Source organism: Pyrus communis, chromosome 2 (assembly GCF_963583255.1).
Source record: "Pyrus communis chromosome 2, drPyrComm1.1, whole genome shotgun sequence".
Taxonomy (NCBI): domain Eukaryota; kingdom Viridiplantae; phylum Streptophyta; class Magnoliopsida; order Rosales; family Rosaceae; genus Pyrus; species Pyrus communis.
Window position 1 is genome coordinate 10,553,912 of NC_084804.1, and position 123,043 is coordinate 10,676,954.

The 123,043-nt window shown below is 37.7% G+C and overlaps 19 protein-coding genes, 1 long non-coding RNA gene, 1 other non-coding gene and 1 pseudogene across 27 annotated transcripts; 12 read left to right on the plus strand and 10 right to left on the minus strand.

Moving 5' to 3' along the window:
• The first annotated feature begins 2,463 nt into the window (after positions 1–2,463).
• LOC137726459 (phospholipase A1-Igamma2, chloroplastic-like) lies at positions 2,464–4,764 on the plus strand. The gene is made up of 2 exons (XM_068465393.1): positions 2,464–3,763; positions 4,334–4,764. Exons 1-2 carry the CDS (start codon positions 2,475–2,477, stop codon positions 4,581–4,583), a joined length of 1,539 nt encoding a protein of 512 aa, XP_068321494.1. The 5' UTR covers positions 2,464–2,474; the 3' UTR covers positions 4,584–4,764.
• Positions 4,765–5,352: 588 nt separating this feature from the next.
• LOC137725911 (U3 small nucleolar RNA-associated protein 18 homolog) lies at positions 5,353–7,895 on the plus strand. Its single transcript, XM_068464751.1, has 2 exons — positions 5,353–5,474; positions 5,956–7,895. Exon 2 carries the CDS (start codon positions 5,985–5,987, stop codon positions 7,668–7,670), a length of 1,686 nt encoding a protein of 561 aa, XP_068320852.1. The 5' UTR covers positions 5,353–5,474; positions 5,956–5,984; the 3' UTR covers positions 7,671–7,895.
• Positions 7,896–10,194: 2,299 nt separating this feature from the next.
• On the plus strand, positions 10,195–10,765 carry LOC137724731 (U3 small nucleolar RNA-associated protein 18 homolog; annotated as a pseudogene).
• A 755-nt stretch (positions 10,766–11,520) lies between these two features.
• On the minus strand, positions 11,521–15,226 carry LOC137725539 (glutathione reductase, chloroplastic-like). Its single transcript, XM_068464265.1, has 11 exons — positions 14,810–15,226; positions 14,424–14,649; positions 14,008–14,286; positions 13,732–13,908; positions 13,468–13,521; positions 13,180–13,328; positions 13,002–13,065; positions 12,756–12,926; positions 12,523–12,660; positions 12,185–12,269; positions 11,521–11,902 (listed from the first exon to the last, which is right to left on the minus strand). The coding sequence occupies exons 1-10, from the start codon at positions 15,190–15,192 to the stop codon at positions 12,228–12,230; spliced, it is 1,683 nt and encodes a 560-aa protein (XP_068320366.1). The 5' UTR covers positions 15,193–15,226; the 3' UTR covers positions 11,521–11,902; positions 12,185–12,227.
• An 899-nt stretch (positions 15,227–16,125) lies between these two features.
• LOC137726241 (1-aminocyclopropane-1-carboxylate oxidase homolog 1-like) lies at positions 16,126–19,480 on the minus strand. Of its 2 annotated transcripts, none has more exons than XM_068465135.1 (5): positions 19,242–19,480; positions 17,886–17,964; positions 17,261–17,791; positions 16,847–17,168; positions 16,126–16,498 (listed from the first exon to the last, which is right to left on the minus strand). In XM_068465135.1, exons 3-5 carry the CDS (start codon positions 17,767–17,769, stop codon positions 16,244–16,246), a joined length of 1,086 nt encoding a protein of 361 aa, XP_068321236.1. In that variant the 5' UTR covers positions 17,770–17,791; positions 17,886–17,964; positions 19,242–19,480; the 3' UTR covers positions 16,126–16,243. The 2 variants fall into 2 exon arrangements, with proteins under 2 accessions (XP_068321236.1, XP_068321235.1); XM_068465134.1 differs by having other exon boundaries at positions 17,886–17,994.
• Positions 19,481–20,449: 969 nt separating this feature from the next.
• LOC137726895 (photosystem II reaction center W protein, chloroplastic-like) lies at positions 20,450–21,334 on the minus strand. The gene is made up of 2 exons (XM_068465846.1): positions 21,138–21,334; positions 20,450–20,856 (listed from the first exon to the last, which is right to left on the minus strand). The coding sequence occupies exons 1-2, from the start codon at positions 21,232–21,234 to the stop codon at positions 20,555–20,557; spliced, it is 399 nt and encodes a 132-aa protein (XP_068321947.1). The 5' UTR covers positions 21,235–21,334; the 3' UTR covers positions 20,450–20,554.
• A 413-nt stretch (positions 21,335–21,747) lies between these two features.
• LOC137726345 (probable galacturonosyltransferase 6) lies at positions 21,748–25,734 on the minus strand. 2 transcript variants are annotated; one of them, XM_068465261.1, is made up of 9 exons: positions 25,329–25,734; positions 25,196–25,230; positions 24,888–24,926; positions 24,631–24,784; positions 24,459–24,532; positions 23,864–24,171; positions 23,260–23,617; positions 22,502–23,020; positions 21,748–22,321 (listed from the first exon to the last, which is right to left on the minus strand). In XM_068465261.1, exons 1-9 carry the CDS (start codon positions 25,438–25,440, stop codon positions 22,046–22,048), a joined length of 1,875 nt encoding a protein of 624 aa, XP_068321362.1. In that variant the 5' UTR covers positions 25,441–25,734; the 3' UTR covers positions 21,748–22,045. The 2 variants fall into 2 exon arrangements, with proteins under 2 accessions (XP_068321362.1, XP_068321363.1); XM_068465262.1 differs by lacking the exons at positions 25,196–25,230; positions 25,329–25,734 and having other exon boundaries at positions 24,631–24,717.
• Positions 25,735–35,575: 9,841 nt separating this feature from the next.
• Positions 35,576–38,735, plus strand: LOC137725623 (magnesium transporter MRS2-I-like). Its single transcript, XM_068464376.1, has 11 exons — positions 35,576–36,078; positions 36,190–36,219; positions 36,518–36,668; positions 36,852–36,973; positions 37,129–37,203; positions 37,449–37,679; positions 37,762–37,806; positions 37,891–37,935; positions 38,053–38,082; positions 38,171–38,290; positions 38,380–38,735. Exons 1-11 carry the CDS (start codon positions 35,794–35,796, stop codon positions 38,464–38,466), a joined length of 1,221 nt encoding a protein of 406 aa, XP_068320477.1. The 5' UTR covers positions 35,576–35,793; the 3' UTR covers positions 38,467–38,735.
• A 3,011-nt stretch (positions 38,736–41,746) lies between these two features.
• On the plus strand, positions 41,747–45,986 carry LOC137726159 (E3 ubiquitin protein ligase DRIP2-like). Its single transcript, XM_068465039.1, has 8 exons — positions 41,747–42,039; positions 42,162–42,401; positions 43,209–43,308; positions 43,798–44,131; positions 44,285–44,721; positions 44,839–44,889; positions 45,203–45,275; positions 45,426–45,986. Exons 2-8 carry the CDS (start codon positions 42,287–42,289, stop codon positions 45,597–45,599), a joined length of 1,284 nt encoding a protein of 427 aa, XP_068321140.1. The 5' UTR covers positions 41,747–42,039; positions 42,162–42,286; the 3' UTR covers positions 45,600–45,986.
• Positions 45,987–47,006: 1,020 nt separating this feature from the next.
• LOC137725935 (PRA1 family protein F2-like) lies at positions 47,007–49,099 on the minus strand. 3 transcript variants are annotated; one of them, XM_068464781.1, is made up of 2 exons: positions 48,215–49,099; positions 47,007–47,458 (listed from the first exon to the last, which is right to left on the minus strand). In XM_068464781.1, exon 1 carries the CDS (start codon positions 48,893–48,895, stop codon positions 48,287–48,289), a length of 609 nt encoding a protein of 202 aa, XP_068320882.1. In that variant the 5' UTR covers positions 48,896–49,099; the 3' UTR covers positions 47,007–47,458; positions 48,215–48,286. The 3 variants fall into 3 exon arrangements, with proteins under 3 accessions (XP_068320882.1, XP_068320881.1, XP_068320880.1); XM_068464780.1 differs by having other exon boundaries at positions 47,007–47,448; positions 48,188–49,099; XM_068464779.1 differs by having other exon boundaries at positions 48,188–49,099.
• A 2,193-nt stretch (positions 49,100–51,292) lies between these two features.
• LOC137726732 (signal recognition particle 9 kDa protein-like) lies at positions 51,293–53,784 on the plus strand. Its single transcript, XM_068465688.1, has 4 exons — positions 51,293–51,418; positions 51,722–51,790; positions 53,087–53,180; positions 53,502–53,784. The coding sequence occupies exons 1-4, from the start codon at positions 51,347–51,349 to the stop codon at positions 53,576–53,578; spliced, it is 312 nt and encodes a 103-aa protein (XP_068321789.1). The 5' UTR covers positions 51,293–51,346; the 3' UTR covers positions 53,579–53,784.
• Positions 53,785–59,376: 5,592 nt separating this feature from the next.
• On the plus strand, positions 59,377–62,434 carry LOC137725360 (probable WRKY transcription factor 21). 2 transcript variants are annotated; one of them, XM_068464019.1, is made up of 4 exons: positions 59,377–59,839; positions 60,186–60,987; positions 61,113–61,238; positions 61,949–62,434. In XM_068464019.1, the coding sequence occupies exons 2-4, from the start codon at positions 60,188–60,190 to the stop codon at positions 62,091–62,093; spliced, it is 1,071 nt and encodes a 356-aa protein (XP_068320120.1). In that variant the 5' UTR covers positions 59,377–59,839; positions 60,186–60,187; the 3' UTR covers positions 62,094–62,434. The 2 variants fall into 2 exon arrangements, with proteins under 2 accessions (XP_068320120.1, XP_068320119.1); XM_068464018.1 differs by having other exon boundaries at positions 59,379–60,987.
• Positions 62,435–65,054: 2,620 nt separating this feature from the next.
• Positions 65,055–65,823, minus strand: LOC137726897 (ethylene-responsive transcription factor 8-like). The gene has a single exon (XM_068465848.1). It carries the CDS (start codon positions 65,792–65,794, stop codon positions 65,246–65,248), a length of 549 nt encoding a protein of 182 aa, XP_068321949.1. The 5' UTR covers positions 65,795–65,823; the 3' UTR covers positions 65,055–65,245.
• Positions 65,824–79,675: 13,852 nt separating this feature from the next.
• Positions 79,676–81,076, plus strand: LOC137725534 (histone H1-like). Its single transcript, XM_068464259.1, has 2 exons — positions 79,676–80,004; positions 80,125–81,076. The coding sequence occupies exons 1-2, from the start codon at positions 79,804–79,806 to the stop codon at positions 80,818–80,820; spliced, it is 897 nt and encodes a 298-aa protein (XP_068320360.1). The 5' UTR covers positions 79,676–79,803; the 3' UTR covers positions 80,821–81,076.
• A 2,188-nt stretch (positions 81,077–83,264) lies between these two features.
• LOC137726154 (uncharacterized) lies at positions 83,265–84,758 on the plus strand. The gene is made up of 3 exons (XR_011067600.1): positions 83,265–83,324; positions 83,515–83,630; positions 84,539–84,758. It is a non-coding gene; the product is annotated as an uncharacterized lncRNA (long non-coding RNA).
• LOC137726152 (calmodulin calcium-dependent NAD kinase-like) lies at positions 83,922–89,041 on the minus strand. The gene is made up of 8 exons (XM_068465032.1): positions 88,603–89,041; positions 88,285–88,508; positions 88,077–88,138; positions 87,743–87,964; positions 87,369–87,498; positions 85,032–85,354; positions 84,772–84,916; positions 83,922–84,421 (listed from the first exon to the last, which is right to left on the minus strand). Exons 1-8 carry the CDS (start codon positions 88,907–88,909, stop codon positions 84,182–84,184), a joined length of 1,653 nt encoding a protein of 550 aa, XP_068321133.1. The 5' UTR covers positions 88,910–89,041; the 3' UTR covers positions 83,922–84,181.
• Positions 89,042–91,275: 2,234 nt separating this feature from the next.
• On the plus strand, positions 91,276–93,974 carry LOC137726195 (putative pentatricopeptide repeat-containing protein At1g12700, mitochondrial). The gene is made up of 2 exons (XM_068465079.1): positions 91,276–93,235; positions 93,319–93,974. Coding segments are annotated over exons 1-2 (1,902 nt in total). The 5' UTR covers positions 91,276–91,334; the 3' UTR covers positions 93,320–93,974.
• An 8,247-nt stretch (positions 93,975–102,221) lies between these two features.
• On the minus strand, positions 102,222–105,423 carry LOC137725568 (uncharacterized). Its single transcript, XM_068464295.1, has 2 exons — positions 105,196–105,423; positions 102,222–104,815 (listed from the first exon to the last, which is right to left on the minus strand). Exon 2 carries the CDS (start codon positions 104,713–104,715, stop codon positions 102,418–102,420), a length of 2,298 nt encoding a protein of 765 aa, XP_068320396.1. The 5' UTR covers positions 104,716–104,815; positions 105,196–105,423; the 3' UTR covers positions 102,222–102,417.
• Positions 105,424–107,109: 1,686 nt separating this feature from the next.
• On the minus strand, positions 107,110–110,412 carry LOC137726671 (fructokinase-1-like). Its single transcript, XM_068465610.1, has 5 exons — positions 109,852–110,412; positions 109,127–109,377; positions 108,744–109,035; positions 108,471–108,623; positions 107,110–107,995 (listed from the first exon to the last, which is right to left on the minus strand). Exons 1-5 carry the CDS (start codon positions 110,239–110,241, stop codon positions 107,609–107,611), a joined length of 1,473 nt encoding a protein of 490 aa, XP_068321711.1. The 5' UTR covers positions 110,242–110,412; the 3' UTR covers positions 107,110–107,608.
• A 1,310-nt stretch (positions 110,413–111,722) lies between these two features.
• Positions 111,723–116,130, minus strand: LOC137726979 (iron-sulfur protein required for NADH dehydrogenase, mitochondrial-like). Its single transcript, XM_068465928.1, has 8 exons — positions 115,706–116,130; positions 115,476–115,596; positions 114,867–114,989; positions 114,260–114,357; positions 113,280–113,406; positions 112,751–112,836; positions 112,509–112,634; positions 111,723–112,048 (listed from the first exon to the last, which is right to left on the minus strand). Exons 1-8 carry the CDS (start codon positions 115,730–115,732, stop codon positions 111,887–111,889), a joined length of 870 nt encoding a protein of 289 aa, XP_068322029.1. The 5' UTR covers positions 115,733–116,130; the 3' UTR covers positions 111,723–111,886.
• Positions 115,934–116,095, plus strand: LOC137727162 (U1 spliceosomal RNA). Its single transcript, XR_011067735.1, has one exon. It is a non-coding gene; the product is annotated as a U1 spliceosomal RNA (small nuclear RNA).
• A 1,124-nt stretch (positions 116,131–117,254) lies between the features above and the next one.
• On the plus strand, positions 117,255–121,638 carry LOC137726386 (probable myosin-binding protein 4). 2 transcript variants are annotated; one of them, XM_068465307.1, is made up of 4 exons: positions 117,255–117,369; positions 117,912–119,290; positions 119,383–121,154; positions 121,248–121,638. In XM_068465307.1, the coding sequence occupies exons 2-3, from the start codon at positions 118,030–118,032 to the stop codon at positions 121,131–121,133; spliced, it is 3,012 nt and encodes a 1,003-aa protein (XP_068321408.1). In that variant the 5' UTR covers positions 117,255–117,369; positions 117,912–118,029; the 3' UTR covers positions 121,134–121,154; positions 121,248–121,638. The 2 variants fall into 2 exon arrangements, with proteins under 2 accessions (XP_068321408.1, XP_068321409.1); XM_068465308.1 differs by having other exon boundaries at positions 119,386–121,154.
• Positions 121,639–123,043: the final 1,405 nt, after the last annotated feature.

Below are 123,043 nucleotides of genomic sequence, written 5' to 3' on the forward strand. Positions count from 1 at the left end.
TAATTGGTTACATTATGGTGAAGTCCACCATCGGAAGAGATTCTTTAATGTGTCTAGAACACGAGGCAAAACACTACATGTTACTATTCAATTAGAGAAAAGTTTTTATTCCAAACATCCCTTCAATTATATAACGAGATATGAATATGGGATATCGCCTCATATTTTGAATACCCTGAAAAATCAGATTTGGATCCTATTCGGATCCAAATTGTGGAGATTCTAAGGATCTTCACATCTTGGTTATTTATTATGCATCGTACGGTTATAAATTATTATTTATTTAAAATTAAATACAAATAATATCTTATGAAAACTGACCGCACGATCTGAAGAGAGGATCCTCTTCCTGAAATATCTATCCACCAACATGATGACAAAGTTGTTAAAGTGGTTATCAACTGGACAAGATAACTACTCTTTTCTTTCTATTATGAGGGTGTCACATGCAATGCGTCACTAGTAGTTAGTGCTCATTTTTCCTATTGAATAATATATAATAAATAAACAAATAAATAAAAGTACAGTGTTGATGATATGGACAAGCGATGAAAAGTCGGAGAAATTGACCCAACATTTTTTGTTCCAAAGAAATTGATTCAAAATTTACCACGGTTCAAAATTAGGTTTGGTTCTTGAAGATTTTAGATGGCTGGATTTCGTTGGCATAAAAAATACATAGATTGATATGAAGTATCTTATATATGTGTATGCATAGTTAAATACAGTACGAGGAAATTTATTTTCTATATATCCAAGATTTGTCCAACTTAAGCGAAATTTTTTTTTTTTTAATACAACGATTTTTAAAAAGGGAGTTCGGTTAAGCTACATAACGAGCAACTTAATTTAGTATCGAATTCGCCATCTAAGAGATTCAAACCTAAAATCTATTACTTTCAAGTGAAAAAAAATATCTTTAAACTTTAATACTAAATCTCACTAATCTAAAGAAAATGACAAGAATTTTGGACAACAAGAAAAAGAGGAGAAACTTACTGGAAGACATGTGCTGGACTTGGACCTAGCTAGCTATGTAGCTATGTGTAATTACATAACACAGCCTTTTGCAATAATACAATAAGTATTCAGAGTGTAACTCTACTATGGACAATGATTTTATCCCCTCCTAATCTTTCTCCTCTTCTCTTATCTTCTATTTGAACGGTTACGGTTTAATCACGTCATCATCTTATATTGATTTTTTTTATAAAGACAATAAGACAAAAAATAATATGTGAGAGGAGGGGAGGAAAGAGAATGAGAATAGGAGGGGAAAGAATTTTACTTCCTCTATTATAGTTGTTAAGTGACATGTAAGAGAGAGTTATTACTGACCGTCAAAAATTGAAAACAGTGCTTAAGAAGTAAAAATGAATATGTGCAAAGCACCACCATTATTTAAAATGCTGTTTGAAATTTCTTAATTTCTTATACATGGAGCATTCCCTTCCGCTAACATCTTCAACTCTAGTTTCCTTTTCATGCTAACTAAACAACTACAATGAGGCAGCTAAAATTGAAACCCTAATATACAATACTATGTCATTACAAATAATTAAAATAAAAAATAAATTGAAACCCTGTCAAACCAGCTGAGATTCAAAGTATACAAATGATATGTTAACAAAGTATCAATTGTTAACAATCAATTAACATTAATTGTGAACCACCACAGAATGCCTTGTGGTCGGGACGAGTTTCTGACTGTATTTTATACGACATGTTCTAAGTTTGATATCAAACGTTAATAAATTACTCGATGATGGTCATAGAAAGTTGAAATGCATGATGAAACACTTGCTGATCGTTTTTATAAAAAATAAAAAATAAAAAAACCATTAATTGTGCATTCAATTTCAATTCTACTGAGTAATGAATATGAATTAAGGTGTTGGTGATGATTGACTTGTGCGTAAAGTAATCAGGAAATATGTATTTTTTCCCATGGAAATGGATCAAATGATTTCCAACTTTTCCCAACAAGCCAAAGATTTTATTGGAAACATGAAGATATATCTGGTTACTGAAGTAGGATTTTCTTCTTTTATTTATTTATTTATTTATTTTTTTTTCTTCTATTATATTTGAACGATCATGTTCAAACTACGTTAATATTTTATATTAATTTTATATAGAAAAAGAAATACGAAATAGAGCATGTGAGAGGAAACGAGAAAAAGAGACGAAAAGAAAAATGCGAGAGAATTCTAGTGCCTCCGGTTACTTGTCAGCGTGGCCTTCTACGACCAATCAAGATCGACCCTCCTCGTGAATCACATGGTAGTAAAATATTCATAAAGTAAAACACCGACTTGCCCTTGACAAATATAACGCTAACCCTAGTAACAATTAGCAATCATTTTCTGTCAACTTAAAAAGTTTAAAATCTCCACTTGCTTTTACATACGAAACTTTGCTCTCTGCGTCATTCAGCACTGAGTTGCTCACCACCTCTTTGATCATTTTCTCTAATGGCGGCCATTTCTTTATCCAGTACAGTTCTTCCCTTCCCGAAACTCAACTTATCAGCCCACAAAGCACACCCCTTTGGAACCTCAAACCCATCAAAACTCACCCTTTCCACCTCCACCGTCGCCCCCAGAGTCCTCCACTCAAAAGACACCGACTCCTTCACCTCCATCATCGCCGACCTCGGAAAAGAAAGAGCCCACAACCAAAATGAACGGCAGACCGACACCAACAGTACCACTCACGAAAACGAGCGTCGTTTATCCGATACTTGGCGGGAACTCCACGGCCAAGACGACTGGGTCGGGTTACTCGACCCGATGGACCCGCTCCTCCGATCGGAGCTCATCCGATACGGCGAGATGGCCCAGGCCTGCTATGACGCCTTCGACTTCGACCCCTTCTCCAAGTACTGCGGCAGCTGCCGCTTCACGCGCCGCGACTTCTTCGAGTCCCTCGACATGGCCCACCACGGCTACCATGTCTCGCGCTACATCTACGCCACGTCCAACATCAACCTCCCCAACTTCTTCAAGAAGTCACGCTGGCCGAAAGTCTGGAGCAAAAACGCCAACTGGATCGGATACGTCGCCGTTTCAGACGACGAGACGACAGCCCGCTTGGGCCGCCGCGATATCAGCATCGCGTGGCGGGGCACCGTCACCCGCCTCGAGTGGATCGTGGACTTAATGGACTTTCTAAAGCCGGTTTCCTCGAACCGGATACCTTGCCCGGATCCCACCTTGAAAGTCGAATCCGGGTTTCTGGATCTTTACACCGATAAAGACGAGACGTGCCGATTCTGTCAATACTCGGCGAGGGAGCAGATTTTAACGGAGATGAAGCGGTTGGTGGAAAAATACTCGGACGAGGAATTGAGCATCACGATTACCGGGCACAGCCTCGGGAGCGCGTTGGCAATTTTGAGCGCGTACGATATAACGGAAACCGGTTTGAACGTTACGTCAGACGGGCGTGGGGTGCCCGTATCCGTATTGTCGTTTGCGGGTCCTCGGGTCGGGAACGTCCGGTTTAAGGAGCGGCTCGAGTCGCTGGGGGTTAAGGTGTTGAGAGTGGTGAACGTTCACGATGTGGTCCCTAAGTCGCCCGGGCTGTTCTTTAACGAACACGTGGCGCCGAGGCTTATGAAGTTGGCCGAGGGCTTGCCGTGGAGCTACACACATGTCGGAGTGCAACTTGAGTTGGATCACAAACACTCGCCATTTTTGAAGCCGACTAATGACCCCGTTGGCGCGCATAATTTGGAGGCTCACTTGCATTTGCTCGATGGGTTAGTAAAAATTGATTAACAATGTTATCAGTAAAAGTGAACGTATTATATTTTTTGGTTGACGATTTAGACAAATTACAAATTTACATAGCTATTCGGACTTTAAATTTAGGGTTTCGATTCTCATTATTCAAAATTAGGACCACCTACAAAATAAAATTATTAGATATGAGTATCGAAATATCTTTCGTGTTTCGAGTATAACTTGGTAGGATGTGACTTTGAAATTAATTGATAGGATCATGCGCTCGATATATCTATAAAATTATTAGATTATGATCATACTTGTAAGTAAATATTTCACCAAATAATTTATAAATTGTATTTTAAAATAGAGAAAACAACTGTGTGAAAATTACGTGAATAATTGCGTTAAAAACAAGAAGAAGAGCGCAAACAGAGAAAACGATAGTGTGAAAATAACGACGATCAGGAGAAAACAATAGGTATCCACCATGTGAATAGCGGTTCTATGTTGACTGTGTTTAGTGCATGCCATAAACATTGATTAATCAACAGTCATTTAATTAATTAACCGTTGTTAATTTGATTACGTAATTTTTCATGCAGGTACCATGGGAAAGGGCACAGATTTGTGCTTGCCAGTGGAAGAGACCCAGCATTAGTGAACAAAGCCTGTGATTTTCTGAAAGATCATTACTTGGTTCCACCTTACTGGAGGCAGGACGAGAACAAGGGCATGGTGAGGAGCAAGGACGGCCGTTGGATCCAGCCTGAACGCCCGAAACTCGACGACGATCATCACCCCGAAGACATACACCACCATCTCAAGCAGTTAGGCCTTGCTTCTGACCATTAATTAGCAATTAGCAATCCGATCTTCTTCATCTGTATAGTAGGGTTTATATGAAGATTGTTAATGTTTGGTTTTTAGCGAAAAAATGTAATAAAACGTAGAGTGCTGTTATGGTGCACGAAATTTCAATAAACATACCATTTCGTCAATAATAATCTCAAAAGAAAAAAGAAACTTTGATGTAGTAGTGTTCTGGAAAAATACTATTATGATGGCAAGTAGTTGTGTTATATCGATATCACGTTAATATTTTGTCACTATAATGATGAGTACTACAAAAGTAGTTTCAGTCATTTTAAAAGACGTCAAAACGAGCCTTGTATTTCAAGTAGCTTAGGAAGTGAAAAACCACGCAAAGGATTTCAGAGTCGTTAAGGGCAATTATTCATGCATCCTTAATTTCATTTGAAATGCCCCTATTTTCCAATTCCAATACTGCTTTTATAAAAAAAAAAAAAGAATTATGCTATCACAATTCCCAGGCTTAGGATATACGATCATAAATAAATTTACTTATAATGATACAAGTGAATTGGTAATACTATATAATGATTTAACAATCACAATTAAATTTAAAAAAATAAAAATTATTATTGGGTAGGCCTTGAAGCTACAAGTATAAAAAGCCCAAATGCGGTTTGACCTAAGGAAAAGCCCAAATTCCCACTAGCTGAAACCTACAATATTTAATTTTCATTTTTCCTCTTTTGAAATTCAAGCTCACAGTGAAACGACCTCGTTTGGCTTACAACCCTTGCATCCAACTCCAAACCCAACGCCCCCCCTTTTCTCTCTCGTTTCACTCGAAAGCTTAGCTCTGTTCTCTGCAACCGCTGCTCTCTGCCGTTCCGCGCCGCCGAAGCTCGCCGTCGTCCAAAAGACTTCATCATCGTGGTAAATTGTTTTTCTTTTTGGGTGTTTGTTCTCGGTTCCGTTTCTGGCTGAAATAAAATTTATTTTTTCCTTTTTTTGGATATTTTTTTTCATTTTATTTTATTTTGTTTTTGTTTAATTTCTTAAGCTTTGTTTGTATTTCGTTTTGCAATTTTTCAATTTGACTGTTGACATGCATAGATTTTCTCGGTTTTTATTTATTTTTTGAGTTTATTTGCTTACAACTTCAGGAGTTTACTGATTAAAATAATTTTGGGGCAAGGGTTTTGTAATCCTGCACCAGAAGTTCTGTTCGAACTCTGCTCCCCCAATATTGCTCGTTTAAAAAATCGTAGTTTCGGAACTTGTCCTAGTTGCCAAGATGAGATTTTGAACAGTTTGGTCATTCATAGTACGAATTGTATTACCTCAGTGAACGTTTTGGAAGCTGTTTTGGCTGTTACTATTAGATTACGTGACCCGGCTTTCACTGAATTTGCAGAATCAGAGACGAATTGTTGTTGCGAAAAGATGAGTTTAATATCGCAGAATGTTCCTTCCGGTTTTAAAGCCAACAAGGCTAAAAGGGATGATGATGGCGCTGACGAGCCTTTGTTTCTGCAAGGAAATGAAGACAATGGGGGTGGACAAGCGATGGGTTTGGATATTATGAGGACGAAGAAAAGAAAGAAAGCGCGTAAGGAAGATTATGAGATATTGGTGGTGGAACAAAAAGAAAAGGAGCAGCTGGAGGACTCATTGTTTGGAGCCATTAATTCCCCACTTGAGTTTGGGAAGGAGGATGAGGAAGAGGTTGGAGATGGAGCGGATTTGTTCTTTGTGGACCGTTCTGCCAATGGTGTGCGTTCGGTTGATGAAGAGGATGGAGAGTTATCAGAAGAGGAGACCCAGGAAAGGAAACCTGTGTGGGTAGACGAGGAAGAGGAGATGGCCAAAATAAATATTGCTAAAGTTAATAGGTTAAGGAAGCTGAGGAAGGAGGAGGAGGAGAGTTTGATTTCGGGTTCAGATTATGTGTCGAGATTGAGAGCTCAGCATGCTAAGCTGAACCCAGGCACAGAATGGGCTCAGCTTGATCGACAGTTGAGGGAGAGTATTTATTCTGATGATGAATCATCCGATGAACAGAATCAGGTAGCAGTGGCCCGTGGCTACAAAGGTGTAGACACTGTTGATGATCTCCTTCGAACGAATGAGGATCTTGTTGTGAAGAGCAGTTCAAAGTTATTACCTGGACTTCTTGAATATTCAGCACTTCTAAATGCAAATGCAGAGGAACCTTCAAATGGTCCGATAAACTCAGTGCAGTTCCATAGAAACGGGCAGTTGCTTCTTGCTGCTGGGTTGGATAGAAGGCTTAGGTTTTTTCAAATTGATGGCAAGCGGAATACTAAAATAGAAAGCATCTTCCTTGATGACTGTCCCATTCGAAAGGCGGCTTTTTTGCCTGATGGGTCGCAGGTTATTATAGCTGGAAGGAGGAACTTCTTTTACAGCTTTGATTTAGTGAAGGCAAAAGTAGATAAAATTGGTCCCCTGGTTGGTAGAGAGGAGAAAAGCTTGGAATGTTTTGAAGTTTCCCCTGATTCTAGTACAATTGCCTTTGTGGGCAATGAAGGCTATATCCTGTTGGTGTCCTCAAAAACGAAGGAATTGATCCGAACACTGAAGATGAATGGAACTGTTCGTTCTTTAGCTTTTACCAATGATGGGAAACAACTGTTGAGCTCCGGTGGAGACGGACAGGTTTACCACTGGGATCTGAGAACTGGGGCTTGCATCCATAAGGCTGTTGATGAAGGTTGCATAAATGGTACATCTCTTTGTACATCTCCAACCGGAACGTTGTTTGCTGCTGGTTCAGACAGCGGGATTGTCAACATCTACAATAGAGAGGAGTTTTTGGGGGGAAAGAGAAAACCCATCAAGACCATCGAGAATCTTACAACGAAAGTAGACTTTCTCAAGTTCAATGGCGATGCCCAAATACTGGCCATTTGTTCGAGCATGAAGAAGGATAGCTTGAAGTTGATACATGTTCCATCATTTACTGTTTTCTCCAACTGGCCTCCGCCGAGAAGGTCCATACATTATCCCCGCTGTTTGGATTTCAGTCCCGGTGGAGGTTTCATGGCTGTGGGAAATGCTGCTGGAAAAGTGTTGTTGTACAAGTTGCATCACTACCATCACGCATAGAAGGAATGCTAAGAAAACCAGTATATGGTCACCAGGATCTTGTTTCCTTCGTTTCAGAAGATTCGTTTGCCCGTTCAACGACGATCTGATTGTATCATCCGCTGTATCAATGCAGAAAGGTTTTGCAGCTTTTGACCTTTTATTTCTGTTCGAACTTCGAATGTGTTGCACCAAACCTTAATGGAAAATTTTGAATCATTTATATGTCCATCGTAGTTGTTTTTATCTTTCTGTCAGAAATTTGTGCACACATTTATTCCGAGCCGAAGTGAAAAAATGCATTTATTTATAAGAAAACTAGTTGAGCAGAAAATAAATAACTTTTATTTTACAATTTATTTTTTCAATAATTTGTAAGAGGCTTGTTGGATACTTGAATTAACACTCATTATATGCTTGTTCCTTAAGCTTTCAATATGTTTTAATATTTCTTTTTTGGTTCTACCTCTTATTTTTTATGAAGAGAATGAATCTTTTTATCAAATGATTGGAAAAAACAGGGTCTGGACCCCAATGTACATGTCATTTTATTTTATAATTTATGTATCCGAATCCAAGTATGTATTTTTCTTAGGTATAAGTAGACATTTATATATAATAAATTTAAATAAATTAACAAATCTCCTAGCCCCGCCTAAATGCCTAGGCGCTCATGTCCAGCATTTTTTAGAACTTTGTTAATTACAAATGGCCACTTAATTATGTTTTCAATGCCACATATACAAAATAATATTAATATATTTTCAAAATATTGTTGTCGAAAATTTATGAATAAACGATTACTGATAAAACAAAGTTTTTCTTCTTTTTCATTGTTATTTTTGGATTGTAATTTGACTTAATATTATTATCTGTTTTATTCTAAATGATGCATGGTTGTATATATTTGACGTGGATTACAAAAGTGCTCTACAACAATGTAGTGTTTTTATAAGAGGTACTTGTCCCTCTTATATGGAAATGGATCATCTCTGGATCCTTTTCAACCTAATCTATTTAGTCTGAGATCTGGACTGTTGAAATTTAATCCAACTACTACAGTTATTATCACTTTTAAAAGGATCTCCTGTTTATAGCTGTTTGATCAAATTTTAACGATCTGGATCCCAAATTAAGTGGATTAGGTGAAAAGAAATCCGGAGATGATCAATTTCTCTCTTATATAGGCACTTAATGAGCCCCAAAAGTTATGGGCTCTCAAGTACTTCACAACTTTAGCATTAAATGAAATAAATGTATAGACATGACTTATTGACTACTCCTCCATTATTCAATCGACACATAGAAATGAAGTGACATTTGCTCAGGTCTAATTGCAAAGTTTCGTGGGAACGAGCACCGGGCACTGCGCTTAGCCTTGAGCGGCCGAGGAAGCACTTTTCCGAGCACTAGGTTTGATAACCTTTACGTCCCGTTATAGACTTTTGCTCTTGTCAATGGGCAACACGTGACTTGGAGTTGATGTTTGGGCAACCCTTTTTCTAGAGATTCCTGTCGTAAAACTAAGGTCTACCACTGAGTTTGTTTTGAGGTATAATCTTATGGGCTTAAATTATGTAACTTCATTCTACACCGAGTATGGGCTTAAATAACTTCATTCTACACCGAGTATGGGCTTAAATTACGAGAAATTTTACTTGATCTCTGATGAGTAGATATTATATTATATATTTTATCCTAATCTTAGTAATAATTTATTAGTTATTATGTGTGAATTTTGATACTTTGAATTATATTTCTAATGTAGGACATTCGACCTCCTCTGGAAGAAAAAGTGATCAAACGGATGAATTTTGGAGTAATTCCAATTGAAGGATGTTCGTGAGTCTTCAAGATGATTGTATCAAAATTTCAGATTTTTCTACCTAGCCGTTTGACCTAAAGGCCCAGTGCGTGGCTTTAGTTGTGAATAGTTTGTATGCATGAATAAACATCCTGATAGCACTTGAAAGAAATCGTACCGATCTGCGAATTCACGAACGAAAATCGTGGCGTTTGTTGGATAAAGTCATTGTGGTTGAAGAAAGTAATAGGAGGCTTGAGAGTTGTGGGTGGAAGTGGTGGTGGTTGTGGTTGGATGGACAAGAGGTCAAAGAAGAAGGCTGATGAGATCGCAACATTGTTTCACCTCTTTGTCCAAGAAGTGCAGATTTCCTTTCTTAATCTCCTAGAAACACTATCAAGTAACCAAGAAACTCCAACCAAACAATCAAGAAACCAAGAAAGAACACTATTGTGAGACCGAGAAAGTTCAAGTTGTGTGTATTTCAACAATCTTCTGTTGGTTAGCGTCAGCTTGCCTTCTTTTTGATAAATAACTTTCCTTGGACTATGGATGTGAGAGAGTTACATAAATCTGAACTGATTTTCTCAAATTTACATGTGTTTATCTGCATGTTTGTGGCTGGGCGATTTAACCTAGTCAAACATCATTTCCAGTTCGCTGTTTCGATTCATCTTCTACGTGCTTAATCCAAAACGAGCACTTGCTTCGATAAAGAGACATTATCAGAGCGTAAGGAAGATGATGAAAAGTGGCGGTGGAGCAAAAAGAAAGGAGCAGCTGGAGGACTCATTGTTTGGAGCCATTAGTTCCCCGCTTGAGTTTGGGAAGGAGGATGAGGAAGAAGTTGAGTTGTAGTGGATTTGTTCTATGTGAACCATTCTGCCAATGGCATGCTTTCGGTTGATGGAGAGGATGGAGAGTTATCGGATGAGGAGACTCAGGAAGGGAAACCTGTCCTGGTGGATGAGGAAGAGAAGGTCAAACAAATATTGCTAAAGTTAAGGAAGCTGAGGAAGGAGGAGGAGGAGAGTTTGATTTCGGGTTCAGTTTATATGTCAAGATTGAGAGCTCAACATGCTGAGCTGAACCCAGGCACAGAATGGGCTCAACTTGATCGAGAGTTGTGGGATGGTAGTTATTCTGATGATGATCTCCTTGGAACGAATGAGGATCTTGTTGTGAAGAGCAGCGCAAAGTTGTTGTCTGGACTTCTTGAATATTCAGCACTTGTAAATGCAAATGCAGAGGAACATTCGAATGGTCCGATAATCTCAGTGCACCTTCGTAGAAACGGGATCTGAGAACCTGGGCTTGCATCCATAACGCTGTTGATGAAGGTTGCATAAATGGTACATCTCCAACCAGAACATTGTTTGCTGGTGGTGGTTCAGACAGCGGGATTGTCAACAGTTACAATGGAGAGGAGTTTTTAGGGGGCAAGAGAAAACCCATCGAGAATCTTACAACGAAAGTAGACATTCTCAAGTTCAACGGCGATGCTCAGATACATGTTCCATCATTTACTGTTTTCTCCAACTGGCCTCCGCTAAGAAGGTCCATACATTATCCCCGCTGTTTGGATTTGAGTCCCGGTGGAGGTTTCATGGCTGTGGGAAATGCTGCTGGAAAAGTGGTGTTGTACAAGTTGCATCGCTACTATCACGCATACAAGGAATGATAAGAAGATCAGTTTATGGTCACCATGATCTTGATTCCTTCGTTTCAGAAGATTCGCTTGCCCGTTCGACAACTATCTGATCTGATTGTATCATCTGTTGTATCAATGGAGTCGTGGGTGGCAATTAGTCTAGAAATTTTAGATTTGAAAATTTTGGATCATTTCTTTATGTTCATCTTAGTTATTTGGGACATGATTTCACGCCATTTTTCTCCACATGGACACACTATGGCTTATTTTTTACCGTTAAGACCAAGTAAAGTACATAAAACCAATGGACACATGCACACCCCATGCTTATTTTTTACCGTTAGACCGAGTAAAGTACATAAAATCAACGGACAAACGCAGAGGGCGGTGTGCACACCTATGTCACGATATTGAGATATCGAAGTCAAAAGTATGCATTTAGTTATCAATAGTGTGTATATATTCTACAGAAAAGTTCAAAGAAAAGGAATAATGAAAAGAAATAAATACGCATTTATTTATCGATTTGAAGTAAAAAATATGTTGAAGCGGAGCCAGATCACAGTTCATACCACTGTTCGATTCATTGCAGTACTGAAGCGAAACCCCGCTACCAATTTACAGAAAGAAAAACTCCTGATGAAGTACTTGTGCTCAAGTTCGTCGCTGGCCCCGAGAGGAAACATGCACCATCTATGCTCTCCGGAAACTCAACTGCTGTCACGTTAGATGCTCCAATTTCCAGCAACTGTTCCAAGAGGATTGTCATGTACAAATTTCTGGAGCCACAACATAAACCTGCGCAGTAGTTTAATACACAAACCAGTCATACAAAGCATATTAAAGTACCTATTCTTTCTGATTATCATGACCTAGATCACCATTAACTCTGCAACTGAATACGCTTTTAACAAAAATGAAAAAGAAACCAGTGTTACCGACTCCTTTTGAGAGAAGTCAAGTAAATCACCGAGTTTTGCATCATTCTTTAGAATTAAACCAATGAACCCAGTTATATAAAATTTCCCACAACTGAACACGCCGCTAAATCCATAACAATATCTTACTGATAACTCTCACCTTTGGAATCAGCTATCTCGTACAGCAGATTGTTCAACCGTAATCAAACACCTGCGGCAGCTTTAACATCGGAGTCTGTCTTCTCCTGGAAGAGGTTCAGTAAAAAAACGATGATAAGTAATACACAGACCGCTGAGTTTATAAGTAGCAAAGATGTAGAAGGTTGACTTCAACCCCTATACAAGCTCAGAGTAATAAAGATTGAAAAGTTTCAGCACTTCTTGAGCAGTAAAAGATGTCAGGGAAGTTACAAATCTTGTTATACATCATGAAAGTTACAGGACCAGAACTACAATAAAATGAAAATTAAGGCAATTCCCTATATGTCCACTACAGACCTGAGATGGAAGGTCTTTTCGTATCTTCCGAGTGGGAGTCCTCATTGTCACAAACTCTTCCGCGGCTGTCGGGTGAATTCCAATTGTGGAATCTAAGTCTGCCTTCGTCAAGCCAGCTCTCACAGCAACTGCAAATCCCTGTAATTTAACACATGTACTGCCACCTGAGCTCCAGAAACTAAAATCCTGATTTGGAAAAGAGAAAAAAACAAATAAAAGTGAAATGCATTTACCTGCACAATTTCTGGTGAATCTTCTCCACACATGTGTAACCCCAGAACTTTGTTTGACTTTGCACAGACTATGAGTTTCATGAAGGTTCGATCTGGCAACCCTGAGACAGTAGCTTTTAAGGGCCTGAAGTTTGATGTGTAGATATCAACATCACCATACTGTTCTACAGCCTGCAAAAGCAACTACAATTTAAGACAAGAAGCCAATTTCGCACAATTGCAGATATACAAAGATAATTTCCTCACCTGTTCTTCGGAAAGACCAACTTGACCAATTGGTGGCTGTGAAAACACAGCAGAAGGAACAGCTCTACTCAAAGCGAAAAAATATCATTAGAATATACACAATTCACACATTCGCTAGTCTACTTGCATAGATTTTATGGAATACCTCCAAAGTTATAATATCAGGTAGCTAGGATACCTGTAATCAGGTTTTGTTGGTTCATTCAGAAAGAGTGTTTTTGCTATCGCCCCTCCCTCCATCAAAGCAACGGGAGTCAGATTTACTCTATCTGTAACATCTCCAATAGCCCAAATTGAAGGAACTTCTGTACGGGAGAATTCATCAACCTGAGAAGCAAACCAACTCAAAAACCTTGAGAATATAACTCTATATCTCTTGCCCAGTTTTTGGTCACTTTTACCAGGAAAGCATCTAACAAAGAATGCAGAAAACAAAGCAAAGCTTAAACATATCAAGGAACATTACCTCTATTGCTCCATTCTTGGACAGTTTTACACCTACGGCTTGCAATCCCAAATTCTGCATTGCAGCACAAGTTCGCATTACTAACCCATAAACAATACATCTTAATCATTGAACTGTCAGTATTATATTTGCAGAGTGCCACAACCAGGCATGAAGTCCCAATCAAATATTTCTAGACAACTGTCATTCATTTGGTGGATTGTTACACCTATGCCTTGATGGTGATAATCTTTAACTATAAAATCGATGTTTCCAAGTTCAAACCTTTGTATTAGGCCTACGTCCTGTCGCAAACATAATGTGTGAGAACCCTTCAATTGTTCCTTTGTTGGTCTTCAGGGACAATGAACCATCAGCTGCCTTTACAATAGCCTTAGGGGACTCCTCTGCGTGGAACTCGATTCCTCGCAGAGCCATCTGCTCTTGAACAAAATCTCTAACCTGCATGGTTACAAAAACACATATTACACCTTCAGAAAGAGACTTCAATAACGAAAATGTGTAACCAAACCAATGCTGGCAATATGCATGGTTCCTAACCTCTTCATCAAAACCCCTTAAAACTTTCTTCTGCCTTATAAACACATGAACATCACTCGTCAAACCATTGAAGATGCCAGCAAACTCCACCGCGATATAACCACCACCAACTATTGCTATTTTCTCAGGCTTGGTAGGCAAATCAAGGGCAGCATCAGAATCTATTGCATATTCACTTCCGGGAATTTCAGGAATGAAGGGTCGCCCCCCAACCGAAACTAGTATATGTCTCGCAGAATATAGCTTCCCGTCTACATCAACCGTGTGTGGGTCCACTATCTGTGTCATTGGTGACAAAAACACAACATTAAGAACAACATTCCAAGTATATCTCGTGTTCCGGTCACAATGAAAAATTTCTCCTATATCTACAGCGTTGCATACTTTACAGAGAAAGAGTTTTTCCCCTGCCACACCTTTCCGCGGCCTTCGATCAAAGTGACATTTGCATTTTTGAGAACGTTTTTGTAAATCCCGGTGAGCCGCTGTAGCTCAGCATTCTTGTTGGCTATCAATGTGCTCCAATCATGCTTTGGCTCAGTCTCATATCTCCATCCAAACCCATTACTCTCTTCAAACTCATGAGCAAATTTGGAAGCGTAAACTAGTAGTTTTTTCGGTACACATCCACGAAGAACACACCTTCATTAACCAAAAACAAAAAACTCAGCATAAAATAATAATAATAATAATAATAATAAAAGCAATAACATTTCACAGAACCCAGAATCCAAAATTGTTGAAAAAGCTGAATAATTCAATTCCCAAACACCCAATTGGGCTCCAAAAGTTAAAGACTTACGTGCCGCCGACGCCGCCGGTGTTATCGGAAGAGATGGTGGAGAAGGGGAGCTCGCAGACGGCGACTTTAGCTCCAAAATTGGCGGCAGAGCGGGAGGCGCGGACGCCGCCACTGCCGGCACCAATAGTGAAGAGGTCAAAGTCGTAGTGGCGAGTGGAGTCGGCGCCGTTTCCGGAATCGGCGGCGCGAATGGAGAAGGGGCGGCGGGAGTTGAGGTGGTGGTGGGGGTGAGAGGTAGAGGTGCGGCAGAGGTGGGAGAGAGAGGTTAGGGTTTTAGGAAGAGAGAGAAAGGAAGGGAATTTTTTGGAAAAGAGGAGGTTGTGGAGTGCCGGGGAGGAGGAGATGGTGGTGGTGAGCTTTGGGGTGGAGAGAGAGGTGGCCATGATGAAAACGTAAGCGCCTCAAGCTTTGGAATTTTGGTGACTTTGCTGCTTAAATAGGGGCAGTTGCGTTCACGTTGTTTTCGTGTCAAATTTGCACTCGTCCACGTCGCGTGTTATCTGAGCTTAAAAATTCAAACCCAAATTTACCATGTTAAAATAAACGTATTACGTGAGCCGAATCGTTTGCATTCATTAAAAACAATATATATTACTTGAATAAATAATCAAATAAAACAATCATATGAAATTACAAAATATTTACAAATAATTTCAAAACGCATCATACCACTACAAAATATCAAATGTACATGCAAAATGAAGTTTTTGCTTTCAACTTTGTGGAGTCTTCCTCAAAAGGAGGGGAGGTTGATGTAGAGATTCTGGACGTGGTGGAGATGCTGTGATGTGGGGCCGCGATGGCGTATCCTTTCACATATGAAATTACAGTCCTTTTCTCTTAAGGTTCTTATTTTGAGGAATCGTGAGGATCAAATCTATATTAGTTACAAAATTGTATGCAACTGAACCTAAACGAATATAATATTATGGTTAATATGCAATTAGTCATTACAAATTCTCAAAATGAGAGTCCCTACACCACCACCTTTGAGAATTCATTTAAGAGAAACTCTTTAGCGTTTCTCGTATTATTCTTTAAAATTTTAATCGCTGAAGTGACAAAAAATGTGCCCCAATTTAGAGAATGTGCATGCATCAGGTTGTCAAGAATTGTTGATTGGGGCTATTCAGAGCCAGATAGTTGTAAATTCGCGTAACATTGTGATCTGGAAAGTTTCTGATCTTGCGTTTTTGTTGTATTTGTTTGTAGGTCGATAACAATGCTGCCGCAGATAGCCCATTACCATGTAAGCATCCAGTTCATGGCTCGAAGAGAGTTCGGGTGCCACATTTTCGCAGTACTGCAATGGTAAATGTTTAAAGCTTCTCTTGTTACCATGTCTGATGTGCTGGGAAGGAATTATCCAAGGTTGCAAAACATACACATTTCCTTAGGTGGTTTACAAACCATAGGGATTAAAGTGAATCGAATCTAAACCGTAGGGGCTAATTCGAAATCTGGAACGACTGATTTACCCTCGAATCCATTTGCTCTGTAGTAAGCAAGATACGAACGAACGCTTACTTCCCTGTAAATAGGCTGGTCTCCAGAAAGAATCTCCTTGATTGGTCCGATGGGTTTGATTCTCTCGGTTGGATAGAAAAAACATACAGCTGATACTCTAGGCCCCGCTGTTCCTGCCAGTACCCTGTGCACTACGCTTTTGAACTTGCCGTTGGAGATAAACTGCGCACAACATTGAAGATGAATGAGTTCTCATGCAAGATGATCTTTGTAGTTTTGTGTCTCACTCATCACGTGATTTTGACGTTCATGTTATGTCTCTCTCGTTATGTCAGGATGGTAATAAGAACATAAGAGAGACAGAGAGGAGATGTATGAAATCAAGACAGAAAAGTTTCTTCTCAAGGAATTATTAGGATGATGAAGAATAATGTGTTTCTCTGTCTCTGTCTTCACATAATTTGACGTGCTCTTTTTATCTATCTTGTCATGTCAGACTGGTGACGAAAGAGAGGAAGAGATCTATGACACTAAAGATCTATTTTTGACAAAATAGGATGATGAACTTACTTGCAGAAGATCACCGACATTGGCCACGAGAGTTCCTTTAGTTGGAGGAACATCAACCCAATGACCTTCGTGGAGGACTTGTAGGCCGCCAGTTTTGTCATGTAAGACTACGGTAAAAGAGGAAGGATCTGAATGCCTGGATGTGTTGAGGGTCAGCTTGGGTTCTGGACAGCTCGGGGAGTAATGGAGCACCAGACTTTCAACCTTCAGGAACTCTCTGCGTTCCAGGTAGTCAGCGCTAAGCCCCAAGGCCTCCGAAAGCAAACCGGATAGCACATTTCCCAGGTTCTTCATGTGTTTGGTGTACTCCTGCACCGCATCTCTGCGAATCAACCAATCTCTCGTCAGATTATCCGCTAAGTTATGTGATTAGACTATTAATATATATGTACAAGCAGCTTGAGGAGTATGTACCTGCAAACCGATGGAATGTTCTCAGGTTCCAATGGACCGTCCGCGAAATCAAACCCTACCGAGTCTCTCCAAACTGCTGCTTTCGTTGCCAACGGTTTTACACTGCTGTAGTATGCCACTTTTTTATTATAGTCACGAGAATACCAGTCCATCCTATCCTCCTTCGGCTGCTCATGAAATCGTCGAGACCCTTCTAACGCCTTATCCATCGCCTTCTCCGGAACTCCATGGTTAACCATTTGAAAGAACCCCCACGTTTCGCATGCTTCACGAACCTCCTTCACAATCTGCGGACGTCGGAAATCTTGATCAAAGGCCTCAAAGTCTATGACAGGAACTCGTAACTCTGCATTTTTTATTGCCAAATCTGAAAGTCTATCTGCTGGCTGGATGAACATCCTGGGGAGTTTTGTCAGCCCTGTGTCCACAAGTCCTTTTACTCCAGCTTTTGTTTCCTCAAAATCCTTCATATCCTTGGTTATGTCATAACTCGACAGCCCGTTTGCCATTTTCGCAAGCTGGGGAATGACGCTGCGGAAGTATGTTAGACGCTCTGCAGATGTGATTAAAGGAAGCAGAGAATATGAAGAACAACTTGATGAGAATAATTGATTCAAAGTAGTACCTTTGATTGAAATATTTGAAGAATATCAGAATGTTGCCTTGATACCGATGAGCCGATGACTTCAGTACTGTAATTCTAACTGAGAGGGAAGGGACTTTAAGACTCCAAACTGTCATTACATTTGCAATACATTTGGAATTTGTATTAATTTATTTGGCGTCTTAAAATGGTAAGGGAACTCTCTTGAAGTGGGACTCATGAACTCTCTTAGAGTGAGCTCTCTACGGACTCTCTGCTACCTCACAGTTTAACGTCAATTCCTATGCCAATATTATAAAACATTGTTTCGATAAACATGAAGTGGCAGAGAGTCCATAAAGACTCTCAACTTTTAGCATTTCTCTTTGATAAAATAATTAGGGCTCATGGATGTTTTGTTTTAGCATCTTGTAATAATTGGGGGACAAATGAGTACAAGTCAGAGAATGTGTACACTACAGATTGGCCCACTGCAATTTAGATGAATTTTTCTAATTGAGCATGCAACATGTTTAAGAAATCCCTCCCAAAACCATGCTTGCATTTTTAATTCCTTAACGATAGCTGACTGCCCAATGCACGATGAACGGTTAAGATGAATTGATTCCTAGGATCCTCACAAAGAGAAATCTTGATGTTTGTTCAAGCAGAGGACAACCATAGTTGTTGCAAAAAATGAAAGTCATAGGAGGGTTTGGGAATGAATGGAAGTGGTCATGGTGCTTAAGACTTGAATATTACATGATGAAAATGGTGCTTAATCACATGAAAATGCATATAATATTCTTCACATCCAATTCCTTTTTAGTTGTAACTTGTAAGAACTTGTAAGGTTTGAAAGAATGCAAGCTCGTTTGAAAATGCTTCTTTCAAAATCACTTATATTTAAAAGCACTTATATTAAAAGCAAATGCTTCACTAAAAGCACTTAGACCATCTCCAAAGAAGAAGTCAAATATGTCCAATGGGATTAAAAGAAATTCAGGTGTTCTCTAATGGAGATGCCATATATGATGTGGTTGCTTTCTAAGAGTCTTTTTTGACACACCCCGACCAAAAATATCCAAACAACCGAATCGAGCTATGCTGACCTACAAATGGAAGGTGATGAAGGCATAAAGTGATGGTAATGTGAAAAGTGCGAAATAATTTAAATCTAAAGTACGCATGTGAGCAGGGTTGAAATCCTTATCACACAAGTCAGAGTATAAGTAAATTGCAATAAAAGATAAAGTAAGAGCATTTTATACCAAACGGAGTCTTCTGCAATTTAATATGACATAACCATTTTCAGCAATCCATATACGGAAATGAAGCTCAGAGGAATCGAACTCAGAAAAACATAAGGAAGCAGTTTAGGGTAGTTTGAAGCCTTACCTTCGCCGTAAACGGAGATATTCTCGCCGGGAAAATTAGAGTCGCGACGGAGCTCGCAGTTTCAATTTCTCAGGAAACAGGGGCCGTATGTGGTTTTGCTGGGAGGAGAGGGGTATCGTGATGGTGGTTTAGGAGGTTCCATCGCTGGAGATCGGTGGCTCCGCCGTCTGTATTTTTGGGGTGTGCAACGGGGAAGACGAGAGAGTTGGGAGAGGGGGAAAGAGTTTTGAGGTGTTCGGGAGAAAAGTGAGAAGGCGTGACTGGTATTTTGGAGTGTAGGGAGGGTACGAGTGCACCGACGGAAGCAGGACCCCCCACGTGGGCGGGTCCCACAGGTCATAAACCCAACAAAACTAAATAGTGAGATTGCTAAAATGCCCATGGTTCTGCTTTTCGTTTCATCTGCATCTACGACGAGTACTATGGGAGTATGCGTGTGTATACATATTCGGGTCAAGCCTAATTAATAATTACTTAGGCACAAATCTTAATTATGAAATACTAACGAAGAACGGTTTACTTGCCTACTTGCTTAACGAACTCAACAAATAAGTCATCCATATTACAGTCTGCAACCCACCATCATTTTGCCTATCATTAGGAAATGTGCTTGAATAGTCCGATTTACATCTCGTTCGCACTCATGTGTTAGTAAAAACACATACCACCTAAAAAAAAGAGAAAAGGGACAGAGAGCGACAATGACTCAAATGTCCACGTAGGAATTTCATGTATAATTTCCACTTAGCCCGGAAGGGGCATTTTCGTTCATTAGGGAATAGAATAAGACTGAATTTGAAACTGGACATGACAATTCAATTGGCCACATCAGTCATCAAATAAAGTTTTGACATATTACATTTGACATCTCTCTTAGAGATGCTCTTAACTTATAAATGGTTATTTGAAATTATTTTTAGTTATTTTAAAAACACTTTCAAATAAGTCATCAAATAAATCTTATTCTCCAAATTAAAATATAAAAGAAAACAAGTAGAAAACTTGATTTCAGTTTAAGGAAGTGTAATTGGCACTCCAAAAATCTCATTCTACACTCTTCACAAGTGTATTTTTCTTTCCAAATATAGAAAGTTTGAAGTGTGAATGAGATTTTTGGAGTACGAATAACAATTCCCTTAATTTATCATAATAAAACATCAAGTAATCAGGCATTGATATTTAAAAACTGAGACTGAGAATACAGTGGATAACACAAGTACACGAGTTTGATTCAGAAATGGGAAGCTTTACTACAAAACATGAACTAGAAATGTTTACATTCCTCCATCATTTGAGGAACACTGGTGTTTGGCTTAGAGGGACAATCCTGACTCTTCGTCCTCCTCGAGGGAGGAAGTATAGATAAAGTAGAAGGTCCAAATGAGACCAAACACACCAAAGAGGATCCAACCAAGAAGGTTGTTGCTCAATCCGAATGGAAGCCCTGTTCCCTCGGTGCTCAACCTATCGTCCACCAAAGCCATGGCGGGACTTGACATGGTCGCTGCCATAGCTGCGGCCGCCAAAGATGCACCCTTGGCCATGTTTGAGTTGCTCTCCTTTTTTCCTTCCATGGAGCAGCTCACTCTTCCCTTTCTTGCAAGTGACGGCAAAGCTGAAATCATATTCAGAAACCAATTAGAAGAAGAAAAGAAATGTAAAATCAAATGTCAATAAGTCTCATAAGAAGGAGATATCAGCCGTGACGATATATCATACTACTTACAATTAAAGATAATGACTTTCTTAAAACGACAATTAAACCGTTCATGCGTTGTTGTAGGAGAAAATTTAAACGTACAACAGTACACTAGAGATGAGATACCGCTAAAGACACATATCCAAGGTGTAAATAAGTTTCTCTCATAATCAAGAAGCAAAGAAAGCAAGTGTTACCCAAAACAGTTGAGGATGGAGCCCCAACGGATGGCTTGTGCACAAGGCTTGCCCTAGTGACCGACGAGGCTGCAGAGCTAGCAGTAATGGTTGCCATTTGTCCTTAGTTTTGGAGAACTCTAACAAGCTTATGGGAAATCTGCAGTGGAACTGAGTCTATGACACAAGTTGCAGTTTCATAGGGGCCGTGAGCAATTCACAGATTAATATGATTGGGCCAAAGTCTGCCCCGTGCATCACAAAGGATGGATAGATTGGCATTTGGCAGCCCCTCATTAGATATCCCCTATCGGCAACCACCCAACCATTTTTCTCCACGTGTCACATAATCCCTCAAAAGTCCAAATGACCCTTTCTTTAGGAAAAATAGTAAAATCAAAGAGAACTTTTATGATACTGATACAATGTTATAACTTCATCTCCTAATGACGTAATAAGATGTAGAGAAAAATATACACCTGATATTGAATTATCGATACGAAAAGAAAAAGTTACGGCTTAATTGTATCATGTAAGTTACTCACCTAGTTTAACTTGGTTTTCAGGATTAATTTCGCTCGGAACAATCAATAGGTTTAGATAATGGGTTTATAACTAATATAATAGCAAATAACAAAATGAATGTGTCTATATTGAAAGATGTTTTGAAACGGTGTAGCTAACAGGTCAAAACAAGTTATGTACACAAAATACGGACCAGCAATACAAAATCCCCCAAGGATCTTATTAATTCCAATTAATTCTATACTTTTTTACTCGGCTCCTAGAAGATTATGGCCGGAAAATTTTGTGAAAAAATAGATCGGAACTTTGCATCGAAGCATCGTTAAAGAAAGAATTGTGTGAGGCAGTGCAGGTCCACGAGCAAGAAGCAACTAATAATCTGGTGCATGTGTTTTTCAACTACCCTATGCATGAATGTTGCACCGTTGCAGATAAGAGTCGTCATAGTTGACACATTTTCTCCAATAATCCTTGTACCTCGCAATCGCTATGTCCAACCATGGCTTCATGATTCCATCATAGTGTATTACTGCCGCTCGATCAATGTCAGCACGAACCACACCTGAGTTATAACCCAGCCCAAGGATGTGCCACCGCCAGTCCAAAGCTACCGTCTGGTTATAGAAGGTGATCCAACCTAAGGGCAAACTCCCAGCCACCCACAACGGCCTCTTATAACCCTGCAACCAAAAACGGAGCAAAACAAGCATTAGATTGTGATTTCATAACAACATTCAAATATCCACAAGTGAAGATGTATGTACTGTGCCGCGAACCAGACCAGACCATCACATTCCCAAATGTTAAAACCCGAAAAAGAAAATACTTTAAAAATTGTAAAGTAGAAGTTCATATTTTACCGATTTCAAGTATTTGTCGTAGAGTGTAGTCAGATCTTTTCTCCTCCATTCTTGAAGGTCAAACAAATTCATCCCAAATGCCCATGTGCATGCATTGGCATCAAACCTCTTTGCCACAAATGGATCTGAGAAGTTGATGAATGTATCCATCCGAAGGAAGGAAGTTTCACTCTCCCGACAAGTCTCGACTGCTCCATTTACTTTTCCTTTCATATCAACACTCCATAGCCTACTTAGATCCTTTTGCACCACCACATCATGGTCAAAGAGCACAATCTTATTCAATGCCGGGAAGATATCTGGCAGATAGAAACGGAGGTGGTTGAGCTCGGAAGAATATCTAGGGTCACTGGAGTTTTGCCTTAATCTTGTATTGTACTTGGTAGACAACCATTCAAAACCATCAATGCTCTGGACTTGGATTGTGGCTTTTCCAGGAGGATTTAATAAGAACCACATTGAGATTGCTGGAAAATTGAGTGCATCAGTCACAACATGGAAAACAATCTTCTCTGGTTTCTGCACATCATTATGCCAAAAGGAAAGAACAAGTCAACAAGCTTCCATGCTATACTGATATAGTGTCTGTTTTCTTCGTAACATTAAAGGAGAATGTGAAAATTAGGGCCGGGGTTAACTATCATGGTTTTTGGCTAGGAATCTTTTGATTCTCCACTTTAGCCAAAAGAAAAATCATGGGGTCCGGAAATTAAATGAGAAACTTATAACAGAATACTGAAAAGACTGATTCAAATTACCAAGGCAGCGGAAACAGTGGAGTTCACAACCACTGTACATGCCAGAACATTGTCGGAGAAAACAGCATAATGATAGAGCTTTGGATCATGCAACTTTTGCTGGTTAGGAAACTGCCTGTCCTTGGGAGCCAGAGCAAAGTATTCAGCAGTTAGCTGCATAGAAAGACAATGAAGGCCTTTTGGGGTTGTGCTTGAAGCGAGGCTGAAAAGAAATGAGACTTGCTTCTTCTGCGACTGAATTTGCTCTTCAGCATTCTGAGTCATAGCACGAAGCTTTTTGGACATGGAAGAGCAGTCTGGGTATGTACGCCTGGCTTTAGATAGTGAAGACTCCATCTTTCTCATTCTCTGTAAGGCACTGCAATTTAATTTGTTTTAGAGAATATTAATGCTTTGTGACTAAGTGAGAGGTCAGAACGGTGTTCCCCAGCCTAAAATGTTTACTGACATAACTATTACATACTACCTTACTGTCAGAACGGTGAATTCAAATTTCAGATTCATTTTTGTTTCAACATCTTTTGTTTTTCTTTCCCTTCTGTGGGGTTGAACATACTTGGAAAGAAATGGAAAGGGGGAAAATAAAAGAGATGAAAAGTTATACCTCCTTGATAGAGCCGAATCCTTGGTGGCTCCACCAATTGCTCGTTCCACCTCTTTGATTTGCAGTTTCAACTCCTTCACTAAACTTGACTTACTGCTTGGTGGTGCAGAACTCAAGTATGCTTTAGCTCTAATCACTTGATCCTTCATCTCAGTTATCTTCTTTGTAACTTTCTGTAATTTTGAATGTGCATTCTGATCATGTTGAACTGCACGATTAGGTCTTGCATCTTTCTTCCGTCTTATTCTCTCATCTATTACTTTCCGCGACTGAGAGTGTACATTCTGATCTTGTTTGTTCAATTGCTTCTGTAACCAAAACCATATAAATCAAAATACAGACTGCAGAAGGTACACCTTGCTACAATGATTTGTCACATAAAATTCTGAAATTGCGGCGATTTAACAATTATATTAAAGTCTCAAACTTTGGGGTTTCTTAATACCTAAAATGCACAAACTTGACCCTTAAAACTGCATACTCCTAAACTTGTAACAAACAACTTCTACTGGATTATAAAAGACTAAATTTTTCTCTTTTCTTCTCATTTTTTCTATCAAATCTGCTCGTCATATAATTGCGGCACAAAGCATACCTTTCCCCTAGACATGGATGATACTTGTCTCTGCTGAAGTTTCTTATCTCCTTCGTTGCTCTCATATTTGGTTCCTGATATTTGCATTACGCAGACACACAGTAAACAATGTGAGATTGAGAAAGCGGTATATAAACAAAAAGAATACAAACACCAGTCAAAATACACTAACCATTTGTAGTTCTTTCCAACATATCAGTAGCGTCCCCAACATTTCCGGATTCCTTATCAACATGATCCTTTTTAAGAGTATAATTAACTGCAGAAAGCAAATCTGTATCTTCATATAAAACTTTTCTCGGCTCTTTCAAGCCTTCATTCGATTCCTAAATCACAAAAGCGTATCAAAAATCAAAACCACAGATTGTAAAACAAACAACTGATAAATTCACATTGAATCCATATCGCAATCAATTCATCCTTCACTACCTGCTCGACGCTAAGTTTCACACTATCAGTCCTGTATTTCTGCGCCAACAAAACAAAACCCACCTTCAATCTCCAATTGGTTAACAAAAATAAAAAATTGTAGCTTAAAAAACGTATAAATTTCCAATCTTTAATCTTAAACATCCATAAAGAAACAATTTTTTCATAATTTGACTAAACCTTCCGGCATCAAACAACACAGACCCTAAATATTCAAAAGTTCATTTTCTATCACTTTCTCAGCAGCCAAACACCACACAATAAAATTACAAAACAAAAAACCGAGATTTGGGATGAAGGATTCATACAATATTCGATAAATCCTCTATGGATTCGTTCCTCCCTGCAAAGCCACAGTTCACGAATCAGTCAGTCTACACAATCGAACAAAGTCATACAAATATTTACAAATGCACCACTGCATCAGAATTTCATATTTACAATTAGGCGTGAGATTTTTGAGCCTCTGGGAGACGAAGACGACGGGCGCGAAAACAGAGACGCATAGCAGAACGAGGATGAGGATCCTCTGGCATCGACGAAAAAGCTTCATCAATGGCGGTTAGGGTTTTTCTCACTCCTCCAACAGCACATTTCACAGATTTTTCTCAAATCACAACCGAAAAAAATTAAATCCAATGCTTCGATTACAAGAAAACGAACCGGAATTAAAAAAAAAATAGCAGGAAGAAGCGAGAAAAGGAAGATATCGGTAAAAATCTAGGGTTTCTGAATCAGTCCCCTTGATACTTTGCGATTCTAGAGAGAGAGAGAAAGAGAGAGAGCGCGAGAGGAGAGAGAGTGTGCGTGTTTACGAAATAGCTTGTTCGGCCATGTTCTTGTTCTGTGAGAGAGGTGAATTTTTTTTGGTTTTCTCTTTTTGGAATATATTTGTTTTTTGGATTCTGTTTTGAAAACCAAAAAAGGAAAATCGGATATTATTATTTTTTTCTTTTTTTTTTTTATCAAAATTTTTATCCCTTTTATTTTCTGAATGGGGGCTTGTTATTGTTGATTGTTGTTACGCGGGATTGGACAGTTGGGAAATAGGAATGTAGGTAGGATGACGAAGGTGACGGTGACGGTGGGGTGGGGTCCACGGTGGATAATGCGGACGACGGCTACTGATCGTCGATTAGTATGACTATTTTGTCTGACTGAGAGTGTGGAAACGTGTAAGAGTGGGATGGTGGCACGTTAAATTCTGTTGTAGGTGATAACAAGAGTGCGGCTGACAATCATTATAAAATTGATTAAGCGTAATTTTCAGGTTAATCATTTGTTTGTGGAAGAATTTGTTTATGTGTTTTCTCCTTGTTAATGGAAAAAGATCATCGTCGGATCTTTTTTTTAAGAATTTTGTGATCATGGCTATTAATCATATATCATACGATCATAAATTATTTTAAAATTTAAAATTAAATATAAATAATATCTAATGAAAACTGACCGCACAATATACGATAAATGATTAAGATCACGAAATTCTTAAAATCCCTAAAAAAAAAATCCCACTAGGACACTCTTTCCTCATTAATTATGTTACTCTTTAATTCTTGTAACCGAAAATGGAAAGGATTAATTAATTTCGTAAATGACTGTCATGATTATGTTTTTTTTTTCTTCCAATTGATAGTTTCAACGATATTTCCAAAACTACTATCAACGATATTTCCAAAACTGGGAGTTTTGGAAAACTATTTTCTTTCGTTTTTTAGTTTAAAAATGATAGAATAATTTATACAAATTTATCTAAATTGTGGCAAGGAGGGAGAAATTGAACTCACAATGTATTTTGTTTCATTTAACCCATTTTTATGGTCTTTAAATTGAATAATACAACCATAACAAGTGTCCTAATGGTAACCCAGCAGAATGCAGCTCCCCAATAAACAAAAAATATGGGAGATTCTGGGTTCGATGCTCAAAGCTGGTGAGTTTGTTTAGCTATGGTCACGAGTAAGGCGAAATTCCTTAAAGCCTCTCTGGATCGGAAAGAAGTGAATAATTATGTCTTGCCACCAATTGTTTCCTTTTAAGAAAAAAAATTGACTAACACAAAAGAGAATGAAGAAACAAAACTATACAAAGTGCATAAAAAGAAATAAAATAAGTGCACAAAAATAATTTCTAGTTAGTTAATTATGTCTCAACAAATTTGTTTTATCATGGTTGGAAAGGAAATTCGAATTAATAACTACTCTCACGACTTGTTCATTTGAATTGTATCTATAATTTCTTATTACTCATAATAAAATTACGATAGCGTAATGAAATTTACATGTCGAATTTATTCACAAGTATGCCAAATTCATGAAAATCTAATGAAAGACGATAAACACGAAACTAGTACTATGTTTAAGAGTCCACGTTAAGCACTTAAACATGCATTTAACAATGGTTATCATTTGGAGTTGAGATCAAGTTTTGCCCGAAACTCATGGATTTGCATTAAATCAGCTAAAAAAGGTTAACAAGCTGAAATGATGAAAACGTATTCATCAATCATCGTGTGGACTAGTTTGTCTTTGTCGTCCTAAGTCCTAACTGTTGTTGTAGGTGATCCAACTCCAACCTAGCTTTTCAAATTTTTAACCCTAAACTTAATACTACTATCTAGTGTTATTTTTATTCACTTGTAAGTAAAAGGTATTAGATTTGATCCTTGCTAAAGTCGAAGTTGAACCACATTATTATGACAAGCCTATTATAAGGTCTAGCCTACTTCATATCCCTTTAGTGTAAATACTATCGTTTGTTAAAAAGAAAGGTTTTCAACCCTAATTTCCAAAGTTTTTTACAATCTTGAAATTGGATTGAGTGAATTCCAAGGTCCCAATAGTCTAAACAATTTCACGTCAAAAGCTAACATTTAAATGTTCCTTAAGACTAAAGCAATAATAAAGACACTGATCCGTGCTTAATGGTGGAGATTTAATTGATAAACCATTGACCCATTTCAATTTTATTGGTCAAAACATATCTTAGTTTCGATGTATATTTGAGTCAAGTAAGATGGTAAAGATAGAGTCGTATTCTTGCATTCAAGTTTGAATTTGTTTTTGTGCAGATTAGAGTCATTTACCAAACAGATTCCATCCTAATTGGTATAAGGGAGTTTTGTTAAGTTGGATGACCCGTGTTCGAATCTTTCATTGAACGAGCTCTTTTGCAAGGGATGCTGTAAGCTTGTAGTTAAATTGGTTAGACGTATTTCCCTCCTTCCAATATCGCTTGTATAAATAAACTTATTAACTCGGGTCTAGTAATATATAAGTTAAGAAGTTTATCTACTCTAAAAAACTTTTATTTTAGAAGTGTAATTACGTGATGAGAGAGATAAACTGAACTCGTGATTAGGAATTGATCCTCCATGACTCATCAGCACTGACAAACACCGACACGACCAAAAAAGGACCGAAATTTGTAGCCTGAAATGAAATGGGTGAGGGACCTCATGGCTTTTGCTCAAGTTTTTTGGCTTTAAGCCTGGAAGTGAGGTACTTTTTTCAGGTAAAGGAGAAGAGTGTCACATGGTTCATGTAACACATCTAATCATTTTAAATTTAATTTGAAATGCTTGAAGATCTCGTGTCACCTACTTTCGTACATGATAGTAATTAGTGTATGAAAGGTCGGCAAGAAATTGGATCCATGTGACTAATAATTTAATACATATATGTAATAAAAACATATAAATATACATGAATGTGAAATAGAATTTGGGAACGTGACATATAGTATGTAGTGTAGTATACATACAGGATATTTATAATTAATTTATGGAATATTTCGATACTATTATAGTGAACAAAACGTATTAACATGTTATCAATATATCAATATATATATTGATGATGTGTACATCTAAATTACATATCAATAAAACTTTTCTTTGTCAACCAAAGTGAAAAGACATTTTTATATTCTATCATAAAATAAAATTATGGACGATAAAGTAATTTTGTGCAAACTTAATTTTATAGTTTTTTTTTAAAGCATAATATATATATGATTCTAACAAATCTCTAATTTAAAAAATAAAAAGAAAAAGAAAAACTCCTCCTCCTTTCCACGTTCTCTCTTTCTCATTTTAAATTAAAAAATTGTTCACACACACACACACTGTCACGCCCCAATCCCGACATACGTCCAAAATTGACACGTGACGTCACCAAAAATCCGTATCTATCATATCCCACCTCCTGGATATGGGCAAGCACAATTCAATAATCGAATCGCATAGTTATTTTTCGTATGCATTATGGTTGCATCTAACCTCCCTGTTAGACTGCCTACGTACCCTAGACAGGGATCAAGCCATTCGTAGTTCGTCATGCACAATCATTGACATACAACACAGTCCGATTAAGTCGAAAGGCATAACATTTCTCAATCAATCAATAGAACTTGACAAGCATGAAAATACTAGACTCAGGGTTACATAACAAACCCATCTGAAAAACATGATTTCCCCTCCAACTATATATAAATCATTATGTCGCAACATGATACCGCAATTCACAACATATATCATTTCAAGGAACCAACCAGTCTAGCCACATTTATCAACAAGTCTAATCATAACAATAACCATGATATCCAACATAACAATCCCACATGACGATTAACATTTTCACTTCATCCGTCACGTAATTTATCACGTTTTCCACATAAAATCGCATTTCATAGTGTGTAACATAGTTAAGAATTAACAAAGTACACATGATTCTCTAGAAATATTAATCAACTAAAATACTCATTATAACCACACTCATATCCAACGTCCTTCCATAATCACATCAATCAATAATGTCAACCATCACATCATCAATAACACATACAACAAGTCGAAACGTAAGGCTAGAGCAACACAATTCAATTGAAGACTACATCATTGGAAAAAGGGGATTTTGGACCACCCAACGGACCAATGCCCCAAAGGGGATTCCGGACCATCACTCAACGGAATCCAAACAAAACTCAGTTCCAGACCACCCAACCGAATTGAACGGAAGTCCAAGAAGCATAACAACGGCTCGAAAGAACAAGACATGATTCAAGTTACCCAATTCACGAAAACTCAACGAACGAAGCAACATCGAGCACAATTCCACATCACAATGGGTTATCGGTCAATTACTAGACCTCACATCTCCCAAGCAATTCAATATGCATTTCAATCACATGTCACAACCATTTCCAATACACAAGTCAAATCACATTTCACTTCATCATACCAATCACTATACTTCCAACATTATATCTCAATACATAGCTTGTAACATATCAAGGAATCACGAAGCACAATATTAATATTTACTTACGTTAATCAGTCAGTGAGATAACATATCATTTCACGAATTTAATTAAAGAACTCTACATAATTCCCAATTCGGGTTAAAGATAATAACATGGTAATTCTAATTTATTTTCGCAATATCTATTGTGGGTAATTCCCATCTACTCGAATTTAGGATTCTGAGATCACCTTACGGAGTGAACAAGAGCAAGGATTCCGGACCACTCAACGGAATCCAACAACATTGGGTTCCGGACCACTCAACGGAACCAAAATATCAAGCGGTTTCTCATAATCTACCCAGACCTGTCATATGTAAAGTCAATGCCAATATTATGGAATTGGTGCACTGGCAAATCAGGCACTCAGATAAGCTGAGAGGCTCGGGTGAGGGACAATAAAATAAGCATGTGATACAATAATAAAACCAGCCATCAATCATAATTTATAAACCTTGAATATAAATCCTTCATAGGAAATCAATACCAAACTTTTGAAAACTCTAAGGGAGTCACCCAGACATCAAAAAGTTCATTTCAAACAACCATAACATCTCACACACATATTCACATACACACAATGAAAGTAGAATTAGAGCGACACTGTTCATCCAAAGCCTACACCTTTGCAACCATCTCAAACTAAACTCAATGAACTAAGGTGGATACAATCCCGGACCATCACTCAACGGGATCGCGGAGTAAGAGGGATTCCGGACCATCACTCAACGGAACCCAAACCAAGATACGATTCCTGACCATCACTCAACGGAATCGCAGAGTGGAGTAGGAAGGATTCCGAACCATCACTCAACGGAATCCAAACTAGGATACGATTTCGGACCATCACTCAACGGAATCGCGGAGTACATTGCATAACCACCAATCAATGAAACAACACATGAATCAAGTTGCTCAAGTTATAAAGGCTCAACGAAACAAGAAATGAAATAATGAAACGAGCATTGACACATGTTTCAAAGCAACAAACCCCATGACAATGGGTTAACGGTCCACCACTAGCCCTTACCTCATCAAATCAAGTCAATCATACAAAACAAACCATATTTCCAATATGTACGTCAAATCCCACTTCATATAACTATGTCATTGGCTCAATATGAAAATTAACAATTTATAGGAAAAATGATTATAAAACCATTTCATATTCACATATATTAAGTCGCTCACATTTCATCATATCATACCATCTATGTAAATCAACCACCTTTCGAATATGCATGTCAAATCACATATCACGATCATCATTAGTACACAAGCCAAATCATATTTGATAACATAGGTCTATGGCTAAATATATATAAATATATATATAATCACATTTCAATAGAATCACATTATAAGACCAAGTCAAATTCACGGATGATACCAATATAAGAAATCAAGGTAATAACCACATCATATATGTTCAAGTCACTCTCTAACCAATGTAGGCCCATTAGACTTCACTTAAGTCTCCCATAGTACTAATTTTATTATTTAGAACATTCCGAGACATGTTGACCATAAATCAATTCTCAGTCAACGATGGGGTCCACAACAATCCGCAAATCAGATTTACGATCCATAACTTCCCAAAGTCCACATTATGCTTGAAGGATAACATATTAAAGTTTCATTTTGATCCAATGGTCGAATTGTCGACAATCACACAAACAAGTGGCGGTCCAAATTGATCACCACACCCAACAATTGAATCTTTGGAAACCAAGCTAGACATAGGTTCACATGGTCACTAGGAGGTATTTGAAACCTAGACAATACTCGTGAACGATCCCTCGCACCGCCACACGCGGTGGAAGTCAAGATGGAGGGTTTAGAAACCCCGAATTTCAACATTAAATAGATGAGTTCAAATTTACATGGTAGCTAGAGCTCAACAAGGGAAACACTTTTCACAACTAGGCCGACGGTAAATTCTAACTGGAAACCGTCCAATTTCACCGGAGAAAACCGGATTTCTAGGGTTCTAAACACCCAACCCTAAAATGAATATGAAAGCACAAACTAAGCATACCCACTTGAAGATTATGAAGAGTAGATGAAGTTTCATACCTCATTCGAAGGAAATCGTTGCCGGAATCGCCGGAAAAATGATAAAACCGCCGGAAAAGTCATGGACTTTGCGACCTCGAACTGCAAATATGGAAAATAAATGGGAAAATCTAACATCACAGAGATGTAGGGCTCGTCAAGAGCTTTCCATGGACACCAAGATCATCCAAAACGGAGCTCGGATGAAAAAGATACAAGCGGGTCAAGTTTGGTAGGTTTATGGGTCAAAATCTCCCTAAAAGGGGTTAATGCAGCACCCATTTCCCATTTTCTGAAAACCCCCCCTGTTTTCTGGAGGTTTTCCTCCCATTTATAGCATTTTGGTAATATTACCAAAATGCCACCAATTTTAAACGATTCTAACTTCTCTGTTCGGACTCGGAAATAAGATCTGTTTACGCCTACGCGCTCATGGAATCGAACTCTACCTAACCAATTCAAGAGTTGACCGAAAAGGTCAAGAAACTTGGAAATGACTAAAGTAACCCTCATTTCGTTTTTATCAAATTTAGAGAAATAAAGAACTAGTTCCAATCAAATCTTTGAAATACATCAAGAATAAAATAAAATAATAATTTTAGGGACGGGATATCACACACACACAAAGTATGTAGGCAATAAAAAAAAACGAATGTATTGTATTGAAATTTCCAAATGACAAGAAAATTCAATTCATTTCAATTTGCTCTTCGAGATTGTAACAAGGCTGCGTATGCGGTTGCTCTTCTATTGGTAGGGAGAATGCTGGTGTCCATGGAACCGATTTGAACTCGGTTGGTTAATCTTTTAGCCCCTGAGGCAAGTGTTGATATGCGTCTTTGATCATCTATATCTATTTATATAAAGAAAGAAAAAAAAAAAGTGATGCTTTCATAATACCTAAATTGCTTTTTTCCCATTAAGAATTTCGAAAGTTCGTTATTTTTTAAAATATATTAAAAAAAAAAATCAATTGTCACATTCGTATGAGTGTAGCGAGAGGCTAGTTTCCAATAAAATCAGCCAAATCTTTTGAGGAAAAAAGTCATTTAACGCGCTGAAAATATTAAGCAAGTTACATGTATGTGTGGATGGTGTGAGGGAACAACCATTTTATGCATTTCTTAATCCTTAACATGTATGTCATTAAGACATTAACAATTGCATTTCAAGAGTGTTGTTATTCTCTTATCTCAATGTCTTATCTCCCCACCCACTTTTTAATAAAGTGATGTTATTCTCATCCCAATGTCTTATCTTCCCACCCACCTTTTAATGAATTTTTTAATTACAAATTTGTCCATTTGCAAAAAGATTGATAAGGACATTAATTATCTTGTTTTGCTTAATTTTTTTTTTTTTTTAAAGTTGGGCATGGAAGATGATTTGTCTACCTTAAACCCTAACTCATATTTTCATCTCCTTTCATTCAGAGAAAGTAAAAAAATATCAATGGATTTATAATATGACTTTTTCATTGAACAGGAGGAAGTGACGCTTCTACGGAAGAGGTAGAAGATTATGTTTCCATTGAAAATGTAGAAGAATAATTTGTGTGTAGGTCATTTGAATTTGTCAATCGTATTTTTGAATTTGTCGTTGTCGAATTCTTTTGAATTTGGATACCTTTGTCGTTTCCATTTGAATTTGCAGACTTTAATTAGTAGTTTTCTTTTACATATTATTTGTTATATTTTTTAAGAGAGAATTTTAGAATTTCATATGTATGTATATATTAAAGGTTATTTTGGGAATAATAGTGGGTGGGGAAATAACATTTTAATTTTTTAACCTTTTAAGGTGGGTGAGATTACAATGTGGGTGGAAAAATAAGACAATGGGGTGGGTCTAGTAGCTCTCATTTTTTAATTACAACTTTGTCCATTTGTAAAATGACTAATAAGGACCTTAGTTACCCTCTTTTTGTTATTTAAAAAAAATAAAATATTTGGTCATGATAACTCTCGAGCTCTATTTAGACGATTTGTCTCCCTTAAATCCCTCATCGTCCCATCTTCTTTCATTCAGAGAAAGCAAAAATAATGAACTTAGTTTGGGCGTGATACCTCTCACGCTTTGCTCAAACGATTTTTCTTAATATGAAACAATCATGCATTTTTCTTATGTTAGATGGAGCAGATGAAATTCTATCATGACCGTATCCTTAGTTTTAGTTTTATATATATACTTTTATATTTTTTTTAAGAGACAAGTTTATAATTATATATATATATATATATATATATATATTAAGGGTTATTAATAATACTGAATAACATTTTAATTTTTTTTAACTTTTTATGGTGGGTGGAAATCCAACGTGAGTGAGGAACTAAGACAATAGGATGGATCTAGCAACTCTGAATTTCAAAGCATCTTGGTTTTTGGTAAAAAGACCATCTTGTTAGTTGTCTTAACTAATTTCTTGTGGTAGTCGCCACTCCGACCACTTCCTCCTTGATTTACTTTCCTTAATATCTCACCAAACGTATTAATTTGGCTTTGATTATCAAAAGAATGAGTTTGTTGTGAATGTTCTTATTGATGTTGATAATGTTTATTTCGCGTACTTAGTATGTTTGGAATGTTATTATCCTTCTTATTCAACTAATTGGAAATATATGGAATGGACAGTAATCAAGATTTCAATACATAACGGGTCTTGCCAAGGGCGCTCCTAATAATTCATTCTACACTATTTCAAATGTATTTTCACTTATATTTTTATATGTTTAGGGTACGTGATAATTTTTTTTGAGTGCCTTTATCAACTCCTTATATAATACCATTATTTTATTATGACACAAATACGCAAATGTTTAAAATATTGCAAACCTTATTTCGCAAAATGAAATGGCAAACTAAGTAAGGAGAAATTAGCTCTTGGCCCAGTAGTACTTCTCGTTTGGCCGAATAACACATGTTTTCCATTACGATTTAAAAGTTAGCTATTTTCATAAAATGAGTATATTGTTTAATATTTCCCGCTTACATAGGGTTAAAGTCCAAACGCAATCAACATCGTCTCAGTATGACTAAAGACGTTCGTTCTACATGTAGGATCGACACAATAGACTATGACAATTTTGCAGTTCCAATTTTTCCGTTCACTCTCACGAGAAATACGCATTATATCAAAACCAATCACTCGAATACCTCAATCCTTAATGTACATACGTCGTCATATTAAAAACTGCTCAGGGCAAATAATTTATGGGAGGGAATGTGAGCGCACGCGCCGTTTAATGCGGGTAAAACTTGATTCCGACATATATTTCTCCCCTGTCATCAGTTTGCTTGCACTCTGACGTTTCCACCAGCAGCCACCAAGCCATGCAAATATCTCCACCACATTTTCCTCCAAACCCCTTTTCTTCCAAACCCACCTCCCCAATCCCCAATTCCCCAAAACCCATGAATTCTCCAAATTTCCCAATCCACCAACAAACCCAATTGATTGGTTCACAAAAAGTTCAAAACTTTCCTCTTTCCCACTTCCCCATATTCCTTAATCGGCTTTCCCAATAAGCACCTTTTCCCAATAGGAGATATGTTAGCTCTGGAAATGGCTCGGGATGACCTGCTGGTCCCGGCGGCGGAGGAGACTGCTCAGACGCAGGCTCAAGCCTCTGCCGCCACCAAGAAAAAAACTGCAGCTTTGAGAAGCTGGATTTCGCTGGACCATGACGGGCAGGGAACGGTTTTGGATTTGGACAAGCACGCCATTATCCACCGAGTTCAGATTCACGCTCGAGATCTTCGGCTTCTCGATCCATTGCTTTCGTATCCTTCTACAATCTTGGGCAGAGAGAAAGTGATTGTTCTTAATTTGGAGGTCGGTTGTGAGATTTCCACAAGTGCTTTTCGTTCTTAATCTGCTTCTGGCTTTTTTTCTTTTACTAAACACTGTGCTTGGTGCGTATGCTTTATGGGATTTGGGTTCCAGCACATCAAAGCAATAATCACAGCGGATGAGGTAATTAGATTAATGTGTATTTGTACTGTTTTATTTGTCTTTGCCTTTACACTTCTTATTGTTTGTTATAATATAAGTAGCACTACACTAGCAACTAATCACAATTAGTACGCGTAGCTAAATAGCCTCGAGGCAGTGTGCTCCTCCTCTGCACCCATGTTTAAATCCGCCTCACGTAGTTTAGTTTGAATTAGAGTAGAATAGCCGAGTATACTTGTGAGGAGAATAATGAGTGGATTTCAAATGCATTGAAGTAAAATATATTCTAGGCAAATGGTTAAGATTGTTATTGGTGCAGGTACTGCTTAGAGACCCGTTTGATGATACTGTACTTCCCATCGTTAAGGAGCTTCAAAGGCGTCTGCCTCTGTCAAGTACCAATTTCAATGGCCAAGGAGAAGAAGAAGACGCTTCTGGGGTACAAAAAGATGAAACTGATGAGGAAAATGGTGTGACCTCAAAACTTCTCCCTTTTCGGTTTATGTCATAGTGTTGCTCAGGAAGTTCGAGCTCAATTTTCCGTGTTCCTAGTTGAGTTAGTATGTTTCCAATTTGGTACCCAAGTTTTGTGCTTGTTGTTTATCTGTTCTTTGACTTAATTTCCTGGTTGTTTTGTTTATGTCATGATTTAGAATTCCCATTCGAATTCCGAGCTTTAGAAGTTGCACTAGAAGGTATCTGTAGTTTTCTTGATGGGCAGACTAGAGTTCTAGAGGCTGATGCTTATCCGGCTTTAGATGAGCTGACCTCCAAGGTAAATGATTCTTAGAATTTCATTTATTTTCTAAATCCCTGATTGCGTAACCAAAGTGTTTAAAGCCCCCTAATTACATTATTTCATAATCCATGATAGAAGGAAAACTTGTTTAGATTGTTCTTCTCTGTTGAAACAGCTGGACTTATTTGCAGATTAGCAGTCGTAATTTGGATCGTGTTCGGAAGTTGAAGAGTGCAATGACCAGGTTGACAAATCGGGTTCAAAAGGTACGACAGTTACCAGTATTATACTGAAAACGGCAGTCATATGCTAATACTTAACTACATTCCTCTTATGCTCAGTGATGCAGGGGATTTGTTTCTTGATTTAGTTCTGCAATCAATTCCCCTTAACAATGTTGTATTGTTTTTGTTGCCACAAAGGTAGAAGTTGCAAAAAATGGCAAATATATATTTTCTAATTTTCGCTTACAAGTATGAACTTATTTCCTTTATGGAATAATGCATTCTAGGTAAGAGATGAACTCGAACAACTTCTTGATGACGATGATGATATGGCAGACCTTTACTTGTCAAGAAAGATGGTGGGGACTTCACCTGTCAGCGACTCTGGAGCCCCAAATTGGTCTCTCGCCTCACCTACTATAACTATAGGCTCAAAGGTATCCAGAACAAGCAGGGCGAGTGCTGCAACGACAGTTGAAGAGGAGAATGATGTTGAGGAACTTGAGATGTTGCTCGAGGTTATAATTTATCACAGGTTTTGTACTCTTGTACAGCCAAACCAAACCTGAAGTCTGAGTTGAATCCTATTATCTTTTGCAGGCTTACTTTATGCAAATTGAAGGCACGTTGAATAAATTGACAGCGGTATGCATTATTACTACGTTGGCAGTATCCTAACTTTCTACTCATATGAGATAAAACTTACACGATTCATTCTTTCGTTACCAGCTGCGCGAATACATCGATGACACAGAGGATTACATTAATATCCAGGTAATGGTTGTTCACATGATATTGAAACCTTGATACACTGATTTCAGACTTCACCTGTGCAGTAGTTTCTTTAACAATATGCACAGACATGTCCGATCTAATGCGTATTCATTGCAGCTTGACAATCATCGGAATCAGCTAATTCAGGTAATGTCTTTAGGACTCAAAAAAGATACTATGCCAACGTTTTAAGTATATATCCTTTTTCATGGTTAACATGAGTTTCCGGTGACAGCTAGAGCTGTTCCTAAGTTCTGGAACTGTTTGTTTGTCTATGTGTTCTATGGTGGCTGCAATATTTGGCATGAACATCCCGTATACATGGATAAAAGATCATGGATACGTATTCAAATGGGTACGTATACCGCCCCAGTCCACATAATTTCCTTCATTTCTTTGGAGATAAATTTTCATTTCAAACTCCATTTCCATAACATAACTTAGGTGATCATCGTCACGGGGATAGTTTGCAGCTCCGTTTTCTTGTTGATAATCTCGTACGCTCGGCACAAAGGTCTTGTTGGATCTTGATACTCATACCATTTGATCTGTTGGGAAAGATGTATACATAGTAGAGCTTTGCAACTATCATCATCATGTATTGTTATGTACAAATATAGGCAGCATTGGCTCAAGGGGTTACTTGTAGTTAGCAATTGATCAAAAGACCGAATAAAGTTTAATGTTGCGATTAAGTTGGCATCAACGTGTAGGAGATTGTAAAAAGCTCGTAGCTCAATTGGTTACGAGCATCGTCTACTCTTCTACTCCGAGTCACATGTTCAATTCTGTCTCGTCCAGTATCGTTTGTATATAAATATGCATGAGATTTTGTTCTGGAAGTCAAGTCATGGTCTTTAATTACATGCTAATCAATCTTATTACATGTTAATTCTTAATTCACAAATCTGGTCCCTCACAATTGTCCGGTTACTTAACTGGTATGACCCACTCCTAGAAGGAGGAGCATGCCGCACGCGACCAACATGTTTTACATGTTCTTCAACTATTGTTGTGCTGGCTGTCTAGGTGGCATTTCGTTCACATTTGAATTAGGGGTTCTCAGACACCCTTTTTTAATTTATGTTCATTGATCTTCTTCAATTCATCCGATTTGACGGTCAAAAACTAAAATGGTGTGAGAGAAGTAAAAATTGGCGTGTGGATATCACATCCCTTGAATTATTGCATATTGTCTTTATATATATATATATATATATATATATATATTTTTGGAAAATGTTATTGGCATTTTAAAAATCTCATTCTACACTCCTCACAAGTGTATTTTTCTTTTTAAATATAGAAAGTTTGGAGTGTAGAATGAGAATTTTGAAGTGCCAATAACAATTCTCATATTTTTTATATATAATTAAGATCATGCTGAATGTGGGAACATTTTTTAGATGGGGACAGTCACTTACAACTCATCGATTTGTGTACATAAAAATTGGTTTAGGCATGATCTCATGTTCCATGTCAACTGTCTGATCAGAAACAGACACGTGGTAGATCGTCTTAAGTTATAGTCTCGTGTGGCCCCAGTATGACAACTCCTCCGTCTTTCTAGTCTACAACAGCCATGCCGAATAATTTTCCGGTGAAGCGACTGTCATGGCAACCTCTGAAAGCCCAAGGCTGCCCTACGACGGCCGGCGAGTATAATTTTAAGTAAAAGTTACAAAGGGTTGTGTTTGTAGGACATTGTCATTGAAATGGTCTCTGTATTTTTAAAATTAGGTAATTTACATTTTGCACATTTCTATTCAATTACAACATCGATAACATCTTTAGAACATTTCAATCTTATATATTTACCTATTATTTCATTTCAATGTCATACATTTATCTAGAATTCTGATAGTTTCTTCGTCTATGTGAACGTCGCGGGGCCGTGCTGGGGAAAGTGGTGGCTGAGCCCTGCGGGTAAAGTATGGTTTTAGGTTCGTTTTTACTTATTATTTCAATCCTCAAGCTAGAAAAGCTTCGGTGTTCATCAGCTCGAGAACACCACGAAAATCCCAGCCCAAGAACGCCACGAAAATCCCAATAAATTATGTTAATTTAATTTACACAATCGACGTCGGCGAAGGACTTGTCGAAAGGTTGCTGGAGAAGGAGAGGGTGAGCCCATTTTATAATTACAAATGATTTATTTGTTTTTATTCACATGGCACATGTTTTGTGGGGCTCGCAACGTTTTATACAGGCATATAACGAAGAAACCAACAGAAATTACGATAGATGTATGACATTAAAATTAAATAATAATTAAATATGAAATTGAAATATTTTAAAGATGTATATATCATTATACGATGTAAGATCCTACATCGTCCAGGGGTGAGGATCATGTAAGCCTTATATGTATATTCTCATCTCTACCTAGCACAAGACCTTCTGGGAGCTCACTGGCTTCGGGTTCTGTATGAACTCTGAATTTATGTGAGTTCGCGCGAGAGAAATCTCAGGATAGGTGACCCACTCGGAAGTTCTCGTCTGAGTTCCCAGAAACAAAATCGTGAGAATGTGGTAGGGGCCCAAAGCGGACAATATCGTGCTACGGTAGAGTTAAGTCCAGAATGTAGTGGGGGCCTGGGCCGAAGGTGACATACGAGGTTATAAGTTATAATTGAACAAAAATTGAGTGTGTAAAATATAATTAAAAAAAATTTGGCATTCAAAAAGCTCTAAAGCAAATACGAGAAAATTTCCCTGCTCCACCTTATTAAAAGCAAAGAGGCCAAACGCAGGTGGTTGGTTTTTTGTTGTAACTGAATACAATGAAAAGATCAATGATAGAACAATTCATATAGTGACATTTCGTGTCAGGTACACAAGGGAGGTATAAACCCAATTTTTTTTAGGAAATTTTAACAAAACATCTTTGGTATTGTTCATTTTTAACGAACATGACATTTTTACTTTAAAAAGTCATTCCTGATACTATTCACTTACAAAACATTTTTGTCATTTTGATTCAAACTCAAAGTTTTCAAGCTTTTTTTTTTTTTTTTTTTTTTTAATTGTGGTGACTCTGTATAATTTTATAGGCTTCCCAAAGATTCCACCTGGCCTACGGATTCACATATTGGGTTGCTCTTCATGATGAGGATCCTCGCCGGATTCTTTTTGTAAGGATTTCGGGATTCCTCTGATCACATATGTTCATCGTACGTCGTGCGATCAATTTTCGTCAGGTACTGTTTATATTTAATTTAAATAAAAAATTTTAAAATGATTTTTAATCACACGATGTACGATGAACAGATGTCAGATGTGATTGGAGAATCCTGAGAATCTTTTAATCATGTTTGTTCATCGTACATCATGCGATCAGAAATCATTTTAATTTTTTTTATTTAAAATTAGAACAAAAATAGTACTTGACGAAAACTGACCGTACATTTTACGATAAACAAATATGATTGAAGAATTCACTGTAACCTCGTAAAAAGAATCCAAAAATGATCCTTACAAGAAGAATCCGGAAAGAATTCTCATTCCCTCTTCATACCTTTGCACATTAATTTCACAGCGCGGTAAAACACAAAAGTGAAAAAGTGAACAACGGCGATTGGAAAGTGGAAACATAGTATGGGTTTCAAGTAGCTTTGACTCAGCCCGTTCCGTACGTGAAATCTATTTTTGTCAAATTAAAAATAAAAATACCAAAAAAAGTTAAATGCGACCGCCAGCTATTATGCACATGTGGACGCAAAACAACTCACTCACACTTCAGCAAGACTCGCCGTCGGGCGCACGATAACCCAGGGCGCACTTTAATATCAGTACGCACCCTTAGCGCATGCTAGCCTCACCCCCCCAATCTTGAACTGAACCTGGTCTTTAAATTTCAATTTAATATTGCTTTTCGAATAAGAAAATGAAATAAAATTAGTCAAAAAAAAAAAAAAAAGGGAAAAACTTCATGCTCTTTTATGACGAAGAGCGAGCCTCTCGATTCAGATCAATAATCCTTGACCCTCTGTTCGAATCCATCAAAACCAACGTCGAGTACTCAGAAATCGATCGAACCCATCTCGCAAATCTCACTTTCCCACTAACCAAACGGCTCAAATCTCCCTCGCAGCTTCAACAGGGGTAATGATAATATATTTCTTGCTTTCTTCTCCCTTAGATTTTGCTGGGTTTTCCTCATCTTTTTCGCCTGCTTTGTTGTCCCGTTGATGTTCTGATTTTTGTGGTTTTTGGGTCTAATGCAGGTGGATTTGCAGAAATGGACGTAAATTTTGTGCGTGCCGCAACATGCAGTGTGTGAATACGTGGGGGAGTTCGGAATTTTGGAATTTATAGAGTGGGAGGAGTTGGAGGCTTCGTGGGGTTGGAGATGGCGAATCCGGTGGTGAGAGTGAGGAGGGAGACGATTGCGGCATGCATGACTTGTCCTCTCTGCGATAAGCTCTTCAGAGACGCCACCACCATATCTGAATGTCTTCACACGTGTGAGTTCCTCCTCCTTCCCTCGTGCCAAAGACTCTTTGTTTTTCCTGTTTCTGCCGATTGCGTTTCTGATTCTGGAAATTTGGAGTGTGAAGCTGTGATTTTTATGGCGTTTTGATGTTTTTGGTGATCTGGGTTATTGGTATTTTGCATTTTTGTTATCTGGGTTTGGCTTGGTTTTGAGTCGTTTGTGTGGTTTTGGGATGTCGGTTTTTGGAATTCCATGTTTTCCAAGACGGTTTCCTTCCTCGTTCTCTTTCTGTTTACGTTTTTGGGCTCGAAGATCTGAGGGGAGCTTTGCCTGTTGGATTTGCCAACCATTTGATGAACAAACAGAATCTTATTTCATTAATTTGACATGCTTGTTGATGACTTCGAATGCTTGACTAAAAGGGATATAATTCCGACGTCTCTCGGAAGGTCTCTGCTTGCACTGGCCTAAGTTGCATAACCGCATTGCATTCGTACATGTTCATTGCATGGAATCCTGAGAGTGTGTAACAAATGTATAGAGTTAGAGTCATGTGTTCTGGAAGGTTGAATTACAAACATGCAATTATGTTCAAAATCGGTACCAGTGCGCAACTTAAAGACTGGCTTCTTTTACTTTAGCTCGTTAGCTGTCTTTTCTTTCCGTTGATTAAGAATTTAGTTTACTTCATGCCGGGTTTTCTGTTGCTTGTCAAATTAATTTCGCGTGAAGTTTTTCTCGGACCGATCCTCCACCCTCCTTTTCTTTTTATCGTAAGTTTCTTCTGTGTACAGTGTAGAGAATAATTATGATTGATTTTTTGTTTGTACTTCTCCAGTTTGCAGGAAGTGCATATATAATAAGATTTCAGACGAGGAACTAGAAGTCTGTCCAATATGCAACACAGACCTGGGTTGTGTTCCACTGGAGAAATTAAGGTTCCTATTTTGTTAACTTATCATCGGATTAAGCAAAATAAGTACTTAAATGGATTATAATATGCAATTTTTGGAGAAGTTGGTTTTCCTTCCTCTTTTTCGAGCAGAATCATTCATTTTTCACTTTTAATTAGAATGCCACGGTTTATGCCATCAACATGCAACCTCCCCGTATTAATTTAGTGCCAAAGAACTGTTCTTTGATAAGTGAGTTTATCGTGGGATGATGACAAAATAGGAGGATGGTACTACACCTGATATGGATATGCCTTGTAATTCTTTATGATCTTCTCTCCATGTGCATGCAGTCTCATTTGCAACCATTCAACGTTCTTGATTTAGTTGCAGATGATTTGTAATTCTCCAGTCCTTGTGCCCTTGTCATGCAACTGTAAATACTTATTGGGCAAGCATGCACATCCATTATTCATGATTTTTGTTGATTTAATCATATGATATATTGATGGTTTTAGTTACCTTGGTTATCAGGCCAGATCACAGCTGGCAAGATGTAAGGGCTAAGATTTTCCCTTTTAAAAGAAGAAAGGTAAGTGCACCTGAAGTTATGCCTTCAGTTACATTACCAGCTAGAAGAAAGGAGAGATCTCTCTCATCTTTGGTGGTCAGCACTCCCAGAGTGTCAGCCCAGGCTACCATGACGGGAAGGAGAACTAAAGCTGTTGCAAGAAAGGCTTCTGCTTTACAAGCATCCAGTTTTTTGGTTGAGAGGCCTATTAAGAACGAGGAAGGTTCAGCAGAAGATCACCTAGAGAGCAACAGCTCACCTGAAGCCTCAAATAAGTCTGGTCAAAATAACAAGCCGGTAGGTGATGGCAACATTCTGTCTTATCTAGCTTTCCTTATATGCATTTGTTAAACTGCTGATGAGCTTTTATTTCCACAAGCTTAAAAAGAAAGTATTGCATTTGGATAAATATACTAATGAATTTATTGCTCTCAAATTTGGCTGGCACAGAGTTCTTTTTCTGCTGAGCCTAGCCAGCCTGTATCCAATAAAGAAACTGAGGACAGCGGTGAACCATGGGAAGGGAAATTGGATCTTTGGAAACCATTAAATTGTTTGGTCGAAGTTGCGAATAGGACCAAGTCTCTCAAATCCAACTCCCAAGGGTCTGAAAATAAAGTAGAACCAGTGCATGTAAGTGAACCTCAGGTTCGCAAGTCCAAAAATAAGGAAAACAAACAGAAATCAAAAGTTGAGGAGGAAAAGAATAGCACTTATCCTACCTCTCCAGAAACAGTAAAACCTAAAAAGCTGCGTAGGGTTCGACGAAAGAGGGAATCATTTGCAGAATCAAGCATTTCACCCCAAGCTGTTTTGGATGCAACTTTTGGCAAACATGAACGAAGAGCCGGTCCAATTTGGTTCTCACTCGTAGCTTCTGAAGACCAGTGAGAAACAACTTTAGCTTTGAAAGATTCTGTCCTTATTTGGATTATTTAAAGAATTTTTTGGACAAGTTGCTCTCCCTTTCTTTGTGTATTGATCTATTGAATTAATGGTTTCAGGGAAGGAGATGAACCCTTGCCTCAAATTCCGACAAGTTACTTAAGGATAAAGTGAGTTCTTTACTTCTCTAATGCATGTTTGAGTGCCCCATTCATCATTGCATGATGAAGTGTTCAATTTTGCAGTGCTATTTATAAGTTTTATGGACAAGCTAACATATGCTGCTTCATTCTTAATCGTTAATGAACTCCATTATTTGATCTTAACATGCCGGAAAAAAACTGTAAATGTTCAAAATTCATCACTGCTGGTACCTGTAACTTTTGTCTACTTAAGATTTTGAAGATGCGAGAATGATTTTGTTGTGGGAAGAGTTCTCTAATGATTGTCTCATTAGTCTCATATTTGGTTCTTTTGTCACAGGGATGGGAACGTGCCTGTCTCGTTCATCCAGAAATACCTAATGAGGAAACTAGACCTCACTAGCGAAGCTGAGGTAAGCCAATCCAGTTTTGGTTTAATTTGAAAAGACTACTGGAAAATCATTCCCAGTACCCAAATTGTGTGTTTTTATTCGGAATATAGTTAAATTTTTACTATATGTTGCTTGCTTCCTTTGGTAACGATTCGTTAATATTTCTTGCAGGTTGAGATTAAATGTATGGGACAACCAGTGGTTCCCACGTTAGAAATGTATAACTTAGTTGATCTGTGGCTACAAATGGCATCCCCTTCGGAACGAATTACAGCATCTGTCGGGTCCTCTGCGAAAGATTTTGTGATGGTGCTGGCTTATTCCCGAAAGGTCTCAAACTCCTAACAGTTCTGTCATGTTTTTTCCGTTAGAATTTGTGAGATGATAGAGATGCAGTTTCTGATCCGGCATGTATTGTATGAGTATATGTTGCAAACTTTGCAATCAGTGTTGTCAACTGCTGCTGCCCACGGCGGTGTCAGAGGGGACGAATGAACTACTGAAGAAAAACTCGCTCATCTTCCCTCCTACTCAAGTGTGGCATGTTGTTCTTGGCGAATGGCCATTGCAATGTCTGTATTATACCTGATCAAATTTTCTTCTTGTTGAAATTATCGATTCGCATCATGTAATGCACTTGTTCTATGAACCTGACTGATACACAGTTTCTGGCCGCAGTTTACATGTCTGTAACAAAATGCCCAGTACCAATATACAAAATATTTTTCCTCTTGTGCACGTGGTCCGTTCTTTTTTCTCGTATTATCGATGGGGACCACGGACATTCAAACTCAGTATTTTTTTTACATTTGGAATAAAAGTACTACTAGACCAATATCATCACCATTTTCTCAATGCAATAACTTGACCTCGCTTGGTGATTAGACTAATAACTTTCGTATCTCTGACGTAATAATACGTGAATTAGTTATTAGTATTATATCCTCAAGCATTTCCATGTGGATTGGTGATGCTACGTGATTTTGGAACTGTGCTGTCCACTTCTCCATCACCTTTCAACAATTGTGGAATAGATTTTTCGATTAAAACCTTAAAAGAGATTTTTATCGGAGGCATGGGCGTGTAAACTAATGATTCAAGTGGGAACTTGAAACAGTATCACGTGCGCACGTGACTTTACAGATTAGCTCTCAGCACATAACAGTTCCTCCAGCATCTGGTTTATGGGTCTTTTATCATAGTGGTTGAGAGAAATGTTGCCCTTGCACTACGGCGTGATTTCAACCCTAGTTAATTCCCTGATCTAACATCTAATCTAACAAATTTATCATTTGACAAAAAAAAAAAAAACACCTGGTTTATACCATTTATATGCTTCCCCATGCTGTAAAGGCTGCAACCTTTTTCTGCCTTTGAGTTGAGCCACCTCCTGAGCCCCGAGACTCAAAACAAAGCACCTGGTTTATACCATTTATATGCTTCCCCATGCTGTAAAGGCTGCAAGCCCCGAGACTCAAAACAAACACAATACTAATCGCGTTTCAAATGGTTTGCTATCCATCAGAATTCCACTTTTAAGAGAATCTTCTTAACATTTCTCATAGAATCGTATTATGTAGAAGGAAAACTCCGTGGCTAAGCTTAAAAAGAGAAAAACTTGAGCGTAACCAAGATTTATCTCCGTCTCTCTATCTCACTCGTCACCTGTTACATGCAATAATCTCTCTTGTAAAACGCGTACAAGAATCAATAATCTTAAGGATTAAACAAAAAGAAAGTCGAAATACACTATAAAGTTTAAGCAGAAATACCATTATCATATAATAAAACAGCATTAGCATTTAGCACTGTTGTAAACAGGCTTCCAATACATAATTAGTGAATGCCAAGTTGCTTAATCTTACCCTACAAAAATATTCCTGAATAAGGCGTTAAAAAAGTAAGCTAATGCATTATTGAATCTGTACTCCTCTCCCAAATGGAAAACCAGCTACCCTTCAAACATCTTCACAAAATAATTGCGTTAAAAGCCATTGACTTTGCACACATCTTCTTGCCTTCCCTTTTCGAATAACCAATTCGATAACTTTAATCGTCACGTGGCCCAAATTAAAGCATTGCATCTCTAATGTATCATCACAAATCAACAGAGTTGTGAAGGATGGTATGCCGGGCCATAGCAGAAGAACATGCTTAGCTCCCTCTCCGGCCTTCAACGTCGACGACGCGGGTCCTATAGAAGTCTGAAGTATCTTTTAGCAGAAGGTAAATTGAGAAGTGACATATATGGGGTACACATGGCCATTAAACTGATGAGTGAGAATAATTATATACTAAGTATCTATTAGCTTTTAAAACTTCAGATTGTACAGAGTTAGATTGTCATGAAAGAAAGTACTGAGCAATCGATAGTTGGAAAAAGCCGATAACAACACATCCCAATCGAAGAAACTTACCAGAAACACCGACTAACGAACTTCGAGAAAACAAAATCAAAATTAAAAGTAATATACTACAGAGGAACACTATTTGGCATTTTACATGTAACGAGTCGCCAAGAGATGGTTGACGAAGGCAAATATCGAGCTTTCAACACTCAAATGCAAATGGCGGCAACACATCCAAATGCAAGAAAGTTGCAAAATCAAAACTAAAAGTAATATGCCACAAAGAACACTGCTTGGCACATACATATATGCAGAAGCAACTCATTAAAATCCGTCACATAACATGCACATAAACTGTATGTAAACTTCGATTACAAACTCGATAAGATTAATGGCCTTAGTCCAATAACTCAACAAGATGACAATGTTTCCCTTCTTTCACCAACCACACTTGAAATCAACACTATATATTGGCAGAAACCAGAGCAATCTGATACATGCTTAAGAAAAGTATAAAAGAAAAAGCAGCTGAATTCGAAAGCTAAAAAAGCAAAGAATTTAGCTCAAGATTGAATGAAATGTTACCTAAAAGCAGATCTAAAGTGAGCTTACAATGCCAAAGAAACGAGAGAGACTTTCTTCTACCCAGCAAGGATCCAATGGCACCCAGTATTCTCCAATCGGCTAAACGCGGGTGTACCGTGTTCGCCTGGGACTGTCCACCACAACCGAGAGCAACCCACCTTCGGCAGCTTCCTGCTCGTCGGCATACAAATCATCCGTCCCCCTAAACGCAGCGTGCAACCCAACAATTGCGAGCCCAATCAGAACCGATACCAGCACGTTCAGCCACACGTGCGTGAAGACCAAAGCCACGACGGTGACGACAGCGAGAATCCCCAAAACGATGCGGTCGTCGACGATTCGGTGGAAAATTACGAGCGGTTCGTCGCGGAAGAAGTAGAGGAAGAACCAGGCGACGAAGACGAGGAGGAAGACGATGAGGGAGACGGGGTGCCAGAGGAGGCTGAGGAAGAGGACGAAGAGGACAAGCATCGTGTAGTTCACGCGGAAGTGGCCGAGGTTGCGCTTGATTCGGACGGTGGCTTCGCCGAAGGTGTAGGGGCGCGTGAAGCTGGAGAAGGGCTGAACGAGCTCGAGCCATGGGCGGCGCGTGGCGAAGAAGGACTGGGTCGTGGCCCTGGCGCGCGTGAATGGTTCGGGCGTGGCGGTGGTGAAGGAGGACGTGGTGGATGGGAGTGCGCCGTAGCGGGGTGGCGAATGTAAAGACATTGGTGCTGGACGAATAGAGGTTTACAGAAGTTCAAGATGGAAGCAGAGCTGAATTTAAACCCTAGGAGAGAGAAAATGGTGATCAGAACAGGAGAAAAAGAGGGGTAGGTCTCTGTAATTCTTGGTGTGAGACTGTTGTGGTGGCCTGATATTTTGTGCTTTTGGGGAAGGTGATACTGGAACGGCAAGAGATGCGTGATTTGATGGAAGGTTATATTTGAAGGAAAAAAAAGATTAGATATTCTCGAGGAACAGGATTTCCCGAATCTTAGTGACGATTTTAAGAATTTTTAAATCGTGTCTGTTTATTGTATATCGTGGTTAAGTTTTTGTCAGATATTATTTATATTTAATTTTAAATAAAAATATTTAAAATAATTTATACTCGCATAATGTACAATAAATAAATATAATTTAAAGATTCAAGGATTCTCACAACGAGGATCGGGAAATGATCTCATTCATTCTTGAAAGCCATCTTTTTAACAAAATGTTAATAGAAAAAATATTTTTCACATTATATCTATAAAACTTTTATATTAATATTTAACAAACACTTTTGTATTTGTTATCTATGAGATTCAAATTTAAAAATTTCACTTATTTCGACCAATGCTAAATGCTTTTCATTTATGTCAATTTTTTCCATTTAAAAATATTATGAGGATTTTTAAAAGGGTCAGAGGACTTATTTTCAATCCATTCATGAAAATCGTCAAATGATGACTATAGTTAAAGATGTTGTTCAAAAATAAATTATTATTTGTTGTTTAAATGACATTGTTTAATTTATACGTCAATATGGCATTCATGTAATTTAAAAATGAGTATGTTAAGTGTTGTGTCATAATGAGTTAGGATTAACTTAATGACCAGACCAAAAAGAATGAGCGAATAGTATAAGAGCTGGTTTGATATTACTGTATTTTGATAAAAAAGTTGATTTTGATGTGCTGTGAGAATAAGCAACTGTGAAATAAAATAATAGAGTGTTTGGTAAACTTTTTTGTAAAAGTGTTTTTGAAAAAAAAAAAAAAAAAAAAAAAAGCAGTATTATAGTGTCTGGTAAACTTTTATGTAAAACAGATGTGAAAAAAGCCGGTTTTTCAAAGCTGAGTTTTGCAGCTTCTAGTTTTTGGTTTTTTTTCATCCAAAACTGTGAAAAAAAAACTGAAGCTGAAGTTGAATGTTTACCAACTTTTTTTAGAATTACCTCAGTACCAAACCAAGCTTAAGTATCATAAACTTAGAGTTGTTTGTGCACTTATAGATGTTATTGTTTACAAATCATGAAAGAAATGGTAAGTCTGGACATCTTCCACAATAAACTTGACAGCACTAGTGCAGCCCAAAACTGCCACAACGGAGAACCAAGCAACCATTGCAAAGTTGAGAAGCAACAAAGAAGGGTACATTTTGGTGTTTTTGGTCTGCCTTCTTCTAGCTTTTAAATATGCCAATGCAAGGAACACAAAGTCCAATGGAGCAGTTTGACGTAAAGTCTCCAAAGAAAGGCATGGCTGCTGCAACATGAGTGACAAAAACCATATAGATCGAGGTGAAAAAAAGCCGAATCAGGGTTTTTCGGAGCGAGAAATGACCGTGCAAGTAGTTTTTTGTGACATGAGTCCCTCCTTGAAACAGGCATACGTTGTCCTGCAATATATCTACACATTATGAAATGTAAAAACAGCATCATAAGTGAATTCAAAGTTGGGAAAATAGTAGGGGTTTAACATTGCGTTCAAACCAAGAAAATAAATTTGGGATTTGGAAAAGGTAAAAATGGGGTTAAGAAACTCAGTTCAGATCGAGCCACAAAAATTGAACTACAAAAACTGAAAATGCATGAGTTTAGTAGATTAATACCAAACCTTAAGGCTGCTTCTCTGCTCTCTCTAAAGCCGACAAACACGCTTAGAACGCTGGGAATCAACAAACCCAGGTGATTGATTCATATAAACTTCCTTGTGTAGAATCCCATTAAGGAAGGCATTACGCACATCGAGTTGTTGGAGGGACCAATTATTGGAAACAGCAAGGGCAAGTATGGTTCGAATAGTATCCGATTTGACCATAGGAATGAAGGTCTCTTGGAAGTCGATGCCTTCTTGTTGATTATTCATACAATCAATCAGACTGAATATACAAATTGATACAATTTCAATACCTTAAAAATACAATATGAGAAAACTAAAAGTTCGTTTTCCATTTTGATCTTGCCGGCCCAAATTTCCTCCCTTACCGCATGATGACATACCCGCCCCGACCCGGCTGCTTCCCTAGTCGAACGCTCAAAAGCGGGATGGGCTATGATCTTGCAGGCCCAAATATCCTCCCTAATCGACTTCCATAAATCCCCAAAAGGCCCATCCTTCCTGTAAGCAAACACAAAAACCCCAATTCTCCCTTCTCCCCCTCTCCGAAAGTCGCAGTGCGATCCACGCAACAATGGTTTACATAACTTCCTGGGACGAGTTCGTCGAGCGATCCGTCCAGCTTTTCCGCGCCGATCCCGAATCCGTACGTTACGCTTTTTCTTTTTTCTTGTTTTCTGTTTGGCTTCCGAGAAAATTTTAAAAAATCGAGTGAAGTTAGCAATAGTTCTTGATTGCTGCTTGATTTCAGTGCATGAAAACCCTAGTCTTCAATGGTATAATTGATTTTTATCGACTAAATTTTTTTCGAGAAACCATTTTCTCCGTATTCGAATTAATGCTGTTTTAATTACGTTTTGTAAACGAGTATTAGGTGATCGGAATTGATTTTATTAGACTGATATGTAACTTTTTCTAACGCTTGTGATGGATCTGTTTGTTGATGCAGACTCGATACGTGATGAAATACCGGCATTGCGAGGGGAAATTGGTTCTTAAGGTTACTGATAATAAAGAGGTACTAATTGCTTTCCCCTTTGATACCGTGTATTTACTCACTGTGCAATCGTAAATTGGTTTTTTAAAGTATTTATATCATGTTATAGTGCATTGTTTCTCAATTATATTTGTGTTTAAGAACATCGAGTAGTTTTCCAAATTTGGTGTTATTCTTTTGGAGTTCCGTAGTCTGTGCATAGAACTTTGTCTTATGAGTTTTCCTTGGTTCTTTTAATATATGTGCTTACAATTAACTACCGAGATGTTTAGTCCACAAAGAAGTTCTTTACACATAATATTCATAGCTGGTTTTGTACTTTTTGAAGAAAGTAAATGCAAGATTATGTTATGTGTTTTCTACTATTAGTGAGCACATATTAATGAGAATATGGATATTTGCAAGGAGAGAGGGTCCTCGCCGGATCCTCTTTGTGAGGATCCCGGGGATTCTCCAATCATATCCGTTCATCGTACATCATGGGGTCAGAAATCATTGTAAATTTTTTCATTTAAAATTGAATATAAACAGTACTTGATGATAACTGACCGCACGATGTACGATGAACGGATGTGATTGGAGGATCCGGCTAGGATCCTCTCTCATTTGCGAAATATTAGGTTCACATACATTTTTTTTTTTGGTTTAGACTAGTGCGGTTGTGTTGGGATTTTTTTTTTCTTTGGGAACTTAGGTTACGTCCTATTTGTGGCAGAAATACCTAGATCAGCTTCCTTCACCTCTGTTTTTAGATTTACGCAATCTGTTACTGTTGATGTCACTTAATCAATTTCAAGGTGTTCTTTCGTGCTCTCTTTTTCACCATTGAGCATAGTGAGATACTTCGATTTTTACATGGGAAAAATTCTTTGAATGTTATGTGAAAATAATACTTGAAGGAACTCTTTTCTTGCCAAATTGGTCCCAAACTGAACTTGAGGCGGCCTTACTGGCGATAGTTTTTAGCTTATGGCAATATTTTTTTTTTCTTCTGTCTTACCGTTTGTGTCTTTTTATTGGTGGACAAGTCTTAATTGCAGAAATCTGGGTGAAATTTGACCATATTAAGGTTGTCTTTATGCATTTCAGTAATATGGAAAATCACCTAGGCTTTCCCCATATGTGGAACAGGCTTCATATATCCTGTAGTGAAAACGTGAACTGAAGTGTCTTTTATGGCGGTGCTAGAAACTGGGGATATTTTCTTTAAAACTCAAATTGTTAGATTCAAGAAAATGGATGCATATATCACTTACATCATCGTCGATTACATGCTTGCCTGATATACTCATGTGATGGATCTTTTTGCATTTGCAGTGTCTGAAATTCAAAACAGACCAGGCGCAAGACGCTAAGAAGATGGAGAAACTCAACAACATATTCTTCACTTTGATGTCCCGAGGTCCTGAAGGTAGTATCTTTATCCAAGCCTAAATCTTGATTTTTTTCGAAAAGGTTTTTGGCACAACTGTAGGTCCCAGTCCAGTTGTATTTATGTGTAAGCAATTAGATTGCTTGCTATGTGTCTGAACACGAACAGTGGGGTAGCCACCTTGTACCGAAGTTTCCTTTCACTAATTACAAAGGAGCTTTCGGGATGTTTGAAAACATGTTTCAAATGCAATGGAATTCCCTTCCTCGAATTTGTTTCCAGTACGACCTTGATGTTATTAGTACTCTTTCTGCCAAACTAAAACTAATTCACATTTCCCGTTGTTCTCCTTTTGAACAGCGGATCCATCAGAAGTTACTGGGAAAGACCAGATGGACGCACAGCCAACCAGGAAAGGACGAGGAAGAAAACAATAGTTGTGTCGGCGTAATTAGGTTGTTTTTAGGACTGATCTTACAGGGAACCATGGATTACTATTCAGACCGAATTTTTTGAGATGGTTACAGAAGATTGCGGTTCTTTCTTTTCCCCGATGTTCGCTTTTGATTTCATTTTATATATAAAAGGATTGTTGACAACTTTAACTGGTTTTGTCCTGGCCAACGTCTTACAATGGTATCAATGACTCCTAGTTATGTTTCAAGAGTTAAATAACCGACCCATTTATAAGTTCATAACTGCCCTCAACTGTGATGAAGATTCTGAGATGAGACTGGCTGGTCGATTGGCAAATTGCAACCAACCGATCAGCCACTCTCATCCCGTAAGATTTGTCTTGGGTTTTCTTTGATTTTCTTCTTGAACGTCTACATTCGATTATTCACAATGGTCGAAAAGGCCGCATCCGATCCCGTTTGATAAAATGAGATCCAACAGGGTTTACAAATCCCCCAAAACATGTGTAGCCCGTTAAAATGCTCAAGTGGTTAAGAGCATTTACATATGCATTAGAAGTCCTAAATATAATTCTTCTTTTCGAGTAATCGCTTGTATAAAAAATGAAGCTAGGCAAAGCTTTATTTGAGAGGACGCATGCTAATATTTCATGGCTGCCCTCTAAAAAGTGAGAACCGGGAAGAGCTCTGGATTGTAGACCAAAGACAAAGATAATGTGATTTCCCCTTTGCCAATCTAATTATAAAAAAAAAACCCAATGAATAGCGCTTGAAAATTTTGAGTTTTAATGATAAAGATAAAATAAAGGGTAAAATGAATAGTACCAGAATTGACTTTTTAGTGTAAAATATAATTTTTTGTTAAATTGAACAGTACAACAAACTTTTCATTAAAATTCTCTCTAATGAAGGCCTTACGGAGCCTTACCGGATCCCAATGCACTCTTTCCCTTTCTTTCTTTCTTTCGTTTACTTTATTTTTTGGCATGAAAAAAGGATAAAGTTGTTAAAAATCAAATCCATGCATGTGATGGGCCACAAAAGCTTGTGAAATGTTTGCTCCCAAAGAAAAGATAGCGTGTGTAATCGGGGTTTTTGGGAAGCAAATATTCTTCAATCAAAGTTAAAGAGACAGACAGACCAGATGGACAATGGGACAGAATGTCTTGGAGGACAAGGTGGATTCATTAACGTTACCAGGACCATTTTGTTCACAAATTCTTTTAATTGTACTTTTGGAATACCGTCATGTTGTATACCGAGTTAACTGATTCTTAATATTATAATTATAGTATGTTGATTCGATCATACCATGTGATTGTATTTTAATACTGTTGTACAATAATAGTTAGGGTGGTGCTATTTACACATTTCTGTTTATCTCTCGCACATACTTATCAAATTCTAACAGTTAGATCGAATGAATTGAACAAAATCAACAGACATAAATAAACAAAGTGTGTATGTAGGGTTTCAAGATGCCTGACTCTCATGCAGACGCTAACGTGAGCTGGAGGGGGTTTGATTCTTCAATCAAGCAACAAGAAGGAAATCATTAGTTTGTATATGTAGAAGAGTGAGAGAGAAGGGAAGGAAAAGAAAGATGGAACAAAGAAGCTTTTGCGATTCCTCAAAGATCTTTCAGTTTACATATCCAATCGTCCACGTTAGTTCCTTCTTAAATAATGAAAGAAATAAAAAATAATTAAGGAAATAGAAAATAATGCAAAGTTACTTAACTTTTCAAAGTGGAATAATTGTCCATATTCTCATTGGTCCGTCCACGTGTGATGATAGTTAAACTACACATGTAAACAATACATGTTGGGTGATGTAGCTGCATATGTGACTTTTAAACTTCACGTGTGAACAGTATACCAATATCCTCATATACTATGAAGGAAGGGGATTCCTCCGTAAAACAAGTCGGTGATGAATAGTAACTAAACTTCTTGTAAGCTTATATAAGATTCATTAACTTTCCGATTTAGGACAATTCTCTACGCCTCTCAAATAAAACTATAGATAAAGGAGAAGGGAAAAAAAAGTAAAGTATCGGTGTTTTCATGGCTCTACATTTTGGATAAAGTTAACCTTTTGACCTTTAAGATCTGAATTGTTCCCGACTTAAACGTCGTAAAGTATGGATTCGTGCACTTTGAGTGGGAAAAACCATGCTTTAATCCAACTTTTCTTTCTCTACTTTTTATTACTCGTAATTATGCTTTTATTCTTTTTCCTCTTTTTTTTTTTTTTCTTCTGAAAATTTAACGTTATGATCACACTAATGTAATTTTCATCCTTGGGTGATATAGAATTGTGTTATTTGGGTTATTGAATGTTTTGATCTCTTAAATTCATGCATGGTGAAATACTGAAAGTGTTGGAATTGCTTCATTCTCCGAACTTATGTTTATAAGCCTTGAGCATGATTGGCTCAGAGAGTAGCTGGAGTAGGTAGGCCGCTTAGGGTTCCCACTTTGAAGGGGTCACAATTTTTATATATTTAAGTTAATATTACAAATATCGTGTTTGTTCAAATAAGAAGTTTACAGACTTTGAATCTTTGTCTAATCACAATAGCCAGTTGGATTGAGTGGTTGAGCCCAACATTTGTAAGATTTATTTGTTTTATATAATTATTAAATAAAAAACAACAAACCTGTTTTGTACGTGAAAAGTGAAATATCAAGTTACTCAAACTTGTTCTTTTCGACTTCAAAAACAAACATGTTTACTTTTTTGGTCGCACTCCCTTGACTACCAGACACCAAACCCTAAACGGCTAAACCCAGCCTTTGTCACATTCCCCAAAACAAACACCAAATTCTAAACACCTGTGTCTATTCTAGAGCTCCACTTCGAAGGCTCGTCTAGGGACCCAAATTAACAAGAACAGCCCCGGCCTTATGTAGTATGCATATAAGTGTGTTTTCATACGAGGCGGATCGAAATTTGTTAATTCCAATTTCAGTCCAAAAATGTTTGGAATAACTGTTTTCTTCTAGTTTTGTGTCAACTTCTATTTTTCGAACGTCTGTTTCATTCCGAACTCGAAATTTTCTTTCAAAAATGAAGGCCAAAGGTTGCTTTGCTCCAATCCACTACAACAATTATAAGTTTCCACCAAAATAAGAAAGAAACACGTGATTGCTAATTACATTTCACTTAACATCGGTCAGTTTCTATATGTAGTCTTTTTTTTTTTTTTTTACACAATCAATATTGAAGAAAAGGAAAGCGACAATCGTCCTAGTCTTACGATCATAATATAATGGTTTTTTTCTTCATAATCATAATATAGTTGTTGAACATTGTATAATGGTTATTTAAAAGTTAAACATTTTCACAAGGCATATATAATGATTAGAGGTGGAACTTGAGTTAGGTCAACCTGGATCCGTCTATGTCCAGCCCGATTTCAAATCCTATTGGACGGGTTAGATGAAGAAAAATCCGCCCAAACCCAACCTCAACCCAATGATTTCTTCGGTTGGGTTGGGTTGAGTGAACGTCTTTCTCGCCCATGTGAACCCAAGCCAAACCTGATTTTGAGCCTCAATTCTCTCATGCACGTATTACCCATTCCACTTCATTTTTTATAAATTATATATAAGTTTTGGAATGACAATACTTCAAGTAGTTGCTTTTACATTTATTTTGATTGAAATTTTGTATACATCTTGTTATTTAATTTTAATTTTGGATTGTTGAAATATTTAATGGTCTACAAGTTGTTTGCTTTGACTTTTTGGTGGATTGATGACGTGCAAATGAAAATGTAACTAATTTTTTTTATTCAAAATTTAAAAATCATGAATATTAATGTGTTATAACTTATAAGATTAAACTGGATAAAATTAGACGAACCTAAACTTAATCCAAATAAACCCGAATCCAATTAAAACCCAAATCTAACTAAACTTGCATGACCTGAACTAACCCAAATTTGAATTGTATAAATTAGGTTAGGATTTGTTGACCATCTATCCGCACGAGTCGCACTCCAATAATAATCATGTAAGATCTCTAATTAGGCATTACATCATATTATTAAGTGAATTAATTTTTAATCGAAAGTGAGCTGATTACGCCAATCAGAGAGAGTAAAGTCAACGGAGGTAGGACCGGTGGGACCCCATGGCGGGTTCAGTCACCGAAGCAACAGTGTCTCCCCGGCGAAGGATACAAATTGTCAAGCAGTCACAACGGCACATCGTTTTATGTGTCAGACTTTAGGGTTTAGTTTTACACGTGTTGATAAATGATTAACCGTCCTGGCAACGGCTATATTGGATGCTCTCGAGTGCTGGACTAGGCCTTGGGCCCCACTCTTGAACGGACGTTGAGATAAGCCGCGCTGCAGAGGGAAAATAAGACTTCGAAGCAAAGTAAGGAGCAAAAGCTTTTGCTAATGTCGTGCTATTTTTCTTTCTTTTTTTAATATTTTTTTTTACTACTCAATGAGATCGAAATCAATTTGTTTATTTAATTTTTAATATAAATATATCATTTGAATAAAAATAAAATACAAGAAAAGCGTGAGTCAATTTTAATTTTTTTTTCTTCATAAGGCTGATTCTCAATTTTCTTTGTTCATAAGATCGATCATTCAATCACTATCTTGATTTACGGTGTCCACCATATTAACAATATTCTCTTTATAGATATCGTAATTGTAATATCAACAGTTAAGTTACTGAACACTTTCACGGTTATCGAGAAAAAATTATTGTGTATAAGGGTGACATCTAAATCAGTGAACATAGCATGTTATATTCTAAGGTTTAGATTTCATTTTTTGAAGAATAAACGGAATATAATATGACCACCCTTAACTATTTAGTGTAGTGACATGTAATCACTATTTTATTATAGTTAGTCATTATTTAAATCTAGTTAAGTAAAATGTTCTAGCAATTGATGTAATTTGACAAAAACAACTTAACCATTTGCTTTTCTTTCAAAAAATTCAAGATTAAGCAACGAAAGAGAGTTGCATCTAATCTTTGTTATGACGAAGTTCAAGCCTCCAAGTTGTTAAACAATAGTAGATTATCAATCATCACTTGATATAATGGCACTTGAACGTCATTTTGTTGAACGGTGAATTCAAATCTTATCAACGACGGTTGGTGAATAAAAATTAAACAAAGAAAAGAAAAAAAACTTTGATCTTTACAACTTACCCAACTTTACCATATATTACAACATTGTGCATTTGAGTTGTTTCTTATTTGGCGAAACGGTACTTTAACCGGTACTTTGCTTAATTTTATGAGAAAATTCAAACTTGAGCGCAAGGAAACAAGCGTGATACCCTGTACAATTGACCAAACGGACGTTTATGCATGTGACTACGTTCAAACAAGTGTCATTTTACACAAAAAAAGAAAGACATGCAGACAATCGATGAATGGACTATACAAAACCGTCTTTGTCCTCATTTTCTAATGCCCAATCCAAATTTGTAGAGGCTGCACAACATGCAGAGAGGCCAAGCGAAATCTAGCTCTTCAACAACCCTACCATTATCTAACAACTCACTAAGCACACAAGAGATTTAACAGTGTAACCGCTCATATTCAAAGAGATAAAAAGAAAGATATATATTTTATTGGTTACACCGTAAATTTGGTCAGAGCACACAGGTTTTTTTTTTATGCAAGTTACAAAAGTAAAGCTGGATTTAGTGGTCTTGCTCTCTCATGAAGGAGGAAAAAATTACCAAATTTAAAAACTTGAAAATTGAATTGGGGGGAAGAGAAAGAGGAAAAATCAAATCTTGAAAGAAAACAAAGAAAAAGTGAAGGGAGAAAAATAAAAAGAAAACTTCGTGTAGACCGTAAAAGCAAAGGCTCACTTTAACATTTTGTGGACGTCTGTGTGGAGTAGAGGAAGACCATTTCCGAAAAGAGAATGACAAGGGTCTTCAATCCGGGACCCCCGCCTTCATATCTGTGACATAGGCGGCAATTTCATCTCTCCATTTTATTTCCTCAGCTCTCTCTCTCTCTCTCTCTCTCTCTCCCCCCTTCTGGCACTCACTGTTTATTTATATCTCCTCTCCTCTCTGTCTCCTCTGTTCAAATCTTTGGGTTTCTCCCTCAAGAAAAAAAAGGGTAATTTATATTAATAAAACAAAGATGGTGGCTTTGGCTTTGTATTCTTGTGGCAGTGTGATTTCTATCAAGCGCAAAGCAAAAGTCTTCTCCTTCACACCTTTCAATCTCAAAAGCATGAATTGAGAATCTAGGGTTTGAAAGCATCAACTCCAACAAGGTCCGTCCGTTTGCGTCTCTTGTTTTCTTCCCTCAATCAACTGACAATTTTACCAAATTTCTTTGCTGTAATGTCTTGATTTCCATCTGGGGTTTCCTCTAATCTGACAAATTTCATAAACCCAGTTGGTTGTTTCATCTCCTGGGTGAAATTTCATTAGAAAGTTGAATACTTGTGGGTAAAAGAATGGGATTTTGGTTATCTGGGTAGTTGATTTATCTGCTGTGGATTGCTGAACATTCTATAAATTAGGTTGGTTTGCTGAGTTTTTGGTGTGTTTTGTGTAAATTTATAGCCTTTTCAGGATTTAGAATTGTGGGTTAATTATTTTTGGTAGTTTTGGTAGATATGGAGGAAGTTGAAGAAGCTAACAAAGCAGCTGTTGAGAGCTGCCATAGAGTTCTTAGCCTCTTGTCTCAGCCACAGGATCAAGTTCAGTATAGGAATCTAATGGTGGAAACTGGAAAGGCAGTGTCTAGGTTTAAGAAAGTTATATCCATTCTCAATACTGGTTTAGGTCATGCTAGAGTTAGAAAGCTCAAGAAGCTTCAAATCCCTTTTCCTGAAAGAATCCTTTTGGATAATCCTAACTCGATTGGGGACCGTCCATCCAAAACTCCCCACTTTCTTCAATCTAGATTTCCTGAAAACTCAACTCAAGATTTGAGTTTAGATGTTAAAAGTTCCTTGTGTTTGGGGAATCCATCGTTGGAATTGAGTGCTAATGGGAAAACCCCAATTCATCCGGCCCAACAAGTGCCGCCGGCGCAATATCACTTCTTTCAGCAACAACAGCAGCAGCAACGTCAACAACAACAGCAACAGCATCAGCAGCAGAGGATGTTACTTCAGCAGCAGCAGATGAAGCCCCAAACAGAAATGATGTATCGTAGGAGCAATAGCGGCATAAATCTGAATTTTGATAGCTCTAGCTACACACCTACAATGTCATCTACGAGATCCTTCATTTCTTCCTTGAGCATAGATGGAAGTGTGGCTAACTTCGATGGTAATTCCTTCCATTTGATCGGGGCTCCTATCTCTTCAGATCAGAATTCACATCACAAGAGGAAGTGTTCTGCTAGGGGAGACGATGGGAGTGTTAAATGCGTTGGTAGCAGTGGTAGATGTCACTGCTCAAAGAAGAGGTCGGATTTGTCTCCTTATGCTCTACTTGGTTCAGTAATATCTTGTAATGCTTCTGTGTCTTGTCATGGAGGAGCAGTTATACTTGCTTTTTAACTATTTTATGTTATTTATGTTCTGCTGCCAGGAAGCATAGGGTGAAAAGGTCAATTAAGGTGCCTGCTATCAGTAACAAGCTTGCAGATATCCCTCCTGATGATTATTCATGGCGGAAATATGGCCAGAAGCCAATCAAGGGTTCCCCTCACCCTAGGTATCATATTTCTGCATTTCGAATGAGAAATTGATTTCATTTGATGCCCAATATCTTCTTCCAATGCTTTGTCTATAATATGCAGAGTTGATAATTAGCATGGTTGAATATTGAATGTAGTGATTGTTAGTGTTAACCTTTTTCTGTGTTTTTTTTTTTTTTTTTTTTTTTTTTGGGTTGAAAAACGGGTCTATAATCAAGAGCCCAAAGAAACCTACTCAATAATAAATCTAGACCGGGACATCCCAAGTCGATCCTCATGAATACTTTTCTATGTATTTTTCACATACATGATCAAGGTTCTAAAAGGCGCTAGTCAGGCAGCAGGCAGGGGCTGTGGCCTAGGTGGTTTTTTAAATTTTAATTAAATTTTTATCCATAGTTTTTTTACAATCGAATTTAGGGTCAAGATTTGTTCAAAGAATTCACGTTTGAATATGAAATGTGATTGATATTTGATGAGGCTTGTTAAATGAACTTTCAAGTTTTTTCGACACTTCTATGCAATTTCATGTTTATCCATATGCTTGGAAATCAAATGTCAGAAAGAATCCAAGTTGAATATGACGTGTAATTGATATTTGATAATGCTTGTTGATATTCACTCTTGAGTTTATTCGATACTACTATGCTTGTCGAAGATCAGAGACTTTTATGTTAAAACTTCTCGAGAACTTAATTAACTATTGAAGCTCCTTTAACTTGTGCAGGGGATACTATAAATGCAGTAGCATGAGAGGTTGTCCAGCAAGGAAGCATGTCGAGAGGTGCTTGGAAGAACCCTCGATGCTTATTGTTACCTATGAAGGTGAGCATAACCACCCAAGGATACCATCGCAATCCACAACAACGTGACATTCGTGGAGAGCCTTGCCGAGCTCAAGCCCAACGGTCACTTTGTCAAACCCTTATCTATGTTCGGCTTGGGATGCTCCTGTACATATATTTGCATGGTTCAAGCATGAGCTACAAATTGGAGCAGCTATTTCGGCTTTTGGAAGTTGACTCTTTCGAGCGTTTTTGCATTTAGGCAAGCGGGCATGAATCCCCAGCGGGGGAGACTCAAACAAGTCTGTAAAATTAGGTCATCGTCCCATAAGAACTGTTTTTTTATTTATTTATTTTCTGTGTTCCTTTTAGCAATCAGGGCTTCAAACCATTTAGGGTTTTTGGAATTAATGAAATGCCTTTGATGTGGTACTTTTGGTTTTCATTTTCTACCTTCATTGTTTATACGTTTGGGTGATAAAGTTTGTTGTGAATGGTAGATGGTTTTAGGAAGGATGAATTAGAAGCCAAGTCACAGGTGGTCCTGTTTACCAAATTGCTCCTGCTTTCAATTGTTGTGGGGAAAAAGAAAAGTAAGTTAGGTGTGACTAATGAGGGGGACCAAGATGTGGTGTTGTTATTCCTTCACTCCAATCAAACCAAAATTATATTTTTGGGTTCAATTCCCAGATATGGGGTCGATTTTTGCATACAGTCGGGGATATAGAATGTTTTCTTGTAGTATTCATCACATTAGTCGATGTCTCCATGTTTTTGTATCACTCATCAAGTGACGTGAATATATAATTGCATGCACAATAAACACAGTTTTAGGTAATTTATCCTTACTCTTCCGATAAAGATACTTTGGTAGTGTTATCATACAAAATAATAACACTATCAAAATATTTTTATAAGTATGATAACTCTCACATGTGGTGAGACTAGACCAAACGTACAATTGCGTGAGTGAGATAAAAAAATGCAAAATAAATCTCATACTTTAAATGCTTTACGAATGACGTGGTTAGTACATTCTACCCAAGTTAACTTTTTTCCTTTCAGTTAGCAAAAATTGAGGAGAATTAATGGAGAATCGAAGTAGGTAAAAAGACAGTTGCTGGAAGTGGTAAATATTCATTATTTGGTTGGTGAATCTTGGGAGCTTGTAATAAAGGAAGTGATATGGCTCAGTACGCTACCAAAACGATGTAGAGAATGAAAAGATGACGTGTTACAACAGAAAAATCATTTTTTTCCCTCCTAATTTTTCTCTCATTCCCTCCCGCCTATTTGAACGATTACAGTTAAGCACAATGAAATGCTTGTTGCGGCAAGTAGCCGTTTAGTACAGTGATGGAAATGTGTTAAGTCCTTGCATGATAGTATTGCTTCAAACCCTATGAATGGCTAATTTAAAATTTAATTTAACAAAATCTATCGTTTAACAGAAGAAAAAAAAAAAAAATTTTGCTGACCTCAAACATTTTGTCGTCTACTATTTTTGCTTTTGGGGTTTGCAAAGAAAATGAAATTTAGGGGATCTCATTTTTTCTAAATTTTTTAGTACGTGTTTGTGTATAAATAACATCGACATTTGTCATCACTAAATCTTTGTTTGTTGGATCATTGGTTGCAGACTTGATACTTTATTGATATGATGTATGTCATACACTAACGCAGTTAATTTCTTCTAAATATGTTATAGATTGAGTAGAGCAATGCCGCGCCTCCCAAGTTTGAATTTATTTTCCTGCTAGATACAAATAGGGGAATGTTGGAAAATCATTTTCTTGAAGGTCAATGGCGTGTTGTAGCAGTCATGAGAAGAAAGTCAACGAGATTGGATGAGGTTAAAACTTAATCGCACTCAATATTTTTAAGAAGATTAATAATGTCTAATTAGTGATTATGGTTGCTGCAACGTTTTCCAAATCTTTGATTAACCGCTCCCTAAACCAACCAGAGTATTATGTTATTACGCAATCAATAATTAATATAATTATTTTAATTTATTTTAATATTCGTGAGTCTTGACAATCAATCAACCAGTACTCTTTAGTCTTCTTTTTTGGGCTTTAGTTTTAAGCCCAACCCAGAATTTGGTTTTGATTGAGAATTTTTTGTCAAGTCTGTTGAATGGACCAGCCTAATATCCATGGTGGGTTGACTAGTTGACCCATGACCCATGACCCATGATTCAAAGCTGTGACATTAGTTAGTGTTCATATTTCTTATTTATGTTTAGTTTTAATTAAAGGATTACAATGGTAATTTTATGATTTTCAAGGTTAGCACTGATTTTCAAACTTTCTTATTTTTCATAACACTATTTTTTTAGCCGTTAAATTAAATATATCAAAAGCGTCAAAAGATTAATTAAAAAATAAGTGCAATAAAGAAATGAAAATATGATAATCACAACCCATACCGTAATAAAACAAGGAAAGAGAGGGATGCTTGGTGTTGTTGTATGGAAAGAGATGCTCTCCGGATCTCTCCCTTCAAAGTTTCGGAATCAAGTGATCCGGATTTTTGAAATCTAATCAAACGGTATAAAATTATTATAACTTTTAAGAGATCAGGTGACCTATATAGTTTGATCAAATTTTAAAAATTCAGATCACTTGATCTCCAAACTTCGGAGAAAGAGATCCGCAGAAGATATATTTCCTTGTTGTATCGTCCTGTCAAAAACTCTTAATCATGTATGACGTACGTGCGGGACAAAACAAAACCAAAGTAGCACGAGTCCCCACTGGTGGGCGTCTTCTTCTTTGTTCCCTTCTCTTCCACCAACGTCTCCTACTAGTCAACATGATTTACCTTTCAAATGCAAAACAAAAATATTCTAGTGCCCTATGCTAAATTTTGTTAAAAGCCGTCGTTGATGCGTGCGTGAATATCAATGATGAATTATTACTAATCTAACATTTAATATAACAAAAGGGAAAGAGATTTCATGTACAAATATCATAATTAATTCATGCTAAAATAAGTAAATAAAAATGATTAAGAAGTTGCCACAAATATCCGAATCAATAAAGCTCAGGGCAAACAGAATTAACAGTCGGTAATTAACTTTTAATCACGCCCTCAACATTTTTATCCTTTCTATTCCCGTTTTTACAAAAACTGTACACATGTGATGTAGAAATTAAGAGTAAACGCCAAGGGCAAAAATGGAGAGTCACCCAAAATACTTTCACCAGAAAAGCCTAAACCACATCGGCGGCCGCTCAGAACAGCGGCGCCGGCTGATTCAGATCGAACAAGAACGGCTTCTTCTTCTTCCGCATCTTCTTCTCCTCCTCGCCCACCACCACGTCCACATTCTCAAGCATGTACCCTGTATACTCCGACCTAACCGGCGCCACCGCCGGAGCTCCAGTCATAACGTACATCAGCGGTGGAGGCCAGAGCATCTCAGAGCCGCCGCCGAGGAGAAGCGAGTGAGGCGGAGCAAGAGCGAGATTACCGAAGTTGGTCTTCGCCTTGGAACCGCGGAGGCTAAGCGCGGCCTCGTCGTACGCACGCGCCGCCTCCTCGGCGGTGTCGTAGGTGCCGAGCCACTTCCGAGTCTTCTTCCACGGATCGCGAATCTCGGCGGCGAACCGTCCCCACGGCCGCTTCCGCACGCCTCTAAAATGCGGATCCCTTCCCCCGCCGCCTTTACCGGGCGAAGCGTGCCTGGGCTGAGCTCGAAGCTTGCGAGGCGGAGGCGAAGGCGGTTCGACGGCGAGGGAGAGTGCGGTGTCGCGGAGGTGGAGCGCGTCTACAGTAGACATTGGGTGGACCGTGCGGAGAGAGAAAATGGGGGCGAGGACTTGAGTGAGTTTAGGGTTGGCGTTTTGGAGGGTATTTATAGGGGAGGAGACAGTCTGGGTTAACGCCGACAGCTTTGGCCTTCGGGGTTGAATTAAAAAATATTATTTTTTACGAAAATATTTTTAAATTAGTAAAATACTAAATTGGAAGGTAAATGGGTTGAATAAGGTAACGAATTTAATTTATGTCAAATCAGATCAATAATACTAGTGATCATAAGGTATTCGGATAATAACTTACGTGGTAAAAAAATTCGGATATATATCCTTGTGCTAAAATCTATTAGGATTTGTGTTCAAAATGTAACTTTCGTTCTTTCTCCGTTAGCCTGCATGTAAGTTTCTTCGCCCAAACCGATGCGCTCTTTCTCCCCCTTTGGACCTCTGATTCGACAGTGATCACCCAAGATAGAAGGGAACGCTCTCCAAATCGATTCTCACTCTCTCTCCGTTTGGTTCTTCAATTACCGTAGTTTGTTGTAGTGATTGAATTCCTCTTTTACGAATTCCAATTCTTGTTTTTGTTTCAATTGTTGTGATTGAATTGCTTGGGCATCCTCTGATTTGGGTTTGCAATTGTTTGGTTCGAGAAATCGAAATTTGACAAAGTTGGGTGTTTTGGATCAGATTTTGTTTACAATTTAAACCGTTTAATTCATGATTTGTTCTATGCCAATTCAAATTTTCTGTGGATTTGATTGGTTTGATTTGGTTCTTGAACCCAATTTTTATTTTCTTTTTGTTTTTTTAATGTTCTTGAATTGTGCCAAGAAAATGCGGGTTTGGTAGGAATTTTGTCTAAATATTTTAGAAATTGTAACTGGACCTCTAATTTTTGCAGTTCTTTGATGGGTAATTTGGTTTCGTATCGGTATCAAAATGCTGCTTTGGTAGAACAATTTGTTAGAAACAACATGCGGCAACATGCAATTTTGTTTGTAACGAACGCATGAATCCAGCTATTGCGGGAATTGTTTTGTTTGTTTGCTTTCCAGTTTCAAGGAGATGTCTCCAGCATCATAAAGAAGACTAGGAAAGAAACCAGGCACCTTTAAAGCTTTCGACGGGTGTTGGGAATGCAGGTTCTGGGATCCCAGCCATTGCATACAATCTACTTTTGGGAAAAGAACGGAAGTTAGGTTTTGGGACATAAATCCGAATAAACTTTATCACGAGGGTTCAAATTCGAATTTTTTTATCACATAATTTATCATCCGAATACCTTAAAACTACGAGGATTATTTATCCGATTTGGCCTTTAATTTAAATAGACTTGACGCAATGAAGGCATTCGTGTAAATACGAGATACTGTGGGGGTATAAATTATCAAATATAATTAACGTGTTTTGCACAAATCCAAACACTTCTTTTTGTTAGTTTACATTTGGGATTGCAGACCAACATTTATAATTGTCGGTTTCTATGTGACAGCTAAAACGAACGTCGATTGGTTTTGCATTATCTTTGAAGTTGGTTATTCTCTCTATTTAATACTTTACTTGTTATCACTTAATATTATGATTCAGTGATATTCTTATTCACTTATAAATAAAAGATCTTAGGTTCGATTATTGCTAAAGACGAATTTGAACCACATTATTTTCGTTAGTGTAGCGTAGAGTCAACTCACTCTCTCACTCTTTTAGTGTAAATAATATCGTTTGTTCAAAAAAAAAAAAAATTATTTGCTTGTTGTTTCACGATTTGCTTGATAAACTAGGTTTTGGTGAAATGAGGGTCGTTTTGAGTTAGGGTGTCAAACTTGATATATGACGAAAATTTGTATTTGTAGTAAGTTTGATACCTTGAAGCAAATAAAGCCATATTAATAAGGTGAAGTTATAATATTAACACGAAAATTATACTTAAATATGAGTTGATGAAAAGTCTATAAAGAGTCCAATTCTTGAAAGAGCCTCCTTAGGCCATCTCCAACCAAAGGAGGGCAAAATAGCTCGTTTTAGCCCTATGTTCCTCCAATAAATTAATATTTTAATGAACGGTGCATGACCATATTTCTTACTATCTCTAACCGAGGGTCATAGGGCCAAACATAATCCTGTCACAAAAAACCATATTCAACCGAGGGCCAAAGGGCCAAAGGGCTACAGGGTCAAACATAATTTATTATTTAAATTTAAAAATTACAACAAAGAACCGGCAAGAGGGTGGAGTTGAGAAAATTTAGACTTCATCATGATGTCTTGCATCGTATTACACAACATGATTATAGAGGATGAGCGAGATGGGTATATTGATGGAGAGTATGATAACGATCAAGAGGATCCAAATAGGTCAAGAAGGGTCTGTGCAAAAATATATGATGGTCCTAATTTGTCTTTTAATCCAAGAACTGGTAGTATCTCTTTAAATGAGTACATGAGGCGCTATAGGATAATACGTTATGTGCCACAAACAAGTACCTATAACAAGATCTTGTTGCACATCTTTGGGCCAAAAGAAGCATGGAGTAGACGTTTAAGTTTTATGTTGTTAAATACTTTTAAAAATATTGTTTAAGTTTCATGTTGTTAAATGTTTTTTTTTTATGTTGTTTCATTTTACTTATAGAATTTTTCATTTTCCGTTGCATTCAAATTGTGGCCTGGCCTGAGGTCGGCCAGGCTGGCTAAATTGGGCATGTCGGTTGGCCTTTTGATCCTTTTTTATCTAGTAATACCCATAAACTTTTTGATCTAGCCTTCAGTTGGAGGCCGAGTTATTTTTAACCATGTGACTCTTATGAACAACTCTTCTGAACACTTCAGTTGATGATGACCTTAGCGTCTCTCATTTAATTATTAGCAAATTCAATTGTAAAACAATAAAAAGTTGTCGTGATGTTGATGAGTCAAAAGTCGAAGCGCTCGCAAGCACCCAAAAGTAAATGAATCGGCGGCAAAGCGGTGGTAGGGCTTTCGAAAAAGACGAGGGGGTCACGAGGAGCACGTGGGGAAGAAATGAACGATGGCAGTCTGGGGTGAATGGGGTGTTGGGGCCCCATATTTGTCTCTCACTGACTGACACCGCTGACACTATCATTACCTAAGCTTGAAAGTTTCCCGCCGCGGAGTCGTAGCACACCGCGCAGACTACAGTACAAATTCACGCGCAGACAGACTTTCTTTTTACGTTTCAGTCCATCTTACATGCTCGACTGCAGAAAATTACTCGGGGAACGTAGCCTTACCAAGTCATATTATTTCAAATTGGACTAATTTCAAATTAAGCTGAACCTGATTGGTTTAAACTAAGCAGAAAACTACTTGGATAACCTAGCCTGGTCTTGGACTAAAATATTTTTGTCTTAATATTTTTATTTTGCCATGGAACTAGACTTTGTAATTTGTCACTATCCTACAAAACGTTGCTGTATTACCCTCTTCATCTCCCTTTTTACAAAAAAACATCAATCACAAACTTTGCACGTATCAAACTGATTCGAATTTCACCTTCAGGTTGTACGTCGTTGATTTGATGTCCATGGAGACCTTGAACGGTTGGGGGCAGTTGGCGAAGAGGAGGAGGAGGAATTCGACCTTGGAGAGGTTTGGATCCGTGTTCGGAAGTTCCGAGAGGGCAATTTTCGAGACGTTGAAATCCAAGCATCCCTTGTGGGTGAACGAACTCATCGAAGGGATTACTGGGCGCTAGTCGGATTGGATCAAGGAGAATTAGATCTCGAAGGAGCAGAAAGAGAAGAAAGCGAGGAGTGAGAGATGAGGAAGGGGAGGGGGAACTGACGAGGGGGGAACGATGACAGCTCCGTTTGTGAAAACATAGAGCAAAGAGGCGGAAGGGAGTTAGTCCCCGCGAATCCCATGGTTCTCGACAGGTTTCACTAGCGAGGGAGTTAGTCCATGCGTGTCCCATTTAGTCTCATTTAATTTAGTCTCTGCACTTAACAAATACAAGGTTATATTAATATGTAGTCCAGTCTAATTTAATGATAATTAATGAGGTCAAACAAACGCACCCCGAATGTCTCATACTTGTATTAGAAGAGATAAGAAGCTTTGCCTTGCGAGAAAAATTTGGACAAGGCAACTTGATAAGTTATGTGGTCAAAGATTACAAAGGATAAGACTTTGTGTTTGGATACCATTACCGCCATATAGATACAACATGCATCACCAAACACGTAGTCATATCATGAAATTTAAACACAGAGCAATATACTCAATTTACAACTTTTCTCCGACAAAACCGTATACCAACAAGGCATGTTTGGTAGGTTGGCTAGGGATTGGACAAGGCAACTCGTTGTGCGTCAGCTTCAGGCATTCACCTATCCCTCGCGATCTCACTATCAAGTATTCAAGGTATGAATTGAACTCTGAATCTCCCGCGACAACTCTTTTCACTTTTTCATATGGGTTTTTTGAATTTAAGAAAGTTTTCTCTTCCCAAGGTTCAATTTTAATTGTTTTCTCCTAAGTTGGATGATTAAATTTTGAATCTTTTAATTTCCCCAAATTCACATGGAAATGGGTTTGTGGTTGTTTTATGGGAGTGGAAGAAGGCAATGACATCTGCTCAACTAAAAGCTTTTTTTTCAATGGTTGATCAACAATAAACAAGCGTATATGAGATTGGAGGGTTCGGGAGTTGAAGTTGAGCACTTGCTTTTAAAGGCACAAAGCGGGGGTGGATGGTAAAGGATCATCTCCCCTAACCGTAGCATTTGTTAAGTCCGTCTTTCACCACACACCCACGCGTTTGTACGTATGTGCAACTTCTTTGGGTTTTTTTAGATGTAATAAATTGGAATTATGCATAGGTATATGAGAAGACGATGTTTCAGAAGATTAGCACTGAGTTTGACGAGCGAATGATTATGTGAGTTGAACTCTCCATGCAAGGTCAGAAATTTAAAGTTTTGGTCCAGTTTTGTAATGCCCAATTTCAATTTTGAGTTTTGTTTAGGTTTGATTTGCATTCTCTCTTTGTCGTTGTCCATATTCTTCTTTGTGGGTCGATGTAAATGTTTAATTTTCATGAGCGGTTCAAAAAAAGTTTATGAAATCTTTGATAGATGAAATCGATGTACGTAAAAAGGGAGCTTTTTGGGTCTGATTTGTTGAGACCTGTATTAAAACGAATTTGATTTGAGACAGGAGAAGATGGAGTGTATGAAAATGTGCTCGTGTTTATATGGAGGTTGTTTAGAATATATTCAAAGATGGTCATATTTCGTTGATTTTTCTCTGTTTAAGTATTAGGAAGTTTTAACGAAAAACTCACGATACTATTCACTTTAACGAAAAACTACATTTTTACATTAAAAAGTCAAACCTGGTACTATTTACTTTACCCTTTATTTTGTCCTTATTATTAAAACTCAAAATTTTCAAACTCTTTTTATTAGTTTCCTTAAGTATTATCTGTTTTCTTTATAATATCTCAATTTTTAGTTTACCACGAAAGCTTAACCAATGGCTACTATCGTAGTTTCTAGCAAGGTGGAAGCGGGTGCTGCAGACAGATTTTTGTATTGAGCGGAGCCTGTTGACTTGAATACCTCTTTTGGTGATAATGGGAAGATATATGGTTACAAATTATTTAAGGTAATATTTATTCTTTATGCATTTCAATTGAAGTTTACTTTCATAGAATTTGCTTAACCCATGCAGATAATTTTAAAACTATTTTGATGGTTTGAATGAAATGATTTTGGAACAGTTTCAGTGTTATGTTTCTTTGTATGCAGATAACCATATATATTTGCGAGCGCTGTATCTCTCTCTATGTACTCTCCATCTGTATCTCCCTCTATGATTTAAAACTTTATCTTTCAATACCAAACTCCTTATTTCCAACGCAAATTTGGGATGTTAACTAAGTAGACGCTTAAGCGAGGTGCGAAAGCAGGCCAACAAGTGGATCGACTACCGATTTCTCATGACTGAATTATTAACGTTCTGTAAGATTTATTGAATACTTTTTTCGAACTATCTCTCGCAGTGGAATCACCGCCACCAACAGCTCTGGCTGCGCAGTTCGTCATCGTCCAGTATTCCTCCAAAATTCCATTATCTCTCCTTGATTTCTTTGACTCAGTGCGTCTCTATTCTTCCGTTTACACCCATATCTATCCAAATGACTGTTTATATGCATCTATTTGTTAGAGAAGGCTTTTGCCTTTTGGGTTCAATTTTATCTGCTCTCTTCGTTGGATTTGATGTCTTCTCGGTACTAATTTTTTTATTCGGCAATGGAGCTTGCATTGTCGATTGAGAAATTGGCAAATGAAAGCTGCTCCACTTGCACAGTGTAAGACATACATTGTTATTGTATGATGTCTTCTTAATATAAGATTATTAGGTTTAGGTGATTTTATTTTGTACCAGTAACATCGATTGGTTTGTGTTATGAATTAACAATCTTACTATACTATGTTCACTCCCGAATTTACGACTAACAGGTTGCTGAGAAGAACAAAGATGTGCAGTTAACAGATTTTGTTGAAACCGAGTTTTTGGCTGAGCAGGTCAGTCTTGATATCTTCCTTTATTTTTCTTCAGTTTGAAAGGTTCTACAGGAACACTTGCGGCATGCTTTTTGATGTTCTGCTTTTACCTTTGTAGGTGGAAGCCATCAAGAAAATATCTGAATATGTTGCTCAACTAAGGACAGTTTGTAAGGGGCACGGTAGGAACCCATAATTCGATTTCGTTGTCACCTTTATCCTACGTTTAGTGTTCATCTTTTGAAAATAACATTACGTTATCCGATTTTCATTTTCTATTTCTTAAAACCCAAGCGCTGCTTAACAGGGATGTTGTGGCTACGTGATGATGAGTTTGGTCGTTGTTGAAAGTGGTGTTATGCTTTCCGATGCGCTGATTGTAGCTGTTTAGAGATTTTGGTTGTATGTTTAGAACCTTGTATTAGTTTTTCAGATGCGGAAAATACATGAAGGACAAATTTTAGCCAAATTAGTTGTTTGCATTAGGTTTTGAGAAATTCAAGTAAATTGTATATAGTTGGGACTTAGAAATCCGCACTTTTGGTTGTACATAGGCTCCCAATTTTTGGGCAAGGGAAAGCAGGAAGAGAACACCAATGGTGGTGACGATGGAGAATCCCTTCTTTGCGGTGGAAATTGACGGTCCATGTGCAGCATTCAGCCCAGTTTATAAGATGAGGGGTCAAAATGCAAACCGAATGACATGGGGATTTGTTTCATTTTAATCATGTTTTGTACTAAGGTAAAACTCCCTCCCCATTTCACATAATTCTAAATGTTGATTAGCATATATGTGTAAATAGGATTGTATATGGTTGTATTTATGTAGTAACAGAATTGTAAACATTGTTGTAATTATGTGGAGCTAAAGTTGTAAACTAGTGACATTGCGCGGGCTTTTATATCTCGTGATGTCTAAGATTGGATTTCAAAACCCCTCTTATTTTGGATATAGATCCGAATCCATATCCGATCCATGATACCCTTAACGCCATCAAACATTGAATATGATTCATATCCAATTTAATTGGACTAATCCTACCTAATCCGGTCTACCAGAAGAGAGACCATTAGGATTGTGGCCTGATGTTAAATTAGATTCCGAATTCACCGGACTAATTGTCCCAGCAGATGAATGGGTATCAATAGAACATGATTCAAAGCCCAGTCCAGTCCCATCCTAGCATGTCCAACAGTCGAACCTTGTTTGATGTTGTCCAAGGCTGACCCAATGGTCCTGGCCATTGTATATATAACGCCACCAATCATCTCCGGCACAATAAACATGTTGCGGATGTTAGTCCCCACTGGCTCCGGCTTCTCATCCGGAGATGCCTCTCGCTTCTGTTTCAAGCGTAGAAATTAACAGATAAACGTAACCACACGTTTTGACAATAATTCCGTACATTGATACTTGAAAGGACATCATATTTGGACGACAATATTTTCCCCTGCAGTGCTATCTTAGCTCACAAGAAAACTTTCTATCGTGTTGGTAGCCATACAAACGGCATGAAGTTAAACTTACAATACAGATAAACGGTGGCAGTGCAAACTGAACGGAGTTCATGCAACCCAAGACGATGTTTCCAGCATCCACATGCCACATTTTTATTAATCGGGGACGTGCAGATCATGTCATGTCGTATTTTTAAAACAAGTAGCATTGACACAATACAATGTCAATGCAAATAAAGAAGATGATACATGCTAACCAGATTAAACTCGAACAAAAGCGAAAGAATAATGCACTTCTTATAATTATGATAAACAAACACATATAGAATTATCTTGACACTAGTGTTAGACTTGAATTCAACGAAAACATCATGCGTTGTTTGTGCCTATAGTGAATACCTTTGGAAATACAAACCTATACGGGGCTAAACCAAATCAAACGAAACCAAAGTATCTCCCATTTCCAAAAATCCATTACCCAACATGAAATCAAGGGCTAATGTAGATGAACAGTCACTTTGAAATGGCATTGTCAAATTGCATCATTTACCGCTGTGCGCAATTTATCGATCAATGCCATTGCCTTCTGCTTCAAACCATGTTGAAATCCGACACAAAATGCACACGATAAATTTAGAACTCGTTTAGAGTTGCTTATGTAGAGAATATTTTTGCTCATAAACGTTTCTAGTAAAAGTGTTTTCATTATAAACAAGCTCGCATTTTCATTAAATTCAAGTGCTTCTTAAAGAAGCATCTAATATTATCTCACAAGTGCTTCTTGAAGAAGCATCTATTATCATCTCACAAATGCTTTTCTAGGAAGCGCATCTACGATGAGGAAGCTCTTTTTGACATTTTCTACCATACAGAGGTGGCCAACGTCACAATACGGTTTAGTCCTTGCAATACCAATCTCAAACAAACAGGCCCCTAAAATTATAAATGGGCTTTTCCCAATTTGAATAAAGATTTTGGGAAAATTTGATAATCAGACGGGCCGACGGCATTCTCAACGTTATCTGCGCTGGGAACTTAGGAAGGGAATAAGGGATCGTAATTTCTGGATTGCGCGTACGGCCAAAGTTCGACCGTTACTTACGTTACCGTCCTCAAAAAGTTAAAAATTAAAAGAAGCAAGTTACACTTTGAAGCAAAAAGTTTAGTGCATTTAGCAGTTTGGTGCTTGTACTTTAGAAATTTGACCAAAACAACTTTTAATGCTACAAATTGTCCCACGTTGCCTCATTTTAAACTTTTACTTAATAGCTATTTTCGGATCTAGGCCTCATTTGGTAGCTTTGACTGTAATGACTATTTCAGTCGGATATGATAAATAGTCATCGGATAGTACTAACTAAATTAATTAGGAGTTTTGTGTAATATCAGACTAATGACTATATTATTTATACTATAGCAGACATGAATTCAACGTAATTATCTAAAAACCCAAATACTTTTCAAATCCTAATCTTCAAAATAAAAAGCAAATTAAAAAGGCCCAATTGAAGCAAAATCTAATTAAAATAATAATAAAATGGCCCAGATGAAAATTTTCCTAATTTCCAAGTTCCATCATCATTCTCAGCCAATATTCTAAAATAAACCCAGGTCAGATCAGAAATAGCAGCAAAAAATACCAATTCTAATTCGACGAGGAGAACCCAATTCGAATTCTCAACCAAGATTCCAAAATAAACCCATACTAGATTAGAAAACCCAATTCGAATTCAATTGTTGTGAATGAGTATGAAACTCTCTTTGTACGGTGCTTGGCGCAACGAGGAGAGAGCAATGAGAATAGTAGCGACGATGAGATAAGGCGATGAGGAGAATGGCGACGGCGAGAGAAGGTGACGGGAAGATCAATGTTGGTGAGAGAAGGAGACGGAGAGATCGATGTTGGCGAGAGGAGGCGATGGGGAGAACGAAGACGGTGAGAGGAGGTGTCGTGGAGAATGAAGTGTCAGAGAGAGGAAAGGGATCCACTCCTTTTGGAAAGGTCTATTAAGCAGGTGTATACCCTACTAAATAAGCAGACTGATTAAACTAATCCAGCGGCTATTTAATACGAGATGACTCCATAATATTAGTCCTATCCGGTCCCTTATACGACCTGTCAAACGAGGCCTAATAATGGTTGGCTATCCATAAGTAGGAGGGATTTTTTAATGAACCAGGAATATAAGACTGTACGTCATATGTTATTACACAAGTGGAAAAAAGTTTTCTTTTTCAAGTGTTTCTTCACTTGTATAATGACATATAGCTATGTGCCCATATTGCGGGCACATTGAAAAATCTCTTATAAGAAAGATGGAATAAGTAATTGAGACTAAGTAATATTTTTTCTGAACAAACGATATTATTTACACTAAGGGGAAAGGGAGTGGGCTTAGCCTCACAGTGAGCTAGTAATGTTGTTCAAATTTGTTTTTGTCGAGAATTGAACATAAAATCTCTCACTTACAAGTAAAGAGAAATGCAACTATACTGTAATACTAAGTGGTAACTGAGACTAGATAATTGTAGCGGGGATATCAATGTAAATTGGTTTAAGAACATAATGATGATTTTACTGTAAGCCAACATTATTATCCATTTTAACAATTGACGGTCATCTTAACAAACAATAATAACCATAGTAATGGGAAATTAGTCGAGATGATCATTTTTCAAATTCGAAAATGATTCTCTTTTTAGGCACGTCATCGATATTTAATTGTTTTGTTGTCAATATTTGATTCAATTGTTCACTAATATCCAAACAAGTGCCTTTTGTAAGGAAAAAAAATTAGGTTATATATTTCATTTGCTATGCTCAAGGCAGTAGCAACCAATATAACCAACTAGCAATTGGTATAGTATTCCTTGAACATTTCTTTTTATAGGGTTCTAAGTTCCAATTAACACCTGACCACAATTAAAATCTTATCTTTAAAATTTGTGAAATTGCATAGACTTTTTGGGAAGGTACTTAAAATCTGAAATTGATGGTTAGTTTATCACGGATTCGTTGTCTCCGGTGGATTGAAATTTCTAAATCATTGTTTACCAACCAACTACATCGATTTGTCCCCGTTAACAATTTGGGTTAGTACATTACATCTTATCCATCGAAATCTGGCGACAACAAAGAGAGATGGTGCCGCTTCAAAGAGATGAGAAAAGTACGTGTTGCGATTGAACTCCATAAATGTGATAATGAAGAACGGGAGACGAGTCTCTATATCTAGAAGGTTAAAGTTTCTTTAAAAATGTTATTATCTAGTGTCTATATATGACGTCTATTAATTCATGTGTTATGAGTCTAGTATTCATTTAAGAGAAAAAAAATGGATCAACTAAGTGCTATGTCAAAAATAAAAGAGTTGACTTGACAATCGGATGTTAACAAAAAAACTTCACAATTAGATAATATGATCCACAAAAAAAGATAGATATATGGGGAAATTGTGTAATATTATGTTATGAATAATTTAAAAATATAAGGGCTTGTTTGGTCCGCAGAATGAACTTCTAAATATCTCATGTTCATTTATTTGGTGGGAGTGAAGGATCCTTAGCCTAGTACCCAGCAACGTGAAACAGAACAATTCAAGGCATGTGGGAACAAACTACTAGACCAAACTAATGAATGATACGATAGTGTTTTGTGTATGTATTCTTATATAGATTTACCACGAGTCTTAATAAATTTCAACGTGTACAATATTTCAATGTCACATCTCACATCACTTCCATGGAAAGTTGAAAAATATCATCTCTGCTCATAATCGCTTTTGGTAAAAGCTCTATATGTTGTCACACTAGAAGCGCTTTTAGCCTTTTACCCAATCTAAAAGCAGTCCCAAGCCAAGCATCCTTCAACAACCAAAACCTGAGATACTATTTTGGTGTATCTAGTACTTATGTTGATGGTTTATCACCTTGAAAATTGGTAAACTCCCAGTTGTGGGAGGCGAGTGTAAGAAGGAAACGGGAGGACTAGGTCGACTTAGATAATATCAAAATCTGTATGTGTATTAGTTAGCAAGAAACTACATAATTCGATCGAGGCACCCGTTGGTTTCGTCCGCTGCACGAAACAAGGGAAGAACCAGCTAGTAACTTTCACAAGTTAAAGTTGAAACTTGGTGTTTGCACATTTTTTACCATGCTTGGCTGAAGCAGATGCAGGAACAAAAGTATGTATATGAAAGAGCTAAGGTTCCTTTGATGCGAGGAAACTGAGGGCCTGTTTGGTAGCGGAATGCATTGGATTGTTTCGAGTTACCAATATGACAGATTATAACAAAATGAAGACGTTCGTGTGAGAAGTCCGAGTCACTTGGCTGCAAGGACATGATGCAAATTTCCAGTATTTGTTAGCTAATTCATGTATGAGTCCAACTGAATGTCATAATATAGGCAACATAATAATCTATATGTGTATGGTCAGCAAAGGAAACACGAAAATTCAATCAATCAAAGCCACCCGTTAATTCAACGCTGCAAAAAATCTGGGAAGAACAAGCTAGTAACTTTCACAAGTTTTAAGTTGAAAGCAGGTGCATTTTCTGCATTGTACCACGGTTGGTTAAAGCAGATGCAGGAAACAATTATGTATATGAAAGAGCTAACATCCGTCCGGCGCGAGGAATTTGAGGTCCCGTTTGGTTAGCGGAATGTAATGGATAGTTTCGTGGTACCAAAACGACATACCTATAACAACCGAAGACTATGTTGTTCTTGTGTATAGTCCAAGTCGCTTCGCTGCACCGAAATTTCCAATATGAGTTTCTTAATTTACATATGAATTTAATTGTATTACGAGTTTTGATGCAGCGTATGTAAGAGGTTCTGGAAAATATGTAAGGTGCAGCAAAAGCTGGGAGCAACTTCTGGGTATGTAAACCCTTTTGATAGGTGCAATTAGCAAGCCAGTGAGTGAGATAAGCAAAAAACTAAGAACTATTGTTCACCTACTGCATATTTTACATCAAATTTTGCTTTAATCTGGGGTAAAAATACAGTATTGTCCTCAGTTTTTGAAGGAGTAAACGGATAAGCAAGAAGTCGACCATGTCAAGTTACATAAGTTGCAAGTGGCATATGTGTCAATGTCCTACATGCTAGAGGAACATATGTACTTAGTTCTAAATCAACCCAATGACCATTTGATTTGGATTTCACTTGGATTTATGTTCCAAGATCACTTTTGACGTCACAGATTGTATAGATTTAGTGCTAATTTGTTAGGTCATTTGATTTTTTTACAAATAGGATACTTACCACATGTAATATGTCACACCTTTGCACAAAGAGTAAAAATTTTGTGCAACTTCATCCATGTTCCGATCCACTTTGCTACACCCGAATCCGGTCAGATTTTTGTGATTCTTGAACCGGCGCGTTCCTTAACTACGTTTGTATCGAGTGAGGTGAAAAAATCCGGGTTAGGTTCCGAGCATTCTTCGAAAATCGCTTGAGACAACAATAACATCATTATAAACCCTAATCCTGACCATTGGGGCTTCAAATCCGAATAAATCCCAAACCCGTAATCGGAAAAACACGAAAAAACACTCGTCGGAAAGCTAAGATAGTTTCCTACAAGGTGAAAAAAATTTCACTCAAATCCATCAAGTGAATCTCAACTTGTGATCAAATCAGTTGAGCACAAAAGCACACCCAAAGCAAGAATGAGCACCTCATTTTCCAAACCCAGCCATTTACACCTCTCCCACCCAGAGCATCCACAACCGTCCACCACGGTTCATCCAAAGGCCCACATTCAAACTTCCTCAAAGGCAGCGATCCGCGTGCTGGGGCACTCGACCAATCAGCGCTGAGCCTTCGGATATCGTCCCTCACGCACTTGACTATTTAAACCGTCCAATTTCCGTCATCTTCTCACACAACGAAACTACCGGTGAATCAACACACGCACATTGCCTGGTCGATCCAGATCTCTCTCTCTCTTCCCTCTTTCAAATTTCAGTCCTCCTCCCCCTTCCCCTTCATTTCCAAACCCTAACCCTAGCTTTTGAATTCGATACCATGGCGTCCGAAGAAGCAACCGTGGCCGTCGCGATCGAGACGGTCGAGAATCCTCCTCCCGAGCCGGTCACCGCCGAGACGGCGGACGACAAACCGGCAGACAATCCCGGTAAGGCCAGCAAGGCCAAGGAGCCCAAAGCGAAGAAGGCACCTGCTCCGAGGAAGCCGAGAGCCGCCCCCGCTCACCCTCCGTACGAAGAGGTAATGCATTTTCTGGAATTTTCTAGAATTCGAATCCTCAATTTCTCGATTCGTGTGCTGCAAGTTTTGGGAATTTAGGGTTTACGATCTGATTTTTCCGGTTCGATTTTGTCTCTGCAGATGGTTAAGGACGCAATTGTGGCTTTGAAGGAGAGGACTGGTTCGAGCCAGTACGCGATCACTAAGTTCATCGAGGAGAAGCACAAGCAGCTGCCGCCCAACTTCAAGAAGCTTCTGCTCTTCCATTTGAAGAAGCTTGTGAGTTCCGATAAGATCGTCAAGGTCAAAAACTCCTACAAGCTCCCGCCTGTGAGGTCCTCGGTGCCGAAGCCTTCTTCTCCGGTGAAGAAGAAGCCGGCCGCTAAGCCGAAGGCAAAAGCTCCTGCTGCGAAGCCTAAGGGAGGGAAAAAGCCAGCTGCCAAAGCTCCGGCCAAACCAAAGGCTGCTGCCGCTGCCAAGCCTAAGGCGAAACCGAAGGCAAAGCCCGCAGCTAAGCCAAAAGCTGCTGCTACGAAGCCCAAAGCGGCTGCTCCGGTTAAGTCTAAGCCTGCTGCCAAACCTAAACCCGCCACCAAGCCTAAATCCGCGGCCGCCAAGCCAAAAGCTGCTGCTGCCAAGCCCAAGGCGGCTGCTCCGAAGCCGAAGCCAAAGGAGAAGCCAGCCAAGGTGTCGAGGACGCTGACACGGTCGTCTCCCGGAAGGAAAGCTCCGACCCCCCGGCCTGCCCCTAAGAAAGCGTCGACTCCGAAGAAGGCTCCGGCGCGGAGCGTGAAGTCGCCGGCGAGGAAAGCTCCAGCTCGCAGAGGAAAGAAGTGAGAGCGTTTAGAGAGGAAGAGAGTCTAGTTGGTCTGTAGGGGTAGTCTTGTAAATCTCTCCGTCTCTGCAGTTACGAAAAAGGAATATAAAATCCGGAATTTATTTTATATTTTCCATTTTGGAGTAATTTTCTGCCTGAAAATCGGTCTGTTTATTTTTGTCTAGGGTTTTGTGGGGGAGAGTTTGGGAATGGATTGTAACGAAGTACAGTACATTTGAGTTGATGAATTAGAGAAGATGAAGAGTTTTCGTGTTCCCCCCTGCGCATTTTAGCATTATTCTGCATGTTCCAATTGCGTGAACGATCCAAAAAGGAAGCGACGGCGTTTCGTAGACGCTAGCCTGCTTCTCGTCCAAGCTTGGTAAACTCCCAAACCATCTGTGTGCGTAGATTTCAATTCATACTTATGGAAATTTAGAAAAAACCCCAATGCTCATAACAATATCAGGTTCAGGTAATTTGGTTTTCATTACTTGTGTTTGGTTCTCCTCTTCCCAATTTCGATTGTTCGTTAACTGTTTTTTGGATCTTGGCTCCTCTAATATCGCTTGTATATAGAAAAAATTGTGATATTTAATTATGAAATCTTTCTTAGATGTCGGGGTTTGGATAGATGAGGTTTCTTATGTTTACAGATATCGGCAAAGTAGACTGTGTAAGCCCGTTGATAAGATTGTAGAAACAAATAAGGCAAGAGAAATCTTTTGATATGTGGCCGAGATTCGGAGATAAATGATGTGAATAAGTAGGGTTCGGGAGTCAGTGCTACATCGTAGACATGGAACAAGTTCATTACACGAGAGGATTGTTGGATCATACTGGAAATACAACAACTGAATCAAACCATACCCGATTTGTTGAGGCTAAACACGTGATTTGGTCGATTGGGGGTAGAAGAACCCAGGTCATTGAGTTACAAGTTATAACTCACAAAAGGTTGTAAATCAGAGGTATTTTAGGATACCTCATTTGCTTTTTAGGATTGGGAGGAGTTGAATTGGATTGCTGCCAGTCTCGAACCCAGAATTACCCGGATTGTGAACGTAGCACAAAACCATGCTAAGAAGCCATGTAAAAACACAGCTCAGGTGGCTCTGCCAAGTAGGATTTCCACAATGTAACCGGTGTAGTTGCAGTACAAGTCTTTCCTTTAGTCACGTCGTTACTGAGGAATGCGTCTAGTTTAGCTGAAACAAGGAGGCAACTGGGTTTCAAATTGATTCAGATGTGCATGCTGATACGTCCCATCTACTTCGGAGTATATTGCGTTATCTTGGTACACTGGTGTTTTTGGGCACCTTTCTCTTGAAAACACTCTGTAAGTTGATGCTCAATCTTGTTTTCTTGCATATAGGAAGAATGAGGGATGCGAGATCAGAAAAGAAAATACTGAGAGCTGGTGCTCATTTTACCATCACCCATTTGCTCTGATTTTGGGAACTTTTGGAAGTAATACATTTATTTTCGATCATGGTAGCAACTTGAAATGAACAGAATACATAGCTTCCTTACTGATTATGATACTATAAGCCCAAGAAGTTGAGATGCGCAAAACATGAAACGTGTTCAGTGTGAGCTGAGCATTACCTTGCCTGCCTGCTACACCAGGTGAGAAATTACAAAGATTTAGCCTGAGGAGGGATTATAACCTAGATGTGAATCTCCTAGGCGGTTTCCATTTCTCATATGCTGTTTCTGGTAATTTATTTCTCAAAACTCTGTTCCAGTCTCCATGTTGTTTTCAGTTGCCTTTTCTGGTCCATGTTTCCCTTTTCTGCTTATCGTTCCATTTTCAGCATCGTGATTACATTTATATACTTGTGAATGTAATGCCATGCAAAAATTACCTTCTTTCGTTATTCTGTTTGCTCACCTTACACAACTGAGACATAGGTTAAAGAAATCATTCTATCTAGGAACCAGGAGTTTCTACCTGAACTTAGGCTATTCGTATATCTATGCTAGTTTTCAACTACAACAAACGCTTGATAGTTACATCCCAGGTTTGTAAATTACACAAAACCTAGAGCAACTGGAGAACTTGTTTGGTGGAAATAAGATTCAGAACAACTTGAGAAGAGAAACACTGAGAATCGTCTAAAGGATTGCATCAACGTTTGGCATTAAGTTGTTGGATGCACTTCATGCGCATATGTGGATATGTTCTTATGCTGCTGGATTCACAAGCTACTCAAGAGATGTGAAAGGAACCATTGGACTTACGAAACAACAATGCCAAAGGAAAGGAGTTATTGCTGATGAGTCGACGACCAAGGAGTAGAGAAACACAGGCAGGCATGTCTTTTACCATTTTTTATTTATTTAAAGGTTAACCATGTTTACTACTGATCTTGTCTTGAGAGATCTCTGTCTTCACCTCTCATTTATGTATCATTTTCTCCCCTTTTTATTTCTGAACTTTTATTTACCTGACGGAGTGCAGGTTTTGAACCTCAATTCCAGGCTAAGCATGGCATGTAGCTGACTGATATCAGGCAGGCAGGTATTCATTCTTTGTCATCTATACGTTGATTTTTTGGGTTGACGCTTTAGATGCATGGTCCTAGCTTAGAAAATCCCTTTTATTCCTATGACTTGTGATAGAGTGGGGGAAGAATCAGCGTAACAAAAAGTAATGAACAATGGCTCAGAAGATATGAATGTTTTTGCTCAGATTGTTTCTTTCTCCTCAGGTGTTCGTTGTGTAATGTTTAAGTCAAGTTGGCTCCCCAGTGTCAACTCCATAATACCGTCTGGAGTGGAATTTATTTGGCGGTGAGCTGGGGATCTGTGGATATAACCAAGACAGGTAATATTTGGCAGTTACAAAGTTATAGATTATACAGGATATATATTACTGTCTGAATGCTGAACTCTTAACTGGTATTCTGGGACTTCCCATTCTGTATTGTTCGTGTGACATTTAAAGAACTCATTTGTTCTTACCATAAAATACATAACTCATCTAACACTTAAAATTCATCATTACCAGATTCCATTCTTTCATTTTTTCCTTACGAGGTTTTGCTTTTATGTTTATGTTGTGCGTAAGTTTATGTTTCAAAACAAGAAAATTTACGGAACAAGGAAACATGTTTTCTAAACTGACCTAATGAAGTTCATACAACGAAAATAATTCAGTTATCAATCTCATAGCCTTCATATCACTTTCTGTATATCTTAGGAGTAAGCTCCTCACTTTTGGTACAACACAGACAAAAAGCTCCTCATCTTTGGTACAATGCAGACAAAATATTCATTGGTTGCAAATATGGAAAACTTCCGATGCTTTGTCCAGTCTACGTCTTCTGAGCTGTGAAGATAAGAGGTTTAATACGCTACTTGGCTGGTTCCGTTGTTTTATTGTTTCAATCTTTCAACTTTCTGGATGGAGTACTTCAGCTCCTTTTGAATGTTTAATCTTGAAGGCGATAAGACAATGTCCTTCCAGACTGACCCGGTTTTACAAGCTGGGTTAGGGTGCTTGTAAAGTTCGTATATGGAATTTGCCATGTCATTTAACCTGCCCACCCTTTTTAAGCAGTCGATTTCGTCTGGATCCACAAGCAATGTTCTGTCTTTGTCTTTCCATCCTATCAACTTCACAAAAATTACTATCTTAGTATCACGTTTTTGATGTTTAGACTGCTATATAAGCGCACTATCTTTAATATCCATGATTGACTAATTATATCATTCTATACATCTTGAGTTCAGGTGTTGGGCCAGGCTCATCAGACATGTTTTAAGGTTCAGGGTGCAACGGCTATGATTTCCGAGGCTAGGAGACATAAAAATCTAAGGCATCCAAGGAAATGTAAGTTTGTACTGTTATGTTATCTGAACTTTAACCAAGAAAGTCCGTCCTTATTGAGCTTGGTTATGAGAAGGTCTGCGGGTTCATCTTACTGGAAAGGAAGATAAACGAAAAGAAGGGATGGCAGGCGTACCTTAGGCGGGCCTTCCAATGCATTCGTGCAATATAGTCTCGCGTTGTCAACCAGTTGGCAATACGTTAGAAATGAATTTGCAAATCTCTTGTGGGATTTCAATTGTGAGTTTACTCGCACCGCTCTTCTAACCATGATAGCTCTCCTGTTGTCATTCAGAATGCCCACTTTCATGCATCAAGGTTGATTGTTGCTACAGATTTTAGAGCGAAACGAAAAAAATGTAAGAAAAAGGAGATATCTTTGACTAGTAATGTTACCTTATGCCTCTTATAACAGCTAGATAAGCATCACACACGACTCCAACGAGCTCTATCCTGTATGGTTTTCTCTTTCTGCCTCCTACTTGTTCTGGTTCTTCATCATCAAGTCGTTCCCAATAGTTTTCAGTGACAGTTCCATCCTCATTCACCCTGTAACCAGGTCCCATGCGGTAACGGCGGCGATGAACATTTCTGGCCATTGTTATTGTCTGTACAACAAAGGGCACCCAAGAGAGTGTGCCGTCCATGATGACATCCCGCCCTTCATTAAGCGCTGTGACGAGGAGGGATGATGCTGCGTCCGTAGATGATTGGTGTACCTGTTTAGTATAGTTTTATCAGTTTTTGAGTAAATTCTGCTTGTTGAGTGCATCTAAAGTTTCACTGCAGCATTCTAACCGAGACAGGAAAAGGAGACGCAGAAAGTAGAGAATATAATTGGGCAGTGTTCTTAGTTGTGAAGGATCAACTCTTCATCCAGATCAATCATAGAGGTGCACTGTAATCAGCTGCCCCTTCAGGTAATATATATCAGCTATAAAAGGCTATGCAGTGAATACTTCTGTATGTCAGTTAACGGGTTACTCTATGCTATTTGCAGGGATCTTCTGGGAAAAGTGTGGTGCTGCTTGATGAGTCCATATTATACCATATGTTTTACTCTAATCTTAGTATTAATTTATTGGTTATTTTGTCATATCATTTTCTATGAATTGCAACTTGAAGGTGAAATTTTTGTATCTTAGTTAGTTGTGTCCAAGTCTTTAGTTGTTAGTTTTTATTTTTGTTTTTGAGTTTTGTTTTGCTTGAGGACAAGCAAAAAATTAAGTTTGGGGGTATTTGATGAGTCCATATTATACCATATACTTTACCCTAATCTTAGTATTAATTTATTGATTATTTTGGTACAATTTTGATACTTTGTTATGTATTTTCAATGTAGGATATTAGATTTCCTCTGGAGCAAAAAGTGATCAAACGGATGAATTTTAAAGTGATTCCAATTGGAGGATGTTCGTGAGTCTTTCAAGATGATTGTTTCAAAATTCCAGATTTTTCTACTAAACTGTTTGACTGTGGCAATAAAATTAAGACCTAGCGCGCAACTTTCCCAGATTGATGTTTCTGGACGTTTTGGGCATTTTGGAGATCAAGATAGCATATTTTGAGGAAGATTCCTTCTGAAGATTTGTAGGGGACGTCTCAAGCTTTAAAAAGAGATCTTTTGGGACCAAATTGAAGTTGATTTGGTCGATCAAAAGTCTGATTTTCTGATAAGTCTAAATTTTAGTTCAAATAGAAAACCTTTTATTTTATGTTTTAATATTTTATTATGTTTCATAGTTTTATTCTAAAGATCTGTTAGGGTTTTATTTTGTAGTAGCATAAATAAAAATGTTTAGCCATTAGGGTTAAAAAGAAGAGGGGGACGCACGCATTAATTGGGAGAACACACTACTTTTGTATTTTCAAGGTGTTTTCTACCTATATTTTTAATAATATTTTGTTTTATAATTGTTCGTAACTGATTTCTGTTTTCTAGGGCGATACCTTGAGCCTTAGCATGAATATGTAGTTTTTATTTAGTTGCTTATGATATTATGCATGCATACTTTGAATTATTAATCACTATGCTTAAACTCTTTATATCTTAATGTTTAGCTACCATTGGGATGCTTAGATAAGTAATCGGATGCAATTTGATCGGAATACCACCGGGGAATTGAGTATTGCTTCTTGTGCTTGATAGTTGTAATTTCATTTAGGATGAATACCACGTCTTAGGGGTTGCATGGTTTTTCAAAAGGTTTTCACAAAGCATAATGAGTTATGCATGTTTATATTTGATCTGAATACTACATACGGATTGAATGTTTGATATACGTTATAGCTTGAATACCACGAGTAGAAGATGCATTAGAAAAACCTAACTTTCAAAGTTGCATGGGTAATTCATAAGTAATTGGTAAATTTACATAGAATTGTTAAGGAGATGGTAGAATGCTAGGCTTTTACAATTTGGTTTTCAAAACGCTTTCCTTTGTTTTCTTTGCTTTACTAATCTCTTTAACCATTTTAATTAAATTCGTTTTTATTATTTTTAAATTCAAAATCAACCTTTTTCAATCTTTGTTTTCAAATGATTAGCTAAGAATTAGTTTAAATACAAATTATTCATTCAATCTCTGCGGAAACGACTTACTTGAGTCGTTTATACTACAACTACCTTGTTATTTTGCTAGTATTTTATGTGTTTTTAACCTTATTTTGCAGGTGGTAAAAATCCTGCTGGCGTGCTGCAAAGTTAGAGAGAGAGAGAGTTGATATATATACCAGTTCAGCGGTTTGAAGCATGTCATCATGATGGCCTCTGGAGCTGAGAGCTCTGTATATGACATCTGATTCTTTGAAGGCATCTGCCTCAATCACTACTGCATTCCCCGCTGCTCCAGCCCAGAACGGTCTGTAACACATTTCATCCATAAAGATTGCGTTAGCTTCTCACTGCTTTGATTTTCGTTTTCTTTTCAGTCAAACTATGATGGCTGAATTTGGAAATATTACTTGTCAGTAATTCGTTACGCTTCTGATTTCCTTGATAATATGATTAGTAAATCATAAATTTTAGTAATGGTTATGATCCAAATATAGAATGAGGCTTCAAAGCTGTTCCAAAAGAAGTTGGTTTTATGTAGAATTTTCCTTACTCTTTGAGAATGTCCTTTAACACAGTGCTCTTCCCTGCTCCCATTCCACCTCCCATGAGGAGTAGGACCGGACTTCTATCAGCGTGAGCCACCGGAGCCATCACCTCTGTACACGTCGAGTCATCTGGCGCTGCGAGTCCCATTGCCTTCATCTCTTCCACTAAGGTAGTGAAAACTCTAGCCACCTTCAAATTTTTCGTCACTCTCTCGAATCTCTGTTCTCTATATCATAATTGCGGTTAATTAGTATTCCTAGAAACTTCAATTTTAGCATATCAACTGTCATTCTTATTAACGCGCGCGCACGCACTACGAAAAAAAGTTAATTTCCCACCTGGTTGCTGCCATGACAATGTTCTTGAGCTTCTTTCTAGGCTCATTATCACAGCTCAAGATCTGAAATTTCATAAATTGTTGTTAGTTTCGGTTTCACGAATAAATAAATCATAGGGATTCTACCTTGTATGGCTAAATTACGAAACAAATGCATCACGAACACAATCACAGTATCATTCATATATTTTGTTGTTGATCCTAATCACCTGAGTAATCATCAGATCACCTTGGCTCCAGTGAAATGCAAAATAACTGAGAATGCATCTCTCAAACTCCTCGACAAGTTTCACGAAGAGCGAATCTGCATCCGGTTCACTAGCAAAGAAGTTGTAGATGTCCTCCTCAAACCCCTCAAATTTTCTAATGTATTCAGTGGCTAACTTGCAGAGCTGCGGACATTCTCTTCTGTCTTTAAATCCCAGCTGCCTGGCTGCATCCACAACGCCGAAAACATTCAACCACAAAACACACCTTGCAGATCGCAAAGGCCATGAAAAACAAGCGGACGATCACGTAATCATTACCTACGTAGTGGGGGAACCTCTCGAGCTTCTGATGAACGCGGACTGAGTCGGAAACCTTGAGGCGGGGGACGATCTTGTGATCCTTGTGGTTTCGGAGGCGGTAATGAAGGGCGGCGGCGACGATGATACCGATGGAGGAGGCTACAAGGATGTGAGGGAAGGTGTGATCTGAAGAAAAGGGAGAGGTGACGGGGAATGAAAATTGCGAGAGGTTTTTGCATGAAGGGTGGAAGCAAAGAGCGACGGAAGAGGCCAATATCAAGAGGGTGACTAGTATTGTTCCATGATATTTCTCACCTTTCTGCATGTCTCTTACAAATTCCAGGAAAACTGCTAAGATTTGAAGAACGAATGTATGAATTTTATTTTTTTTGCTTCCTTTTTTTTTTGTTTTTGTTTTTGTTTGATTTGGATCGTGAAAAGATGAGAAGGGGAATTTGGGATATGCATCTGGTTTTTTGTGGGTGCAGGTTAATCGTGATAGTTTGTTGTTTGTTATTGAGTGGTGACACGTGTATATTGCTAGTAAAATTAACTTGTTAGTCAAACAGTGATAATGTTATAACATCATTGATTATTTTTCAAATCACAAAAATACCCTTTATTAATGTAGATTAATCATTTGCGCTTGATGAGCCAATCTCCATCTCCATCTCCACCATATAAAAATCTCTTTTTATTAAAATACACAGAAATATATTGGCTCATCAAAATACCCTTTATATCATCAAAACACCCTTCATTAATATAGATTAAATCATCAATGTAGATTAATGATTTTATATCTTCTCTAACCCTCTTCATCTCCCTTCCAAGTCTTTTTTGCTTTTCATCCTGATGTAACATTAATCATTTGTACCTTGATGAGCCAATTTGGGCAATTTTGGGTATGTCAAAATGATTAATTTTGTTTAATATTAATCAATGAATTAGCTTAAATTGGGGTTTTTGAGATTTGAGAGTTTTGATTGATTTCTGAATGTCGCCTTGGTGGCCACCTCTGTATTACTCACTTCTCTCTCTTTTCTTGGCCTATGTAGCTGATTGGCATGTCGCAACTCTTAATGTTGTTAGTTGTTGGTTGTTAATTGTGATTTTTTTTTTATAAAATCCTTTCACTATTGAAATTTGGCTTCAAAGTTCAGCCCAACTCAATTTTGGATTGTGGGTTCATGCTTGGGCACAGTAGACTTGTAGTTAATTCTATTGAAATGATCATGCAACCTCTGGAGCATCTGGCCTATGACTGCACACTTAATTTGTGTGGATAGTTGGAGTTATGGTTGAAGATATGTTGAATTAATTCTGTAAAAATGGTTGAAGACGAGTTGAACTGATTATGCAAAAATGGTCGAGGACTGGTTGAATCGATTCAGCAAAATGGTCGACGACATGTTGAATTGATTCTGCAAAAATGGTCGAAGACGGGTTGAATTGATTATGCAAAAATGGTCGAAGTCAAGTGAACTGATTTTGTGAAAATGGTCAAAGACGGGTGGAACTAATTTTGCAAAAAGGGTCGAAGACGGGTTGAATTGATTCTGCAAAAATTGTTGAAGACGGGTTGAACTGATTATGCAAAAAAAGGTCCAGAACTGATTGAACTGATTATAGTAATAAATGATACAAACTTATTCTACGTATAGTTTCAAAATCGATTCTGCATAAATAGTCGATGATTGGTTGAACTTATGGCACATATTAATTTTGGTGGAGTTGAGTTCTATTAAAAGTCTAAAATCTTAGAGGTATGGTTGATATTTTAAAACATTGTTTTCATGTTTTTGGGCTAGACTTTAATTGTTTTTGTATTTTTGTCTCTTTGACATGTTTAAAAATTAGTAGAGTTTTTTAAAATATAGTAAAAGTTTTTGTCTCTATATATAAAACTTCATCTTTTTTTTTAGTAATTATACATTCCCCACTTTTAAGAATTTCAAACATTCACTTTTTTTGTTCCAAAAAAAAAAAAAATCCAATTTTTTGCTTACGTGAATTACATCAAATTCAAATTTGTTGTATTTAAGTTTAAATTTTTTGTCATAATTTACATTTAGAAAGATTTAGAGTATTATCTTGTAAAAAATTGAAAAAATACGTGCACTTAAATTTAATGCATTCATTTTACGTTAAATTTGTCCATACCTTTTACATTAACTGGTAAAGTTTGCAAGTGACAAATTTTCAATGAGACCTTCACATTATTACACCTCATCGGTTCAGCTCTTATCAAGAGCGTGACATTGTAAAAACTTTTAATAAAAGTATCTGATCTATTAAAATAGAATAAAAAGATAATGTAGTCTTCTATTATAAAATAAAATCATAAACCGTAATATAATTTCACACAATAATCTCTCTTTAACTTTTCAGTTTTTCATATATATATATATATATATATTTTTACTATTATTATTTAATTTTTTATAAAGAGTTTTAACGAAATAGTACCGGTACTGTTCACTTTTACCGAAATGACATTTTTACTTTAAAAAGTCACTCTTGATACTATTAACTTACAACATTTTTTTGTCATTTTGATTAAAACTCAAAATTTTCCAACTATTTTCATTAGTTTTTTTTTTAAAATTTTAAATTTTAAATTTTATTATTATTTATCTTTGTGCAAGCAGCAAGCTTATATAAACCTAAGTTGTTTAGCTGCTAAAACGCACCAACTCCACAAAAACGAAGCAGCATTTGCTGAAGCTCTTCTGCTTTCAACCGCTCCGATGAGCTCCCCGGTAGCTACTTCAAAATCCAAGCTATCATCTTTCTTCACAAACCCACAAAAACCCACATCCCCAAATCCCAAAACTCCAACCAAGCTTTCACCTTTCTTTGTCCCGACGAACCAATCCTCACAACCCATTTCTCCAAATCCAAAATCTCCACCAAAAACCCCAATTCCCAATCTCCCAATCCAAACCCCACTTCAGAAATTCCTCGAATGCAACTGCAAGTCGGGTAATTTCACTCTCTATGAAGCTCTGGAATATTTTAGTCACATGATTCGAATGCAACCCACTCCTCCAATTTCTTCATTCAATCTTTTATTCAGTGGACTTGCAAAAAGTAAGCATTTCTCTCAAGTTTTTCCACTTTACAATGCAATAATATCAGCTGGGTTGGTGCCAAATTTCATTACTCTTAATGTTTTGCTTAATTGCTGCTGTATTGCGAATCGGGTTCGCGATGGTTTTGTGGTTATGGGGAGTCTTTTTAGGAGGGGATTTCTACCAAGCACTGTGAGTTATACTTGTTTGGTTAAAGGGTTGTGTAGGGAGGATAAAATTTTTGAGGCAACAAGGTTGTTTGAGAAAATGGTAAAGTTGGGGTGCCATCCTAATGAGTTTACTTTTAGTACATTGATTAAAGGGTTGTGTCGAACGGGCAACGTGAACGTTGCGCTTAGGTTGCATGAAGGAATGGCTAATGGAAGTGGTGCTTATAGTGTTGGTTGTAGGCCGAATGTGTTTACTTATGGGATCATCATTGACGGGCTGTGTAAAGCCGGGTTGGTAGATAAGGCGAAAGAACTTTTCGTAGAAATGAAAGGTAGAGGGATTGTTCCTGATGTGAATGTATATAGTTCTTTGATACACGGTCTGTATTACAATGAGAAATGGGAAGCAGCGAAAGCTATGTTAAATGAGATGGTGGATCAGGGTGTCCAGCCTAATTTGGTAACATTCAATGTGTTGATAGGAGTAATTTGCAGAAGGGGAAATGTGAAAGAAAGTAGTGACTTGTTAAAATTGATGATTCGTAGAGGCATAGATCCGGATATATTTACCTACTGCATTTTGATTGACGGCTTGTGTTTGGTGGGTAGGCTTAATGAAGCAAGAGAACTCTTTCATTCTATCCCAAGCAGAGGTTGTGAACCTGATGCCATTAGCTACAATGTGTTGATCAATGGATACTGCAAACATAAGAAGATACTGGAAGCTACCAATTTTTACAAGGAAATGATTAACAAAGGCGTTCGGCCAACAATAATAACATATAATGCCTTATTAACTGGTCTTTTTCAGATGGGTAAAGTTCAGGATGCACAAGAATTGTTTAGTGAGATACCAACTCAGAATCTGTTACCAAATTCAACTACATATACAATATTCATGGACGGGCTTTGCAAAAACAATTGCCTAACAGAGGCGATGGAAATTTTCCATACTTTAGAAAATAGCAACTTCAAGCTTGGAGTTGAAATGTATGGCTGCCTTATTGATGGGTTATGTAAATCAGGAAAGCTTGAAAGTGCTTGGGACCTATTCCACAAAATGTCAAATAGAGGCCTGGTGCCGACTGTTGTAACATATTCCATGATGATCCATGGGCTCTGTATAGATGGGCAACTGGAAAAGGCAAATGATTTGTTTTTAGAAATGGAAGGGAAGGGGTGTGCTCCAAACATCATCACTTATAATATCCTCATGCGTGGTTTCTGCCAAAATGATGACTCGGCAAAAGTGGTTGAACTTCTCCACAAGATGGCAGAAAGAAATCTGTCACCAGATGCCTCTACAGTCTCCATTGTCATAGACCTACTGTTGAAGGATGAAAAGTATCGTAAATGTCTGGACTTGCTTCCAACATTTCCTGCCACTAGCCGGTGCAAGATGACATGGTAAGTTTAAAGTCTCTCGCATGATTTTTCACTCATTACTCCTAATCAGAAAGTCTTGTGATTCTATTCACACATTCAAACAGAAGTTTCAAGATGTGAAGGTGCATTGCCATGGTCTTAAACTCAAAGCAAAAACTTCAGTGGTGGGGTGACTGGGTTTGTATGAGGGCAGATCACATGGATGGTGTAATGATGGATTGAAGATGCATTCAACTGCAGTGCTTGTGCAACTCCTCTGAATCAAGGTTGCAAAGAAAGAAGACCTAGTGCAGCATGCTTGTGCGTGTCAAAGTTGCATTTTTCACCTGGTATTGCAGATTATGACGTGGTGTTACTGTTCTATGAATGTCATTCCAGTGTTAATCTTTTGTAGAGAGAACATGGTCCGCAGAGCATGTAGTAACCAGTCCTGTTCTACTTCACAGTTTTGTAATACAGGTACTAAACTTCTTTGTATTTCATGAAAACCTTAAATTTTGTGAAATATTCATGTTGAGAATTCAATAACATAATTGCAAACTATTATTCACTATAATTTTCTGCTGCAATACATTACGAGCCTTTTGTTCTCCTTCCTTTTGATGGTCACAAAATCTTTTCCATTCTTCATAGAACAAAAAAAATAAAAACATCTAACCCCCATGTCAGAAGAGCTGAATTGAAATGGTTTTAGAGTCTGGCCTTACTAGTTGTTCTATGAGGGTCAAATTGTGAGAGTTTATTTGTGAACGTTTGTCTATATTTTTTACCCCGTAGAATACTTTCCTTTATTTGAGCCATATTCTAATATAAGGGAGATTCGAGCTTGGGTGCAAAGCGGAGACTGCTCTAGCCTCTAGCCAACTTGGCTACACCCAGGTCAGCATACTTATACAAGACTTTAGCATTGTACAGTGTAATACTAATAAAACTAAAGAAATTTGTAGAATATGGTTTTGTTATTACTTGTACCATCTGCTGGTAATTCTTGAGGAGAATTGGATATCCTCCATCACGAATGAAAACACCCACATACATACAATTAGTTTTTGTTTCTGAAGGAAACAACATTGCCAACTTAATTTAGATTGATGGATGTCAACTAAAAGAAACCAGACATACTCTCTCTCTGCTTTTTCTTGTCATTCAGCGATAAAAGTGGAGCAAATGATGACTGAAAGAATGGCATGTATCAACAGATGTTACCCTAAAGGGCCCCGTTTGGCTCATCTATAAGGCAGCCCACCAACCCTAAGGCTGCATCTAGTTAGCAGATCAGAGTTTAATATTTTCATTTTTATTTGGATACAAGTGACAGTAAGGGAGCTGGATTCGAACACAAAACTTCGGATACAAAGTTAAATGCTTTCACCTTAAATTTCAGATTCCGAAACTTTATGGGGGAGAGAAATTCCAAATCCTAAGAAGCTTTGTAGCATGTTGTGTGTCTAATGACATGAATTTTCTGTTTTCATCTCCTCCTCTTCCCGTCAGATGGTGAGACCCAAATGATTGGGGTGATTAGTAAAGGTCTTAATTATGAATCTTGTTGATTGGGGTGATTACAGCTTAAAAACATGGTATATTTAGGTCTTGCAAGCCAGACTGGCTTTTGCTTGACTTGGCAAGTGATTGTGATGCCCTGCAAAATCTGTCCTTTTGATTGGATTATGTTTGTTGTTATTTACTTTTCAAGCATAATTAGCGGTGGGTAAGTCAGTAATTTGATACACAGATTCACGAGTCATCTTATATTTTGTAATTGAGAAATGCTCAAAAGTGAGACTCTCTTTAGATTCTTTGATACCTCGCAATTTAACGTCAATTTCGTGCCAACATTATTAAACGTTGTGCAAAAAATATGAGGTGATAGGGACTTCATAAAGAGCTTACTTCTGGGTCCTCTTGGCATTTCTCTGTAATTTATTAAGGTAAAAAAAGGTTATTTGTTTTTTAACATTTTATGATTGTTAATCTGCCTAAAAGTCATTATTGACTGCGCAATTTTGATTTTTGAGAAGGGATCAAGGGAAAAGTCAACAAATTCACTTGTTGCTAAGATTTCGCTCCCTTTTGACGCAAGGATTGGAAGAAAAGGATTGAATATATTAGTACAACGATATATTTTACATTAAAGAGAGGGATGAGTTCGGTTAAACCACACAAATCTAATTTGGTATCAAATTCACCGTCCACAAGATTCAAACCTAAGATATCTCATTTACAAGTACAAAGGAATATCATCAAACCGTAGTACTAAGTGATAAAATAACTAGATTTAATCATTGACCTAATTAGAACAAGAAAAATTGGATGTACCTGAAATAACCAGACGTAGTACATTTGAAAAGAAGTTGAAACAAAGATATACAAGGAATCATTCAAAATGCATGTGTTTTCTTCCTTTCATTCCAGTCCAAATAAGTAAATTTGAAATCACTCCATCCAAATCGGCCCTTAATTTGTTGAAAATTAGGGAATAGCCGTACAAGGATTCATGAAAAAAAAAAAGTCATGATAGCATATGCATGAGTAAATAAATAACACACACGATGCAAGCAGACAAAGATCACATTGGTTGGCAGTCGGCAGCCCCTTTTTCTCTCACTTGCAACCTATCATTTCAACACCCCAAATAGTTTTTCTATCCTTCTTGAGTCCATTAAAAGAACCCCACAAAACAAACAAGTACTTTGTTTGATTCTTATATTTCAACCAAGCTTTACTTTCAACATGAAAATCAGAACCCACAGTTATAACATAGATATTGTGAAGTTATCTATATCCAGCAGATCTGACCCACCCGAAATTATGAACTTCACATGTAGGTGTCTGAGCCACATGGTATTATCAGGTTTGCATACTTGTATTAAAAGGAAAACTGATGAAAATGATTTGAAAACTTTGAGTTTTAACGATAAGGACAAAATAAAGAGTAAAGTGAATAGTACCATGATTGATTTTTTAGTATAAAAATATGATTTTTCGTTAAAGTGAACAGTACCATGAGCTTTTCGTTAAAGTTCCCAACGTCTCAATTTCATGTAAGTTCTTCCTATTTAGGGTTGACTTATCTTGTAAGATATGGTTTGGCATGGAAGATAGAGATCAATTTATACCCTTTATCAGAACACCAAAGAAACAAACAAACGAAAAGGATAGAAGAAAAGCCATTTTAATTTTGTAGTAATTCACATTGGCACTGTATATATTTGTCAACATTCTAAACATGAAAAAGATATAGAAATTAAACTATATGTCATTACCGACCTGATGCTGGGTTGCTCCGGTCGCCGGTTCCGACCACAATTGAAAATCTGCAGCTTCTCTGCATAAACAGCCAATTATAAGGCAGTGTACTAAAACAACAAATTGATATACCTGTATATTCTTCATTACATAAGATATGACAAGAGGCACTTCTTCATCGGCGCATTTTAATGCATGATATGTTTCTAAAGTCTATTCCTCCTAGTTGAGGGGAATGAAGCCTGGTCCGAAATCATTCAAATGATGACAATCTTCAAGCTTCACCGAAAGATTTCGAATCAGACAACATTCCCCTCAACTGTTCTTTGAGAGAGAGGAGAGAGAGACTCAACTGTGTCTGAGAGAGAGGAGAGGAGAGAGAGGGAAAGGAGAAAGAGGGAAAGGAGAAAGAGAGATGGCATAGGGAGATTTGATATGGCCATGCATTATATTTTCATGGGGTCCTTATATACGTAAGGATGAAACTCGCATGACATATGGAGTCCACTCTCTACACTAATACTGCTAAACTTGCTTTCAATTTCACACAGCTGGCCAAAGGATATCTTCGATTTTTTTTTATTTTTTATTTTTATGGATATCAAATTTTAATTGTGAAAGAGTCAACTGAAATAGCTTCTTTAGGTACTTAAAAATAGATTATGGAACAAGCAACCCTCTACTTTCAAAAGCTCTCTGCCCTAACCCTTTGCAAAGGCCAATGTATAATGGGACACAGTCCAGACTTTGTAATTGCTTTTTGACAATCAACTTAAATAAAACTTGCACCTCTACCTTAAAGAGCGGAAATATGCACACCTAGAATCAATACAAACACGATGGTTTAGTACCTCGTTGTTGTCAGTTCAACGTTCCAACAGTTCTATAAATCGTGATTAACAGTTCGTAACCGAGTCTACTGAGATTGATTGTTAGTAATTGATGAAGTGATTAATTAATTTTGAGGAGGGTGTGTTGCTTTGATGCAAGGATCTTGACGTTGGTGTTGATTGCAGCTTACAAGTAAAGGATATGTCTTTTGCTTGCCAGGATATATGTCTTTTGCTTGCCACTTGTGTAAAGGGACGGTGATGGAAGATTGGAGGGTGGAGAACCTTCAGTTATCAATGATGGCATGCATATGTGATTTATGCCAAGCTTAAATCCCAAGCTTAACACAGATTGGCCTGTTAAAGCTAAGACAACCAACCAACCAACAAATTTCAAAGAAGAAAGGAAAAAAGGACAAAAGAAAAGTGGAATATAAAGTGCATTATGCATAATGCACTCCCTAATTTTATTTTTATTTTTGTCTTTGACTTGATGATCATAAGTTTAAGATCTCCTATCCATGTTTCAATTTCATATAATTTTTTGTCTAAGTTAGAGATATTCAAAAGTTTAAGGAGATCTTGCGACATGACTTTTTAGTCAATTTAGGACATAATTATTCTTAACCTGGTTTCTCATTTTTAAATTTCTCCATCTCTGTAGTTTTGAAGTTTTCAATGTATGAAATCTTGATATCCCTCAAGAGTTTTATTTGGAATCGCTACGTTGATAAAAAAAAAAAAAAAGAAGTTGTTTTAATTTCATATTTGAGTCAAACTTAGCCCAAAAATATAAGTAATGTGGAAAAGAGAAGAAGGTGTATACAAATTATTAAGATAATTGCTTGACTACAAAATTAATAAAGTTCTCAGTAGAGATTTTGGAATCAAAATCAACTTTCCCATTAGGACCTACATGTTTGTAAGTAACGTATGATTTGTATCACCAATAAAGTTGAATACTAGAAGCTAATGGAATCATTACCTCTATATATGAAATATATATGCTAAGCCTACATGTCAAAGTGCCTTTTCCTAAGTAGGTTTTCTGTTCCCACATTTCAAGCATGTTCTCTCAAAAAAGGGGTGTCAATTTTCATCTTGGTATTTGAAAACCTAACACATGCTCACAAAGTAGGCATCCTTTCTTTCATTTTGTGCCAAACTTCTTGGGATTAGACATAAAAATACATGAATTGGTCTGCATGAGCTTCAACTGTTTATGAGATTTTCTAATACACTTCGGAATATTTTATGCTTCGAAGCAAGGTCGGTGAGACTTTGGAGGTCATGTGCGAGACTCAACTGCACAAGATCACTTACACTGAGGGCTTAATTTGATGAATCTTCACACATTAAAATACATATATTATATACACAGGTAAAACAAAATTATAAATCAGAGGCCCTACGATTTTGCAGTGCCACCACCACTTGTGTGTCCTCAAGGCCGGCCGTGCTTCGTAGTATCATAGAAATTTCGGTTTATATCAATACAAAAACAATGAAATACAAGAATGAAAAGCTAATAATTTGGCTGCATATTGGCAATAAATTGTGTGAATGTGAAAGGATATGTTGATGAACGAGTAGCTTTCATGTGCTCAGAAATCCAGCAGTAGCATCATGAACACTTTTTGAGTTTCTCGTCCTAACATCAAACTATACAAGAGCAAAACCGTTGGAGTTCATTTCTCCAACAAACGTGTATATAAATACGAGGACTAAAACTTACATATAGTGATGAGTATGCATCCTTTTGTATTTTATCTCTCTTCTCATGTGATGGGTTAGAGTTTTAAAGAGAAAAGACATGAGTACAGTAAATAGAAAAGTTTTTAATCTAAAAGCGGAGCCACGACCACAATGTCTTGCATAAGTATTAAGAAACTCTATATACTAAGAAACTTTAAAAAATACTATGTAAATATTAGTTTACAATGCTTTTGTTAGAAATTCGCATGAGCAAATAAAAATTAAGCAAACAAATGGCTGAGATTTTTGACTTGCATGTTCGACTCCCTTTAAGCATTTGACTTTTAAGTTTTCTCTGACTTTAGTGAACTTATCTAGAAGATAGTGTCTGCGCGGTCGGTTTGGTATGGGTGATGAGCAGATAACCAGTGGCTGAAAATATTGACTTAATCTGCATGCAGTACATTCATATCTGTTTCCTTTACGATCATACATATTGTTGCTAAGAACATGCTGTGATCCAGAAATAAATAAATAAATAAATAAAAGCATTTTCTTTTTTTGGGTTCGTTGTATGCATACAACTTTGAGCAACATAGAATCATATGTAATTAGAGCATCATTCTTTACTTCCTTAAGCTTATCTTCGACAACCGCCTTGCATTTTTCCCAGAAGCAAGATGTATCGAAATCTAATTCGTATGAGATAAGAGTTTGTCATCTTCATTGTGAAGCGTACAAGAAAGCTCGATGCATCTTGCAGCTGAGAAGAATATTGGTGATCTCAGAATGAAGATGACAAACTCTATCTCGTACGAATTAGATTAAAACCCCTGAATTAATCTTCCCTTTTTTCAAATGATCATGCGTGAAAGATCCCTTACCTCTCGTTCATCTTTTGAACCTTGTTCCACCGACCTACAATAACATTGTAAGAAAAGGAAACTTACATTACTGGAAAAGATACAAACGTTGAACAAAGGATTAGTCCCCTGAAAATAAATAAACTAACTTACTAGGGCGTTTTAGATTAAAGAGGGTTTAATTAGAGTTAATACTCATGGTTTAGAGTTGTCATTCTTGCCAGAGCTTATGATTTAGGGTTTAGCACTCGGGTCTCGAACTGACTTCAAAAGAATACTAATTCACTGGGTTGTTAGGGGTCCAAACAGGGAGTTGCTAGGGTTTAATTAGTTTTAAGGCTTAGGGTTGTGAACTTGTAGATATATATATATTTGGTACCTAGTATTTAGTTTAGTAGTCTTGGGTTAAAAACTTGAGACTTAGAATCGCCATGTGCTAGACTAGATCCCTAATAAGGATTGGCACGGTTCGGTTTGGTTTGTTTTGGTACTAAAAGTATAACTAAATCAACTAGCATTCAACAGTTTGGTTTGGTTCAATTTTGACCAATACATTGGTCTGGCTCAGTCGGTTTAAGCCTATTCCGACATAAACAATAAAGATTGATAGGATTTTAGAGTTTGGTGTTGACTGAAGACTAATTAGTGGTAGGCAAATGTTGCCAAAATTAGATTAACCGAAATCAACTCAATTAAGTCCAAATTTTAATGCTCGCAAGTGTACGAATCGTTAAGTAGTATAGTTACGCAAGCACAAGATCGTTCCAACTAAGATTGAAATAATTCTAATTATCTAACTTAATTTGTATTGCACTTGAATTGGAATAGAAAAATTGATGATTTGAGAAAGAACTTTGAAATTGTAAACATAAACAAAAATCAAAATTGCTTAAATAAATATCAAGAACAACAAAGAAATCAAATTATAAATCAATTGCGAAAGACACTAGAGAATCCGATTCACCTTAACCAATCCAACTCAATTCCTACAACTAACTATTAATGAGTAATCATCCAAATTGACGGTCTAGTTCCTCTAATTCATATAGTATCCACGACATCTAGATTACTATCTATACTCATATGTGCTAACAATCTATGGTATCTAGATTACTAAATACACACGAGTTCCTTAACGATTTGAGAAGACCGCATGAAACCTAGTGTATGGCATCTACATCAAGGAATTCATAGTACCATTTGCAAGACGCTAAAACCGAATTAACAACATGGCATCTGTGTTAACTTACATCAAATACACTCAACTCAAACTAAAGTGGTGGCCAATCACCAAGATTAAAATCAAGCTCATAAGCACAGCAAAATGATACTCAACTTGAATGAAAATTCATAAATAATTAAACTGAGAAATTAAGAATTCATAGTTAAGCTACATTGTAGCCCTAGCGAAAAGAAATTAGTTCCGGAATATAATCGGAAATATTATTGAATTCATAAAATTAAAAGAAAAATAAGTTTAGAAAAACCTAACAAATGCCCTTGCACTGCCGCTGCCTTCTTCTTCTTGTTCTGCCGATGCTTTCTTCTTTTCTTTTTTTTCTTGTTGAACGAGGATCAGTTTCCTCCCTTTAATTCCTCTTCTTTTTATCTTTCTTTAATGAATAATGACCAGCCAATTAACTATATTAATGAGCTGTTTTTTCCTTCTTTGTCTTGCCCACTTTAGCTTCCTTTTTCTGCTTGTCTTATTCTTCCTTTTCTTCTTCCCTTTTCATTCATTTCTTCCATAATAAGCAGCCCCAATTATCTCCAAATTAATGCCAATTGAACTCCACCTGTTCCTTTTGGTTTCTTTTGTCTTTCCCCTTAACTTCCTTCTTTACTTCCTTCTTTCATTCTGCGTAATTGACGAAGGTTTAAAACCACAACCATGACCTTCATATTGCCCTCTTCAATTCTCTACTTGATTCAAAACGGTAATTGTATTTTCCAAATGGACATCCTCCAATTTTATCCCAATAAGTATCCTGCAAAGAGATTGAAGTAAAACAAATTTAAGTTCAATCATGGTCGCAGGCATTTAACATACCACATGATTATATTAAAACTAAGAAATTAATATGATTTTGATCCTTAGTATGACTATAAAAACTCAAAAAATCATATAATTCCTCTCGTTTAAATTCAACATGTCATCATAAAATGTAACTTCAAGGGTAAAATAAGTAATAAAATATGTGCTCATCAGCAAACGTGACTTGTTTTATTTTTGTCATGTCATTCCACTTCCTATATTTTAGTTATATCGATTGAACTATATATTCGCGGGACCATGAATTTATTGGCGGGTTAGCTAACTAACATTACATCTTAAAAAACTAATGATAGCCCATCTTTGACCCTTCAGTGTAGATAATATCGTTTGTTAATCATCTTTTAAGACATCAAACGACCAACTAGACATGGATTATCCGAAAGTAAAACGCCTAGGAAAGATGCTGTGTCTAAGAAAAGCCTATGAACACAGAAGAATACAAATCAAGACACTACTAAAATAGAAAAGTCTATATTCTTCTTTGCACAATATCAGCATGGGTACTGGCGACTATATGGGGGCAGCACAAGTTGTTCGGAAGTGTCCGGTCTGATTACAGCGGCTGCAATGCACAACTCGTTTCGTGCGACTACCATCTTCTGTGCGAATTCGCCTTTTCCTTGGTCGTCCAGGTGGTCGAAGCGACTTTGGCGGGTTAATAACCATCCACATATCCGGGTTACCTTCATTTGGGAATCCAGCCATCTCCTTCCACAGAGTTCTATCTGGAATTGGATGAATCGTCTCTGAGTAGGCTTTCCGATAATTTGCCACTGTGAAGCAACTCTCAGTGAACCGATAGACATGTTGCCTGCACGACTCGAGGGCTGCTGCGGCATGAGAACATGGCAATCCACATAGCTGCCATCCACGACATGAGCAACAACGGGTACGAATGTCCACCGTGACTGATCCTTCATGAGTTCTAACTTCAAATTCAGCTTCATTTGCACGGATCACATTGTAAGTACGAGCAAGCGCAACTGCATCTAAAACACACTTTTCAGCAGAAGGAACGAGTATGCCCGTCCACTGCATGCTCATCTCACGACGCTCATTGAACCAAGTCATCAGATGCCGTCTGATACACTCCATCATCTGAATTATTGGAAGCCCAGATGCTTCTACTATCCAAGAATTTATAGACTCAACCATATTAGCCGTCAACTGCCCAAACCTTGTTCCCTCAAAATATGCTGTTGCCCACAAGCGGGGAGAAATTTGTTTAATCCAATGGGCTGCTTCCTGTGATATAGCTTCAATCTCGAGAAGTTTTTGTTCAAACCCAATGCCAGTAAGAGCATAAGCAGCCTCCCAGAGAAGGTTAACGAGCAGGGTATTATTAAATTCCTTTCGTAAACTGTCACTTAAATGGCGCATACAAAACCCATGAAAGGCAGTTGGGAAGTTTAGTTCCACCCCATCAACAATACCCTTCTGTCTATCAGACAAAATGGTAAGCCTTGGCATGTACTCTGCATAATTTTCAAGGAGGACACGGAGCTCAGAGAGAAACCACATCCAATTTTCATCATTCTCTTCGTCAACCACCCCAAACGCTAATGGAAACAGAGCTCCATCTCCATCAAACCCGGTGGCAAAAAGCAAAGTCCCAAGATACTTGCTTTTCAGATGAGTTCTATCAAGCCCAAGAAGAGGCCGGCAGGCATTCAGAAACCCGTATATAGATGCATGTAATGAAACAAATAGGCGTTGGAAGGAGCTATCATCCGGACTACCATAAACCTGTGCAATGCTCCCAGGATTGGTCCTTCTGATCTGGTCACAGTATTGAGGAAGAAGTCGATAATCTTCTTCGAAGGAACCACGAACAGCTGCCATGAGCCGTTCCTTTCCCCTCCATGCCTGCTTATACGACAATGCAATGCCATGGACTCGATGAATCTCTTCTAGTATCTCTTTTGGTTTGTAATTTGGATTTTCCCTCAAGCGTTGTTCCACAGAATCTGCAACCCACTGGACTGAGGCTTGTTGGTGACCAAGATGGGTGATTCCACCACAGGTGTGTTCTTCATGGATGGTCCTTATCGTGAAAGTAGGAACACCTGGCAGCTTTGCAGCATGAATTCGCCAAGCGCATCCTTCAGTTGCACACTTGGCAGTGAAACGAGTCTTGTCAGACTTGACTGTCTGCATCTCAAAGCGAAGGGCAATAGCAGCATCTCTCAGTGCCCTTCGACAGCTCTGAACATCAGGAAACTCTTGCCCAACAGTCAGCTGGTGATTAGTTGTCAAAGCAAGAGATCGATACTGAAGGACAGGAGGAGTATCTAAAAGGTGGGAGTGCTGCATACCCATGTCCGAGTCAGGTACAATACCCATCTCCTGATTTTGATCCATCGCTAAATCCAAATTTTCGTGAAGATCATGGTCCTCCACAACAGACAATTCATGATTATCTGATAAACCCAACTCATGAGTAGCCACGGTAAGAGCAAGGTCATTGTCATTGTCGTCATCAACATTCTCCTGATCAGTTTCAACCCCAATATCTTGCTCCAACTCCAAACCTTCTTCTTCAAGATTTTGTATACGCGTATGTTGAAGACCTATCTCATGTTCATTTGTCTGATTGAAAGCCAATCCATGATCATGGGGATTCCTAAAACCCTGCTTACTGTCATGACTACGATGACCTAATTCCAAATCCTGCTCATGGGCATGCCCCAACGCAAAGTCATGACTTTGACCTAGCGCCGGATTGTGATTCTGCCCCAGTCCGGGATGTGAATTCTGCCTCAATGGTAGATCACCATTCTGCCCGAGAACCAAATTATGGTCCGCCATTACAATTTCAAAGACCAACAGAATCACCCCCCACCAATAAAATCAAATGCCAAACTTAAAAGCTGAAAATTTTCTGCCCACTTTGTGTTTCTGAGTAGACCTGTGCCACAAAGAATGCATATTTGAATCAAATTAATGTTCTTTTTTACCACTGACACTGAAAAAACGGATATACAATCCAATCTAGAGCATCATTTTATCACAAAAATTTGTTTTTCGATGCAACTTCATTTGGGAATCAGTGAAACTACAGTCGATACAGATTGAGATCAGCACACAGTACCCGCCTTTCAGGAATTCCTAACGAATAAGCTAAAAAGGTTTTAAATTGAAGTATGAAACTCAACATGCTATATTATACTCTAATCGGGCTGCTTAAAACTCATAAATCCTCAAGCAACTGAGATTTGCTCAGCAACCAAACAGATAATTTTCAATGAAAAATAAAGAAATAAATAATTGAAGTGCTATAGAACTTACAGAAACAAAGTTTGCCCAGAAGCTCAAACAGAACTTGCAAACTGAACCTGCAAAAATCACAAAAAAAAAAAAACAAATAAATAATTAAAAATTAAAAACAATCGATCAAGAAACTTTAGAGATGGATTAGATATACAACAGTAGAGATTGCATCTAACACAGTTAAATAAAAGAAAATAAAATCATTTCAAAGAAAAACAAGAAAAAGAAGAGCAGAGAGAGAGAGAGAGAGGGGGGGGGGGGGGGAAGAGTGAGGGGTTTGAGTTTGGCGGGTGGGGCGAGAGGGAAAACAAACCTGAAGGGGGGAGAAGGGTAGAGAAGGGGAAGGCACAGAAATTTTGCAGGGGCAATCCGGGGGCAGCGAATGGACTTCGGCAGACTCTAGGGTTAGCCAATTTGGAGGGTATTTATGTCATCCTGTTTTCCCTTCTCCTGATATTCCGATATTGCCCCCGTTTCTCTCTTTTGAATTATCTCTTGAGAACTATTGGTACTATAAAAGAACGTGATAATTCATTTTATTACAAAACATGTAAATTTTTTTTGCTGTAAAATAATGTGATAAGTCTATCTATTATGAAGTTCACGTAAATCTTATTACTATAAAAAAAATGTAGAAAATTCTGGTACCATTACTATAACATCTTCGTTTTCTTATAAGAAAATACTATAAAAACAATCGTGATAATTTTGTCCATTACAAAATTCACATAAACTTTACCATTATAGAATGTGAGAACTCTGTTTATTAGAGAGTTTATGTAAATGCTATTACTATAAAAGAACGTCTTTATTCAGTTTATTACATAATACAATTGATCATACTATTATAAAAAATGTGATAACTTTCTGATGCAAAATCCATGTAAATCGGAGTGCTATAATAAAATGTTTAAACTAAAACATCTTCACTTTGTTTAAAGGAAAGAGAAATAATAAATACATATCGTATTTAGCTTTTCACACATTCATGTTTAACTATGTTTGTTGTTTCCGTTGATTTCTTCACTTCGACAACCATGAACAAAGAAGGACGTTAGAAGCTAAAAGTGTGAAAATCATCCTCTTAGAAAAAATACTATATAAAATTATAAATTAGAGTACCAAGATAAATAAACAAGTGTATTTGTATTAATTTTTATGTTGTGTGGGACCTTCACTCACATCCATATAGATAGCGAGAGGTTGAGAAATAATTGAGTTGGTGGGGGGTGGGAGGGCATTAAAGTAAAAGAAGCGATGGAGGGATGGTAAGGGCGTTGTTTGGTGGAAAATGAGGGCTACGACCAATAGGGGCAGTTACCAATTAGGGGAGAGTCAGGGGCACTTGTGTAGTTCTTCCTTCTTCTTCTCGGTTTTTTTGGGAATTTGCCTTTTTCAATTTGGGCCCACATTGACAGTAACTTTTCCTTTTTTTTTTTTTTTCACTCCAGTAAAATGTTATTGAAAATGGAGAGGATGTGGAGAAAATTTTCAATTAGTTTTTACCACTAAAGTGTTCTTCTCTTGATGTTGATGCGTGCATATCATGGTGTTCAATTAAGAATGTCAACGCAATCAGCCACCGCATAGTATGTGGGTTGTACGAGAATAACTTACATAAAATAAGTTCACTGTCACATGATATTCCGATTCAATAATACATTTATGCACATAACATTAGATTATTGGCTAAAAAACAGTATATGATAATCAGCCCGTTTCATGTAAACCCTTCTTATAATTGTAGGCGTATAGCATTGCCACTCAAAAAACCGAGGGGAGGGGTAAAGTTAATTATGGAGAGTGATTTCCGCAATCCTCCTCTTTTACATTATATACTCATCTCCTCAATTATGTCTCTCGATTCTACAAGATTGTCTAAACAAAAAGGGGGGGTGGAAGGAAATGAAAAAGTGAAAATGGAAGTGCCAATGAAAGAATGATGTATGATATAATAAAACCCATAACAAATAAGATTCATTTTTTCTTCTTTTACACGAAATATCAGGCCCTAAAGCACCTGAACAACAACAATAAGGAAATCATTTCCACACGCTATTTTTACCTGCTCATGTTTATTTTTGTCCCTTGATTCTGCTTTTGATTCAGGCAAAAGGAGAAAAACATCGGTGTTAAAATTACGCACAAGTGTGTAGAAAATCTGCTTGCAGAAACCTGGAAAGCAAGGCCATCTCATGCCAATTGCCAAAGCACATACTAGAAGCACCAATCAATACCCTCGCCTACAACATTGACTGAATCAATAGATGAACTTCAAGGCTTCAAGCTATGCAAGCTCACTGACTCCTGCTTGAAACTCATGTTTTCCCCCGAAAGTACTCAATTTTATGGTGGTAGAATTCCAAGGTTGTAATTAAACTGGAGAATCAAGTAGCTCCAATTGCTATAAACCTACTGTTGTTATGATCTATCAAAAAGGCACTTTTCTTTCTAACTGTGCAGATTTAAGCTTAGGAAGCAATTCGGATACCACCTTCTGCAAGGATACACAATTTAACCGGTTGTCACTTCCATCTACGACCAAATTTGAGAGAGATGTAATTTCATCGACACCAAAATTTTCATCAATTAACTCATTCCAAAATTTTTCATTCTGCTTGAGATTAGATGCACTTATAAGTTCTATTACTTTCTCCAAGGTTGCCACATTCCTACCAGCACCACAACCTGTGGCGGTTGCAGCACCTACAGCATTTGCAACTGCTAATGTGTTAACCTTCGGCATATTGTGGATAAAACCATACGCAATCGCAGCCACGAAACTATCTCCACACCCAACAGTGTCTACGACATTTACCTGTCACATTTCAGTATAAGAACTAAGTATTCATTGGTGTATAGCCAATAAAGAGAGTTGGAATTGAATTCAAACAGGATACAACAGAATATTAAGGTACTCCTATATGCACAATTACTTTTGGCCAAAAGATATCATCTACCAAATACTCTTATTTGTAGGAAGGTTCAAGCTACATACAAGCACAAGCACACAGAGCAAGCAGATGTATCTCGAGCATGTATAACACTTTTGGAAACCTTTTCTTTTCATTGTTGTGGTTAAAAACTTAAATATAACAAATATGATTTTGGCGTGAAAGGGCGTGCATGATGGCAAACAACATGCAATGTACAAAATTTGATCCAAAGTTAGATGTAGAACAAAAAAAATCTAGCAAGAATTAATAAACATGCACGAGTCTGATATCATAAAACAAGTAAGCTAAAAGTTCACAGGCAATGTCATAAGAAAATGTCAAGTTAGAAACTGATACCTCAAACGCTGGTGCGCAAGAAATACTTGACCTGGTTATTAGAATTGAACCCCTTGGACCCATTTTGACAATCACCCATTTTGTGAGCACCCCTTGCTTGAGCAGCTCCTGCCCTGCTAATACTGGGTTTTTAATGCCCGTCAATGACTCAGCCTGGAAATCATTAATATCATCCCAATGTCTTAGAAAGCAGCAAGACAAGAGAAAAACTTCGCACACTATAAGATAGAGTAAATTAGCATAAGATTAATAGTGGGTAACAGTAAATCAAACCTCATCAGAAGTTAGAAGAAGAACATCACTCATCCTCAACAACACGTTAAGTGCTTCGCGTTCTTCTGTTGTACCAGCAGAAAGGCTTTTACCACGTGGTCCAGGGTCGAAGAAAATTGATGTACCAACTTCGACGGCATACTCTACAGCTGCAGCTATTACACCCGGAGAGAGTTCATCAAAGCCATAACCATTGCAGAACAGAATCTTTGACTGTTTTATAGCAGTCTTTACTTGTGCAGATAATTTGCTCATCCAACTGAATGCAGGCTCCTTACTGAAATCAGCTCGGCTGATAAAAGAAACCAAGTCAATTCAGATTGCCATTCTTTACAAAGGAGATGAAATTACTTAAAGAAAAGAAAATTGTGGAAAATATTTACCTGCAAAAACCATGTCTTTGCAATGGATCGACGAGAACCCAGCACAAAAGTGTTTCATATGATGCAGCTGAACTGTCAACATTGGTATTGTTGTCACTCATTCCAACCATTCTAATTCCTTCATCTTGAAGAACATCTAAAAGGAACTGTCCATATACTTCGTTACCCACATGCCCAATCGCGATGCAATGAAGTCCTAGTCTTGCAGCTGCTATGGCCATATTGCAGTTTCCACCAGCTTCCCAGTATTGCTACATTTCAAACCATATAATCAAATTCAGAAAACTTATCCGCGGAGATGCATATCATCTACATAAGATTGGAAGTATTTTACACTGTTCTTCATAGAAACTACTGCATAATGCAAAGCAACATTTACAAAAGAGAACTAAAAAGCTCAAATTAAGACGAAACAAAAGTATTGAGTGAGAAACAAAAACCATAATCATTATACTGGGTCGAAATTTATAACCTTGATCACAAAGCAAGCTGTAATCAAAGAATCCCAACAAATAAAATACTCCAAATTGCTTCAGAATGAGATGAAATTAGCAGTCACGGAAACAAATTCAACTCTTTTAGTTCATTTCTAAAGAAAAAAAATATCAAATGGGTTCAATTTCAATGGTACAGGAAATGCAAAGAAATAAAAAAATTAAGGTTACCCAACAAAAAAAAAAAAAGAACTTTTCCCGGTATACTCAGAGGCTGCGAGAGAAGCAAACCTTATCCGGCGGGGAGGCGGATAACAGGTCCATGTAAGCTTTGCGGTCGCGGATATCGGGCGGGGGCAATTTGGGCACACTGAGGACGATATCCACGCAGAGATTGCCGAGAGTAGCAACATCTACGTTTTTAACGCCGACGCTCTTTGGCTTCCAATCGTGCACGGAGCCATTGGGGGAGCTAGAGTTAGGGGAGTGTTTGGAAACGGAAACATCGAGCGCTCTGGCTGTGCGGTTGGAGACGGAACGGGCGCGAACGTAAACTGGCGCAAAAATGAGGGGGGATTGGGATTGGGTCAGCCTAGGGCTGTGGGGAAATATCAGGTGGGAGTGAGTGGAGGATACATGGTGTGGGATTGGGGGTTTCAGGGTTATGGTGCAGTGATGCATTCAGAGAGAGAGAGAGGGGGGGGAATGGCGGGATTGTGGAGGAGAGAGAGAGAAAGAGAGAGAGGGGTTTTGAGTGGATTGGGAAACGAAGAACCGAGTGACGGTAGAAATGGCGGAAGTATTGAAAAAGATTTGGTTGCAGAGTCAAGTGGTGCAGCTGACGCTCTGCAAGTGTCCGTTGTTTGTTCCCACCACTGGTGTTCGGTTGTTATCTTATTACTTTATTGTTATTTCTCATCCTTCACTTTTTTAATTATTAATCACTCCCATAAATTTCAAGCATCATAAGTTGAGTGAAATAGTAACATCGTTTGATGGTATTGTGAGTACATTGAAAGGTCGTTCGATTCTTTGTTTTGTGGCATAAGTTGGAGCACCAGTTCATGAATTGAGGTTTTTTTTTTTTTTTTTTTTTTTTTAAATAAACGATATTATCTACACTAAAGGGGTGGAAGAGTAAACTAAGTCTCATATTGGGCTAGCCATAATAATGTAGTTCAAATTCTCATTTGACAAAAATCGAATTTAAAACCTCTCACTTACAAATGAAAATAATACCATTAGATCGTAATAATAAATCTAAATTAATTCAATTCCAATGATATGCATAGGGTGCATAAAAGTAGCTTGACTTGTTCTTGTAGCTTTACTAATAATAGTGGTTTAGATAGAAATACAAATTGGCGCCCTATTAGGGGTCCACATGGAAGATGCATATTCTTCTACATGTTCCCTTGAATTTAACTTTCTTATTCATCTGAGAATATGAAACTTATTCTGTCATGTTGACGATGATGGGTTGGTGGGGGCACAAGTCGCAAAGCGGATACCCCTCCTTGCTCCTTTCGAAGGATAGAAATTTTTTCACAGTGTGCATGCTGGTACGTAAGGCCAATGGGCTTTGGTGATGGGTGCAAGGATTTTTGCATGGTGTATTCGTCAAGATGGAGATTGTTGTGATTGACTCATATTATGAGTTGGCAACAATTTCATTTCAATCATGTGGAGTGCTAGCTACTTTCGGTTAAAGAAAGGGACAAAGAAAAAGGGGGACATCATTATGATGTCTAACCCTTAATTTGTGGCTTTTACAAAGGCAAAGAATTGGCCTTGTGTGATGAGCCGAAAGAGAGAAGAGGAGAGAGAGAAGGCGGGGCCTTTTTGTTTATATTAAGGCATAATGACGATGATGGGTTGGTGGGGGCACAAGTCGCAAAGCGGATACCCCTCCTTGCTCCTTTCGAAGGATAGAAATTTTTTCACATACTCACAACGTAAGCTAGTACATTAAGCGTCAAAATATAAATAAAAAAAAATATATTTTTTTGGTATCTCTTTGACACTTGCTATAACAACTTATGTTCCGATTACACCGAAAATTTTCTCCTTTCAAAGATGTTGAGAGATGAAAAATGGTTCAACACTTCAATTTCCGGTAGCTCTGCTCAATACAGGTTTCAGATTATCAGAAAATATTCTAATCAATTAGAATCCGATACTACGAGTTTTCTGATAATTTTGTTCTTCTGTTTCGAATAAATTCAGCTTTATACAGCCACGGTACTCATTCGAGGGATTAACATAACTCTATGACAATGCTCAGGAAAGATTATAACGGCATGAACAAGGCAATCTGTGGACGTGATTAAAGGGAAATCTGTGGACGGGATTGTTCTTCCTTTGCCAATCTGTCTACAACTTTCCAAGCCACATCCACATATGCTTTCGAGACATCAGAATCAGGAGCTGATATCACTATTGGCACGCCATTGTCGGAGCCTTTTCTGATCCCTACTTCCAACGGTATCTGAAACGTTAAGCAGTTTGATTAAGAAAACTTAATTAACACATAGGTACAACTCATCTCAGATACACTGATAAAAATCCTGTTACGTGCATTTTGTATAAAAATAGGATCAAACGGAGAAAATGGAAAACACAAAGGGTCGTGAAAGCTTATTTGATTTAGTTCACTAATCACCAAAGCACTTCTGAAGAAGCCCTTCAAGTGGCGTGTGCATTACACACCATGGCACTCATATTATCTTATATGCGTTCCATTAAACTACCACGAGGTATGTATGTTGTGCAGATTGGCATTCATGGTATTGTTGCAAGAAAAGAAATCTGGTTTGCAGTAAAACAATATGCGTTCAACAGCGATTTTAGAAAGTGACAAGCAAAGAGTCCCGATACCATGGAGATCTAAAAGTTCTACCTTCCTACTCTAATGAAAATAACCATGAAATAGATGAAACTAAGCATACCTCGCCAACAAAGTCCAAATCCATCTCGGTTGCTGTCTTACGAGATCCTCCTTCCCCAAAAATGAACGAACATTCGGCACAGTGTGGACACTTAAAATAGCTCATGTTCTCTACAATTCCCAAAATCTACAAAAGCAATTCAAATTTAATTATCTTAACAATTACATCATCGATGATCTCCACAAACTTACAATGACAATGCAAACATATTAAGAGATGATGTACGAATAATAAAATCATACAGGAACTTCGACTTTAGAGAACATGTTAATTCCTCTACGGGCATCCATTAATGCTACATCTTGAGGCGTTGAAACAATCAATGCACCTACCAACAAACCAGTAATTGTTATGGAAAACCAAATGATAGTTGTGAAACCAAGTTCATATGGAAGGGTAAAAGTGGTCTTTTACTTGGATCTTCTTGGGCAGGGGGTCTAGGGGCACGAATCTGTATGTCTTCAGAAACCAGAAAACTTTGGTATTTAATATTTATAAATATAATAGCATTATATTTTACATATAAATTCCTTCTTATATGATTAGGCCAACCATGCTGAAACATTATAGGACATTTACAGGCTGAAGGTTAGAGAAGCGATTGCGGTATTTTGATAGTTTGCTAAATGCATTTAACATAGATTAAAGATTGCACAAGATTCTGAGGCACAAGATACGAACCTCAGTTATCAAAGTAGATACTGCCTAAACCAAATGAGGGAAATTTGAACACAAGTACAAAAGCATTTTGAGGTTATGATCTTCAACCACCTGATAATTGCAGCCTTTGGGATACAGTTATATGCGCATCACCAGTGCCGGGAGGCATATCTACCACAAGAATATCAAGATTTCCCCAGTCAACCCCCCTAGTCATTTTTTCAAGAGCGCTCGATACCTGTAAGAATTAAACCAAAACACTATGAGAAAAAATGGATTGGAAATGCACTTTATTCTTGCCACACGTAACCATTAGAAGACTAATGTACAATACTATAGAGACCAGACGACCAATTGATGTCATTTAGAGTCAGACCACATGGTGAGAATAAAACATACTAATAATTTACATGACACCCAGGTCAAACATATTTATCACTTGTGATCATTTAACACCATATTTGCACGAGAAGACCAAATGACAATCCTGTATCTTCTTGGCAGCTCTAACACACTACTGATTATCACATCATTATCAAGATATTCGGTATTCCAACTTGAATTCGTGAGTTGCTGCTATCTTTACCCTGGCCTTTCTACCTTCTTGAAACTTTCCATTACTTTTGGGTGTTTTGTTCATTTTCTCTAAATAATAACAAATTTCTTAAACCCCTGCACAAAACTTTCAAAACTCATAGCAACCAAATATTTAACAATTAATAAATAAGTGATATATGTATGTATGTATGTATGTATGTATGTATGTATGTATGTATGTATGTATGTATGTATATGTATGTGTGTGTGTGTGTGTGTGTGTGTGTGAATGAAGAAGACTTGTGCACACGCATACAAACACAAGAAAAGAATCAGCTTGGTTACATTTCAAAAGGAACCACTTCAATTAATTAGTTTGCCTTCTTGCAAGATTAGGAGGAAACAAAATCTCATAAACTGTGCTTAAATAATGATGCAGTCTACACACTAGCACTCAGTATTAAAAGGTAGCACCAACAATCAAGTTATGACAAGGGATATAAAATTATATAAGCAATTAAGCAATAAAAGACTTAGAGTTTGCAAAGTTATACCATAGGACCTCTCCAAACAAGTGGAGCATCCTTATCCACAAGAAGTCCCATTGACATACACTTGACTCCATAGCTCTCGATTGGAATCATTTTTTTATCTGGTAGAAGACGACTATAACGTTAATATTCTCAAATGTAGCATTAAGGAAGCAGTAAATAGTAGGAAGTGTATATGTCTGGTGCTTTTGTATGTCTTAGATATTAGATGTTTGCTTCATAATAGAGATAATACCAGATCTAACAGAAGATGCAAACCATGAACTTGTTATCTAATATGTTTGTGTGGGAATGTAGAGGGATACTTGTTTATAGGACTTGTCTTCTGCTGAGCCCAAAAGTTTGACTTGATTATGAAATGACACATGCTTACACTGCAGAAAATATGAAAAACTAAATTCTCGCAATGCCTATATAATGACTGGCTTAGCAAAAAGAAGAGGTTGATTATACTGTGAAATGCAAAGACTAGTATGGTACAGGAAGCTTTTGGAGATACTGAAACTGATTGGAAATCTTAGCTGCCATGTTATCTCTGTTTACACTTATTTCAAGATTGACCAGATAAATTATAATCTCTTAAGTGAACTCAAGAAAAATAAACAAATACCATCAGTCACTTCAGGCTTTCTGTCGAGCTTCATCATTATCGGAACATTTGGTCCATACATGTCAGCATCAAGCAAGCCAACCTTCATCTGGCACTTGTTAGCAAGTGCAACAGCCAGATTAACTGCAATTCCAACCACTACGCGTAAATTATTCTGAATCATCAGAATCACAAAGTAAGCATTGCCGTGGAGTTCTTTTGCAAGACTTAAATCTTCAAAATGTGAAATCACCGAGATGGTAAATCCTAAACTTTCATGCATATTTTACCATCTAAAATTGGAGTCACTTATAGCTACCTCGCAACTCCAGCACCTAATAAGGCAAAGACACCATTTTTTTCATCTTTTCAATGACAAAATTAACCAAAACAGCAGAAAATAATCAAAGACGTTCAGGAGCTTGGTAGTCCTCAGCTCACCACTATCCGGAAACTTATCCTTCTGGAGACCAATGCAATCACAAAAAGGGTGCGTATTTACACAATTTCAGTATAACCCAGATAGCTAAAATGCTCACAAACTCAAAATTTCAACCCTTTATAGATATTAACATTTAAACGAAAACCATATCGGTAAAAATCCAAAAATGTGAAAAAACAAAATGGTACCTGCGGTGGTGGACTTTCCCACACCGCCTTTACCAGAAGCGACAGCAATGGCATGCTTAACCCCCTGAATCCGAAGGTCCTTCCTCGCCGAGTTATAACCCCTAACACCTCCTCCAACCCTCTGTGCAAACACACACATTCATTCAATCACACAACACAATCAGCTCCTTCCGCAAACTCCAAGCAAAAAAGCAAACAACTTTCGGATACCCACAAAGCAGAAGACTTACAGTTAAGGATTTGAGCAGTCCCCTCATCAATTCCAAGCTTCTTCAGCAAATGGTAGACTGTGAGACTGTGTGCTTTGTGTTTTTTTTTGTGGGGGTTTAGGATTTAGAATTTGAGTCGGTTGTTGTTGTTGGAACTTGTAAGATTGGATTGAGTCCCACATCGACGGAGGGAAGGAGAGTGGGGAGAGGGGAGAGAGTAGAAAATAGGAGGGGGAGGAAACGGATTCCATACTTACCTGGACGGGGTCTATGGGTGATCAAGGAGGCCCATGGCCTGGGTTGGTGACCTCCATTGCACTTAGGAGGGGTGCCCGCCTATGGTCTCCCCAAAGTGGGAGAGCCAACGTCATAATTTGTGGCAGTGGGGGCCTGCGTACGCGCGGCCCCTTCCAATTCAAGTTTAACCTTCTAATTTACTCTCCAATTTGGGGATGAAGTTTGTATAAATTAAACTGCCATTAACAACTTCAATTAAAAAAAATTGATTTACAAGTAAATAAGAATGACTCCTTAAAAACTACCTAATACATGTTACATTCTTACAAGTTACAAGTATTTGTGATTGTGCGTAATTACTAACCCGCAAATTACAATTGAATTGGTATTAGCAATTTAGTAAAGGTGAAAGAAATTGTGATTGTGCGTAATTACTAACCCGCAAATTACAATTGAATTGGTATTAGCAATTTAGTAAAGGTGAAAGAAATAGTCGGCATTGGACGTGTGAGATCAGCTGTCAACATGCACGATTTGACAGGTGAACCCATTCGTGCCCCCAACCATGCATCTCACCAACAATATCACAAGAATATAATAACAAAATATCCTTTCTTTGTGAAAGACCGAATCCTCTTTTCTCTTTTATTTTTATTTAAAGTAAAAACGAAAGGTTTTTGCTAACCGCACTAAAATGATGGTGAGACTTACCACCTTATTTATCAGCGTTAGATAAGTTTAAATTTTGAGATTTGTGTAGAAAACGGACACAAATACCAAAATTTAAACTCATCAAATAGTAATAAATAGGATGATAAGCATTACCACCACTTGAGAATGAGTGAGAAAAAATGCACCCAAAACAAAATAGCGTTGCTATTGGTAATTCGAAACATAGTACACAAATTTTCTCTTGTTTATTTTAAAATTTATAGTCTAAAATAACATTTTTCAGCATGTCAATAACAATTTAAAAACTAAATTATTTTACTTAAATTTGTTGTAACACAACATTTAACACTACAATCTAGACCATTCGATACTACTTTTTGATTTATGAGTGGAAGGTTTTAAATTCGGCTGATAAGTTTGACACTAAATTATTAACTCTATAAATCAATAAAATATCAAAAAACTTGTTTCTAACATTTTTTTTTCTTTATAATAGCACCTATAAATGAATTAAACAGTTGGCCATGTTATGTGATTTTATTACGTGTTAATTCATGAACCAGCTAAACCTTGGAGCTTCGCTTTTAGTGGCATCCAAACAAATCTTCCGGCGGTTGGTTTCAACGGTCACTCACTTTCCTTTCCCACGCAAGGACCTGCTCGTAATTCCTCCAAACTTTTCATTTTCCTTCTCTTGTTTTTTCTTTCATGTTTTTATTCCGAAGTTGCGTTTTTTCCCCTTTCACCTTTTGATCCTCCGTCAAGCTCCATTCCAGGTACCTCCCACTCTCTCTGGTTCTCTTTCCCTTTCCTTTTTTTGTTCATCTTTCTTCCCATTACATTTTTCATGAGTGAATTAAACCCGAGAAATCATCAAGGGTATAGACTTTAATTTTTTTTTAGAATAACACTAATCTGGGATTTATTTGTTTTCTGAAATTGCAATGCACATTGTGTTGGATTGGGTGATGCCCTTTTCGTGGTCCTTTTTTTGTGGGTTGTTTTGTTTGAAATTCCTTAATTTTATAGATTTTTCGAAGAAATTAATATGTGGGCAATCTTTCATATGCTTGAAACATTAGAATTTGCAGAAAAGTTTATTGCTTTGTTCATGAATCCTTCTGGGTTTCTCACGTTAATTGGGTTAGGTGAGTATCGTTTCTTTTTATTTAAGGTTTATCGTTGTTTGTTGATTTGTCATTGTTTATAACAGTTGGGATGGTTAGAGTTTAATGTCTGATTGTCTTCTGATTTGATAAATATGGTTTGACGTGCCTAATTGCTTCTTTTGTATCTTTTCTTGGGCTGGTGATTGAAGATGGGATGCTTAATTCTGATTTGGGTGGATAGGAGCAGCTATTACCTTGATCAACCAGTGATTTCCTCGAGTTTTTGTAACTGGAAGGTCATGAGATTGTAGAACAATTGGTAGGCAGATGGCAGCAAAGGGGAATCCATCTGTACATGTGCAGAAAAACTTTGAGGGGTTTGTAACCATTCTAACATCTGCAGCATGTGAATGGGTATTGATCTTTCTTCTGCTTGTCGACGGACTATTATCCTATCTGCTGACTAAATTTGCAGACTATTGCAATTTGCAAAAGCCTTGCATCTTTTGCTCCAGGTTTGAGCATGTTATAGGTAGTGAAAAACCTCAACTTTATCAGGATCTACTTTGCAGTAACCACATATCTGAGTTCTCGTCATGGTTGTCTTCTCAAATTTATGGTAAACACGATCACAGTGGAATGTGTGAAGATTGCCTCAAGTCATACACCAAAAAGGGCAAGTCCAACCCCGAAAAACACATGCTTTCTGGTGGTAAATCGGATTCTGATATTGGAAGTTCCAGTTCAAGGAGGTCGATGCAGAACAGAAAGTTTGTCCATGGTTCTGTGGGTGTAAGGACATGCTCTTGTTGCAGTAGGCCTTGTAGACCTAGAGAAAATGCTCGTGGACAACAACGAAAATCATCTGCTTCCAAACCTAATATCCCTTTGCCACGTTTTTCAAGCCGTAGCCGTATACCTCGTAGGGATGGTTCAAAGAAGACCAGGGATAAAACTTCTGGATCAGTAACTACTCATCGTCCTGGAAAACCTGGCTGGGATCGCTTGCCACATAGAGGACACAGAGAGTTGAGGATTAGTTCTGATACTGACTCCACTCTTCGTCCTGGAAATTTTAGCTGGGATCCCTTACCACATGTAGGATACACTAAGTTGAGGATTAGTTCTGATACTGACTCCACTCGTCGTGCTGGAAAACTTGGCCGGGATCCCTTGTCACATGTAGGATACACTGAGTTGAAGATTAGTTCTGATACCGATTCTGAGATTCCATTTTCTGATGAAGACGGTGGTAGAAGCATAATTATTGGAAATGAGGAGCATAAGAAGGAAGCTTTAGTAGTTCAATATGCTTCAGAAAAACCATTCAAAGCACAGCCAAATGGTTTGAATCCAGCAAAGCAGAGCAACATTACCACGGACCACAAGCCTTCACTTTCTGATTCAAGTGTGCAGCCAGATGGTAGCAAGAGGTCTGATGTAAAATTCTTAGGTTCGAATGTTGCTCAAGAGAATGGCTTGGATGAACTTAACTGGCAGCAAGCGAGTCAGAATTCCATCCCTTATGCATTCCCTGAGCTTATTTCACTGGATGATATCCCTCCATCATTTACTGTTGTTGAAAAGAGTAAGCTCAACTTTCCACTTTTCTGATTCCAGTTCATCCGAGTTATATGAGCTTATTACTTATTACATTGATCCTCTTTTGAAATTATTTAGCAGGTTTTGCTGGGACAAGCGACTTTGGAGATGCATCCATCAGTAAAAACGATGAACTTTTGAAGTCTATAAGTGCAACAGATGGAGCACCTATTAAAACTGATCTTATCATCAACGATCCAGATCTTACGAAGCCGAATCATATTAATGGAAATGCTGTGTCTGAGTCAGCAGGCATTGGTAAGGAAGGAGATTCTATTAAAGAACAACCTCCAGTGAAGGTACTTGATAGAGTTGATGGGGAAGTGAAACCAGCGAACTCACAAAGTTCTTCTGCTCAGGAGAGAAATTTATCATCAAATAATACAATTACAGGGGTACATGGTGTTGGTGATGAAAAACTGGTAGCTGATGCTTCCAATTCTTCTGCTCAGGAGAGTAATTTATCATCACATAAAACAAGTTCAGCAGTACTTGGTGTTGGTGATAAAACGCCGGTAACTGATGCTTCCAAATCTTCTGCTCAGGAGAGTAATTTGTCATCAAATAATACAATTTCAGTGGTATGTGGTGTTGGTGATGAAAAGCCGGTACCAGATGCTTCCAACTCTTCTGCTCACAACAGTAATTTATCATCAAATAATACAATTTCAGGGGTATGTGGTGGTGGTGGTGATGAAAAGCAGGTAACTGATGCTTCCAATTCTAATCCAAATCCGGGGTTTAAAACATCATGGTCAGTAGACTCTCTGGATGGAGGATATGTTAGTGAAATTGAAGGTGAAAGTATTGTTGATCGGTTAAAACGACAGGTTGATTATTATAGAAAAAGCTTAAAGGAGTTGTTTAAGGAACTAGATGAAGAAAGGAATGCCGCTGAAATTGCTGCAAATCAGGCAATGGCCATGATCACAAAGCTACAAGAAGAGAAAGCTGCAATCCATATGGAGGCCCTTCAGTACTTAAGAATGATGGAAGAGCAGGCTGAGTTTGATGTAGATGCACTTGAAAAGGCCAATGATCTCCTAGCTGAAAAGGAGAAACATATACAGGACTTGGAAGCAGAGCTAGAATTTTCTAACTTCGATATCCCAGATGAATCAACAATGGAGAGTATGCCAATGCCGGAATTGCCAGCATTCCCAGTATTGCAGGGAAAAAGTTGTAATTTGAAAGGTGAGATAGACACAGTGGAGAGTACTGTTGTTCCCAGTGTAAGAAGTGATGTCAAAGTTACTGGTAACTCAACAGTTACTGAAGTACCTAAAGCTAGCAATGAACGCCTTTTTTCTGAGACAACACTCTTAGAATTTGAAGATGAAAAGTTGTACATTTCAAATTGTTTGAAGAGCTTGGAGAGGAAGCTTTCCGAGATTTCCTGTAATGGAGCTTCTACCAGCATGCCTAATGGTGGGCATTCTAGAAAGCAAACAAATGATGAACCGGATCAAGTAGAGACGCCTAGAAAATTCAGGCTTCTATTAAATGGTCAGATTGAAGAGGAAGTTGTGCAGACGCCGAATGATTTACACATATCAAACGGAAGTGCTGCTTCTCAAGAGGGACCAATTCATTCCGATAGCTTAGACTGTGAAGAGGAAAAAGATTCAGATTTGGTTGTTCTGGAAAATGAAATCTCAGACCTTAATGACAGGTTGGAGGCACTCGAGACTGATCATGATTTTCTTGAGCACATGCTTTACTCTCTTCAAAATGGACAGGAAGGGCTACAGTTCATTCAAGAGATAGCTCAGCAGCTACGAGAACTGCGAAAAATTGGTGCAGCTTTCAGAAATCAGTCTGTTCCCTAACTTCAAATGGAAAATTACACGGTACGTATGATATCCAAGGACTTAAATGTGCTTTTGCTTCTGCTTAATCTGTTTTCCAACATTTGCCTTACCATTCATGCATTCTTTTGTCAGGTACATTTGAAATTTTGAAGGCAGAAATATTGATTCATCTCTCGAGCATTTGGGTGTCAAATGAAGAAATCAATTGCATTCCTTCAGTCACATACAACCATGAAAAATCAAAATGATTTCATGTACAGGTACCAGCCAAAACTCTTGGAAGGAAAAACGAAATCAAGGTCTATACGAGGACATAGCGTTATCATCTCGTAAGCGTGCTATTTTCCATCGTCTCTTTTTTCTCTCTAGGTCGAATTTCCCTCTTGTTTGTTTGGAGAGCGGTCAGGTTTTTAGTAAGTTCAAATTTATTGATAAGGCTGTAAAATTAGTATTTTTGTGTAGTTGCTATTTCTTGTTCTCAAGGTTAAGGCTCCATTTTTCGCCAAACCACTTCCATTGTAAATTCAAGCAGAGCTTTTATAGTAAGTTTAGAGAAGTTTTCTCCAGAGCTTTTCCCAAAATAGATGTTCAGGTACTGCATAATCCTCATTAGAAATTTCTTGCTATGGATGATAATGCGTGTACAGCACGTCTATCTAACCACCTCGTTCATTTAACACCAGCTTGGATGCAATAAGCAACTTTGCATGTTGCGGGTGTGCATCGCGTCTATTTGCCTCTCTTGTTATGTGCAGCTCACGTGACGAGAGAGATAAAGATAGAATTAGCCCTCACCTCGTCTGTCTTTATCATCATGCAACGCTTCACTTGATGTGAGAGAGGGAGGTTGACATTTTAATTTGTTTCATGGGAAAAAAGCTTCAGTCCAAAGCAAATCCAATCAATAAAATTGATGTCACACCGCCAGTTACTTTTGTCATAAATTTTCGAATCTAGATCCTCGCCAGATTATTTTACGAGAATCTCTAATATAAATGACATATTAATAATTGATAACGTGCAATCAGACCAACCAAATAAACGAAGTTTTTCTGGGAAGTGATTAGTGAATGCACATAAACATTGAAGTAAGTTTGAGTTTTGGCAAGACCATGACGTCTGGAGTGAGATCTGGGACCCTTGGATCTTGGCCTTCAACAAGACCATATTTTCGTGACCGTAGATTTACCCTTGAAGCTTTCCGTACATGTATCCTTCATTGTCTCTGTGACGGTTTTGCCTACGTCTTTCTTGTCTTCTATAGGCTGCTGTCCATGTGGAAAGTGAACGGACGTTAAGGTTGGAGTAAGGGCTGGTTTGGTATTGCTGTGTTTTGAAAAAAAACTGCTTCTGCTGTGCTGTGAGAATAAGCAGCTGTGAAATAAAGCAGAAGAGTGTTTGGTAAACTTTTTTGTAAAAGTGCTTTTGAAAAAAAAAAAAAAAGCAGTATTAGAGTGTTTGGTAAACTTTTATGTAAAACAGATGTGAAAAAAGCTGGTTTTTCAAAGCTGGGTTTTGCAGCTTCTTGTTTTCGGCTTTTTTTCATCTAAAACTATGAAAAAAAGCTGAAGCTGAGTGTTTACCAAACACAAAAATAGCTCCCAACTTTTTTTGATAACAGCTTTTTTCAGAATCACCTCAGTACCAAATCAGGTCTAAGAGTTAAGAGAGATAGGTGGTGGGCCCCAGGATGTTATTTTATTTTTGGATAATAAAGTAATAGACAAAATTTTGTAAACTAAATGATATGGAAGTTAATGATTATATTATGACTTAAGCGATAAGTGTGCTTATTCTTATTGTTGACACATAATTTAGTTTGTAAAATTTACCTATAAATTTAGTCTTCCTAACATTACTTTTTATTTTTATTTGTAGGGTTGTGAATAAAAGGTATATGTGGAAAAACGTAATTTGTGTTTTTAGGA

Bases quoted from the DNA above. Each gene is read 5' to 3' on its own strand.
- LOC137725539 (XM_068464265.1), bottom strand. From the start codon at position 15,192: ATGGCCACCTCTCTCTCCACCCCAAAGCTCACCACCACCATCTCCTCC. The intron at 13,909-14,007 runs GTTAGGAACCAT...GTAACCATGCAG, and splicing joins TAAGGGGTTTTGATGAAGAG to GTTAGAGATTTTGTTCAAGA. The intron at 13,522-13,731 runs GTTTGAACTTGG...GCTGCAATGCAG, and splicing joins GACGTAGGCCTAATACAAAG to AATTTGGGATTGCAAGCCGT.
- LOC137725534 (XM_068464259.1), top strand. From the start codon at position 79,804: ATGGCGTCCGAAGAAGCAACCGTGGCCGTCGCGATCGAGACGGTCGAG. The intron at 80,005-80,124 runs GTAATGCATTTT...TTGTCTCTGCAG, and splicing joins CTCACCCTCCGTACGAAGAG to ATGGTTAAGGACGCAATTGT.
- LOC137726671 (XM_068465610.1), bottom strand. From the start codon at position 110,241: ATGCATCACTGCACCATAACCCTGAAACCCCCAATCCCACACCATGTA. The intron at 109,378-109,851 runs GTTTGCTTCTCT...TTTGAAATGTAG, and splicing joins CCGCCTCCCCGCCGGATAAG to CAATACTGGGAAGCTGGTGG. The intron at 109,036-109,126 runs GTAAATATTTTC...TTCTTTTATCAG, and splicing joins CAAAGACATGGTTTTTGCAG to CCGAGCTGATTTCAGTAAGG.
- LOC137726152 (XM_068465032.1), bottom strand. From the start codon at position 88,909: ATGCAGAAAGGTGAGAAATATCATGGAACAATACTAGTCACCCTCTTG. The intron at 88,509-88,602 runs GTAATGATTACG...TTGTGGATGCAG, and splicing joins GAGGTTCCCCCACTACGTAG to CCAGGCAGCTGGGATTTAAA. The intron at 87,499-87,742 runs GTAAGGAAAATT...AATGTGTTACAG, and splicing joins TTAAAGGACATTCTCAAAGA to ACCGTTCTGGGCTGGAGCAG.
- LOC137725911 (XM_068464751.1), top strand. From the start codon at position 5,985: ATGAGTTTAATATCGCAGAATGTTCCTTCCGGTTTTAAAGCCAACAAG.
- LOC137726979 (XM_068465928.1), bottom strand. From the start codon at position 115,732: ATGAGGGGACTGCTCAAATCCTTAACT. The intron at 112,837-113,279 runs GTGGTTGAAGAT...GTTTGTTGGTAG, and splicing joins CCAAAGGCTGCAATTATCAG to GTGCATTGATTGTTTCAACG. The intron at 112,049-112,508 runs GTATGCTTAGTT...TTAACGTTTCAG, and splicing joins ATTTGGACTTTGTTGGCGAG to ATACCGTTGGAAGTAGGGAT.
- LOC137726386 (XM_068465307.1), top strand. From the start codon at position 118,030: ATGGCAGCAAAGGGGAATCCATCTGTACATGTGCAGAAAAACTTTGAG. The intron at 119,291-119,382 runs GTAAGCTCAACT...GAAATTATTTAG, and splicing joins ATTTACTGTTGTTGAAAAGA to CAGGTTTTGCTGGGACAAGC.
- LOC137726897 (XM_068465848.1), bottom strand. From the start codon at position 65,794: ATGTCTACTGTAGACGCGCTCCACCTCCGCGACACCGCACTCTCCCTC.
- LOC137726159 (XM_068465039.1), top strand. From the start codon at position 42,287: ATGGCGAATCCGGTGGTGAGAGTGAGGAGGGAGACGATTGCGGCATGC. The intron at 44,132-44,284 runs GTAGGTGATGGC...TGGCTGGCACAG, and splicing joins CTGGTCAAAATAACAAGCCG to AGTTCTTTTTCTGCTGAGCC. The intron at 45,276-45,425 runs GTAAGCCAATCC...TATTTCTTGCAG, and splicing joins ACCTCACTAGCGAAGCTGAG to GTTGAGATTAAATGTATGGG.
- LOC137726459 (XM_068465393.1), top strand. From the start codon at position 2,475: ATGGCGGCCATTTCTTTATCCAGTACAGTTCTTCCCTTCCCGAAACTC. The intron at 3,764-4,333 runs GTTAGTAAAAAT...TTTTTCATGCAG, and splicing joins CACTTGCATTTGCTCGATGG to GTACCATGGGAAAGGGCACA.
- LOC137726345 (XM_068465261.1), bottom strand. From the start codon at position 25,440: ATGAAGCTTTTTCGTCGATGCCAGAGGATCCTCATCCTCGTTCTGCTA. The intron at 23,618-23,863 runs GTATAACTTTTC...ATTAAATTGCAG, and splicing joins GATTCGGCTCTATCAAGGAG to TGCCTTACAGAGAATGAGAA. The intron at 22,322-22,501 runs GTAAAATATGAA...TTTTGGTTGCAG, and splicing joins ACGACAAATACTTGAAATCG to GGTTATAAGAGGCCGTTGTG.
- LOC137725935 (XM_068464781.1), bottom strand. From the start codon at position 48,895: ATGTCTTTACATTCGCCACCCCGCTACGGCGCACTCCCATCCACCACG.
- LOC137725623 (XM_068464376.1), top strand. From the start codon at position 35,794: ATGTTAGCTCTGGAAATGGCTCGGGATGACCTGCTGGTCCCGGCGGCG. The intron at 37,936-38,052 runs GTAATGGTTGTT...TATTCATTGCAG, and splicing joins AGGATTACATTAATATCCAG to CTTGACAATCATCGGAATCA. The intron at 38,083-38,170 runs GTAATGTCTTTA...TTCCGGTGACAG, and splicing joins ATCGGAATCAGCTAATTCAG to CTAGAGCTGTTCCTAAGTTC.
- LOC137725568 (XM_068464295.1), bottom strand. From the start codon at position 104,715: ATGGCGGACCATAATTTGGTTCTCGGGCAGAATGGTGATCTACCATTG.
- LOC137725360 (XM_068464019.1), top strand. From the start codon at position 60,188: ATGGAGGAAGTTGAAGAAGCTAACAAAGCAGCTGTTGAGAGCTGCCAT. The intron at 60,988-61,112 runs GTCGGATTTGTC...TTCTGCTGCCAG, and splicing joins TGTCACTGCTCAAAGAAGAG to GAAGCATAGGGTGAAAAGGT. The intron at 61,239-61,948 runs GTATCATATTTC...TAACTTGTGCAG, and splicing joins AAGGGTTCCCCTCACCCTAG to GGGATACTATAAATGCAGTA.
- LOC137726732 (XM_068465688.1), top strand. From the start codon at position 51,347: ATGGTTTACATAACTTCCTGGGACGAGTTCGTCGAGCGATCCGTCCAG. The intron at 51,419-51,721 runs GTACGTTACGCT...TTGTTGATGCAG, and splicing joins TCCGCGCCGATCCCGAATCC to ACTCGATACGTGATGAAATA. The intron at 51,791-53,086 runs GTACTAATTGCT...TTGCATTTGCAG, and splicing joins AGGTTACTGATAATAAAGAG to TGTCTGAAATTCAAAACAGA.
- LOC137726195 (XM_068465079.1), top strand. From the start codon at position 91,335: ATGAGCTCCCCGGTAGCTACTTCAAAATCCAAGCTATCATCTTTCTTC.
- LOC137726895 (XM_068465846.1), bottom strand. From the start codon at position 21,234: ATGGCAACCATTACTGCTAGCTCTGCAGCCTCGTCGGTCACTAGGGCA. The intron at 20,857-21,137 runs GTAACACTTGCT...ATATGATTTCAG, and splicing joins TCCATCCTCAACTGTTTTGG to CTTTGCCGTCACTTGCAAGA.
- LOC137726241 (XM_068465135.1), bottom strand. From the start codon at position 17,769: ATGGCAAACGGGCTGTCGAGTTATGACATAACCAAGGATATGAAGGAT. The intron at 17,169-17,260 runs GTACATACTCCT...GTTGATTCGCAG, and splicing joins AACATTCCATCGGTTTGCAG to AGATGCGGTGCAGGAGTACA. The intron at 16,499-16,846 runs GTAAGTTCATCA...TGTTGTGCGCAG, and splicing joins ATGTCGGTGATCTTCTGCAA to TTTATCTCCAACGGCAAGTT.